General features: G+C 44.8%; 1 protein-coding gene across 4 annotated transcripts; it reads left to right on the top strand.

The window, feature by feature from the left end:
• The first annotated feature begins 35,244 nt into the window (after positions 1 to 35,244).
• CYRIA (CYFIP related Rac1 interactor A) lies at positions 35,245 to 141,283 on the top strand. 4 transcript variants are annotated; one of them, XM_045979521.1, is made up of 15 exons: positions 35,245 to 35,333; positions 80,263 to 80,289; positions 81,925 to 82,059; positions 93,138 to 93,233; positions 104,540 to 104,656; positions 112,652 to 112,731; positions 125,820 to 125,941; positions 127,278 to 127,383; positions 129,133 to 129,269; positions 129,944 to 130,021; positions 130,195 to 130,311; positions 130,402 to 130,481; positions 132,044 to 132,170; positions 135,840 to 135,910; positions 137,922 to 141,283. In XM_045979521.1, the coding sequence occupies exons 6-15, from the start codon at positions 112,662 to 112,664 to the stop codon at positions 137,983 to 137,985; spliced, it is 972 nt and encodes a 323-aa protein (XP_045835477.1). In that variant the 5' UTR covers positions 35,245 to 35,333; positions 80,263 to 80,289; positions 81,925 to 82,059; positions 93,138 to 93,233; positions 104,540 to 104,656; positions 112,652 to 112,661; the 3' UTR covers positions 137,986 to 141,283. The 4 variants fall into 4 exon arrangements, with proteins under 4 accessions (XP_045835477.1, XP_045835475.1, XP_045835474.1 ...); XM_045979519.1 differs by lacking the exon at positions 104,540 to 104,656 and adding an exon at positions 83,057 to 83,174; XM_045979518.1 differs by lacking the exon at positions 104,540 to 104,656.
• Positions 141,284 to 144,179: the final 2,896 nt, after the last annotated feature.

The following is a 144,179-nucleotide window of genomic DNA, read 5'->3' as shown; positions in this document are numbered from 1 at the left end:
GAAAAATAAATAAATGATAAAAGCTTTGAAATACATAAAATTTGTATTAGTATCATTTTATTTACTATTATTTTTTTGTTATTGTAGCTTATGTGATTTTGCAGTTAAAAAAATCATCAAAAGACTCTACATACAAGCTAGTAGAATTAGTAAATAATTTTAGCTAGGTAGGTCTCCTCGTGGATCAATAAACAAAAATTATATTTTCATATTATCAACAACAAAAAAATTTGCAAATGAATTTAAAAATGAATTCCATTACAAGAACATAAAGAAAATATCAAACACCTAAACATATCTCTAACAAAGGATATAAAAACACTATACAAAAATGTGTAAAACATTAGTGAGTTAAATAAAAAAAGACATAAATACAGGAATATAACATATCATAGAGTGGAAGACCCCATATTATGAAGATATCAATTTTCCACAGTTTTATTTCAGGACTCATTGTACACAAAATCATAATACCAGCAGACTGGTGGGTTTTTTTTCATTTGTATTGATTTTTTTTCTGGGAAAATTAATTAACTGATGACAAAATTAAAAAAGAAATGCAAAGGACCAAAATAAGTTATGATAATCATGAAGAACAAAATGAAATTGGAGAAATTGCACTCTCAGGTATCAAGATTCATTAGAAAGCTATAGTAATTAAGAGTGTATGGCATTGGCTTAAGGACAAAGAAATTAGTGAAGCATAATAGCAGATTCAGAAACAGATTCACATATATGTGGAGAATTTATTTATAACATAATGGCTCTGCAAAACTATGGAGAAAGGACTTTTTTTTTTTAGATTTTATTTATTTATTTGACAGACAGAGATTACAAGTAGGCAGAGAGGCAGGCAGAGAGAGAGGCAGAATCAGGCTCTCTGCTCCGCAGAGAGTAGAATGGTGGCTGCCGAGCGGGGCTCGATCCCAGGACCCTGGGACCATGACCTGAGCCGAAGGCAGAGGCTTTAACCCACTGAGCCACCCAGGTGCCCCGAGAAAGGACCTTTTCAATACTTTTTTTTTCTAGTTCAAGTAGACTTTCACATTGAAAGTCATAAATCTTGGGATGCCTGGGTGGCTCAGTCAGTTGAGCACCTGCTTAGCCCCTGATCCCAGGGTCCTAGGATTGAGTCCCACATCAGGCTTCCTGTTCAGTGGGGAGCCTGCTTCTTCCTCTGTCTGCTGCTCCCTATGCTTTTGTGCTCTCTCTCTCTCTCTGACAAATAAATAAAATATTTTTTAAAAAATAAAGAAAATCATAAATTTTGACCCTTACTTTTTATCATATATATCATACAAAACCATTGGATTGTTTGCCTAAATATGAAAGGTGAAAGAACACAGTTTCTAAATTGTAACATTTACTCAATAATGTATATATAAAGGATATAATTCAGCAAAAAGAAAAAGCTAGAAGAAAAACAAAAGAGTTAGAGTTGATAAAATATTTCAGTAAGTATGCATTTTATTATATTAAAATATAAAATAAAAGTAAAATGTATATAAAGATGATACTACTAACTCATTTTAAAATAATTCATGATGAAATTGAAAAAAGGGAAATCACTCAGTATTCAAAAATAAACAGAATTTATACTGCATCTTAAAATTAGGATATGTAGGTAAAAAGGAGATAGAAATATGCAGCCAACTGTCTCAATTAGAAAACAAGAAAAAGTGAAAACAAATGAACTGGCAGTGAGGGAAAGCAAAATAACATGAAAAATCAAAATAAAAGGAATTGTAAAAAACAAATAAAATAGTAATAGAAAATAAGTCAACAAAATATTGAGAATGGTTTTTTCCAAAGGTTTTCTTTTCAAAAGCCTAATAAAATATGAAAAACAAACAAAAAATTGAAAGCTAAAAATAATATTACTCAAAAAAATAGAGACCTACTCTAGATTGTGTAGACAATTTTAATTAAAGGAGAGTAGAAATAACTATGTGTTAATGGATCTGAATTCTAAAAAAATGGAAAACTTTTTGGAAAGTGATAAAAATAGATTCAATGAGAATATTATTATTAAAAGATCATTGTACATGGCTAAATGCACTATCGATTCTGGCCTGCTGGTGTTGTATTTGGGAACTTTACACCTAAGATTTAAAAGTGAAAAAGATCAACGCTTTCCTTATTTGCATGTTCGTTTTCTTCTTTTTCTAATAAAAAAATTAGATCCTTATGTCATTTATTCCTTTGAGTAGTTAATCCCATGAAGTTGTCTTATAGTGCATTATAGGAAAGATTGTCCTGAAATGTACTTGTCATAAATTAATGACCTTCTGTAGTGAAAGTTCATGAGGATCTTGCTCATTAAAAACAAACAAACAAACAAACAAATGTTGCCTGCTCTGTTCTTCCATCCTTCTCTCACTCATTAGTTTATTTTAATCACCCAAGACAAGCTGATGTGCAGCAGGCTGGAGAGGTACTGCCAGCAAGAGTCATCTTTTCCAGTACCTTCTGTGAAGGCCTTCCCCAGCCTTGCCCCCACACAATTAGAAATCTCACAAGTTAAATCTCCCCTAACACTGCCTGACATATAATAGGAATTCTTTTCTTAAAAAAGATTTTTATTTATTTGAGAGGGAGAGACAGAGTGAGTGAATGAACAGGGGAAAAGGGACAGAAAGAGAGGGAGAAGGAGTCTCCCGACTCCCCACTGAGCAGGGATCCTGAAGTGGGACTCAATTCCAGGACCCTGAGATCATGACCTGAGCCAAAGGCAGACGCTTAACCGACTGAGCCACCCAGGCATCCCCGTCATAGGAATTCTACGACAGTCTATGGAATTGAGTAAAACTGAATAATTATTATCATTTTTCATTAATCACATTATACTGTCAAATTCATGTTCTACACATTTTGCTTTTTTCTAACAGAAGAAACAGGGAGATGCTGATCAAGTCAAATTCTAGGCCTGGGGTTACTCACAGACAAATCCGATTACCAGGTTGGGTGGATATTGAATTTCTTTAAGTCCAGGCATTTCTCCGTCCTTTATAAAAGCTTTTTTATTATAGAAACGTTCAAACAGTTACAAAAGTAGACACATTAGCATATTTAACTCCTATGAACCCGTTATCCAACAGCAACAATAATCAGGTCATAGCTAGTCTCATTGCAACCGTTCTCTCTCCTATTCTTTTACCCCATAATATTTGCAATGTGAATTTTAATTTATTTTTATTTTATCCAGCTTTATTGAGATATAATTGAGATATACCACTGGGAAATTTTAATGTGTAATGTGATGATTTGATACACATATGTATATTGCAAAATGATTACCACATTAGGTTAATTAACACATTCATAATATAATGTAATTCACAACATACTAATCACCACTTCTGTGCATGCTGTGAGAACATTACAGTCTACACTCCTAGCAGCTTTCAAGGATACAATACAATATAGTTAACTATAGTCATCATGCTGTACATTAGATCTCCAAAACTTACTCAGTTTATAACTGGACATCTGTATTCTTTGAGAAGCATCTCCTCCCTTTCTCCACCCTCAACCCGGCAGCCACCATTCTACTCTATTTCTATGAGTTCACCTTTTCAGTTTCCACATATAAGTGAGATCATGCAGTGTTTGTCTTCTTTGTCTGACTTATTTCACTTAGCATAATTCCGTAAAGGTCTGTCCGTATTGTTGCAAATGGTAAGATTCCTCTCTTTTTTTGGTATTTCACTAATATTCCATTGTACAAGTATATACTGAATTTTCATTTTTCTTTCTTTCTTTTTTTTTTTTTTTGAGAGAGAGAACGAGTGCAAGTGGGGGAGGGGCAAAGAAAGAGGGAGAGAGAAAATCTTAGGCGGGCTTCACATTCAGCACAGAGTTGATATGAGGTTTGATCTCAAGACCCTGAGATCATGACCCGAGCTGAAATCAAGAGTCAGACACTTAACTGACTGAGCCACCCAGACACCTCTGCACTGCATTTTCTTTATCCATTTACACATCAATGGACACTTAGGTTGTTTCCATATCTTGACTATTGTGAATAATCTGTGATGAACATAGGAATGCAGATATCTTTTCTAGAGAGTTATTTCATTTCCTTTGGATAAATACTCAGAAGTGAGATTGGTGGATCCTAAAATTTATATGGCATCACAAAGACCCTAAGTAGCCAAAACAATCCTGAAAGGGCCGGGGGGATAGAGCATCAATTTTCTTAATTTCAAACTATATTACAAAACTACACTGATAAAAACTGTAAAGTTCTGGCATAAAAACAGACAAGTAGAACAACAGAATAGAACTGAGAGCCCAGAAATAAACTCAAGCATATCCAGTCAACTAATATTTGACAATGGTGACAAGAATACTTAGTGCAGAAAAGAGATTCACCTCAATAAATGGTGTTGGCAAAACTTGATATTCACTTGCAAAGAATGAAACTAGACCCAGATCTTATACCCCTCACAAAATTTGACTCAAAATGGATTAAAGATGTAAATGTAAGATCTGAAACCAGAAAACTCCTAGAAGACATAGGGAGAAACTGCCTTGGCATTAGTCTTGACAAGAATTTATTTGAATATGGTACCAGCAGCACAAGCCACAGAATGGCTACTATTAAAAGTTGAGAGAGAGGCATGAGGAAGGATATGAAGAAAAGGGAACCCTTGGGCACCACTGGTGGGAATGTAAATTAGTGCAGCCACTATGGAAAATTGTATGGAGGTTCCTCAAAATATTAAAAAATTAAAAACTTTTCTAATGAAAAAATGCTAGCTACCTTCAAAAGTGTGTTTGTCAAGGGACACCTGGATGGCTCAATGGGTTAGGGCCTCTGCCTTCAGCTCCGGTCATGATCTCAGGGTCCTGGGATCAAGCCCCGCATCGGGCTTTCTGCTCAGCGGGGAGCCTGTTTCCTCCTCTCTCTCTCTCCCTGCCTTTCTGCCTACTTGTGATCTCTGTCTGTCAAATTAAAAAAAAAAAAAAAAAAAACTTAAAAAAAAGCGTTTTTGTCAAATCCATGCAAAGTCTAGACCAGAGTATCTTTTCAGTGAATGTTTCTTCAGGAAAGCTTTCACGTTTTGCAACAACAGGAAGTCTCCATTTGAAAGTGACAGTAGCAGGTGGCTATTGGAAGTCCCCAAGGAATCTTCCAGAAGGGAAGACCCAGTGTGAGCATTTTCCTTTTTTTTTTTTTAAGATTTTATTTATTTATTTGACAGAGAGAGAGAGAGATCACAAGTAGGCAGAGAGCCAGGAGAGAGGCGGGGGGGAGGGAGGGGAAGCCCCCCGCTGAGCAGAGAGCTTGATGCTGGGCTCGATCCCAGGACCCTGAGGTCATGACTTGAGCCGAAGGCAGAAGCTTAACCCACTGAGCCACCCAGGTACCTCCAGTGTGAGCATTTTCTATACTTCACCAGCTCAGGAAAAATGAGCCCTGGCCCTTGGCTAAAATGACCACATTTCCCTCTGCTTACAGGAGGTGTCCCACAGTGGCCAAGTAGATACTCTGAGAGAATGAGTGACACTCCAGGAAACAATAGCTTAAGAAAATAAAACCCGGGCACCTGGGTGGCTCAGTCGGTTAAGCGTCTGCCTTGGACTCAGGTCGTGATCCCAGATTCCTGGGATCAAGCCCTATATCAGACTCCATGCCCCATAGGAATGCTGAATGCTGAATCATTCCCTCAAGGAACTTTTAAGTGAGTGAAGAGTATAAGATAGGAACAGAAATAATTATACCATAAAGCATCCAGTACAATTTCCAGGGTCTTGATGGACCAATATCATTGGGTACAGGAAAACTTTCAGGAGTCTCAAAAAGCAAGCTGAGCTGAGCACTCAGAGCAAATGTGACACAGGGAGACAGACTCTGCAGAGAGAAAACACTTAAAAACACAGAACAGAACAAGCAAAAACCTCCTGGGCACTGGAAAGCTCAAGTTGTCATCTTGCTTGAGTTGAAGGTAGTACATAGGTACATTCTGCTTCATTCTTGACCTTGATAGAGAAACACAGATGCATTTTTTAATATAAAGTAATTGTGAGAAGATATGAATTATGATTAACAACTTCCAAAGCAATACAGTAAACAGCAGGGGTGAAATAATAAGAAAGCAAAACTAACAGGGAGCATAAAATAACAGAGCAGGAATGAGATCCATGTATCTATCCATTATCCATAATAAATGCAAATGAGTTCTAAAAATAGAATATATCAAAAGTTTTTAAAATAAGAGATTACACAGGAAAAATGCAAACAGAATACAACTTGTAGTGGTCTCATTATAATAACAAAGTGGAATTCAAGAAAAAAAGCAGTAAATGGGACATCACAGATAACTGAAACAGATACTTCATAGAAGTATTCTTCAATAGATTCTTTTCTTCAATAGAATACTTTTGTACACTTAGAAAGCTTTTTTGCAAAATTTCTTCAGAATTTGTTATACCAAATAGACAATAGAGAGTAACACGGTAAGCTAAAGTATGCCTCAAGCAAGCTCAAATACATAATCATTTTTCCGAACGTACCCAGAACAGTGGTCATGGAAAGCTCAAAATAGAAAAACGTTCCAAATTCAAGATGGATAGGCCATATTCAGTGACCACATTGCAACAAAAGAGGAAATTACTAGGAAAAAAAGAAGCTTAAAAAAAAAAACTTTCACACAGCTTTTGTTTAAAAAAAATCAAATTTGATGCCATAAAATATTAATTATTAATTATAATAAAAACACAGCACAGAAAAACCTGTCCATTTACATAGATAAAGGAAACCCATGAGTTTAGCCTACTTTTCATTATTAAATAAAAAAGATGGAGAATAAATGAAATAAGGCTTAAGCTCAAAAAGTTAAATGAAGGGAAACAAAATAAACCAGGAATAAATTCCTAAAGATAAAACCATAATTTACTGTGAATTGGAAAACAGCAAATTTAAATTAAAAAAAAATAGAAGACAGAATTGAGGGGAAAAAACAATAAAATAATAATTCTCTAGTAAATGATAGCATGGGAAAGAAGAGATAAAGCAGAATTTAAAAGCAACAAAAAGCGGAACTTTAAAAGAAAACTTTAAATTATAAGACAATTCTACATATAACGGAATGTTAATGAATTTGAAAACTCTTTATGAAAACACAAATTTCCAAAACTAGCTCGTGAACAAAACCAAAATCTGAATAGGTAAGTAACTTCAAAAGACACCTAAAGGTTGGGGGAACAGGTGGTGGGTAATGGGGAGGGCACGTTTTGCATGGAGCACTGGGTGTTGTGCAAAAAGAATGAATACTGTTACGCTGAAAAAATAAATAAAATGGAAAAAAAAAAGACACCTAAAACTCAGTCACTTAAAACCAGCCCCTAGAATGGTAGTAGTACAAAATATTTTTAAAAGTGGACACTTAAGGGTTCAATAATTCTGGGCCACCTGGATGGTTCAGTCGGTTAAGCTGCTACCTTGGCTCAGGTCACGATCCCAGCATCCTGGGATCGAGTCCCACATTTGGCTTCTGGATTCAATAATTCTCATGTTATTATGTTTTTACAGCACAGAAAGAGATGGAATGTTTCCCAATTACTTTTATAACTGAATTCTAATATCAAAGTGTTACAGAGACTTTCCAAAATAAAACCACAGACCTAACATTTGAAAAGGAAATACATGTGTATAAATAAATTACATTTTAGCAACTCCAACTGTATATTTCATTATATAAAAACAAGGCTGCTCTGTAAGGTTACTCAGGGCACAGTGGATACCACTGTAGAAGTTTCAGCAAATGGAACGAATAGGTTTTGTTTTATTTATGTCATAGTAATTCAGCTTTAGGAAATCTATTAAAGGAATTTAGAACATTAACAAGATAAAAAAGGAAAAATCCTATGATCATTTTTATAGAGGCCAAGCTGACATTTGAGAAAATTAATATCCTTTCCTGGTTAAAACAAAGTAATTTTTCAAATTGGAGTCAGAAGGATGCTTCTAAATGCTACTTGGGAAGCACGGATTGGAGATGTCTTCTGGGCAGAGGGGCTCCCCAGCAGGCACAGTACCGAGTCGAAAGAGTGCATGCCCAGCATCTCCCAGACCCAGGGAACAGGAAGCCTGTCTGCAGAGGCACCAAGCCAGTGTCTACAGTGGTAGGTTGAGGGGTGCAGGGGCCAAGTAAGGTAAGATGGAGAAATAAAGAGAAGTAAAGAGGGGAAATCTTCCTGCGAAAACACATTCATGGTGGGGGAGGGGTGGAGATGTCACTGCAAACTTAAAAGTTTGGACTTAAATTTGGGATCTTGGACTTCAAATTCTACTTTCTGGATGGAGATTCAGTAACCAGAGAGCTATCTGTTATCTAAGAATGAGGAGGCAAATTGTATGTCTGCTGAAGTTTTCTTCAGAGGACACAGGAAAATAACCTCCTCTGAACACCTTTTAAAGGGATTCCGGTTGTAGCTGCTGGGTGGTGGACATGGATGGAACTGGAAGGGATTATGTTAAGTTTAAGTCAAGCAGAGGAAGACAATTATCATACGGTTTCGCTCCTATAAGCAATAACACGGAGGACCACAGAGGAAGGGAAGGAAATCCAAAGGGGGAGAAATCAGAGAGGGAGATGAACCCTGAGAGACTATGGACGCTGAGAAACAATCTGAGGGTTTCAGAAGGGAGGGGGGTGGGGGGAGGGAGTAACAGAGTGATGGGTGTTGAGGAGGGCGCGTGCTGTGATGGGCACTGGGTGTTATACTTAACTAACGAATCATTGAACACTACATCAAAAACTAATTATGTACTGAACAGTGGCTAACTGAGCATAATAAAAAAAATATTTCGGGTTTTAATTATATCATCAGTTGGTGGTTAGTCAATTGCAGTAGTTACTTTTATCTTTAATTCCATGTAAACATTTAAACCTATTAAATATTTTTTAAAAATCTTGTTGCGGGGGGCCGGCCTATGGGTTAAGTGTAGGGCTCTTGGTTTCTGCCCAGGTGTGATCTCCGGGTCGTGATGAGCCCCGGGTCGGGCTCCCTGCTCAGTGTGGAGGCTGCTTCAGATTCTCTCTCTCCCTCTGCCCCTGCTGCTGGGCTCTCACTCTCTCTCTCTCTCAAATAAATAAATAAATCTTAAAAAAAAAAATTATTGTGGGGATCCAGGTAGGGCTGTATTGAATCTACACATTGACTCGTAGGGAAGTGATATTTTTATAATATTTATTTGTTTCTATGCAGGTGCTCTTTTTATATAATTCAGTGGTTTTCTAATTTACTTCCCAAAGACTGGGCATATTTTTATTAGCATTTTCCCTAGGTATTTTTAATTCACTTTGTAGCCATAGGAAGTACATTTTTTTCCCTTATAATTTCCAAGTAATAGTTATTATATATTGGAATTATTCAGATTTCACGTTGGTCTTGAGTCTAGCCTCCTAACCCAATTTGTTATTCTTACATGATCATGTTATCACTGAAATAATTACATGCTCCGCAAATATTGTTTTTGTGGTTTTTTTCTTTTTTTTTCTAGTATTTATGCCTCTTGCTCCTTGATTCCATTGTGGGAATTATGAACCATGGGCACTCACCTTATGGGAGGAGGATAGTTCCTTTATTGTTCACGTACTGAGGAGACAGAGAGAGAGAGAGAGAGAGTATGTGTGTGTGTGTGTGTGTGTGTGTGTGTGTGTGTGTGTGTTATCAAGGCTGTCTCCGCTATGTATTTAGATGATCCCAAAGCTCTTGTCCTTCTATGTGCTCAGTAGTGAATTTTTTTGTTTTCCTCGTGGAGAACCATTATTACATGGCAAGCATTGGGAGAAACCTTTGATAGAATAATTCACTATGCTTTTAATTCCACTGCAAAACTCAATTTTATCAGTGTGCTACTTCTGAGTTTGGGATATATACTTGTGAGATTGGCAAAGATTTGCAAGTGTGTGTGTGTTCATTTTGTGCAGGTTTTATTATCAAGATATGAAATTGGCTGTGAAGTGGCCATCTTTTTCTGTGCTTCTAGGATATATAATATATCACAGGAATTACCTCACTTATGAAAGCTTGCTGGAGAAGAATCTTTTCTAGGGCTGGATCTTGGCTATCTTTTTCCCCATCTCTCCCTTGTTAATAGGTAGGTATGTGAACGTTTGTTTGTTGAATGTTGCTAAATGTCATGTCACCAGAAAAATCACCCATGACCTTTAGTTTTTCGATTTTCATTAAGAAAATAAAATGCATTATTTTTATCATGTTTAATCATTGTCATTTGCTAATCTCTATATTTGTTCTTTTAAATTTTTTTTACTACTGTTTGTGTTTTGGGTTGTCAGAGATCTTCCACTTTATTGGATGTTTTCAAAGAATCATTACTTCATTTAACTGTTCAAGTTTTGTCACTTTTTAAAAATTTCCATATTTTTGTTTTTCTCTTTATCAAAAATTCTATCTTATTGTAATTTATCTTGAGGGTTTTCCTACCTTTTTAAATTGTGTGCTTACTTCTTTTATTCTCAATATTTTTTCCTCTTCTGTGAAAGTAAGACTGTATGTTTTCCTATGAAGACTACCAAACTGACATGCTATAGCTTTTAAAACATAGTACACTATTGTAACTTATTTCTAAATAGATATTTTGCCTCTTTAATTCAAATCTGTAAGATCTTTTCATTCTAGCCTTTTTATTGAAGCATAGCATACAGAGAAAAGTGCACAAAAAGTATCAGAATGATGTGTCAAAATTTTTTTTTAATTTGAAATTATTAGCTTTCGGAGTGCCTGGGTGGCTCAGTGGGTTAAGCCTCTGCCTTCGGCTCAGGTCATGATCCCAGGATCCTGGGATCAAGCTCCGCATGGGGCTTTCTGCTCAACAGGGAGCCTGCTTCCCCCTCTCTTTCTGCTGCTCTGCCTACTTGTGGTCTCTCTCTCTGTCAAATAAATAAATAAAATATTTTTTAAAAAAGAAATGATTAGCTTTCTAGTGTAACCCATCCTTGTGATGTATTTTCTATTTTATTACAATATTGCCAAGGAATAGGATCTATAGGAGTGCCTCCTTTTTTATATATTCTATTAAGATTTTCTTTGAGATGTAACACATTGTCAATTTTTTGTATTATTTACTCTTTTGGAAAAAAATATTCTTCCTCCTTATTGATATAAAGTTTCACAGAAATATGATACAAAGACATGTTTTAGATCATGGATGTTTCATCACGTCATGCTTCAGATTTCACTTAACTATCCTCGGTCATTCCCAAATTTGCTCAGGTCAGAGTACAGTTCACATAAAAATGTGGTAGGATGGCACCTTCGGAAAATACACAGAACTGCTGAAAGTCTGAGGTCATTGATTCAAGGCTGTGGCAGCCCCAAGTCCCACCAGGCCCTACCGTGGCCATTTGGATCAATATCCCAGCACTGGAGCGACCCATCTGCGGCCCATCACTGTGGGGAAGAATCAGGAAGCTCATCTCTCCGTCCTTTTTTATTGCTTACTTAATCTGCAGATCAGAAAAGTGTGCATTAACATGTCAAACATGAATGTGGGTTTGTCTGGTGGTTCCCTTAGAATATATTGTCACGTATTTTCCAACGAGATTGTTAGAGGTCTAAAAAAAAATCCTGGTTCATTCATATCTTCTTAAGATTTATCAATTATATCAAATATTTTCTCTCCCTGTTGTCTTGGTTAGAAATCCTCACTTTTAGCTGTCTCTTGCCTAAACTTAATATTGCTATTTGAGCATTTGTCTATAGCCACGTGCCTGGTATAGATAAAACAGTTGCTTTAAATTGTTTCTCCTGGGCGTGCCTGGGGGGGTTCAGTGAGTGACGCATCTGCCTCTGGCTCAGGTCCTGATCCCGGGATCCTGGGATGGAGCCCCATGTCATACTCCCTGTTCAGTGGAGAGTCCCCCTCTCCCTCCCCCCTCCCTCTGCCCGTACTTATGCTTGTTCTCTCTCTCGCATACATAAAATCTCGCACAAATCTCTTACATAAATAAAATAAGAAATAAATTGTGCCTCCTGTGTTTCCTTCGGTTTAGGTATGCTGCTTGTTAACGGTTCAGAGCTAGCACCCCATCTGAGGCTCTCTTTGGTTTGTAGTCATCGTAATCATGTTTCTTGGACTTAGTTTTGAACCCATATTTTCTACCGAGTCCGCTTTCTTAGTGATCATTGTCTTTCTCTGTCCTGGGTTTGTTTTAATCAGCTGAGTTGTGTTTTGTTTTGTTTTGTTTTGTTTTTGCTCATTTTGCTCCTCTGGCATTTTCATGTTTCTGCATCCTACTTCACTTTTGCTGGCCAAAGCTTGCAAATCGTGGCGTGACTTACAGACCGCTGACCCAGCTGGTATCCATGTCCTTCAGTCCAGCAAAGCCAAACCTTAGTACAGTTTCACTTTCTTCCTCCCTCCAGCTTTAGCCTCCTTCTACATTCAGGGGCCCTAAAATATTTCTAATGTGTGCAAATATAATCACTTTGACCGTCAGTTTTATTGCTTGCTGTTGTTCGTGTGGTGTGCTTTTTTGTGTTGTAGGTTTGATTTATTTATTGGGCAGCATCATTTTTTTAAACCTTTGTCTTTCCTCTTTCTTGAGTTTATTATGTATTTGTCAGAATCTGTGTTTCAATCAAGCTTATTCGAAGGCTGTCCGAGTGCTCAGCTGTATGAGGCCTTATGTTGTTCAACTATCTTTCCTTTGTCCTCTCATTCGAAATTTAGTTGGGAGTTTGTTCTAGGATTCTAGTTTCAAAATGATTTTATCTTGTAACTTTGAAAAAGCACGTTCCACTGTTTTTAGTTTCCAACACTGCCACAGGGAAGTTAAGTGATAATCTAATCTTCAAGCCTCTGAAGGTCCCCTGGTTACAGTTTTCCTATTTCTGGAAGTTTGAGAGGATTTCTCTTCTCTTTTATTCTGAGCTTTTACCAGGAGGGGTATGGATGTCCTATCCTTTATTTATTTATTTATTTATTTATTTATTTATTTGAGTGTTTCTTTCTTTTGTTGCTTATTTTCATTTATCTCAAGTAGTACTTTCTGCGTCACCAGATTCAAAGACTCTATTCTTTCTTTAGCTTCTGGATTGTAATTCGGGACCTATCTCTTCTGAAAGGAGGGACGGTCTTGCTGTTGATCTCCCAAAGAAGGGCAGTTTCTCTGCAGGACAAGGTGTGAGTGTGCAGACCAGAATAAAGCCTCAGATCTCTGTTCTCCCACCGCCAGAGGACACTTTCACTTTCCTACATACCCAGGCTCTCTCCCAGTCACTGGAGCATGGAGGGGCAGGATCTCCAAATGATGGAGCAGGATTTTTTTTTAAGTATTATCTATTTTTTATGTTTTTAATAAAGGTTTTATTTATTTATTTGCCAGAAACAAAAAGAGCACAAGCAGAGGGAGAGCAGCAGGCCAAGGGAGAAGCAGACTCCCCAGGACCCTGAGATCATGACCTGGGCCAAAGGCAGACATTTAACTGACTGAGCCACGCAGGTGTCCCGAAGCAATTTTTTTTTTAAACAACTTAGAGAATTTATTTGAAAAGTAGAAAATAAAAAGAATGATTTTAACATTTATTTAGAATATGAACAAATCTAGAAAAAGTTGAACTACAGGAAAGAAGGCAGAGAGTACTGAAGTTGGCTTACTGGCCATCCAATATAAACAAGCAAAACCTAAGTTTCTTTCATGCAAATAAGCATTAAAGAGAAGAGCACAGGAATGTTTATAGAACAGGCCACAATGAGTATTTTAAAAATTTACATAAGAAAATGTACATAAATGAAAAAATAAACTGGACAATTTACAAGAAATATTTTATAGGTTACAATAGGCTATAAGTTAGTTTATTATGAATAAAATTTGTAACCAAAGAGAGATTGAATAATGTCTCAAGAAATGGTTTAAATTTCAAGATAGGAATAAGCTTTCTACCAGATTGAAATTTATGTCTGGACAGTATTTGTTTTGTTTCACGTGTGTCTGACACGCCTGTGAGTGTGTTTGTCTTCTTCTGGCTAACCAATATGTAGAGATTTGGGGGCAAGTCCATTTAATTACATGCAACTGAAAAATGAATAATTGTCATTTCCTCTGAAAATCCAAGTTGTTATGAGTGGTACCTTGTGACTTCTTCCAATAGCAGCCTTTCAATAAATTGTTAAGAACAAAGTGAGTAGGAAGAAGGGCAAATGAGTAAAATACTAGCAAATCACTTAACCTGACATTTAACTGACTCTATGATCGGTCCCAACCCACCCTCAAATATTTTTTTCTCATTTCTTCCTTTCATCTACCCAGTCCCTTTCCGAGGATAATTTCTTCCAAAATTAGAGTCTCTCAGAAAACATACTACACCTTCATCATGAGAAAATTGCTCTTTTATTTGAAGCAGGGGCCTCCTCCTTCCATCTGGCCCAATGCCTCTCCCAAGCCCCTTTGCTTCCCTTCTGTTCTGAGTTCTTAGAGTCTGAGTATGAAATGCTGAGCCTCGGTGGGCACAGAGAATGGGAATTGAAAGTGGAGCTGAGTAGAAACGGAAGCACCAGGCTGACAGAGACATGGAGTCAGATAAGAACGGGTGAGCACAAACAAAAAGAAGGCACTCTTTACCAGCGGCCCAGAAACAGCCTTTGTGTGGACCCGTCCCTGCTGGGAATCAAGGGAGGAACCTGCTCGGACTGTTGTCAGGAATTCCAGAACGTCCTATCCAGTGGCTTCTGGCCTTGTTGCTCTTTTTAGCTTTCCACATCCTCAGGTGTCAGGCTCCGGGCTGGTGTGGGCCCGTGTCTCCTAGACGGTGACCACCGAGAGGAGAAGAAATCTGGTTATAAAGCAAGTCTCATTGTGAGAAGAGCTCGAGAAACCTCCACCGAGTGCGGGCTGCAGTTCGGCGGGCAGCGTGCTCGTGGAGCCAGCTTCGAGAAGGGCCCGTCAGTGGGCACCCAGGCCAACGGCACAGGGGCCCTTTATATGTACGGATCGGAATCAGCTACCAGTGGAATGGGTGCCACTGTGGGTGAGGAACATCCCTGCCCCGTCCTGAGTTCCCAGGGACCCTCTAGTGAGTTGTTATTCAGAGAGGCCTACCTGGGCTAATGCCCCCTCTTCTGCTCTCAGCCCTGCCTTTCCTCCGCCCCCACAGAACTCCTCCTGCTACTGGCTCTGTGGTGTTGTGTCCAGACGATGACCAGGCGGTCCTCGAGATGGCTGAGAACGGAACGTGCTTGCCTTGCCACGGCGCTCCTGAAAGCCATCGACATTGCAGTTGTTTTCCTTAGCAAAGTCGTGACAATAAACACTGTCATCTTGTCCTTCAGCTTCATCTGTCCCTGGTGAGGACCCGCCCCTGAGCCTCCAGGGAACGTCTGAGGGTGGGCGTCCGGAACACCTGCAGGTTTTCGGGCCTCTGGGTCTAAGGGACCCACCAGGGTCTGGCCGCACCCACCTTCTCGGGGTCGAGGCTTCCGGCTCTGCGCCCGGGGCCCTCTCTCCCTCGAGGCCCGAACTCTCCGTGCCCCGACGGGGTCAGCTGCCTCGGTGCCCTCGCGGGGACGCCCTGAGCAGCCTTCGACAGCCGCGGCGAGGACGTGTGGACTTGAGTCACAACGCGGAGCTTCCATCCCACCGCCCGGCAGCGAGCCTGGCAGAGGCAGACTCCTCCGTTCATCTTCCTCGGCTCCTGTGCACCCACAGGCTTCCCTCCCATTCCCGGAGCAGCCGTGTCATCTCCCCTCCCTCTGCGTGTCAGTTCTCGGCCAGCTGGCGCTGCCCTTCTGTCACAGCAGCTGCCCTGCTCCGCCCCTCATCCTGCTAGCTCAGGCCCCGCAGCTCTTTCAGATGCCTTCGGCTCTGTGGACCCTCGCGCTGCTGCCGATGGTGCATTTCCAGACATGCGCTCGAGGCCACCCAAGCCCTCTCCCTGCCCAGGGTTCCAGGGACCCCCTCCGGCAGCCTTGCCAGATGGCCCACCAGCTCTGCCTGAACGTGGCCAATGACGAGGGAGTCCCAGCCACACCATATTCCTCTCCGATTTGTGCAACTCTGACAGAAAGTTCTTCCTCAAAATCATAGAGAAGGAAAAGGGGCCTTGTCAGGTTCCCAGAATACAGATCTATGTGGTACTATGCGAAACGGGGCTGGAAAGCTCCCAGAACTGCCCTGTCGCTGGGGAAGTTGGTGCCATGTCTGGGCTAGAACAGCGACACCGCCTTGCTACCCTCGAGTGATGCCCGCTGCATGGTCTCTCGGGTGTGGCCGAGCTCTGCCTCCCCCGACGTCACCTCCAGCCAGACTGTTGTCCTCTGGGGTGGCAGGGGGCCCCGTTTCCTGTCTCTCCCCCACACCAGCAGAGCTTGTCCCACTGTTCTTTATGGAAATTCTTTTCATGGTTTCCCAGAGCCTTCTCTTCCTCAGGTTCAGTGCCCAGTGCTAGACCCATACGTGGACAACAGTTCCACCAGGGATTTTAGTCATGCCTTTATCCGACCTGGATTTCCTTCCTTACTGGTGCATGCACACTTCTTTCCAGAGAGATGTTTCCCGGGACTCCTCTGGAAGCCGTATCTGATAACGGACCTTTGCCAATGCTTGCTTCGTTCTGCAGCGGTTCCATAACACCGGCCGGAGATTTTTCTGCAGTGACCAAGGTCTTGACCATGTCACTCGGGCTCTTTGTTTTTCTTGAACACACTGAGCTTCTTGGAGGCAGAGGCCCATGGTATTGTGGACCATCAGTAAAGAAACTGTGTGTGACTTCTTCATCAATAACTGTGATCTAAGTTCCCAATTTTGTTCACCTTCGCAAGAGGAAAGTAGGGCCCGGGGAGGTTGGAGGATCCCTCAAGCTGAATACTAACAAAGCCAGGCCTAACACCCAGGCCTCTCCTCTTCCATTTCAGAGTTTTTTCCAACACAGCCCATTGGCCCATAGAGAATTTCAAGACACTAGCTCTTTATATAATTGATTTACTGATTAGGTAAATATGTCTGTCCTCTGAGAAAGATAGTCACTCCTTTAATAACAGCAACAAGTTCATACACCATCTCTAACTGAACTGTTGTAGATGTTCAGCCTTCAGAAGGAACAAGGCACAGAGGAGCACTCAGTAAATGCTTTTTTGATGACAGCAGTGATTTTTACCAAAAGCCTTCATTTAGGCTAAGTGTGCGAGTCTCGGGTACAAGGCTACAGTTCCTACTCACATTCCCACCTTCACCAGAAGCGACTGCAAGGAGGTTCTGCAGACAGAGCGATGTAAGCTCCCCCTCGTCATTTCTCTGCAACCACACTCGAATTTTCAATTCCCCAAATAGAAAATGAACTGAATAGACATTAACAAAGTAATCTCTCCACTTCTTTGAAAATTGCAAACTAGCTGAATTTTTCTCTTATGGTTGATAATAGCCATGCAGAAACCAATCATAATTCTTTCTCCTCAGCCTCTGAAATACATCATTTGAAAAAGCTTTCCTTATTGGGAAATAAAATGAGGAGAAAAATCGTATTAGAGACTAATGAACTCACATAGCGTTATTTTCATTCCTTAGTAACCTTGGGGTATGGATAATTTCCTTTAAATAACTTTTTTTTAAACGTGGGCTAAGGGATGCATTGCCTTAAAAGTCTGCAATCATCAAACAATATTGATAACTTTTTATTTCGAGTTCATGAATTTTGAGACAGAAAAAAGGTCTTTTATATCTTCAGGTATTTTTTTTCTCTTTTTCAGGCATCTTTAACTGCAATCACATATTCTAGCTAAAGTCCTTCAGCCTAGGGATTAACCAAGATTGAAATAAAGGGGACATCCGTTCTAGAAGCACGAATGTCTATACAGTAACTGTAGCCACGGCTCAAGGTACAGATGTTCTATTTTCCTGTAGGGATGGACAGAGGACTTCACAAGGGAGCTAACCACCCACTCCAGGCTGGGGTGTCTCCTGGGAATCAAGCTGGACACCACTCAGAGCAGGCATTAACTGGACAGGTCCTGGAGAGTCAGGCACAGTCTTCGGGACTTCAGAAGCCAAAGAAAGATGTGGTGAAAGGGTGAGTTGTGTAACTGGGAAGGGCTGCCTCTTTGCTAAATAACCAGCATGATCCGAAGTCAAGAATCAGACAGCGTCAGGGGTGCCTGGGTGACTCAGTAAGTTAAGCGTCTACCTTCAGCTCCAGTTGTGATCCCGGGGTCCTGGGATCAAGCCCCACATCGGGCTCTCTCCTCCATGGGAAATCTGCTTCTGCCTCTCCCTCTGCCTGCCGCTCTGCCTGCTTGTGCTCTCTCTCTCCCTCTGTCAAATAAAAATAAATAAATAAATAAATAAATAAATAAATAAATAAAAGAGATAAGCCAGCTTCAGCCCAATGTTTCCTCTGCCCCTAAGTGTCTGGCTGCCCACAGGACAGCCTTCCTTTCTAGCTTTGTCTCTTCCTTTATGTGCCCTCAGTCCACTGAAAAGTAAGGCACACTGAGCCAAAATGAAAGATGCTACTCTTACTCAAACTCTTACTCAAAACAAGATAGAATTTTTGCCTTAAAAATAGAAAGAAAAAAAAAAACACTAACAATTGTAAATTCATAACTCTAACTTCAGACCAAGAAGGAAAAACACCAAACTGGAAAAAGAAAAAGAGAGAGAAAGAGAGGAGAGAGAGAGAGAATTTCAAAAATGGTAAGTGAGAATTACAACTGAAAAGTGTTCCAGGAGAATTGGAACCTGTTATAAGCCTGAACAGCTGGGACTAGGGATGAATGCCCACACAGAGAGAGAAACTTAGCCGCAGCCTCATGTGGGTGGGCAGCTGGAACGGAGTGGCCTGAACTGATTCTACAGTCACTAGCATTGCAGTTGGTAAGAAAATCTCTGCCCACCCAATCCAAGAAATCTATAAGGAAGCTGCCTATTCACCTAGGCCCATGGATGAAAGTAAACACACCTACAGGTAATTGGAACACAGTGAGGGGCCCCTAGGTGGTCAGTCAGTTGAGTGTCTGCTTTCTGCTCAGGTCATGATCCCAGAGCTCTGGGATGGAGCCCCACATTGGGTGCTCTGCTCAGCGGGGAGCCTGCTTCTCCCCCTCCCTCTGTTTCCCCTGCTTATATGCTCTCTCTCTCTCTCTCACTCTCTTTGTCAAATAAATAAATAAAATCTTAAAAACACACACACACACACACACACACAACGAGGGATGCAAACTTAAGCCACCTGAATAGCTCAGGACCCGGAATAAGTAAATTAACATAAGCATCAGTCCAGCTCACTTAAATCCATAAAGTTCCAGCAGAAACAGATGAGAAACTGTCCCCTAGCACAAGTCACATGTGCTTCTCACAGAAAATATCCCCACTGACAACCAGAGCATAGCCAAAATTATGAACCATATGAGAAAATGAATGACCAGGAAGAAGAGGCAAGAGGAAAAACAAATAATTCTAAGGATGAGAGGATAATATTTGAAAGACTGTAAAATAAGTATTTTTAAATGTTTACAGAAATAGAGGAGTAAATAGAAATCACAATATAAGAAAATGACAATATAAAAATCAGGAAAATAAATTCAGAAATGTAAGTTAATTAAAAACAAACAAAAAACCCATGACATTCCAAACACAGAAACTATGCATTCTTTTCAAGTGCATGGGAACCATTTCTAAAAACTAAATATGCATTAGGACCAAATGAAAATGTATTCTTTGATCAAAATGCAAGTAAATTAAAAACAAACTTTTTTTTTAATTCAAAGGTGGAGACTTTCAGTTTCTACTTCAACATGTAAAGAACTTGGCAATTTTCATTCCCAGACTCACAACAAGGAAAAAATCTAAAAAACTGAAATGAAAATCAACAACCTTTTATATAACAGAGACCTGAGGTCACAGAGGCAGAAGCTGAAGCCTTGAGTGGAGAGTGGTGGGAACACTTAAGTTTAATTAACTAATATCTGGAGATGAAGTGAGGACTAGTTTGATAGATTAAAAATTCCTAGGTTCCCAGCCTTAGGAAGGGCTCCTCACTTACAGGAGTAAGACATAATCACAAGATTATAGAATTTTTCCCTTTTCCTGACATCACAACATCAACAAAGCTCTTCTTTAATAAGAGGTGATTAAAACCAAAAGAAAATGCAAGCCTCACCTCGCATTTAAGAAGTCTCTAGGGAAACCCAAAGATAAAAGGAGAAATAAAACAAGGACACTAGAAGAAATCTCAGCCTCTGGCACAAAAGCTACAGGAAACAATAACACGGCTTAACCCCTAGCCAGATAAGTATACAACCTCACAGCTCAGTTTCTTTTACCTGAGAGATACATCACGTAGGCTTTCGATAACAAATTACAAAGGATGTTAAAAAGGCAAAATACCAAAAGGAAGAAGAAGGAGGAGGAGGAGAGGAGGAGGAAGAGAAAGAGAAGGAAGGAAGGAAGGAAGGAAGGGACAGGAGAAAGAATGAAAGAAAGAAAGAAAGAAAGAGTGAGAGGGAGGGAGGGAGGGGAAGGAAGGAAGGAAGGAGGAAGGAAAGAAGGAAGGAAGAAAGGAAGGAAGGAAGAAATGCTGTCTGGAGACAAGGCAAGCATCAGAGCTAGAGTCGCATATGGTAGACATTTTAGAATTATCAGACAAGGAATTTAAAATACTGATGAATATGCTAAAGACTCTAATGGAAAAAAGTGGACAACATGCAAGAACAGATTGAAAACACCAAGAAAGGGGCACCTGGGTGGCTCAGCGGGTAATGCTCTGCCTTCAGCTCAGGTCATGACTTCAGGGTCCTGGAATCGAGTCCTGCATAGGGGTCTCTGCACAGTGGGGAGCCTGCTTCCCTCTCTCTCTGCCTGCCTCTCCACCTACTTGTGATCTCTCTGTCAAATAAATAAATAAAAATCTTAAAAAAAGAGAGAACACTAAGAAAGAGTCAAAAGCAAGTGCTAAACATCAAAACCTTTGTAACAGAAACAAGAATGACTTTGATGGCTTCACCAATAGATCGTACAGCGCTGAGGAAAGAATCAGTGAGCTTGAAGATATGTTGATAGAAACTTCTCAAACTGAAAAATTTTAACCCTAAAAAATAAACTCCTACTGACTGTAAAAGAAGGCCAAGTGGAAGTTTATAAATAGGGGTGCCTGGATGGCTCAGTTGTTAAGCATGTGTCTTCGGCTCAGGTCATGATCCCAGGGTCCTGGGGTCTAGCCCCCATCGGGAAGCCTGCTTCTCCCTCTCCCTCTCCCACTCCGCCTGCTTGTGTTCCTTTTCTCTCTGTCAAATAAATAAATAAAATCTTAAAAAAAGGGAAGTTAAAATATTTAGTGCCTAATAATAAAGAAGGGTTTACACAGTATAACATCTAGGTTATTCACATTCATAATTTCTGGGATATAGCTGAAGCAGTGGTTAGATGAAAATTTGTATTGTTGAATCCATTTACTCATAAATAAAAAGATACAGAATAAAAGTGAATTCAGTTTTCTATTTAAGAAACTTAAAAAAAGCAAAACAGAATACAGCTCAAAAAGTAAAAAATAAGAAGTAACAAAGATGAGAGTTAGATTAATTGAAAATGGAACATAGGAATTATAGGAATTATTATAATCAGATGCGATTAACTTGATTCTTAATATCTGAAAAAAAATAAATAAAATGAACAAATAAATACAGAGATTCATTCATGATTGCCATTAAAATTAAAAGCTTACATACTAAAAGTCTAACAAAATATACAACCTTAGCATGATTTTTAAAATGAGAGAAAATGAATATTAAATATTAAAAAATAAAAAGATCACATGTCAGGTTATGTAATTACTAATAGAGCAAAAATATTAAAAATGTATAATAGTGCATTGCAAATTTTTATGTTAATAAATTTGAAATTTAGATATGACCATTTTCTTGAGAAATATAAATTACCAAAATTGACTCAAGGAAAATTGAAATCTTGAGCTAATCAATCTCATTCAGGATATTGAATAGATAATTTAAAAGTGCCCTTTCTTCAGAAAACATCACAGTGAGTTACAGTTTCAAGAAACAGATAATTATTGCTTATTTTAAAGCACACACAACTATTTCTGAGAACAAAGAGAGTTACCTGAATAATTTTCTAAGGCTATTATAATTTTGATACCCAAATAAACAAGGGTAGTAAAAATAAATAAATAAATAAGCATACCAATTTCATTTGTAAACACAAATGCAAAAATCTGAATAAAATACAATTGTTTCAACTCAGAAGTTTATCTTAGAAATTCTCACAGGAGGGGCGATTGGGTGGTTCAGGCGTAAGGCGTCTGCCAATCAGCTCAGGCTGTGATCCCAGGGTCCTGGGATCGAGCCCCATATCAGGCTCCCAACTCGGCGGGAGCCTGCTTCTTCCTGTCCCACTGCCCCTGCTTGTGTTCCCTCTCTCTCTCTGTCCCTTTCTGTCAAATAAATAAATAAAACCTTAAAAAAATAAAAGAAAGAAATTCTCATAGGATTCTCAAGAGTCCAACAACAGGGATACATGGGTGGCTCAGTCAGTTGATCTACCAACTCTTGATTTTTGGCTCAGGTCATGATCTTAGGGTCATGAGATCTAGTCCCACATCAGGGTCTTCGCTCAACACAGAGTCTGCTCGTCCCTAACCCTCTCTGTTTTCTGTCTTTCTGTCTCTCTTGCTCTTAAATAAATAAATAAAATATTTAAAAAAAAATAGTTCAACAACAGAAGATTCATCAATAATAGTTTATGACAGGGGCACCTGGGTGGCTTAGTGGTTAAATCCTCTGCCTTCGGCTCAGGTCATGATCCCCGGGTCCTGGGATCGAGCCCCACATCGGGCTGTCTGCTCAGCGGGGAGCCTGTTTCCTTCTCTCTCTCTCTGCCTGCCTCTCTGCCTACTTGTGGTCTCTGTCTGTCAAATAAAAAAAAATAGTTTATGACATTAAAGAAATTAAAAAAGAAAACCTATGTGAGATGTAGAAAAATAGACAGAATTTAACATCATCTATGATAAAGAACCTTAGCAAATTATGAATAGAAGAAAATGTTTTTATTTCATAAAACAACTACCCAGAACTTTCTGAATTATTATAACTAATTTTGAAATTCTGACGGTATTCCCAATGAACTCAGACATGAGATAAGGATGACCCCTATACACATAATTATTTAACATCGCACTGAAAGCCATAGCCCATACAATAAGATAAGAAAGAGAAATTGATGAATAAAGCCTTTAAAGACCTAGTCTCAGCTACCGTTGGCTGTAACTGATGTGATTGTCCGCATCAAAGGTTCACAACTTTTATCTGTAAAAGACCAGATGGTAAATATTTTGGACGTTTCAGGCCATATAGTTTCTGTCGTTGAAGCTTAAAGGAGCTATAAATAACACATAAACAAATGAATGTGACAGTGTGCCAATAACACTTTTTCTACAAAAAACTGGGAGTGAACCAGATTTGATCCATATGTTGTAGTTTTCCAACTCCTAGTCTATGTTAAAAAAAAACAACACTTAAAATTAATAAAAATTTTAAATTTAATCAGGATATGTATTCTAAAGTCCATATCAAAGAGAAAAATCCAAAGGTAGCCCAAAAATTTCTTTAAAAACCAGGAAAAAGTAGGTACATTACCTACCAAATACTAAGATACTTCATTAAAAATAGATTAATCACAAGAGTGTAGTATATGAAGAGGAATAAATGTAAACTTGATTTATGTTAGGAGAAGTATTAGAAAACAAAGCAGAAAGTATCATGTTTGGACAAATGGCTTTTCCTACAAAAAAGAAAAAAAGATATCTCCCTTATACCATTTTCCCAAGTATAATTCATATGTATCAAAGATGTAAACAAAGTTGAAAAATACACCCTACAGATTTAGACAATTTAGAATTTAGAAAATATCTTTTTGATCTCTGGTCAGGAAAAGTTTTCTTAAAGATGAAACAAAAAATATAAATTGACTTCATCAAAATTAAACTTTTGTATATATAAAAGATACTATGAACAAAGTTAAGGCAAACAGCAGATTAAATGAAGGAATTAGTAACACATAATAAGCAACAGAAATGTATTCAGAAGATAATTTGTAACTCTTACAAATCAAGAACAAAATAACAGACAAACTATAAGCCTATAAATTATAAGTGGCATGATAGATAAAATTACAAAGGATATGAACAGATATTTTATAAGAATGAAAACCTGAAAATCAATAAACATGAAAAAATGCTCAATCTCTTTAGTAAACAAGAAGATATCAGTGGAAACAATAAAATTACATTTTACATATAAAAAAGAGAAACTGACAAGAGAAATATTGGGAAATAAGTAGAGATGTAAGCACACTTACTCATTGATATTATGAGTATTAAAATACTTAGAGAAATAAGAGAACCATTTTGAAGAGGAATTTGCCAGCATCTGGTAAAATGGAACATGTACACAATCTACAGAATTGTATAGTTATCATGACGGGTTATCCTAAAAATCCATACTGTTGAATAAGGAGAGGTGAGAACTGGAATACCATATGATGGCCTTTATCAAAATGTTAAAAGTATAATATCATATATTAAGTCCACATCCTTATTTAGAAAATTGTTCAGAATATGTGAATGCAAATATTCCCTGTGACTTCACAATGGTGGTTATCTCTAGATGGGAGAGATTGGGATTAGGGCTAGCAGACCTGTCAGTTGGTTAGATAAGACAACTCTGTCAAAGCAAACTCCAAATTCTCAGTCTCAGTGGCTTAAACAACAGGGTGTATCTATGTCTCATCCATATGTCCATCAGCCATTGGTGGTACAAGTTGGTTGTCTTCTCAATGTTACCCTTTCTCCAGGACCTAGGATGATGAACATTGCATTTTGGAACAGGTGGGATAAAAGTTTTTGGAGTCTCACCTTGTCAGTTGAGTGCTCCAACCCAGAAGGGACTTGTATCAGCCCACAAAACATTGGACAGAATGGGTGACAAGAAAGCAGGGAAGTGTGGTCCCCCCAGCATCCAGAAGGGGAGAAGAACCAGAATTTTCTTAGCATTAGAAGTTTCTACTATCCATGGAAACATTTAATCATTAATCTTTAATATCCTATTGTTAATCATTAATGTGCTAGTATAAATCATTAATATCCTATTATTTAATAGAAAAAATGAAGCACAGATAACAAGATGTTATTCTAGGTGATTGGATCATGGGTATTTGTTATACTATCTTTTGTACACCTACCCCCCAGAAAGGGATAAGCACGTCTCAATCATCACTCGGTATTGTGATTTTAAGTGTGCTTGGATCAGGACTAAAGATAGGAGAAAGGAGATGGGTGCATGCTGAAATCAAACTTTCCCACACACTCTCAACAACCAGTATCAGCTTTTGAGAGTATCCAATGTGTCTCTGCAATGACCACGACCTCCGTCTCTCATCCACGGTCATGTGTGTCCCACCAAAGCATTCATAATGTCCCAGGTACATCAGCATCGCAGTGCGCTTGTAGTTCTTTCTAACTTCTTCTTTTTCTTTCCCTGAATCAGTCCTTCTCGGTCTTTCACAACTTTTCCTGGCAGCTCTTCTCACAGCCTGGGTTGAACACCTGTCCCTAAATTCCTTAAATGCTTCTCATATATTTTTATGTCTGTTTCGCACCTGGGTGGTGAATTCACAAAAGCGTCCTTCCTGGTATCCCTAGCACCTGTCGGAGTAACTGGCATATAGTAAATGCTAAGTAAATTCTTAAATATGTGAGAATATAAAATGTGTCCTGAACTTCAGTGATGCTTGGTAGGAACAGATAAGGGTCAAGGAAAACCTGACCACCTTGCAGGAAATTAGCATGAAATTACCATACATGACACTTTGGCAATAAACAGAGGCAAAAGAGTCTGCTCTGTTTTTGCTGCCAAATGAAATAATGATTTTTGTTGTTGGTGTTTATCTTTTCACAGTCTTTTCACATCTGTCATTTTATTTGATTCCCTCCACATTTATCTAGGGAAGGAAGGGCAAGCAATTATTATCTATGGTGAACAAATGAAAACATTGAAAAAAGATGAGTTCACTGACCTGCCCCAAATCATAGAAAAAAATCTAGCAGATCTGTTCCTAAAACCCAGGATTAAGAACAGCAAGCTCTTCCCACCAGGTCATGATGCCTGTTGGGTTGGCAGTTTCCAGTTCTCATCTCCAGCACTCGCCTGGATCTCTCCCTCCATAGGTTCTCTCATCTTGAGGACAACACCCAGCGCAGTCCAATAAAATAGTTTCAGGATTTACAAGAAACTATGGAAGTAACTGGATAATTCATGTGCAAAAGATTAGTATGTAACTGGCTGAAAATTTTAGGGCTCAGATCAGAAGTGGGTATGTGAAGATTTGTTCAGCATCAAGGAGAGAAAAAAACAAAAACAAAAAACATTGGTCTACCTAGGTGCTCCCTTTGTGGTTTTAGGACCCCTGGGTGGCTCAGGTCATTAAACATCTGCCTTGGGCTCAAGTCATGATCCCAGGGTCCTGGGATTGAGTTCAGCATCGAGCTCCCTGCTCAGCGGGGAGTCAGCTTTTCCCTCTGCCTGCCCCCCTGCTTTTACTCACTTTCTCTCTCTCTCTCTCTCTCTCTCTTTCTCTCTCTGAGACAAATAAATAAAATCTTTAAAAAATTAACATGGAATCAGCACATCGTGTTTTAAATCTAGCCCCCCTCAAAAAAATCCCACCTTCTGCCATTTACTTATCATTCAACCTTGGGATATCACCTTGCCTTTCTGGGCCTCAGTTTTTCTATCTGTCAAATGAACAAACCGAATTGGGATATTTCCAGGACCACTTCTGCACTGAGATTCTTTTAAGACCTTCAAGTGTCTAAATGTGTGCAATAAAAGAAAATGTTCTTTTTATTTCTAAAAAAAAAACATATTTAATAGATTCAAGGAAGTCGGGTATAGAGGAAATGTAGAAATCAGAAAACCAATTGCATTTATTTGTACAAGAGCATAAAAATCATCATATTTTCTAAAATCTCCTGTTTCCTCCCCATTAACAGATGGGAAGCAGTTTGAGGAAGTTTATTGGATGAAGCAGCCACCATCTGAACAGTCATGCCACATGAGTGACGCTAATGAGACAGGTGAAATATTCAAGAGCCCAGGACTCTCCCCAGGAAATCACGGCATCTCTACCAGGCCCCTGCTGGGCACGCTCATGAATTAGTCTTCAGCTCCAAGAATAGACTCTATAAATACTATTTCTTATAATGATGACGATTATTATTTATAGCTTGCCCCAGCCTCCCAGGCAAGTGTCCCAGGAAGAACAAAAAGACGCTTAGTGTAATTAAAACAAAGAAAATGTAGAGGTGTTGGCATGTAAGGAAAGGAATCATTTCAACATCAGAAGTGGAGAACCATTTGTTGGATTTGCTTAATAATCATTAACATGGATTTTATTATAAGATCACACAGCTAGCAAAGCACATTGTAGAAGGTTTTTTGTTTTTTTTTATTCAGAAAAAAAAAGCACTCTAAAAAAGGATTTTTCTGTGAAAAAGATCCTATATTGGTTCTTTCAAGCTTGGTTATACTTTATTTTTCCAGAACTAACTCGAAAGCACAGTTTTTCTAGACTCTGGATCTGGAGGGATTCAGTTTAACTCAGAGAAACTCAGTGGATATTTATCAAGTGGCTCTACATGTCAAGAACTGAAGGCACAGATATTTTATACGTGTGTGTGTGTGTGTAAAATATGTATATACCTATCAGGTACCTTTGTACTTATATGTTTATATATATAAGTATAAACTATAAAATATGTATATGTACGCATACATATGAGATATACATTTATGTATACATACATACATGTGTATACACACACACACACACACACACATGCACACAATTTCTAAATTTCTGGTGCTCAAGAAGTGTGGCACAGAACTAAAGCACTGAGATAAAGTGCTTGTGAGTCAGTGGGCCTGGGCTGGCTGAAGATCAGGATTCAGAAGAGATTTTGTTACAGGATGATGTTCTCCAACCTGGAAGGATAACTTGGAGTTTGTCCATTTCATAACAGAGAGTGGGCATTCCCAGGAGAGGAAACAGCAGGCACAGAGAGAGGAGTGATATAGTATTTTGAGTCAAGTAGAAAGAAGTGCGGGAGGAAGAACAAGTCAGGGCAGACTGTAAACAGCCACGTGAGTTCTACAGAGACGTGAGACTATGTCCTGAGGCTGCTCCCATCCCATGGTCCTCTTAGAGGGGACGCTGGGGCTTCCAGTGGCCAGTAGTGCAGTGGATTGAATGTGAAGGCGGAGAATCCATCAGAAAGCTGTCCAGGTAACTCAAGTGAGTGCTGATAAGGGGTTGATCTGGGTAGTGGCTAAAGGGAGAATGAAAAAAAATTAAAAAACAAAAACAAGGGGTGCCTGGGTGGCTCAGTGGGTTAAAGCCTCTGCCTTCGGCTCAGGTCATGATCCCAGGGTCCTGGGATCGAGCCCTGCATCGGGCTCTCTGCTCCACGGGGAGCTTGCTTCCTCCTCTCTCTCTGTCTGCCTCTCTGCCTAGTTGTGATTTCTCTCTGTCAAATAAATAAAATTAAAAAAAACAACAACAAAGCAGTAGAAGGTCGAAATATATCAAGCATCACTATTATAAGGTATCTTTCAAGTGATTGAAGAGTCAAAGGCAAACACAGTAGGCTGAAAACCATTAACATGGCCATCTTTTTGAATGTCACATACAGTATTTCTGTGCCTATAGAAATAAAACCTTCGTGCATTACTAACAGGTCTTGTAAAGAAGTTCAGTACAGTAATCATTGTGTTTGGTGAGAATTTTTACATCACCTTAGCACTGAGCTGTGTTTTCAGCTCCCCACACTGGACTCAAAGTCTGGTAGCAAGAGACAGAATCCTAGATTACGTCCAAATTAACTTGTCGGCTTGCTCACTGACGGACTTCCTGAAAAGCAAATAAGCCATTTTAAAGAAAAGGAAGAAGATCACGTTGTCCAAGGAATTCAATGCTTGGTTCTCAACTGTGGTTCATGACACCTATGTTTTATTTCCTTGACTGTGGTTAGTACTCAACTGATGACTTGTACGCATTACATCAAGCCTTCATTTCCCTGGCTATAAAATGGGTATAGTCGGAAGTGAGCCCCACTTACCTGTTTATGCTGCAGCATAAATGACTAGGCAATGCCTATAAAATGCTCCCAGCCTTTGCTCAAAGGTCCCCATATATGTGTCATTACTTTGTTGATGGTGATTTTGGAGTTGGTGTGGGCTTTGTGGGTGGTGAGACAGAGTCCCCTAGAGGGACTGACTCATCTTGTTTAAGCTGCCAAAAATTGATGCAATCAGCAATTTCTGGATTTACCTGGCCAGCTAAATATTGAGATCAACTGACCATGAAAAAGTATCAGAGGGTTTGGACTTGGAAGAGACTGGAAGAAGTATTACCTCGAAACCTTGAAAATTAGAGACAGAAGGAGAGAGAAGAAGAATGAAAGCAGAAATAACTTAAGGGTGGAAATAGTGAAGATCATTTTTTTAACTTAGTAGCTAAGTTAACATTAAGAACTGGGCTATAGGGATGGCTGGGTGGCTCAGTTGTTTAAGCCTCTGCCTTCGGCTCAGGTCATGATCCCAGGGTCCTGGGATCGAGTCCTACATCGGGCTCCTTGCTCAGCGGGGAGTCTGTTTCTCCCTCTGCCTCTGCCTGCCTCGCTGCCTGCTTGTGCTCTCTCTTTCTCTGGCAAATAAATAAATAAAATTTAAAAAAAAAGAAATGTGCTATATACTAATTAATTATCTGCCTATATGTTATCTCTTTCATGTTTCTATCTGGCACATAGTAGCATCAATAAATGTCAGTCCCATAAGTAACCTTGTATGGTACATCCTATTATGTGTTTCATGTATGTGATGACCAAGGAAGCAGGAAGTCGAGAAACCTGCCCAAAATCATACTGCTCTGTAAGTGAGAGAGAGGAGCCTAGATTTAAGTCTTGACCTCACTGCAAAGTTTCTGCACAGTTCCCATGACTCTCCTGCCTCCCTTCATCCACTTTCCTTCCCTCTCACCACTGTGTACTTCATCGCCAGCATCCCCCTTTCAGATACTGGACTATGTCATCTTTCTCCATTGCTGGTCATCATTTGAAACTATTTTTCCAGATCCTAGAAATGTGTGGTTCCCTCTTCTCTTTGGGAGGAGATGGGTGGATGCTGTTATATATCATTTTTTACCCATCTTGGAAGCCGGTATCTGTATTATCCAGATTTGTCACATGTGAGGATCTATTCCGTATATAACGCTCCTTACTTTCAAAGGCAGAGCTTTTCTCAAATAACCACAAAGAATCAAATTAGGCCCATGACATTCATATGAGAGAAGAACCAGAGACATTTGCCGCTTTATTAATATGTTTATAAATTGTTGGGGAAATCACTAAAGAAACGCAAGACGGGATTAAATGGCTCACTCATTCAACTGGCATTCACTGAGGGCTGGGTTTTCATGTACCGGGTCCTCTTCAAAGCCCTGGAAAGATACAAAGAACAATAACACACACAAGCTGATTTCAAAGAGCTCATCGTCCAGGCAGGAGGCACCTATAATCGATGTTCGTTATTTGCAGATTCCATGTTTGTGACTTTGCCCACTCACTGAAATGTATTTGTAACCTCAAAATCAATACTCTGGGTGATTTTCCAATGTGTCATTTTCCACTGTGCACCAAGCAGTGAGGAACTCAAGTCGCCAACACATATGTTCCTAGCGGAGGTCGACTGAGGCGAAATTGTCTTCTCATTTCAGCTCTCATACTGTGAACACGTGCCCTTTCCATGGCCTGCTTAGGGCCGGGCTTTTCCTATTTGTGTGCTTTCTGTTGGTGATTGCACGTTTAAAGTGGTTCCCATGCACGGTGCCCCAAAGTGTGCAAAGGGATGGTGTGTCTTACGGATAAAATGCACGTTAGACAAGCTTCATTCAAGCACGAGTTACAGTGTTGTTAGCTGTGACTTCAATGTTAATGAATCAAGCCATACAAGGTGCACATTAAATAAGGTGTTTTCAACAGAAACACACACAAGACACAGCCTGGCGAGTGCGATGGTAAAGGTATGAATGCAAATCTATGGAGGCACACCAGAAAGAAGAATGGGCTCCACCCAGGAGAGATGAGGGAGGAGTTATAGAGGGGTTGCTTATGAGTTAGGATTTAAAAATATATATAAAATAAGTAGAAACTCAATGAATGAACCAGGATGGAAGGTTATTCAAGGCAGATTGGAGCCACATGCAAAGCAAGGGAAATCTGAAAGAGCCTGACATGCTCCGTGATTGAAAAAGTGATTAAAATCAGATATTTCAAGTCACAGCCTCCAAATCATCGACATGCAGAATTTGCAGGCATGACCAAGTTTCTCTACACAGTTTGGACTGTGATTTTTTGCAACGAGGAAGTGTACGGTATGTCAGCTGTGAAAATTGGCTCAACATTCATAATCAAATCTATTATGCTCCCTCTGAAGCGGGGGCCATGTTTCCGTAGAAACCCCTCGTTACATAAAGGAGCCCTGGCCTGTAATTGGCAAGAACTTCCACCACCTTTGGAAGCCATTATAGTAAAGCAGGAGGGAAAGCAAGCCCTGTGTCATTCCTGCTGGAGGAAAGTAAGCCGGGAGGACAAAGATCAAGATTCCTGGGGCGCCTGGGTGGCTCAGTCAGATGAGCATCTGACTCTTGATGGCAGCTCAGGTCATGATCTCAGGGTAGTGGGATAGAGCGTGGGGCTCTGTGCCCAGTGGGAAGTCTGCTTGGGATTCTCTCTCTCCCTCTACCCCTCCCCCATTCAGGCTCTCTAACCAAACAAACAAATAGCTAAATAAATTACTGAATAACTAAATAAATGAAATCTTTAAAATAAAAATAAAGATTCCTTCCTGTAGAATGGCAAGCAGAGAGCCCTGGAGGGTCTCCGGACACGGGATCATCCTGCCATCACTTCACCTCCTCATCCATGAATCAGCCCACTAACCAGCTCAGCTGCAATTGACTCTGACTGTATGGCCAGCATTAATCAAGACACCAGGAGGCACCGGACACACACACACACACACACACACATACGCACACATGCACGCACACACAATTACTCTTCCCACCACAGCTGCAAAGCAATTATGTTTGCCTTCACAGCAACCTCCTGATGTAGGTTTTACGAGCTCCGTTTTATAGAAGAGAAAACCCAAACTCCGAGGTAACCTAAGTGCACACAGCCCATGAGTGGCACAACCAGGATTTACGCTCGGCTTTGATTTCACATCCAGTGGAAGTTTCGCCGTGTCTCAGAGAAGGTCCTTGTCTTGTATACATGGCGACTCAGAGATCAGACAGTTAATTTCATGAGATTTCAGAGTAAAGAAGCACGAACCCGATGCCACCACTGGCCCCAGACACCATGAACCTCAGAACTAGTGGGCCTTGATAGCTGGAGATGGGAGAAGGAATCACCCTAGGTGTATATGGAAGCAAAGCTTCAGAAGCAGAAATGATCCTGTGGAGGAAGGGGGTTGCCCTGAGGGGGAAAAAAAAAAAACTAATTTGTCCAGGAATTTAGAGGGGATGTTCTCCCAGGCCTGGAATGAATCTCAGTGAGATCAGTCCTCGTGACTAGAAGAGGCTCGTCTTCCATGACCCTGCCGTTCCACTCGGTAAATATTAGTGGGCACCGAGTTTGTGCCAAGTGTTGTTCTCTGCACTGGGGATGCTTTAGAGAATGTGTATTTAAATGTGACAGAGTAGAAACTGGCCCCTGGGGGGCAGCCTAGCCCCCCACCTGGTGACCGTATTTTTTCACCTGACCATGCTCATTGCTGCCCTTTCTTTCTCCACCCGAAGCCCAGGCACATTGACCTGTTGTCAGACTCTGTAGTTGACACTGATCGAGACTACCCAGTTCCCTGAAGCTGCCAGGGTCAAAGGCAGCCTTCTTGGGCTGGTACCCTCGTTCTTCATTCTCCACCACTTCGTGCTGTCCCTCGGGCCCTGCAGACACACCGAAACCCTTCCCACCAGGGCCTCTCTTTTGTCCCTCTACCTGGAGTGTCCTTGACCCCATTTCTTGCCTATTAAAGACTAACTCATCCCTCAGGGTTCAGCTTAAAAGAATCTGCTTTCCATTTCCCCCAATCTCGATGAATTCCTTCTTGGCCTGGGCCCATACAGCAAGTGCCCCTATTTTCTCCTGCTTTCTTTTCTGCTTTGTCATAAACCAGGATTGGCAATCTGTCTGAATCCTCCTCAGGGCCAGGGACCTGTGTCTTTATGCCATCATTTAGCACAGTGCCTGGCCCTGCGTCAAAGCTCAAGAAATCTCTTTTAAAAAATAAATACACGAAGAGGATGCCCTTGAAACTAGAGCAGTTCAGTTTAAAGTTAATTTAATTAAGACATTAAGGTTCATTTTAGCAAACTTATACTGTGAATGAAAATTTAATCTCAACCTCCCTGCCCCTTCAATGACAGTTTAATTTCACTACAATCTTTATTATAGTAACCTCTAGACCTGTTATTAGTATTACTAATGAAGTTGAAAGACTATTTCATCTGATTATTGTGTCTTAGGAAACACTTAATTATTAAATTTCGCACTGATAATTAGAAACCCTGTTATTTCATAATGCGCTAGGCAATGCTCTACAGGTATCCATCAATTACGGAAACAGAAGCCATCTTTTAAGTGTGTGGAAGTGAAGCCTCATATATCAAATAGTCCCTTATCACCAACCCTTATATTATTATTAGAGACAGACCACGTAAAGTAAGGAGTATTCCTGTGGTCTGAAATGATAGTGTTTTATGGGGTGAATGGCATCTGTGGCTGGCTCGTCCTTGTCCTTTCCAGAGCCTGGCCAGGTCCGAGGTGGAGAGAATAAGCCAGAAGTTTTGGTGAGTGTATGGGCATGCACCAAGAAGGGTCTTCTAATAGGGACACCCAGAGTTAAAATGGATTTTCTTTGCAGAGATTGACAACAGGGCCTGGGCCGGACATGAGGGGTCTTGACTCCCAAATGAAGAAGGGGAAAGTGTTCGTTCTAAGGACACTTCCAACCAGGAGACTATTTCATTCTAACTAGACTGTGCCCTCCTGGGCCTTCCCTGAATTCTTACCAAAGCCCAGCGCTGGAGCCATGCTAGGCAGCTCACAGAAGCTTTTCAGAGTCTGAAGGAGGCAGGGATGACATCTCCTTAAGCATGGGGAACTCAGAAAGGAGATGGCATTGACCAAAGTCTCCTGAAGCTCTCCACACTCTAGGACCTGGGCACCTTATGCTCCCAGCCCACACACCCCCTGAAACTGACACGTTCCCCTCACAGGGCTAGGCCCATTGTACCGGCTTTCAGGAATGTTTCATGATGCTCTGGCAGACTGGGAAAGGAAGCAGGAGAAGGCGGCCCTCCAACCCCCCCAAGAAGAGCTCTGACTCACAACCTGTTTGGCACCCTGCACCTCTCGGGTTTCCTGAATCTCTCTCTCTCTCTCTCTCTCTAATGCAGAAAGCCTTCATGGCAGATGCTTTAAAACAATGATCATGACAGAGACACTCCCTAATCTCGTACACTCCCCTGGCATTACAGAATTTTTTAAAGTGTTTTTGCAGGCTTAGTCTTTAGAGTAGTTACGTTATTCGGATTCGAGTATTTGAAAGACTTTTTTGGTGGTCCCATCGGATCCCTGCAGCCCCCAAAGCTAGGAATCTGTTCAAAGTATGAACACGGAAGGACAGGGAGGAAGGCGGCTTCAGAACCCGAAGTAACATGAGAGGGTGGGAAGAGGTTAGGGCGGTCTGGCCAGGGGCGCGGGCACTAAATTGAGGGTGGGCGTGCGCGTCTTGGGGTTGATTGCAAAGCCCTTCTCCGGTTTCCTTGGAGGGCATAATGGGTATGAAGGAATTCCGTGTGTAGAAGCAGCAAGGGCTGGTCCCGGCTTGCTCGCGGAGGCCAATGCCAAGTGGCCAAGGCCGAAAGAAGGCCGGAGCTACCGTGTGCGGAGGCGGCCAGCACCACTCCCGGGGACGCGGAAGGGGTCACTCGCGCGTGTGGGGCTAGGCGGGTGCCAGTGCGGGTGGGGAGCCCCGGGGGCCGGGGCGGGCCGGGGCGGGCTGGGGCGGGGCGGGGCGGCCGCAGCGGGCCGGGCTGGGGGCGGGCCGGGGCGGGGCGGGCCGGGGCGGGGCTCCGGGGCCGTCTCGCAGGCTGCGGCGGCCACAGGAGAGGCGTCCACAGCGGCGGCAGCTGGGGCAGCGGCGGACGCGCGGCCGAGCAGGGCGGCGGCGACCCCGGGTGAGCGCAGCGCGGACGCGGCGGGGGCGCTGCGGGAGCGCGGGTGGGGGTCGGCAGGGAAGGCTGCTCGGGAGGCGCCGGGGAGAACCCTGCCATCCTTCCGCAGCTCCCGCTGCCCCTGCAGCCTTCAGGGGAGGGACGGAGGGAGGGACGGAGAGCGGAGGACCCAGTCCTTCAGTCCTTCTCCGGTGATCGCCGTCCAGATGTCTGTCTGTGCGTCCGTTGCCCCGCTCCCCAGGACTGCTTCCCGATTGTGTTACAGGTCACCCCCGTCACCCCTCAGCCACTCGGTCCCCCGGCCCCTCCAGTTTCCCCGCCCCCAGCCAGGTATCTTCAGCTCCAAAGCCATTCTTCCAGGACACCCCAACCTTCTGCTTCCCCCTTCCCACCACCAGAGGCCCAGGCTCCCCGCCTCTGTCTACAGCGCCCGGAGGCAAGGATGACCCCCACCCCCCTGCCCCCAGTGCTTGCACACCTGGACCCTTCTGCGGCCACCTGCCCTAGATGTTCTTAGCCAGTCAGCGCACTGCTGTGTCTAGGACCGGGCCTCCTGGCCCTATCACCTTCCTCCTCCTAAGAATCCCAGTCTGGCAAAAGGGGCTTTACAGATCTTTCGCTTTGGGAACAATTTGACCCACTTCCCAAAAGGCTGGTCCCAGGCCAGCCGTGCTATTTGGTGGAGACACCTGTCTTGCCTGCCAGCCAAAAGACTAAGAAGCCTCTGTCAAAATGGGCCAGTGGGTTCCCGGATCCTTCTTCAAGCTGTCCTGACTTGCTGGCCAGTGTTCCCAGGAACCAGAACGGAGACCTTTGTCACTTAAGACCTCCGGGGGTATTTGCTGAGTCCACCCCCAGATCCTAGGAATTCCCCCAGCCACTGTGTTGGGTGTGTAGAGTCGTGCAGTGACAGGCCACCCTTCAGGGCCTTGTCTCCTTACCCATGTCCTTGTTTCCCTGCTTGCGCCCCAGGGACTCCAGGGGCAGGTGTTTGGGGCCTTGGTCGCCCCCACAGCTCTGTGGCCCTCCTGCCTTACTCTGTTGGAAACTTTTCCCGTCTTTCACCATCACTGTCCCTCTGGATAGGGCCTGGGCCATCTGCATTGCATTGAGTCCCCTGGGCACAGCAAGCTGGGCTGGGACCGGGAAGGGCTGGGACCTGGGCTGCAGTGAAGGGCCAGCAGGAGGGGATGGCTGCTAGCCAGGTCAGGCGAGCATCTGGGCCTGGGGACTAGGGCTTTGGGGTGGGTCTGCGCTTTCACTGAGCCCCGAGTGGGGTCCCAGGCTCGCTTTGCTGTGACGAGAGGAGGCAGAGCAGGGGCTGTTTTTCCTGCGTGCTTCTGACTGTCTTGTGTTGCTATGGTGACAGTTTTGCCTCTCTTCCTCCTTCTGACTCTTCTGGGAGCTGGTTTTTATTGGTCTGTTGTCCTGTCTTTTATGACTCTAATTTCTCCTTTCTACTTGCTCTGAAATAAACAGTCATAAACATGGGCACTGGGCCCAGGCTGGGGGCTGGCAGAACTTCACCTCCTTCTGGCCCCGGGCTCCTACGAGGGAAGAGAGGTGGGGACAGACCTGCCCACTCTCTCTCCTGCCTCCAGCTCTGGGAAGCGGGCAGCGCCTCCGTCTCAGGCATACCATGCCTCCCATCCTGCCTCTCTGCTAATAATAGACTCCATGTGTAGTGAGGGAGCTCACTGATGTTCATGACAACGCTGTGGGCTCGGGGCTGTCCCCACTTTGCAGATAACAAAACCAAGCTCAGAGTGAGCCATTTCCCTCAGGTCACACTGGATTTAGCCTGTAGTCAGAGCTCAGTTTTTGTTCAACGAATGGAACAGTGATGGAGCTGGTCCCAAAGGCCCACGTCCCTGACTTCCCACCCGGTAGGCTTCCTGGTCTTGCTCCTCCCGCGACAACAGAGCCCCCTAAACCCCGTGTTCTGGGGTTGCCACTGACTCCCACAATGGCAAGCTGCCAGGGAACTGCCTGTCAGGTCTTCGGTGCACCCTTGACCCCAACTGTTGGAGACCTAAGTTGAGAGGAGAGTGAAGCCACTTGTCACTTCCTGTTTTTTTTTTTTTTACTCAGCACCAAGAAGCATTCAGTTTGCTTTTGCTCTCAGGGCCTAGATGCAACTGGGTAAGTCAGGGGCACTGAGAGCCAAGTTAACCTCCACCCCACCCCCATCCCAGCCAGCCCTGAGTGAGGAGTTCAGAGTTGGCCAGGGCTATAGGTCACCGACTGTCAGCCGTCAGTGACACTCTCCAGAGAAGCTGCCCCCTCTCTTCCCTTTTATTTTTGCTTTTTTGCATACTTTCTTCTTTCCCACCACCCTGCGCCCCCCCCCCCCCAGCTTTGTCTATCTATGTTGCAGGCTTGGTAACATGAAAAGACTAGGGAATCAGCAGCCTCATTGTCAAATGTTGGTCCTGGAGAAGTCGTTCACTCCTATGGGCCTCAGTTTACAGTCTTTAAAACGGGTTTGACAGCCTCTATTCCAGTAGCCGAGTTTGCTTGTTCCTGAAGGACAGCAAGAAGTAGCCTGTGGGGGGTGTTTTGAAGGGTTGAAGCCCTGAAGCACCTATAATGCCCTCATCCCACTGGGAAATCTCAGTGTTGAAGAGACCCTGAACTATTGCCTGGAGATGGAAACCTGGTCTAGGAATCATTAAGCCGTGATATCTCAAGGTTGGGAGAATTATCTCTTGTCCAGCCTTGATGTTGAATTCACTTCCCTTCATGCACTTGGCCTTCAATGAGCATCTACTCTGAACCAAATACAGCTTTGGGAACTGCACATTTAAAACCCTGTCCATGGGGCGCCTGGGTGGCTCAGTGGGTTAAAGCCTCTGCCTTCGGCTCGGGTCATGATCTCAGGGTCCTGGGATCGAGCCCCGCATCGGGCTCTCTGCTCAGCAGGGAGCCTGCTTCCTCCTCTCTCTCTCTCTGCCTCCCTCTCTACCTATTTGTGTTCTCTCTGTCAAATAAAGAAATAAAATCTTAAAAAATAATAAATAAAACCCTGTCCATTATTCCTCTTCTCAAAGAATGAAGTCAGACATAGGAAGAGATCCTTATGATACGTCAGGGGGGTGGTGCAATGAAGGAAAAGTCAGGGAGAGGTGGGGCCCCAGACAACTTGACTAGGGCACCCATTAATGTTGAATCAGGCATCTTGTGCTTGATGGCTACAATTTAGTTGTCTTACCACTGCCCACTTGGGGAGCCCGAGTCCACCCCACACGGCGATGGGTGATTGTTTCAGAGCCCCTCCCTTGACTGGTGATCAGGAACAGCAGAAGCCCACGGCCAGGAGCCAGTTCTGCCTTCCTTGCTGAGTTTCGACTCATCGACCCATAGTATCCTCTGGTTCCTACTTCATCCTGCTCAAAATCCTTTCTCAGAGGCTGCATGATTTACCTGACAGTGCAGAATGGTGATGGGAAAGAAGTAGATTTTGGAGTCAGCTATGAATCCAGACTCCGCTACTGCTGTGTCCCAGCTGTGGGATCCTGCAGTACTGTTTAACCCCTCCGAGCCTCAGTTTTTGTACCTGTAAAATGGTAGTACTGATACTTGCCTTCTAGGAAGGAAATGATCTCATGTCTTTATGGCATCTGGCATGGTGCCTACCTCACAGTAGACTTGCCCTTATTTACTTTCATTGATTAGAAAAGAGTTCTCAGTTACTGGGCCTCTGGGTCCTCTTAGAACAGAGGTGGGGAGCTCTTTGGACTAAATATGGCCTTCGGAGATCTATTCATTATCTGGAAGGTTAAAAATTGCCATGCGCCAGTTCCTCAATTGCTGGTTAGTCTGCGAGATATCTCTCAACAGATAAACTATGCTCCAAACACGGTGAGTTTACGCAAATCACCAACTTTGTTTTCTCAAAGAAAGGAATGAATTTGAAATGACCAAAAAAAAAAACCCTCTGAGTTCAAGAATATGTTACTATCTGTGAGAATACTGTAATTTGCTTCTTTGCCTTTGATTTTATTGTCAAATCCAAAGATTCATTGTCCAGGCCAGTGTCAGGGAACTTATTGCCTGTATGTTCTAGGCCATTTATGGTTTCAGATCTTACTTGCAAGGTTTTAGTCTATTTCATGTTCATTTTCGTGTACGGTGCAAGGTTATGGTCTGGTTTCATTCTTTTGCATGTGGCTGTCCAGTTTTCCCAACACCATTTGTTGAAGACACTGTCCTTTCCCCATTGTGTACTCTTGGCTCCTTTGTCAGAGAACACTTGAAAATGAATGTTTCATACGTTTTATACTGGGCGTGTTTAGCTTCTTTTTTTTGAAGTTACCATGTTACATTGTAAAATTTACTGTTACATTGTAACATCTACCATGTTACATTGTAACGTGTACCATATTATGTTTTTCTCAAATCACCACCAGAACTTTGTGACGTTAGTATTCTTGTCCCCTTTTTTATAGTTAGGGAAAGCGGGAAAGGCAAGGTAACTGGTGGAATCTATCAGCTAGTAAGGGACAGGGCCAGAATTAAAACTGGGGCCTGCTTGCACTTTCCGCCATAGTAACAGTCTTGTCATTTCCTTGGCTGGTGTGTCAGTGACCTAAAATAATTGTGTTTGGAGAAGGAGAGCAGATTTCAATGGGAGTGGAACTGGTCAGTAACTTAGACTCGTAGTAAATATTTAGAGACCTTTAATAAGGGTTTTGCTCTCAGCGTAGCATTAACGAAGCTTTGTGTGGTTGGCTGATGCCTCATTTCTAGAAGTGATGAATGGAGGAGGAGTCTGATATGTCTGAGTTAAGAGAACATATTCCGTGATGCTAGAAGTAGTTTCCTTTGCTCAAAAATGGATTGCTGGTTTGTCATTGAAATAAACTGAACTGATTTTATAACCGAACATATGAACGGAAAGCATGACAGGTACAACCCAGGAATATATACGGACCAATGCAACAAGGTCAGGAAATGTGGGTGGATGGCTTTTAAAAGGGAGGGTGATTTGGATGCAGGCTGGCATCATAACCCATGTCTAGGAAGATGGAGGTACTGAAAAGCAATTGCAAAAATTGCTCACTCCTGGCCTTTCTCAGGTAATTTAGAAGCCTGATTTCCCCAGTTAGGAAGCCATTGTCCCAGTGAATCCAAGTGCTAAAAATGGGTGCCCTGTTCACCCAGCAATGGGCTTCCTGGGTCCAGCCTGGTGCTGCAGACAGATGTGCTTCTATTTGCAATTATCTCAGGACCCGAGTCTGGTGTCTGCTTATTTAATGACTTCACTTTCTAATAAAAATTCTGTATGGCGTAGATAATTAGATCTTTAAAATGAAACTGGGGAAATGGTCTGCCCCCAAAGAATAGCAGTTTTATGGTGGATCAAGCATTAAAATGAGATCATTCATTCACTTAACAAATATGTATGGGGTAGGCTCTTGCCCTGTGCTGTGCTAGGTAGGATACAGTGATCAAGAGGACATCGTCCCTGCCCGCAGCCAGCTGTCATTTCGGGCGAGGCAGAGGAGAAGCCGCGTACCTAAGTGGACCCTTGTCATTTGTCCTACAGAGTGCCGTGTGCCAGAAAAAGAGGGAAATGTAATCATTTCGACTCTTGCTGCAACACAGTGAGAGTTATAACTGTGTTATTTGTGGTGTCCATGAATTACACCTGACACGTTGCAGGGAGAGGGCAAAAACACGTCCCTGGGGCAGCTGATGACCCAGGTGTGGCTCTCAGCCCTGCTCCTCACTGCCTGGGTCAGTTTCTCTGTCGGTGAAACAGGAAGGTTGGATTTGAGGGCTTAAAAGTGTCCTTATGCATCGAGCCTGATGATTCTAATATGCCCGGGACCCCCTTTTCCTGAGTGACAGGGGAAGAGGCAAACCTGGTAGCCTTAGTCAGGCGGGCCGCCAAGGCCAAGCTGGGCATGGGGAAAGCCAAGGGCATTTTCAAATAATTTTCTCAAAGAGCAGAGAAACCTTGCTCTCCTTCCCAGAAAGGGAACCGCCATTCTGATTGAGCATCAGATAAATGAGTGGAAGTCAAGGCCAATGACAACAAGGAGAAACAAAAGGAATGCTGAGCTCCAGCTCAGCAGAGGTGGGGAGGAGTCACCCGCTTACTCCCACTTCCCAGGGTCTCTGCTGACATGGAGATGGGGGGCTTGGCTTCACAGATGTCTTGGCTACCGTAATTGCTTTAAGTTAATGTCCTTTAAAAAAATTAATTTGGTTTGATAATCCCCGGGCTTTAGAGTAAATGAAAATGCACAATCATTTTAGGATTATGAGGAACAATGACGAACACACAACTCTCTCAGCACTCCATCAAGTCCCATCATTCCCACTGACAACCAAACACAGGCCCTTCCAGAAGCAAACACGGGACTGGGTCCCAGTTGCCTAGACTAGGATGGCAGTGTGCTGTGGCTGAGGGGCGAGCAACTTCTCATCTGTCTGAGGCTCGTGGTTCTCTCGGTCCAACATGGGCCCTAGCACCTTCCGAGGCATGGAAATCATTGTCTGCAGCAATTATGAGCATTTCAGATCACTTATAGCCATCTTCTGAAGAACTTTTGAAATGGATATCCCCATTCTGGATGGGGAAACAGAAAAGCAGAGGTGTTAAGAAGGAGCTTTGCATAAAGTCACCTCCTTAAGGAAGGTTGTGGCCTGATCCCTGAAGCCACATCTATGTGCCTGCAAAGCCTGGTCTCTCTCTGTCACTCACACGAGAGATGAGAGCCATGCGTCTGTGACGAGCGTGCAATTAATAAGCATGGGTCTTGGCTAAAATCCTCATCTCAAAGAGCTATATGTGCTTCCATACCTTGAAATTGAAACAAAAGAAGGAGGAGGGGGAGTAGAGGGAGGAGAAGAGGAGGAGGAGGAGAAGAAGAAAATAGAACTGTATTTTCAGGCTTCCCTGGGACCGTATCTCTGCATCAGACTGATGTCCTTGGACGGTGTCCTTTGCTCAGCCCACTTCATCAGAGAACGCCATCCAGCAGGAATGAGCAGAGCCTCTGGTGTGTGCGGCATATGGCCTTGCTGAGCTGTGGAACCCACCCAGTTGAGGCAGGCTGTGCAGAACTTATTTTTCAGACCTCTCCCTGTGACAGCTGGAGGTCACGGGAACGTGAGAGAACTGTGGGCTCAGTTGCAGAATGACGGAGTTTGCCTGTCCTGGAAACTGGAACGACACCTTTGGTCTACTTCCTCTATTGTACAAAAACCGAAGTCAAGAGAAAGAGACAGATAGATTGGGTAGCCAATAGCAAAGGCTTTTCCAAGGCTAGCACAAGAATTCAGCTTCACAGAAGCTGCAGTGGGACTACAGCTCTTTGAGAGGTCTGGAGGTGAGACGTGTATCTAGAAGTTCTGGGAGAATATCCCAGGGCTACAGAGAAAGCAAGCAAACCTGGGTTGAAATCCTGGCTCTCCCCCTTGGCAAATTCCTCAGGCTTGCTAAGGTTTGTAATTGATGAGCTGAAGTTAATGATACTTGTGTCTCAGGAATATTGTAAAGGACATATTGATTAAACCTATGTCAGTCTCCCTTTTGTGCCTGCTCGTCGAAGAAAATTTTTGAGAATTTTTTGCTATTTCCTTTAGGCTCCTCTTTATTTGTTGTTTGGGGTAGAAAATGACCTGGGGCTTCTCTTTGCCTTTAGAAATACATTCCTGAATTGCCCCCCCGACAGATCCCCCGAATCCACTCCTCTGGGTTGATACTTCTAGCTGGGAGCCTTCATTTTATACTTGAATTGAAGCTGGCTGTAGTGTTTGCTGGAGTGTAGTGTAAGGGTTATATTACTCTGTAAGTCACCCTAAGTCTTTTTCTTACTGTGCGTGGGGGGGGGGGGCGGGGGCGGTTCTTTCTGGAGTGTTGAAGTTTCAAATCTGGGCCCTTGAGTGCCTTCAGACAGAAAAATTAGTTTATAAGCTGTTTTCTGACATTCCCCTTTTTGCAAGTCCAAAATCCAAAATCATCTGAAAAGTTAAAGTTTTATCTCTCATAGCTCAAGCAAAAGCTGGCCTGATCGTACCTGAGACTATGGGTAGTTTTTCTTTATACCACTCTAGGTGGGTAAGCTTTCATCAGATGGGTGAGTGCCCCACCCCCGCCACCCAGGGTATACATAATACCTGCACTATATTATTGTTTTAAAATCTGAAAGATTCTGAATTTGCAAGTACATATAGGGAAGAGATTTCAAAGAAGGGCTTGTGGGCTGCTTCTTCAAAAGCCCATAAGAACACACAGCATCCCTTGGGTTGGGGGCTTGGGGAGATATGAGTGGGAACTTGAACATCCTACTTTTGGTACCAGCTGGTATGGGGACTTGGTTCATTCATTCTTCATCAGAAGCCTTAATACATATTGTGTACGTGATAGGTATTACATGCTATATTCGTGCAATAAAGGAAGCTAGAGAAAAGAAAATGTTGAGAAAATCATAAGGAAGAGGAAATATATTTATAGTTCTGTACTGCAATTGTTAAAAAAAAAAAATCCAAGTATAAGGGACCTGCATGGTTCAAACCTGTGTTATTCAAGGATCCACTGTAATAGGGAAAAAATATTAAATGACCATCTTTGGCACAGACCCAAAACAACAACAGCAACAACAACAACAAAACCTTTTAAAGCATCAGTTCCAAAGTTTCATGGAGACAAAGTGATTTTTTAGAAAATTCCATTGAACTAAAAATAAGCTGGGAATTTTTGGTCTGGTGTGCTTATAGTCCAATGTCATCATTGGCCTGTGGAGGAAGGTAGAAGGGAATTTTTAAATCTTACTCATCATTTTAGCCACGTGAGGAGGAACCAGGTCCTGAAGAGTGAGCCAGGGGAAGTGAAAGCGGCCAGCCGAGCGTGAGAAGGTCTTGCTTCTTATCTCGGGTCTGCTCTTGACTTGGCCATTCAGCTTGGGCTGTTGCTTTCCTTCTCTGGGCCCTAGGAACTTGGTTTCTAAGTCAACTAAGTCTTTCTCCCTCTCTGAGAGGTTGGGAGTGGAGGTGGGGGCCCCCAAGAGGTGAAAAGAGCTCAGCGGCCAGCTTGCTGGCCGTGTTCTGGTAGCTTCCATCCGGCCTCCATGCAGACCGGAGAGGAGGCCAAGAGGATTCACCACACTCTGCATCGGTTTCCTCAGACTGTTCCTTCTCACAGCTCTGACCTTATGATTCCTCAGGACTGGTTTTGTGTGGGATCCACTGGGGCTCTAGGCCCTGCACCATTGCCCAGCAAGGGCTCAGTGATGCTCCCGCAAACGTGGCAGGTGACCGGGTCCCTGCTGGAGGTGGCCTTCCCTGTGGCTGCTCTCTTGCCTGGGGTAGTTGTTGAGGCCAAGGCTCAGTGTTGCTGAGAAGTCAGGAAGGAGTGTGAAAGTTCCCTCTTATAGACCTTGGGACCAGGAAGCTCTGTCCGGGGAAATGGAAGAGTGTACCTTCATGAGCTAAGCATGGGTTATAGAAGCTCTAGGGAAAGGGCTTTGGGGATGAATCTCATTCTCTCTCTCTCTCCTTCTTTATTTCTTTGCCTTTTAAGTTTACACTTCGGGTATCATAATTCTGGCTTTTGCCAGGGTGAACACTTCACCTGTCCTCCCGGATCTAACTGTGGAAGAAGGCAGTACATCTGCCTCTCCCTGGCTCCCACCCTGGTCATCTCCCCTCCCGGTAACTCATGTTAGGAGCTAGGGGCCTGACTGTGGACAGGGGCTTTCCACAGTGGAGAAGTGACCTCCAATTTTAGGATCCTGAAGCCTCTCTATTCATAGAGACTATGGGAGCCACTGGGGAGTGGGAAAGAGGGTAGAAACCAGGGCGTGCTGAGGTGGGGGTATTTCTGGGAATGGCTGGTGCTTGTAAGTTAGAGAGGCCTGGACGTGTGTGTATGTGTGTGCGTGCGCACGCACACGCACACACACACATGCACTTCCAATGCATGTGTTAGGGAGTCCTTTCAGATTCTGGGAGGCGCTGCCAAGACCTGAGCCCTGCTGGGTCTACTCTGAACAAGGCCCACCTCGATCTGAGCCCTGGTTTCTGTGTAGCTCACTGGGGGACTGATCACTGATGTGCTTCCCCGGGGCTAAGGAACCTTTTGTGTTTCAAGGACCAGTGACCCCTGAGATCGGCAATTCTGGGCTTCCCTGGCAGGAAGCCACTACATTATGTTTCTTAGGGGGAAATAGCTCATCCTTTTGCTTGGGAAACACAGAACTCTGTCAAATCTTATTCTAGACATACTTGAAAATACTCAAATCCTTTTGAGCTTATTACTTTAAAAATAAATGAAAGAAAACCCAAATAGAAGGTTTCAAATGTAAAGGACGAGGGAACTACTCAGTTTTGTTTAACAGCCAGTTGGGGGACATAGGAAAAGATGATGAAGCAGAAAGGCAAGAGAAGGAAAAAGAGAAACCCAGAAGGAAAACTGTGGAGCTGCCTCGATCCCAGGAACCTTGGGAACCCAGGTCCTCTTGTGCAAGCTAAGTGGAGTCGGGAGCCTGGAGGGGAGAGGGCAGAAGTAGGGAAGTAGGGAGCTAGGGATCCTGGCTCAGTTTAGCTTCCTAAGCTTCCAAGGAGCCGGAAGACCTAGCAGAATATGGAGGGAGCAGGACCTGGGGAGTTCCTGAGGAACTGAGGTCTGCCACGGACTCACTTAACTTTCTGCGATCATCCTCCCTCTCTAGATCCTGGTCACTGACTAATAAGTGAGTTTCACTAGATAAAGAGTAAAGTAATTCCTGGGGTGGAAGAGGGGATCCTGACCCCCAACTCTGGGCCCAAGGCTCTCTGGGAAAGGGAGAAGGAAAGCCTGACTCTGGTCTGCGGTGGTGGCCTCCCTCCCCATAGGGTCCATCCACATGCGCGCTTTCCTCCCTCGTGCCTGGGAGCAAGCCTGTAAGCGCGTGCTTGAGTGAATGAAGGGTTATATGCACATTTCCTATTTTGTCCTCCTTTTAAAGCACTGTGTCAAGATGCTATCTCCTCCTCCCTTTTTTACATCATTCACTCGCTAACCTGCTAGCGAGGTTGTGGGTTGTACGAATTTAATCTGCTCAACCTCAAGTTCAGGAAATACTTTAAGTAGCTCATAGAAACAGAAATAGCGATGGTGTTTTTGATATTTTATGGTATATGCACATGAATTATTTTTATGACCCAGGACAAGCAGGGGCCCTCGTTTTTCAAAGCCCACTCAAATGCTCAGTTATGTTAGTACCAATGAGTTACGCTCTTCAGTGCACATGGAGCACCTATTAATTCTATTTTACTAGGCTGCCTGTGTGCATTTCTCACCCTATAGACAACCTTGCGAGGCAGATCTGTTGATTTCTCATTAGAAAATAAAGGCAAGGATGTCAAGAGAATTTTACAAACTTGCTTTGAGACATAGGCCTGAAAATGGGGCCCCAGGATTTTTACTCCAAACTGCCCAGATCTCAAAATCCCACACATACCCACACCACATAGTTCACTGCTTCCAGGCCACAATCTTATTTTTCAGGAAAATACGATTTATTTTTTTTTTCCTGCCACGACTCTCCTTAAGCCTCAGAAAATACAATCTGAGTTGGAGTGCGCTGCCTTTTTCCAGAATGGAGTTCCACGGCTCTCCCTGCTGTAATGTAAACTGCATGCAGTCACTGTATTTCCATATAACAAACTTTGACTATGCACTTCCAAAGTAGCAGACACTGCTCGAGAAGCTTTTCTGTGTCATTTAGTAGGAAAAGATGTGGACTTTATCTTACAGAGGGCGAAATTCAATGCAATGATGTACATAAAGGCAAATAGCATATGAAAAGGGGATGGTTCGCTTTGTGAATGAACAATTCAGAACGTAGTTCTAGAGCGTGCTTGGGATTTTGCTTTTGGCCTGGGACCGAGGCACCCCTTGTTAAACTACAAGATCAAGTTCAGCTGACCCACTCTGCTCACACCCGCATTGTGCCTGGCTTCCTCAGTCTCCGTCAGCTGCGGTTGGAACCTAATTTGGTAGTTGTGGAGAAAGGCATGGTTCCTCTTGTCTTTCCCCATCTTGAGTTAGCCTGCACCGTCCCTAGCTCATTTTAGTTAGTCTGAACTCCTGTTTCAGTTTCATTGCTCATCATAGACTTGCCAACATTATGCATTAGCTTCGTATTACAGAGGAGAAAGCAGTAACATGATTTACCCAAGATCACATGTGGGCTTGGCATTCTTTTTCCGAAATGATTTTTAAATTTTTTTTTATTTAAATTCAATTAGCTGACATATAGTACATCGTTAGTCTCAGATGTTTGATAACTTATCAGTTGCAGATGACACCCCGTGCCTGTCACAACACGTGCCTTCCTTTTTTTTTTTTTTAACATTTTATTTATTTTACAGAGAGAAATCACAACTAGGCAGAGAGGCAGGCAGAGAGAGAGGAGGAAGCAGGCTCCCTGCGGAGCAGAGAGCCCGATGCGGGGCTCGATCCTAGGACCCTGGGATCATGACCTGAGCCGAAGGCAGAGGCTTTAACCCACTGAGTCACCCAGGTGCCCCAACATGTGCCTTCCTTAAGGCCCATCACCAGCTACCCCATCCCGCCATCTCCCTCCAGCAACCTTCAGTTTGTTTCCCAGAGTCAAGCCTGCGTGACTCTGTCGGTTAAGCATCTGTCTTCAGCTCAGGTCATGATCCCAGGGTTCTGGGATTGAATCCCATAGAGGACTCCGGGCTCAGCAGGGAGCCTGCTCCTCCCTCTCCCTTTGCCCCTCCCCTGCTTGTGCTCTCTCACACTCACTCTCTCTCTCAAATAAATAAATAAAATCTTAAAAAAAAAATCCGTTGAGTTTCGGTTCTGATGTTACCATTTCTTGGATATATCCCCCAACTTCTGCCAAATCCATCCGTCCATCCATCCATCCACCCACCCATCCATCCATCCATCCATCCACTTACTCAACAAATATTTATCAGGCATTCACAGTGAGCTGGGCATTTCTCCTCGGTATCAACTTCTGGAGATTCCGCAGTGAAGCAAACAGGCAAAAAGCTCCTTGCCCCCATGAAACTCTATTCCACTGGGGAGAGATGTGCCATAAACACGTGAAAAAGTAAAATGTGTGTTATGTTAGATGTCCTATGTTCCATGCAGAAGACTGAAGCAGAGAAGGTGGACAGTGAGGGGAAGTGGGGGAAGGGTTGCTACTTGACATTGGATGGTCACAGAAGTCCTTGTGAAAGGTGAGGATGAAGGAAGGTCTGCGGGAAGTGAGAGAATGAGCCATGCACCCGGCTAGGGAAGCCATGGTCCAGAAAGAGGGTAGGCAGGGTAGGTGTACCCAGCCTGTTGAAGGACCGACCGGGAGACCAGGACTTGTTGCTGAGTGGACAGGGGGGCAGGGGTAAACAGAGATGTTGGGTTGACAGTCTAGGGCTGGCCTGTGATTTTCTTTCCTTTTTTTCCCCCCTAAGACTCTATTTATTTACTTGGCAGAGAGAGACACAGTGAGAGAGGGAACACAAGCAGGGCAGAGTAGGGGAGGGAGAAGCTGGCTTCCCGCTGTGCAGGGAGCCCAGTGTGGGGCTTGATCCTAGGACCCTGGATCATGACCTGAGCAGAAGGCAGACACTTAACAACTGAGCTACCCAGGCGCCCTGGCCTGTGATTTCAGTCACCCCCGCTGGTCCCTCTGACTTAGAGCCTTCACCGTATTTTTAGGGTCACCTTTTCCGCAGCTCTGCACCCATATTGGTCTCTGCAGCCTGGAGGGAAGGCCTCTTACATCGCTGGTTTTCACATCCCCAGTCCCCAGCTCAGGCCTAGGGGAGAGGAAGAGTGCAGCGTTTATAAATCTACTCCTTTTCTTCTGCTTCTTTTTTGAAGGCCAAGTGTTCTCATTAAAGACTATTTGTGATTCTTTTGATAAAAAATGGTTATTTTGAAGGAATGCCACTTCTAAACTCCAATTAGCCACTTCCTTTTTGGACAGCCATCAAAGGGATGGACTCCCTGGGGAGAGAACAAGGTGCCAGGAAAAAGCTGGAAGCGAAAGTTGCAGAGAGGAGGGTGTTCCCTGGAGTCCAGGGGACGAGGGCCTCACCCGAAATCCCCAGGGACGGAGCAGGACGGCCCGGTTCCCTGCTGGGGACTGGTGTTTACAGAGAGTGACCACAGGCTGGAACGAGGAGGCTCTCGAGAAACCCTCAAAGCCTGTCAGGAGACCAGCCAGGACTTTCCACTCACTGCTTCTCAGAGGATAGCTGGGGAGGGGGGACCCCCAGGACCCTGGAAAGCCTTGTCTCTGGAGACCTTTCTGGAAAGAAAAGAGCACTTTCCCTGCTTGGGAGTTTCCCCTCACAGAGTGGAACTCTGGTCTCTGAGAGGCTTGGGCTGCTTCTGAGGTGGGGCAGGAACGTGTGAAATGCTGATGGGCTAAAGACAGGAGGGCCGGGCAGAAGCATGTGGCCTTCAGTGACTTGTCACATGGGAGACCACCCGTGGCTGTCAGCTCCCACCTTCTCCTCTGCTCCCAGTCAGAATCGTGTGCCCTCAGGATAAAGGGGACATAGCGCAATGGCCCAACTCAGAGACCTTGATGCAAGTAGCTCAGTAGGGTCGAAGCCAGCGGGTCTGGGGGAGTGGGGTCTGAAGCCAGACGTCCTGAAGTCTGTGGGAAGCCATGAAGTCATCTCAACAAGGCAGTGATGACATGGGACTTTCAACCAGAGGGACTTGTGTGTCAAAGCGTGTATGACATTCTTACAAAACTGTGGAGTGTTCATCGGTGAGAGTTGGGGAAGAGAGTAATTCCTTCATAGCTGGTTTGTCAGGTGGCGGGTGTGTTTAAAAAGAATAAAGTAGGAAAACAAAAGGTTTGTCTTCTCATTACTCAACAGGTTTGGATTTTTTGTTTTTGTTTGTTGTTGTTGTTGTTGTTGTTTTGAGAATGGACCATGTGCAGGCACCTTGCTAGGTGATTGTCTAGACCCCCATGCCATCACGGAGTCGCCATTCTGCAGGGGTTTCTCAAAACACTGTTCTCCAGGGCACTTGAGATAAGATCACTTGAATGCCCGGGCCTCAGATGCATGTTGCAAATCTTTAAAAGTGGCGGAATATAGGGACGCCTGGGTGGCTCAGTGGACTAAAGCCTCTGCCTTCAGCTCAGGTCATGATCCCAGGATCGAGCCCTGCATCGGGCTCTCTGCTTGGCAGGGAGCCTGCTTCCTCCTCTCCCTCTGCCTGCCTCTCTGCCTGCTTGTGATCTCTGTCTGTCAAATAAATAAATAAAATCTTCGAAAAAAAAAAGTGAGGGAATATAAATAAAATCTTAAAAAACAAAAGTGGGGAATATAAATAAAATCTTTAAAAAAAGTGGGGGAATATAAATAAAATCTTAAAAAACAAAAGTGGGGGAATATAAATAAAATCTTAAAAAACAAAAGTGGGGGAATATAAATAAAATCTTAAAAAACAAAAGTGGGGGAATATAAATAAAATCTTAAAAAAAGTGGGGGTACACATTCACGGTACCTGACGCGTGAAGAACAGAGAGCGAGTTCTCTGCGCGCCAATGACTTTCTTAAAACAAGTCACGGCCTTGCCTGGCCCTCCTCTCCTCCCCATCAGTGGACTTGGCCTTCTCTCCTTGCAGCCCTCCCTCTCGGGGATCTGATGAACATAACAAACTCTGAAAACAAGTCAAAAGCTCTCTACAGTTCGCAAGGTGTTACTCACCTGCCTGAGAGGGACCTCCGTTAACAAGGTAGCACCTGTGGGAGGTTTGGACGAAACCTAACCTTTGTTCACGACCCAGTGGTTAGAAACTTTGCTTCTCTGGTGTCTGGGACCGCCTGTATGGGCTTTCCTCCAGCTTTCACAATGGCTTTTCCTGACTTCGTGTTAGTGCCCGGTTTCTGCAGTTTGGTGCAAAATTTTAAAAACATTCACGTGTATATGTGTACCTGAGCGCTATGGGGCTGATTATATTTTTGGTGGCTATTACACTAAAGAAAGAAGAAAGCCAGGATGGTCGCTCTGGATCTGAAAAGCCTGGGCTGCCTTATGAAAATAGCATCTGTGGGTAGAGAGCGGGGAGGGGGTGTCAGAAGTCAGCCTCGCTTGGGTCAGGGTAGGAAACCCATAGTGTGAATGAAAAGCAGCATCGCAGGGTGCCAACTCTCTCAGACCCCCAAATATAGCTTTTGAAAACTGAGCTTTCTGGTGAAAAGATCCGCCATTGCCGAATGCCTTCCTTATATGTCAGTAAGCTGGGACAGAGAGTGTCAAGCCTGCCTGAAATCTATCTAAATCAGTAATGAAGGTCACTCACCCATTCCTGGTGAAAGGAGCTTTTTTTTTTTTTTTTTTAAAGTGAAAATACAAGGGAAAGAAGAGAATAAAGAAGAGACTGAGAATAATCGGTTTGGATTTAAAACAACAGGAATAATAAAATTGGAATTAGTCACTCCAAACAGATCCGGTGAGCCTCTGTCCTGAATCATGACCTCCCTGACAAGGTTTTAAGGTCAGGGCTTCTTTATGGTCTTACTTCCTGGTAAAGAGACACACTGTTCCCAGCGCTGGCTTCAGGCATGTGCTGGGCATCCTGGGGATACGTGACACGGAGCTGTTTCGGACCTGCTGCGGCGCGACTCTGCAAACTCGGGAAGCCTCGCTGTGGCCAGAGAACAGCCATTGTCCCTGAGATGTTTCAGTGAGACCACGTGGAGCCCCTCTAGCCGTGGGGCAGGAGAGCTGAGGCCAGTCCCGACCCCTGCCCGCTCAGTGCAATGCAGATGGAGGTTCAGCCCTCTGGTTCTGTGTTTCTCTTACTGTAGGTCTCTTGTTCTTTGGCTGTCTCATCCCTAATCTCAGGAAATGGCCCAGAGACCAGGGAAACCTGTGTGGTTTGCTACCGTTTTGATCAGTCTGCAGTTTGCAAGGAAATTTTTACACTGAAGATGTGTCAGTCCTGTTTTTAATTACACTGGGCTCTGATCATGATTTAGTTTCTAGTATCTTCATCTCTTTGCTGTTTGATTCTGAGCCATCACTTTTTTGTTTGTTTGTTTTCTTTTCTTTTAATTTAATTTAATTTTTTTCAGTGTTCCAAAATTCATTGTTTATGTACCACGCCCAGTGTTCCACACAATACGTGTCCTATAATACCCACCACCAGGCTCACCCAACCTCCCACCCCTCTCCCCTCCAAAACCCTCAGTTTGTTTCTCAGAGTCCACAGTCTCTCATGCTTCATCTCCCCCTCTAATTTCCCCCAACTCACTCCTCCTCTCCATCTCCCAATGTCCTCTGTGTTCTTCCTTATGCTCCACAAGTAAATGAAACCATATAATAACTGATTCTCTCTGCTTGACTTATTTCACTCAGCATAATCTCCTCCAGTCCTCTCCATGTTGATACAAAAGTTGGGTATTCGTCTTTTTGGATGGAGGCATAATACTCCATTGTATATATGGACCATATCTTCCTTATCCATTCGTCTATTGAAGGGCATCTTGGTTCTTTCCACAGTTTGGTGACTGTGGCCATGGCTGCTATGAACATTGGGGTACACATGGCCCTTCTTTTCACTACATCTGTATCTTTGGGGTAAATACCCAGTAGTGCAACTGCAGGGTCATAGGGTAGCTCTATTTTTAATTTCTTAAGGAATCTCCACACTGTTTTCCAAAGTGGCTGAACCAACTTGCATTCCCACCAACAGTGTAAGAGGGTTCCTCTTTCTCCGCAGCCTCTCCAACCAAGGTCGTTTACTGTCTTGTTAATTTTAACCATTCAAACTGGTGTATGGTGGTATCTCAGTGTGGTTTTGACTTGAATCTCCCTGATGGCTAATGATGATGAACATTTTTTCATGTGTCTGATAGCCATTTGTATGTCTTCTTTGGAGAAGAGTCTGTTCATGTCTTCTGTCCATTTTTTGACGTGATTATCTGTTTTGTGTGTGTTGAGTTTGAGGAGTTCTTTATAGATCTTGGTATCAGCCCTTTGTCTGTAGTGTCATTTGCTAATATCTTCTCCCATTCCGTGGGTTGCCTCTTTGTTTTGTTGACTGTTTCCTTTGCTGTGCAGAAGCTTTAGATCTTGATGAAGTCCCAAAAGTTCATTTTTACTTTTGTTTCCTTTACCTTTGGAGACATATCTTGAAAGAAGTTGCTGTGGCCGATGTTGAAGAGGTTATTGCCTATGTTCTCCTCAAGGATTTTGATAGATCCCTGCCTCATGCTGAGGTCTTTCAACCATTTCAACTTTATCTTTGTGTGTAAGAGAATGGTCGAGTTTCATTCTACATATCGCTGTCCAATTTTCCCAGCACCGTTTATTGAAGAAACTGTCTTTTTTCCACTGTTTATTTTTTTTCCTGCTTTGTCAAAGATTATTTGACCATAGAGTTGAGGGTCCATATCTGGGCTCTCTACTATGTTCCACTGGTCTATGTGTCTGTTTTTGTGCCAGTACCATGCTGTCTTGGTGATCACAGCTTTGTAGTAAAGGTTGAAATTAGGCAACGTGATGCCCCGAGTTTTGTTTTTCTTTTTCAAAATTTCCTTAGCAATTCGGGGTCTCTTCTGGTTCCATACAAATTTTAGGATTGTTTGTTCCAGCTCTTTGCAAAATGCCCATGGCATTTTGATTGGGATGGCATTGAAAGTATAGATTGCTCTAGGCAGTATAGACATTTTAACAATGTTTATTCTTCCAATCCACAAGCATGGAATGGTCTTCATCTTTTTGTGTCTTCTTCAGTTTCTTTCCTGAGTGTTCTGTGGTTCCTCGAGTACAGAACCTTTACCTCTTTGGTTAGGTTTATTCCCAGGTATCTTATGGTTCTTGGTGATATAGTAAATGGAATCAAATGGAATCAAATCTCTAATTTCCCTTTCTATATTTTCATTATTAGTGTATAAGAAAGCAACCAATTTCTGTACATTGATTTTGTATCCTGCCACATTCCTGAATTGTTGTATGAGTTCTAGAAGTTTGGGGGTGGAGTCTTTTGGGTTTTCCATATAAAGTATCATGTCATCTGCGAAGAGAGAGAGTTTGACTTCTTCTTTGCCAATTTGAATACCTTTTATTTCTTTTTGTGGTCTGATTGCTGTTGCTAGGACTTCTAGTACTATGTTGAGCAACAGTGGTGAGAGTGGGCATCCTTGTCGTGTTCCTGATCTCAGAGGGAAGTCTGTCAGCTTTTCCCAATTGAGGATGATATTCACTGTGGGTTTTTCATAGATAGATTTTATGAAGTTGAGGAATGTTCCCTCTATCCCTATACTTTGAAGCGTTTTAATCAGGAATGGATGCTATATCTTGTCCAATGGTTTTTCTGCATCAATTGAGAGGACCATGTGTTTCTTCTCTCTTCTCTTATTGATTTGTTCTATCACATTGATTGATTTGTGAATATTGAACCACCCTTGTATCCCATGGATGAATCCCACCTGGTAATGGTGGATAATATTTTTAATGTACTGTTGGATCCTATTAGCTAGGATCTTGTTGAGAATCTTGGCATCCATATTCATGAGGGATATTGGTCTGAAATTCTCCTTGTTGGTGGGGTCTTTGTCTGGTTTGGGGATCAAGGTAATTCTGGCTTCATAAAAAGAGTTTGGAAGTTTTCCTTCCATTTCTATTTTTTCAAACACCTTCAGGAGAATAGGTGTTATTTCTTCTTTGAATGTTTGGTAGAATTCTCCAAAGAATCCATCAGGTCCTGGGCTCTTGTTTCTTGGGAGGTTTTTGATCACTGCTTCAATCACGTTACTAGATATTGGTCTTCTCATGTTGTCAATTTCTTCCTGATTCAGTTTTTGGAAGTTTATAGGTTTCCAGGAATGCATCCATTTCATCTAGGTTGCTTAACTTATTGGCATATAACTGTTGATAATAATTTCTGATTATTGTTTCTATTTCCTTGGAGATAGTTGTGATCTCTCCCTTTTCATTCATAATTTTATTAATTTGGGTCCTTTCATTTTTCTTTGGATTAGTTTGGCCAAAGGTTTATCGATCTTATTGGTTCTTTCAAAAAACCAACTTCTAGTTTCACTGATTTATTCTACTGTATCTCTAGTTTCTATCTCATTGATCTCTGCTCTAATTTTGATTATTTCCCTTCTTGTGTGGGGTTGGCTTAATTTGTTGTTGATTCTCCAGTTCTTTAAGGTATAAAGAGAGCTGGCGAATTCTGGATTTTTCAGTTCTGTTTGAGTGAGGCTTAGATGGCTATTACTTCCCTCCTTAGGGGACCGCCTTTGCCATATCCCATAAGTTTTGTACCAAAGTGTCTTCATTCTTCATGAATTGTTTAAATTCTTCCTTGATTTCCTGGTTGATCCAAACATTCTTAAGCAGGGTGGTCTTTAGCTTCTAAGTGTTTTTAACCACTCTTAGGTCTTGAGGACTTCATCCATAAAATGGACATAAATTCATTTTTTTTTTTTGCTGTCCTCAGCGTACTACCTGTGAATATGAAATTATTTTATATGTGATAATGTTATGTATTCATCATCTTTGCTGTTGTAAGAAATAGCCCCCCATTTCAGTGGTTGTAGCAACAAGCATCTCTCTTATGTCCCATGTTGGGGGCTGTAGATTGCCTTCTATGATATCACTCTAAATTTCCTATTCTGGAATCTGGGCTGAAGGGACAGGTGCCTTCTGGGAGTGTGCCATGCTCATGACAGAAGGAAGAGAGTGATCAAAGTAGCAGAAACTTGAGATGCTTCCTGAAGCTTCTGCTTCATTCTACTTACATTCCACTTGCTAAACAGGACAAATGGCCAGGTCCTCTACCAATGGAGTCCCCCTCCCATGGGCAGGGAGATCGGACATGCAAGCCACATGGCAGCCAGATGGGCAATATAATCTTTTTATGGTTGAGAAGACAATGTAGCCTAACCCATACCTTATAAACCTGTGGGACAAGATGGGCTTGTTAGGTTCTTAGTAAAATAATAATGACCTGCTAGTTTATGTTGATATTTTAGTTAACTGAAATATGCTGACTTAGCCAACATTTGATTGCTCTAGAAATTCGGTGCTCCTGGATGGAGGAGATTTTATGCCATTTACTCCCAATATGCTGGGGGTAAAACTTAGCACCGAGCCTGGAAAACAGTAGATAACAGAATATACTAGGTCTTCTGAATAGCTGTATGAGATCACAGCTGCTCTAATTCTCTGGGAACTCAAAAGCCAAATATAATTAAGGTTTCCACAGTCTATTTAAGAGGAGAAAACTTGGCAAAGCACGGATTTCAACTGCACACTAGATAAACAGGGTTATCAGTGTATTTCTTAAATTCTGAAGCCTTTTTCTTCTTTTATGTTGAAACTCATGTCATTACATCAAAGAACTCTGGTGCAAACATAACTCAAGGTCCCAAGCCCTGTCGATGATCTCTGTTCTCATTAGGGGCAACAATAACAGTGCGATTGACCCTTGTTGCGTCTTTCTCTGGGGCTTTCCAGAGCTCATATTATTCTCCCTAACTTTTGTTGTTGTTCCTAACCTGCCTCCCTGGTAGTTTCTTACATTTAGAGAAAAGAAAATCAAGCTGCCAGGATGCGAGGGCAGGGCCAAAGGCAGGTGGTGGGCATGGGCCCCTACTCTGCTCCCCAGCTGTGTGGTCTTGGGCTAGTTACTCAAACTCTCTGTGTCTTATTGTTCCTATCTGCAAAGTATGGATCATAATAGCATCTTCCTCCTAGACTGTCATGAGGAGATGACGGGGTGATACGTGGGAAGGGTTTGGAGCCTTGTTTAGCATCAGTAGTGCTCGGGATACCCACGATCCATCCTGTCCAGCAGCCAACGTGGCCATGCTCCTGTCTGGAACAGTCTCGTGACAGGGTGCAGAGACTGGAAAACTCCTCAGAAGCAGGACCTTGGTCCCCACTGTCCCTTGAGCCTCTCAGGCAGGGGGCCTATGAGACTTCCTGTTTGGGCAGGACTTCTAGTCAATCGGGCTGTGGGCCTCATATTTCTGTGATGGTGACTCGGGCAAGAGCTTTCCAAAGCAACGCTCAGCTGAGACACAAGGGACTTCACAGGGATGTTGTTCATCTTTGTCTTGGGCCTCATGTCATGGCCTGGGTCAAGCAGTCCCCACCTGTCTGTCAAAGGTGTGGGACCTCTGCATGTGACGTGTATGCGACTCTGGAAGCATGCTCAGAGCTTGTTTGAGGTGAGAGCATTCCAGAAGAAGGGCAGGCCTGCGCCCCTCCACCCAGATGCCCCACACAGCAGGGGGCACCTCCCATGCATATAAGATCCTCTAGGGGGTCCTTGCAAGCCCTCACCAGCTCTTTCCTTCGAAGACCTTGAGCAGACAACGATCTGAGAGGCCAGTGTGTACCATATTGTGAACTTGAAAACCATGACATGTCATTCTGCTCATTCGTCTGTCATTGAGAGTCACCTTTCCTCTAACGGCATTGAATTTAAATAAGTCCATCTGGAGCACCCAGAAGTTTCAAAATCCATTTCAACCTCTAACTCTCTTGTCACCAGGATCAACAGGTATTATTAGCAAAAGGAAACAGCTCATTTGGGATGCTGTGTTTTTGTAATAATGGGAAATGTAGGCCTTATTTACATTTTAATTATTTTCCCCTTCCACTGGCATTAGGTGGGCAGGACGTTCTGCTCTGAAATGTGTCATTCGGGGGTGCATGGACACTGCTTTCCAGGTTGATTCCCACCTCCGTTGTCTCCCTGACTCAGCACAGGCTCTGGAAATGGCACTTTATTATTTCATGTGTATTTATAGTTTATTTATTTATTTTTTCAGCGTAACAGTATTCATTGGTTTTTTTTTTCCATTTTATTTATTTTTTCAGCGTAACAGTATTCATTCTTTTTGCACAACACCCAGTGCTCCATGCAAAACGTGCCCTCCCCATTACCCACCACCTGTTCCCCCAACCTCCCACCCCTGACCCTTCAAAACCCTCAGGTTGTTTTTCAGAGTCCATAGTCTCTTATGGTTCGCCTCCCCTCCCCAATGTCCATAGCCCGCTCCCCCTCTCCCAATCCCACCTCCCCCCAGCAACCCCCAGTTTGTTTTGTGAGATTAAGAGTCATTTATGGTTTGTCTCCCTCCCAATCCCATCTTGTTTCATTTATTCTTCTCCTATCCCCCTACCCCCCCATGTTGCTTCTCCATGTCCTCATATCAGGGAGATCATATGATAGTTGTCTTTCTCCGATTGACTTATTTCACTAAGCATGATACGCTCTAGTTCCATCCACGTCGTCGCAAATGGCAAGATTTCATTTCTTTTGATGGCTGCATAGTATTCCATTGTGTATATATACCACATCTTCTTTATCCATTCATCTGTTGATGGACATCTAGGTTCTTTCCATAGTCTGGCTATTGTAGACATTGCTGCTATAAACATTCGGGTACACGTGCCCCTTCGGATCACTATGTTTGTATCTTTAGGGTAAATACCCAGTAGTGCAATTGCTGGGTCATAGGGTAGTTCTATTTTCAACATTTTGAGGAACCTCCATGCTGTTTTCCAGAGTGGTTGGACCAGCTTGCATTCCCACCAACAGTGGAGGAGGGTTCCCCTTTCTCCACATCCTCGCCAGCATCTGTCATTTCCTGACTTGTTAATTTTAGCCATTCTGACTGGTGTGAGGTGATATCTCATTGTGGTTTTGATTTGTATTTCCCTGATGCCGAGTGACGTGGAGCACTTTTTCATGTGTCTGTTGGCCATCTGGATGTCTTCTTTGCAGAAATGTCTGTTCATGTCCTCTGCCCATTTCTTGATTGGATTGTTTGTTCTTTGGGTGTTGAGTTTGCTAAGTTCCTTATAGATTTTGGAGGCACTTTATTATTTAAGCCCGTTTTATCAAAGAGGGAACTACAGCTCAGGGGCTCGTGTGAGCACTTGGCTCAGGTTTTGAAAGCTGATCGGGGAGGGGCACAACTTGAACCTGAAAGCTGATGCGGCCCGGAGTCTGTGGTCTTGGCCCCGCACAGGGTTGGGATAGAGGTCGGTTGCATGAGCTTCACATCGAACTTTTTCAGGGTTCTTCCGTCCTCGCTGCTCGGGCCAAAGTGAGTTAGGGTTTGTGTTCATGAAAACCTTTCTACTTTGGCTCAAAGTGTGTATGTGAGGGTGATTTAGCAGTTGGGAGAAACAGCCGTCTATACAGGGGGTCCACTCTACGACCATGCAGGGGTATGGGAGGGCAGAGAGGTCAGGGTAATCAGCCTGGGCTCCCTGGGGTGTGAGTTCTTCCCATCCACACCCTGTCATCAGTTTCTACCAAGACTGACTGTTTTCTGTTCTACTCACGTGCACTGGCAACAGGACTGCGATGAACCTGCCGGTTCATTCACTAATGTATCCCCTACATCTGTTGACAAATATTTATTGATCCCTTGGCAATAAACAAAACCAAACCCCAAATTTTATCTTTTTTGCACATGTACACACACACACATGCACTATGCTAGGCCATGGAGACCACTATGGGAAGAAATGGAACTGGGAATTGCCGGGGAAGAGTGAAAGAGGTTCATGTCTCTACGGATGGTTCAGAGGAGGCGGTCTGATGAGCAGGCTCCTGAAAGAAGTGGGAGATGAGTCTCGGCCCTGTCTGCAGAGAGAGGTGGACTGTACAAGGCAGAAGGAATAGAAAGTGAGAGTGTGTTTTGCTGGTTCAAAGACAGGAGGAAAGTGTCAGCAGGATGTGTAGGGGGATAGATGAAGCCAGAGCGGTGAGGGGAAAGCTGGAAGTCGAGCAGGACCTGAAGGGCTGTGTGGAATGGGTCTCTAACAGGGCAACTGGAAACTGACATGGACCGAGCAGCCATTGCCCACTAATGCTCTAAACTGGGTGTCATCTGATTTAAAAGATTATTTTAGTAATTCTGCCAAAGTATCTGGAACAGGTGAGGAAGCTGAGGGTCTTATCTATAACCGGTTAGCTCACAAATGACAAAACCAACATTTGGACAAGGTCTTTTGAATTTCGGAACATATCCCAGACCTGCCTCAAATTTAGACATTTGTTCATTAACATTGACTTTTGAACAACATGGGGGTTAGAAGCTCCCACCCTGTGAGTAGTCACAAATCCCTGTATGACTTTTGACTCCCCCAAAACTGAACTAGGAACAGCTTACTGTTGGCCAGGAGCCTTCCCAATAACATAAACAGTCAATACGTATTTTGTACCTGATGCTTTATATACTGTATTCTTGCGATAAGCTAGAGAAAAGAAAATGTTATTGAGAAAACCATAAGGAAGAGGAAACACACGTACAATACTGTCCTGTAAAAAGAAATCCACATAGAAGTGGATTTGCACAGCTCAAACCCGTGTTATTCCAAGGTCAACCACATTTAGGATTTGAATATAGTTGTTCATGTCTCTGCTTCGTATCAACTATGATGATCTTGGAAAGCTCAATGTCTCCTCCCTAAATCACATTAACACAGATCATGGCCGTAACACATGTTTTCAGAAGGGAGATCATGTCAGATGCGGTTTCATAGCTTGAGCAAATTAACACACCCCTGGTACCTGGTATAGGTTAGTGTGTTACCAGAGAAACAGAACCAATGGGAGACACACGTGTATATCCAAGAAGTCCAGGATCCATAGTCGGCAACCTGGAGACTCAGCAAAGCTGCTGGTGTCGTTCTATCCAAATCCAAAGGCCTAAGACCCAGTCGAGCCGATGGCTCTTCCAGAAGGAAGGCAGGAGACCCATGTGCTAGCTCAAAGACAGACAGAGAGCACAAGTTCTCCCTTACTCTGCCCTCTGTCCTATTCATGCCTTTAAGCGATTGGATAAGGCCTGTCCACATTTGGCAGGACATCTCTTTCACTCAACCTACTGATTCAAATACATTGTATTCAAATACATTGCATTGTAAATACATTGTATTTAAATTGAATTTAAATAAAATAAAATAATTTTTTAATGTGAATTTCAGGCAGAGACATCTTCAAAGACATGCTCAGAATAATGTTTAACCAGTATTTGGGCATGTCATGTCCCAGCAAGTTCACCTGGGATATTCACCATCCAGGGACAATTTTTATAAATACAAATATACTTAAAGAAAATTGAAAGTTGCAGTGAGAGAGGCCTGAGCTCCTTCCCGGGACCATGCCCCAAAACCTCTCCTCTTGTGTGGACCAGCTCCTCTAGATTCCTAAGACTGCTTTTATCCAATTCAAGGCCCTTCATTTTCAGAGCAACGTTCCAATTCCACTTGAAATGTTGACCAATCAGTCAGAATTCTCAGATATCACCTGGACTAAGGATTTTCTAACATGGTCATCTCATCATCACATGGAAAATGGTGCTATGTGTGCAGCCCACAGAGGACATGCTGAAGCTGCTTGTGGCCAAGGCGAGTGGCCAGGATTGGGGGAGGGGGCTCTGGCCATCTTGAACCCACCAAGTGACTCCCCCAGGTCTGGGCATACAGCAGCAGAACTTTGCTTCATGATTGAAAAAAAGTCTATTTAGTCTAAGCCATCTATTTTACAGATGGGAAGATTGAGGACCAGAGAGGAAAGAACAGGAGCAGAGCATCCTGTTGACTGCCCCTCATGGCTCCAAATTTCTGAATTATTTATTAATCATTTGCTGCAAATTGCCAGAGACAGATACTGTGTGTGTGTGTGTGTGTGTGTATTATACTCGCATGACCTCTTCCCCCTTAGGTTATCAGTGGTCTAGGGACAGAGTCTTTGTCATGTTCTCTTTCTTTTCTTATATCCTCCAAATCATCAAGCATAATGGCTTGGACTTTTCTTTGTGTTAAAGTATAAATGAACAACCATCCAGCCATAACCTTGAAACTAAACTGTGGCGTCCTCCTACATCAGGTGTCCCTTCTGCCAGAAAGTGTCCCCTGATGTCCCCAGCCATAAATAATCTCTGCTTTGACCCTCCAGAGCATTCTTTTCGTGACATCTGAGTGCTTTTACGACTTTCTCCCTTATATTGGAGTCACAGGTGAATGCATTCCATTGTCCTTTCCAATGATACAGCCACTCTAAAGGGAGAGCTACATGGGGTTCATGAAACAGAGTGGCATTGACTTAACAGACATTCGATTCGGATTCAGCATACTTCGAGAAGGGCCGATTGCGCCTCAGACCCTGCCCGTAGTCTGCTGTCACAGAGGCTCATGTTGACCTCAGCAGCCCTACAAGGTGGCTGTGGCAGGTAAGCTTCATCTTACAGGCCAAGGAAACTGAGATTTGAAGAGTGAAGGTGCCTATTCAAGACAGTTTTAGGGTTTTAGTTGAGACCAAAACTTCTGGCCCCAAGTCCCCCACCCTTTGCACCAGCTCAGGGTGCATCCTTGTTGGTGGAATCAATATATAAGCCAAGAAGAAGGGAGCCGATTAACTCAGAGGCAAATAAGTGACGGATGTAAGCCATGTGTGATTTTTGTTACTGGCCATAGAAGTACCCTCATGCTGGAGAAACATGAAAAGAATGCAGTCGTGAATGCATTCTGCTTACCTCCCTCTGTCCCCTGGAACTTGTCCGCAGGTCCTACTGAAATGTGACTTTCAGTTGCAAGAATGCCTTGCCCCTGGTTTCTACCACAATGAAAATGGGATTTCATACCTTTTCATTTGGATGTTCATCATTGTCCTTGATAAGTCTTGCCTTTTTAGGAAGTAAATCCAATCAGCTTCTGGTCTCTGGGCGGCCTGGTGGCCACGCTCCCTGTGTGTGTATGTGTCTGTGTGTGTGTGCGTGTGTGTTTGGGCTTGCTGGCGGCATGGCAGTGAACATCCTGCTTCAGTTTTCTGCTCCCTTTCTCATCTCCCATAGCAATAATCCACCCCTTCTATGGTAGAGACCCTCCAAAAGTAGAAGAAAGCATGCACAGGGAGGCTGGAGTCGTCTTTTATTATTTAGCCCAGTTAATTCCTGATTCTAATCAGAGCCCAAAGCCCCTAATCATGCTTCTGAGATTGGTAATGGCAGATCTCTTCACAAACATCTGTGAAGGAAGCATGCGTAGAGGAGTCTTTGGATAGAGACCAGTAGTTAAGCCCAGGACCCGCACAACAGATGCCTCTTGAAGAGCGCAATCAGCTCCAGCTCCCTGGGGGGCCGCGGCAGGGAGCACCCAGAGGAGAAATGGTCCTCTGAGGCTGAAATCAATGCAACCAGCCTCCGAAGGGCCATGCAAATCCTCACCATAGCCTATGAGGGTATCCTTTTTCTGGATGCAAGCACTGAGGCCTGTGATTCAACCTGTCCACTAAAGAGGATGGTCCTAGAGCAGAGCCTTTCTGGTTCCCATCATAACCTCCCTGTGGACATGACAGCTAAGTGCAGTGTCCACCTCCCCCGAGGCCTGCGCTCTGCTCTCCCATCAACAGAGCAGAGAGGGCTGAGATGCTGGCATAGAGTCAACAAGCAGGATGTATGTGGGTGTTCTTTATCTCTTTGGTCCTGTAGATTAACTTGATTTTAGGCATCGACAGTGCTGGACACTGGCCATGGGGCTGGGCACTGGGGTCACGTGAGGGCTAATGCATTTGCTGCCTCAAAGAAAGTCTGGTGGCGAGTTGTTTCTCAGAATGTTCTTATATCATAGAACTGGTCCTGGCAGGAGACATCGAGAATGCATTTACTTATGCCTTCCTTGAGCAGATAAATACTTTGAAAACACTGTGTCTGGGTGGACACTGAGGGAGTGACAGGGAGCAAGACTGCCATGGGCCTGGTCCTGGAAACACACACAGGAAACACACACACCATGGAATTGTAGGTGAATATAGACAGAACCAGATACTCCTTTTGTAATATCCTGGAGGGGGGGGCAGGGGATGTGGAAAATGTGGAAGGTAAATAAAATTACAAAGGGGATGTTTAGATACAATTATTTACCGACGTTGGGTGGTTTTGTTTCATTTTGACTGTATCTATTTTTTATAAAACAAAAGCATAATTATTCACTGAAATCCCTTGGACCTTTCCTTGTTTGGTTTGGACAGGTTGTGAACGGTTCAAGTCTGCTCCTCCCGTGGTTTTATATAATTCCACCAGGCTTTCAGGACAGTGCTGTGTCTTAAGACAGTGGAGAAGGGTGTATCTCTAGGTCCTTGCTTCTTACATTTCCCCTGCCTACAGATGCCTTTCTCTGTGGCTGGATGCTGTGTATTTTTTAAGCTACAGTTCAGAGATCATCAACTAAAGTCATCCATTCAAGCATTGGACAACTGTTTACTGAAAGCCTGCTTTGGGGGATGTATAGTTCTAGGCTCTGGGGAAAGGCTTACATCAGTGAGGCGAAAAAGTAGATAATAAAGCAATAATAATAATAAATCAAGGGAAGGTAATAAAGTGATATTTATTACCTTCTAGTATATTAGAAGGTCAAAAAAGGAATGGAAAAAACATGGAGCACAGTGTAAAGGGAATACATTTTGATCTATGCTGGATATATTTTAAAGGTAAAGCCAGAAGGATTTTTGGAAGGATTGCATGTGGGGCGTGAAATAAGAGAGGAGGCTGGGATGACTCAACGTTTTTGTCCTAGGACACTGGATAGATGGAATTGTCATTAGCTGAGATGAGAAAGACTGAGGGGTGGGGAGCTGCACAGAAGAGGAGACGGGGAGTTCAGTCTGGGGCTGTGACACATTTGAGGTAGGCTTCCAAGTGTAGATTTTGAGGAGGCTGTGGTTATTGTAAATAAGGGAGAGGTCAAAGCTGGAATTATGGATTTGACATTCATTGAAATAGAGATAATACTCAAAACCATGAACCCAGATAAGGTCACCAAAAGCGTGAGTCCTGATAGAGAAGAAAGAGCCTGAAGGCCTGAGTTCCGGGAGATGCCAAGGTGAAGTTTGGGAAGAAAGCCAAGGAACCAGCCAAAGAGAGGAAGAAGGAGCAGACGTTAACTAGGAGGAGCACTAGGAGACTACGGTCTAGGGGTCAGGTGACTAAGACTTTTTGGAACAAAGACTCAACTGTGTCACCACTGATGATGGTCTAGTGACAATGAAGGTTGAGAACTCATCATTGGATTGAGAACTCATCATCATTAGGCTCCTGGAAGTCATGGGTATGCCCACTGGGTCCCTGCCCACCCAGCCTGTGTCCTCCACATGTTGTGTGCTCCTCTATGATGTTCTACACGGCAGTGATGTGATCTGTTCAAGTAGCCAGGCCCCCACAAAATAGCTTATGTCAGCAAGCCTGGAACCATCCCCACTAATTACTGAGGTAACGTTAGTGAGCTACGCTGGTGTACCAGGACCTACTTGGGTGGCATGAGTGTGTTTAAGTCCAATGCACACTCCTCTGCCCTCAGTTATCTTACCATCTAAGAGAGAAAACCAAGGTGTCTGGGCACCAGGAAGCGATTGAGGTAGGATAAAATTATGGAAGTTCAGAGGCCACGAAGTTTCCCCTGGCGGTCAAGGTTGAGTCCATGGGCTGAAGTGGCCTTTGAATGTGGCCTTGAAGGATGGACAGGATTCAGAAATGAGAAGGCAGAGAAGAGAGAACTATTTCAGACAGAGGGAACGCTAGAGCAAGGGAGACAGCTGGAAAGGGGGCACTGAGCGGGAGGGAAGGGTGTGGGAAGGAGAGAGACAAGTGGGAGACGGGGCATGGAATTTTGGCCAGGACCTGATGAAGAGAGTCTTAGAAATTAGATTCTGGGCTTTATTTCTTGGTCAACGGGGAAATCATTAAAGGCTTTGGAGCCACAGAGTGATGTGGGAATAGTTGTGCTGCTTTGGGAAGAGTCATCTGGCTGTGTGTGCAGAACCGTCCAGAAGAAAGAAAGAGAAGAAGGACCTAAATTAGGGCAGTGGCAGTGGGAGGAGGGAGGAGAGGTGGGAGGGGGGTGACGTGAGACTCAGCGGAGGCAGAACCCGCAGGACGTTAACACTCAGGAGTGCGGAGCTGGCCTGGCCTGTAGCTGGGGCTCTGGGCCCTCCCTAAAAACCACAGGAGCCTTTTGAAGTGCAGTGACCTAGGCAGTCCCTGGTCCCTGGTACTTGTCACCTCCGCCCCCCCAGTCCTGCTCTGAACCAGGAGCACTTGAGTTTCACCTCGCTAATGACATAAAGCATGCTTATTTCTGGAACTCTGTGATTAACACAGTTTCTGCATTGAAGAAACAAAGGAGCTCTGCATTCCCGGACTTCAGGGAGGTCATTTTGGAGATGGGAGAGATGAGTGCCAGCGAGGGCCCATCCAGGCCACCTCCCACCCTCGGGCTCTGATTCTTCTGTGGCGTCTGGGCTGATCAGCCGTGCGCGGCATTTCCTGAATTGTTGGGTGAAGCAGTAGTCAGAGCCCTGGGGAGGGGGAAATGCGTGGTGCCACCCTGCCTGGCAGTACCATAGGAAATGCCAAGTGACCCAGATGGGGCCCAGGCAGCCTGCCTGCTCATTTACCCAGGCAAATCCACCCCAGGAGCACGACCTTTGTACCAGAGGACAGAAACCCTCCCGCTGCTCTGCCAGTCTCCCAGCCTCAGCACAAGTGGGCTCACACTCGTGCAGGTAATGGCACCCAAGGGGGATCCTCACTGATTTCCGTGAGGTTGGAACTCCGGGCTGTGGGGGAAGGGGCTGGCCTGCCGCCAGCGCCAGCATCCCAATTCATGTGGCAGCGTAGGGGGACGAGCCTTTGTGGCAAGGCTGGCTTCCTCCTGACTCTGCCCATAAAAGGAGAAAAGTGCTGCTATCTGGTCGGCATTGGGTAGGATTGCTGATGATAAATTTTTTAAAAGTGTGGATTTTCCCCCCTTTTTTTGCAAAGCGGGGGGGGGGGAAGAAGGGGGCGGGGAGAGAGAGGGAGAGAGAGATTGCTTTCACACAGTTTCTAGGCTGTATGTGCTAACAGATGGATCCAGACTCATCTTTTATCTAGTGTTACAGAAGATAAAACTGAAACTGGGTGATAAGCTGCCTCTTCAATTTACAAGAGGGGGAAAAAAATAAAAAAGCTTTTTAAGGGAAGCCCTTATGGTAGAAAAGAATGGTCCAAAATATCGTCTGGCTTTACTCAAAGACAAAGTACAGTGGGACCATTTAAAAGTGATTTTCTCCCTCTGCCTCCCTGACTTCCCCCAAGTATATGATCTTTGTGTCAGAAGCAGGCCAAGCTTTAAGGCTATCATGAATTACGTATCAAGAGACATCATTACCCAAGAGTCTTGAACAAATGCCCCATGGTTTAAATTTTACAGATTTTTTTTTCCCCCTCTCGGTGGCAGCAATTTCGGTCTCTGCCTTCTTCCTTAGATGGAAAAGGAAAGTGTTTTAGAGAATGCAGGAGGAGAGGAGACGTTATGCTAATGAAGGTAATTGTGCAATGATTGGAAACTGCTCTGTTCTCTTGGAAGGAAGCTTTTGTCCCACACCCACTGGCCTGCGCTCCAGGTACTGGGCCTGCTCCGACTTTGTCTTGTCCGATTTCAGCAGGAGTCAGACACCCGCAGAGTCAGGGCTGACTGAGAGGGACGACACATGAACTAGGCATCCATACACCCACCCCTTAGCACAGATATCCTCTGAATATCAGGTGTGCTTTCCCGACTTCTCTCAGAGTCAAGAAGGGCTTTCTGAAACTAATTCTTTGATCCGAAATTGGAGCCATCCACTGGGTCAAGAGGAAAGGCAGGTGTTTGCTGCTTGCTTTTTTGGCTCCTTAGAGCCCTCGAAGGGATCAGAACATTAGCCCCGAACACAAGTGTTGAGGGCACAGTGCATCCCCAGGCACAGTACTGGGTAGGACATCAGACAAGAATGCCTGTGACTGTAGGAAGGGGTGTTCTCTGCTCCAGGCCCCATAATCTCCCTCCCAATTCATCCTCTTGGAGTGGGTATTTCACAGTGCTGACTGAGCTCTCCTTGAGAGAGCCTGGGAGAAGCTGGTTATGATTCTTTATATAGGCATCTCATCTTTTTTTAATCTTTAATAATCCCTTTATTAACTGTCTCCTTTTATTCTTCTTATGCTTTTGGGATATGGTGGGCACACCACGTTTTTAGCATTTTCGAGATGAAATAATTGGAAGCTGGAGCGGAGATGTAATGGACTACGGTCCCTGTCCCTTGAGCAGTGAAACACACATACACGTCCACACAGGCATATATGTGATCTACAATACAAGCCTGATGGTATTGCCCCACCACGGGAAAACAATAAAAGGGGAACCCTACGATCCAGCTCCCGTTCAGAGGGGACGGTCCTTTCCGAGGCTTTGCCGGTACTCTGTCTTCTAGCTCAGCCCCTACCTCGAGCTTCCGTTCAGGCTTCCCTCCCGCTGCACCCCATCATGTTGTACACCCCAGCCTTACCCCACCGCATGGAGTTCTTACTTCGTGAGCCTCATCACTTCTGTCCATACATATTGTCTCCTTGTTACCTGAGCCCGAGCACCACCCCCTTCCCACTCTCCTTCACACGTTCCTCATTTCAGTGGGTACATCCTGCGTGGATTCCAGACTCAGTGTAGGTACTCCTAGGAAGCCTTCATCCCCTAGATTCCCACCGTGAGACTCAGACATCCATTACTGGCACGGTCACATGAGTCCACTCATTCTCATTGCAACGCTGCCACATTGTATCTTCACGTATGTATCTTTTCTCAGAGCTCAGGAGCTGCTAGCGAACATGAGCGAGTCACCACGCTTTGCTCTCAGAATCTTCATCCTAGAGAAATTCAGGAAGACAGCAATCGGCTGCAGGGTGGGTCATGGTGGGATTCTTCCTCCCTGTCACTGTCCCTCCGGATGTACCCCAAACAAGGAGTCAGCCCACCAGGCTGGGTTTGGTGACTGTCCTGTGTACCATCAGGCATGTGGCTGCTTTCAGGCCCCAAGATGAGGTCACCACTGCTGCCCCATTTATCACCGCCCCGACCCAGGCCTTTGGTACTGTGCCCAGCTGATACACTTGAGAAAGTTCATCTCTAAATCTGTGGTGTCTGATCTATCACGGAGTCAACAAAGTCACTGGGGGAGAAGCAGGTCGTTAGGATAGAAGGAACGCGGTATTCAGGCAGACAGACCTGAGTGAGAATCCCACTTCTGCCAAGAATGGGTGATCTGTGTGATCTCAGGAAATTGAACTTAATGCTCGGAGCCTTTGTATCTGTCTCAGTGAAATGAGGGAGAGGTGTCGTACGAAGCTGTTTGTTAATGACAAGAGATTATTTTGTAGAGTACTTGGTACTTAAAGGAGATTCAAAACTATTGAGTGTTAGTAGTATGAAAAACAGTCCAGCTTTCAATCTAAGAAATCAGATTATTAAAAATACAGTAAAAGGATTTTACCGTCACTGATGAAGAAAGCCATCATGGCATTGCTTTAGACATTACAACTTTAACTTAAAAAAAAAAAAAAATGAAAAGCATCTGTTCAAGGCAGGAGCATCAGAATAACAAAGAAAAATCTCCAGCTGTTTGGCCTTCCACACATTTCCTTATTTCTCTTAACCTGGGTTGCCTTATCTCCATGACGGGCATAAGGAGACTCATGTTGCCAGGGTGTGGACGTGAGAAATGAGTGAGAGATGAGCGGTTGAAAAGGCCACGTGCAGCCAAGGACAGAGCTGGTTCTCAGTAAGTGGTTTTGAAATTTCTTTCCCTGAAGATGTTCTTCTCCCATCTGTGAGTTCTGCCTGGATTGTAACCAGCTTATTCCTTCCTGAGCTCCAAGTAGCCTTGGAATTTGGTAGAAGGACCTGAACAAGAGCCTCTTCTGGGCACTCAAAAATGCTGCATCAGCCAAAGAGTCAGTAAGAAACTCAGCAGCGGGCCTGGGGCAGCCCGTCCCCCCTCCCCGGGCCTCCAGCTCCTCGTCCACACGGTGCAGGGGGAGGGCAGACCGTCGCCCAGGTGGCTTCCAGCTCTGGCATCCTTGGAGTCTAATTTATAGCTGAATGAGTTGTCATTCACAGACCAGGAAGGGCCAAATTACCTTCATTACTCTGCTCGCAGCTCTGGTGCCTGAGAAGCCACTGGGTCCTGTCACATCTAGAATTAGCTCTGAACCCTTGGGCTTTTAATTAAAGGGCTTTGTGAGTCAGATGGTTTATGGTCAGATTCAGATCTTCAGAGAGACACGCAGGGAGGTCCTCTCTCCTGTCATCTCCTTGAGAAATCGGCCGCTTCCCCCAGCACAGGGGCAAGGAGCTGGGAGATGTGCGGGGGTCTTCCAGAAAGGGTTTGTGGCTCAGCCTGGCCCAGAGGCCACACGGGCTCGAGGCCCCAGAGGCTCAGGGACCACTGATGTGTGGCCCGCCCCGGCTTTTTTTCCCTCAGAGTTTCTGAGCTGTGCCCGCCCCGGACTGCTTCGGCTGTGGCTCCCCACGGTGGCCGCAGCGACAGGAGTGGATCTTACCCAGCACTGTTTCCGCTTCGGGTGGCTTGTGCTAAGTACATTTGCAATCCCATGTGGTCGAAGGGATAAAAGGACTGTCTTAAGAAAAAAAAAAAAAAGTGGTTTCTGAATGTGTGGAAAGCAAGGCTGCCTGCTGTGTGTTTTGAACAATTGCCTCCCCAGGGGAGGGTTGAAAACCTCACCTTTCAAGATGTTTCAACTCAGATTAGAAAGTAACTTTAATAAAATTGCTCTTCTGACAAGGCTGCTGCTATTGCCCGACTGGTGATTATTTGTCTAACCCGAGTCTCCAGGGCTGGAACTGGACACCATGTCCCTCCCAGAGGAGGTGAAATTGTGTTAGTTACATCCTTCCACCTGGTGTCACCTTGGGGGAGGGGATGCGCATGCGCACTGGCCTGCGGGCTTTCAGGAAGGAGCACATCAGGATTTCAGACCCGTTCGCTTTTCCCACAATCTGTTATTGAGCACCTACTGTGTGCCCGGCACCGTATCTTGTCCTGGTCCTTTCTCTCTGCCGCCTGCGTCCCAGTGTTCCGCACTCATCGGCTGTCTGGGTAGGAATCCTGCAAACTGATCCAAGTCCCCTTGATGTTTCTCCCACATGCTGATGTGTTGGGGGACCTTGGATGGGCCACAGGGAAGCATTAGTCTGGTGAGGACTTCGATCACCTCTTCGGGTAAGTACAGAACAGTTAGAGTTAGAGTGTGTGAAAATCTTCCATCAAGGTTTTTCAACTTCAGCGCTACTGACACTTGGGCCAAAATCAGTCTTTATTGTGGGAGACTCTCAGGGCTTTGCAGGATGTTCAGCGGCGTCCCTGGCTTCTACCCTGGGTGCCAGGAACACCACACACGCGCTCCAGCTGGAACAGCCAAAAATGTCCACAGACATTGCCAAATACGTCCTCAGACTTTACATTTACCGAAACGCCCTTCTGTCTATTGTCCTAGTTTATGTAGTTAGGCGGAAGGATTTTTTGCTCCCCTTTTATAGCTAAAGTAATTGAGGGCCAGGAAGGGAAGACTTGCCTATCAAACAGTGAGTCAGGGAAAGAGCTAAGGTTATAATTTAAGGCGCTGTCTTCCCAACCAGTGCCCTTCTTGTGGATCCACTCACTGGTGTGGTGGTGAATGTTTAGTCACTGACGCTCTGGGAAAAACAGAAGCAAAGCAAACCTGACTGGGAGGGTTGCCAAGGCCATGGTGCAGTACCCCCACCGTGGCCGGTTTCTTCTCAAAAAGATATCCCTGAACCGGAAGTTGGGAGGAGACATGCTTGGCTCTGGTTGGCTGGTGCCAGCTGGTTCCAGGATGCCACTGGGTCCCCGTGTGCTTCTGCTCAGAGAGCTTTGCTCTCTCCTGGACTGCTTCTACCCCCTTCCCTCTTCCCCATCCACAGAAACACACTGGAAGGTGCCATGGGGAAGCATTAGCCTGGGGAAGGCTTTGATTGCCCCTTTGGATAAGCACAGAACAGTTAGAGTGGAATTTTCTCCCTCTCCTGTTAACATTTGGTTTCATAATCTTCCCACCTGAGGAACTGCAGAAGCAGGAAAGCTCTGGTCTTAGGATCTCCTGGATTGAATCAACTCCTGAACAGGAGCTACCTAAGGGCTGTTGGTCAGCATCCATCATATTGAGTGTGAAGTGCCTGGAGATACAGGGTAGTGGTGGCCACAGGACTATTGGATTTACCCTTCTGGGAGATGGGAGTAGGGAGTAGGCTAGAGTTTCAGTCTGGATATGAACTTGGACTTCTGTAAGACCCAGTCTCCACACCTGTGAAAGGAGAGCTAGCTTATGCTGGGAGCCTCGGGTGTGTGCTCACCTACTCGATTGCTCAAAGGACTGGCTGGTTGTCATTATAGTATCAGCTCATCAGGCCTAAGAACTCAGCTGGTCTTGGCTTTTTCCACTTGGTCATGGCTCAGTGCCATATGCTCCTTCTCTCTGGTCCAGCGCGAGACCTTGGGGAGCTGGGACTATGGGAAGAAACTTCACCTGGGTTATCGGAAGACCTGGATTCTCATCCCAATGTTGGTACCACCTCATTCCATGACCTTGGGAAGCAGTTCAGTGTGACTAGAATGTGGGTGGCCCCGCGGGAAGGGTGGGAGCATGATGTGGCATTAGGAGTTTCTCCTGAAGACGGTGAGAAGTGCAGAAAGAGAAGACACATCGTCGGAAGGGTGCTTTAGAAATTTCTTTCTGCAGAGCAAAGGGCCAGAGTCCAGGCAGGATGAAACCAGTTAGGGAGTGGTACAACAGTCCAGTCAAAAAGTGAGGGAGCCCCCCCACAGGCACTAATGCAGAGTGGCATAGACAGAAAGTGCCATGGGAGTTCAGAGAAGGGAGAGGTCAGCAGAGTATCAGAGAGGACTTCCTGGAGGAGGTGAGGCCGCTGCTGACTTGGAAGGATGGAGATGTATGGAGGTATAAGCCTAAGGCTGCAGAACAGGCAAGAAAACACAAAACTGCAGTAAAGCCCGTTGGGCTTAAACTGAGACTTTCTGTAAAGGATGGTGATGTAAAGGACCCGGTGATGGAGAGACCTGAATGCAAGGCTTTGGAAAGTGGATTCTTGTTAGAAGGCCGTGGGCCTCACAGGAAAGCACATTCTCTTGTCATCAGCTTCCACGGGGCTCGAGTCAGAGGCGTTTTCCTGTCTGCGGCTCCCACTTGCTTTTTTGCCTTTGGCAAGGTATGGGGTGTCCGGGACCCTGAAAAGGGGTGACCACACTCATGCCCTGCAGCCCTGTGCTGTTGAGGAAGGCACCGTCTCTCTGAGGCTTGAGGATGAAGGCCGTGCTGAATGGTGATGGATGACTCCTGATTCTCCTCGCCATGAGGGGCCCAGGAAGGGACCAGCTGTGCTGGTGCGTGAGCGCAGTCCCCAGGGTTTGTCTTCCTAGGCCAGGGTGACCGTGGTCCCCCATGATAAACCGTCTCCCAGCTGTCGCAGGTAGGTTCTCAATCACTCCCCCTGGGTTGACTGTGACCCTTTGCCCTTACTAAGAAGGATGGAAAGGCCCCATTGTCTTGCATGCCAGATTCATGACAGCATGTCTGTCCCTGTCCACGAAGCGAAGGACATCCAGCCTCACGGCATCCAAGGTAACAAAGATGAGGGCTTCCCGTGGAGGGTCAGGAAACAAGAGTTTGCTGGGAAACAGCACGAGCTAGGTAGCATAACCTCTGAGGCTCACGTGAGTAAACAGGGAAGGGAAAATGACTCACCCTGGGTGGAACTGTCCGGAATCAGTAGCAGGAGGACTGATTCCAGACACCCTCTGGACCTCAGAGTGTCCCTGTTGGATTTGGAGTCAGATCCGGCCATTGGGCAGGAGGGGAACTGTTTGTCTGGTAGTTTAGCAGAGACCTGCCTTGGAAGAAAATTACTTTCTCAAATGGCCGTATGTATCCTAGGTTAGGCTCTTACTCCATAGATGGGCTCCACCGATGGGCTGTTCTAGGCAGCCCGAGTCCCGAGTTCCAAGGCCTTCTTCATTATGCAGGTGGCAGGGAGTGACCTGCCCGCTGTCGTAGAGATGTGAGATCAAAGCAGAGATGGAGCCTGGTTCACTAGCTTCTCAACCCGCAGTGCTCTGCCTCCCTCCGGTCTCACGGCAGAGGCGCTATCTCTATCAAACACCAACAGAAGCCCCCTAGAAAGCGCCCTCTGTTGCTACAGGCCAGGGGCTGGTGGGGAGTTCACAGGTGGTTTGCAGCGCTCGGATGGCGTCAGACGTAGGACACGCGTGTGGCGTTGGGCGCGTGAGTGCCGCCGATGTTGGCATAGTATGCAGGAACCCATCCCCACCGCAGGGACTTGGATGGCAAATGACTCCAGCTGGACTGGCTTTCAGATTACGCTCAGTGCAATCTGGCCATGGCACCATTTCTTAGCTTCTTACTCCTGGGCAGCCCTGGCCTTGAACTTCAGAGCAATCCTTTACTCTCATCGTCCAGGCCCACTTTGCCCACGTAGTGAGGAGCAGTTGTATTTTCTAAAGTTCACATGAAATGGACAGACAGAGGCCAAGGTGCAAAGAAGTTACAGTTCACAGCTGATGGGCTCAAGACCCCAGACGCTTGCCACAGCTTCATCCCCCCACTAACACTTGGAAAAGTGTTTGATGTGCTAACTTACGGGCAGCATCCCAGGAAGCACCAGAGCGGGTAAAGCCCTTCATAGCCTGACACCCATCTCTTTTCCTGCTGTCTCTGCCACCTCCTTCCCTCGTCTCCAGCCACACTGAGGCTTCAAGGAAGCCAAGTTTTACAATCGATCCTTGTCATTTTTGCGGGACTCTGGGCTAGTTACAAGAGCTGTAACTCCCCCTTGAAGATAAGTAAGATCTGCCTTTCCTCTTATCCAGCTCCCTGTCCAGTGGCAAAGAGAAAACACGGACATAAGTAGCTTTGATGCTTTAGAAGACAAAGCTCATTTGATCTTCAAAGTGGCCCAGAGAAGCTGGCCCAGAGAAGCTGCTGGTATATATGTTGCTGAAACATCTGCATTTAATAGACTTTCCATCTGCAGATCAGAGAGAAGCAGTGACTAAGTAAAGGTCACACAGTCCAGCCAAGGCCACATTGGGAGTAGACTTGGGTTTCCTCGACTGCCTATAAAACATTCCTGCTACATCTTCCCGGCTGTGTCACTGGGGATGGTTGGGCACAGCCTCTGCAGGCTGAACTGTCTGTCTCTGTCTTACTGCCGCCTGTCTGTGCAGACAAGGCGGCTGTCAGATGTTGATGCCTCAAACCCATTAGGTTATGGCCCTTTCCCTACAGAAAGGCAGCAATCCTATGGTTGCTGCCCAGGGAGGGAGGAGGGAAGATGGAAATTCCCCTGTTGTCTGCGATTTAATTATACTGACACTCAGGGTCATCAGGGAGAGGATGCTGGCCCCACTCATTTTCAGAAGTGTCTCCCCCTGCCCACCCCAGAGGAGAACCTCCGGTTGACGTGATCAATACTGTAAAACACGTTCTTCGCAAAGAGGAGGGGGCCACTGTGCTGCTGGCGAGCAGAGAATGAGATGTGAACTTCTTAAATAACTGGACCCAGTTGCCTGACAGGTCCAGCCAATGAAGCTGCTGTCCTCCTGTCCTCCTGCCCTCCACATGGGGGCACTTACCTTAGGGCTGTTGCGGTGTGACAGAGATGACAGACAGATGCTGAGCCACGACCCTGGGAAATGGAGCAGGTGTGAGCTCAGGAGCAGAGACCCAGGCTCGTGTCCTGGTTCTGCCACTGCCTGCCACTGGCGACGGCCCTCTCACCCTACACCAGATACACCAGCTGTGAGCTGTAGTATGTGGTATTACGGAATTAGGGATTGAACTTGGGCTCAGAGGTGTTACCCACCCCCCACCCCAGCTTACTGTCAACCTTGGCTACTCACTCTGCCTCTCAGAGTTACTCTCTAAGTCCTTATCTGAATGAGCACAGCCATTTCCAGGAGGACCACATGATGTGGAGCACACGGCCGGGTGCACAGTCAGTGCACAGTGCAAATGAGTGTGATGTTTTGATCCCCTCACCATCACCCACTCATTGACCTCTGACAGTCTAGAATTGCCTGAGCCCAGACACTCTGGCCTGCTCCCAGGTTGTGTCCCCAGCACAAGAGGCTACATGCCAAGATGCAAGAAACTGGAACCAGTCCCGAGAGCTGTGTCCAGTCCTGGCTTCTCTGCCTACCTGCTGGGTGGCAATAGACAAGTCCCTCCCCTTCTCTAGAACTCAGGGATCCTGTGAATGGCATTAACAGTCATATCAATAGTGGTAATGATAGTACCGATGTCAGTAGTGGTTTTATTGGTGGTCGCCCCTCCAAAAGTCCATGCCCTAACCCCCACAACCTGTGAATGTGACCTAATTTAGAAAGAAGGGTCTCACTTATTCCTCAAATATCATCACTTGCAGAAGCTGCTTCAGGAAGCAGAGAGCAGGCGTTGCCGCCTGTTACTACAGGATGAGGCCTGTGGCCAGTGTCTCTGAGAGCAGCCCCTCCAGGCATGGGTAGCCCTCCTCAGCCCCGAGAGCTTCTCTAGAGTCCTCAGAAATCACTAGACTACAAGTGCTGTGATGTTCCTTGATTAAATGAATGCAACCCGCTATGGCCTGATTCTTAAGTAGGGCTTCCTCTCCAGGCCAGATCCCTGGCCAAAGGCTCCAGCTCAGCAGCCCCTGGGTCAGGGTCAGCACCTGCTGGTCTTGGAGGAAGGCTGGCTTGTCCTAGCAATGCTATCCCTGAGGAAGCGGGGTCCACCTGGCAGTGGGCCTCAGTTTCTCCAGTGAGGCTGGGTGGCTGCTCCCACACTGCCCTAAGCTGCCTCGGAAAGGAGAGCCACTGAGCCCTCCTGTTTGGGGAACTGCCTGGTTATCAGAACAGCTTCACATTCAGGTGCCGGGTGTGAGGGCCCAAGGAACCCAATGGTCCTTTTAAAATATATTGCCGAAACTCGTCACGCCTTGCTTCTTGAATCATAGCGTGACTCCTTTATAATCAAATTACATCAGCCTGTTTTACATGTAGGGCCTTTGAGCCCAGCAGATTTAGAAGGCATTCTGCTGAGCACAGGAGAGTGAGTGGCTGCAAAGGGGCATTTACGTGGGTTGGAAAGCAGGGGGACACCCAGGAGAGTCCAGCACAACTAGGCATACAAACAAGCAGCCCCACAAACAAGGCCTTGTGGACTATGTGGGGGTTGACCAGATGTCTTGTGGGCCCGGGCCCCTCCTGCTCTCTGTCTGTTGTCCCAGAGGCATCATTAATGCCCCCTTTTCACTCTGAGAAGGATCTGGGTTTGTCTGATCAATCACGTGGTCACCCTAATTGCGTGTCATCTTGTATGTGCACTCAGCAGAGATGCGGTGTGGATGATATACTTGAAGAAAAGCCTGCATCCGTGTGCTCCCACGGCTCCGAGCCTGGCTGTGCGCGAGCACGGCTGCACCCTGTGACGGAGGCATGTCCCTGTCTCATAACACATGTGGCTTCGAGGAGAAATCACGGGCCAAAATGTCAAATAGAGAGTGGTTTAGATCCTTTCTCATAACTTGCTGGCTTTTTGACCTTGAGGAAATTACTTAGCTTATCTCAACTCTACATTGGGGATAATCATAGAGTCTCCATGGTTGGTTTCATTATGTGATTACCCAGGTCAAGCAAGTGCTTATTTCTTGATACATGATACGCTACCAACGTACGGCATTGCCACTATTATTATTATTGTTATTATTATTTCATGACCATTATTATTGTGGCTCTAGTCCCTCCATCTGTGACATGGTGATGGGTGATGCTTGTCCTGCCCTGCTCCCCGGGTCTTCATGAGACTAAAAGCGAGTAGCATCCCCAGAACCTAGTGTCCCTGGGAGTGTGCGTGCTGTCCCAGGTGAAGACTGTGGACAGTCTCCCTCGCCTCCTGCCCGGTGGGGCCATCCCTCTGTGACATGGAAGATGGCTCCCAAGGCATCACCACCCCGAGGACTCTTCCCTTGCCAGCCTCCTCGGCCCAGCCTCCTTCCTCTTCCCGTGAACAACGCTGTATAAACACCAAGGCCAGAACATCACTTACTGTGGGGGGAGGGGGGTGCCACGCAAGAAGGGGCAGGGTCCAGATTCCTGGGTGAGCCTGTGGGGCACCTTTCGGTGTTCTCCATCTGGGGAGCTTCCTCCCTTCCTGCGCCTCTTGAATAATGGTGTCCCCTGTTCCCAGGGGGAACTTTATTCCCTGGCTCTTTCCATTAATTTGCTTTTCTGTATGCCTCACCCTTTCTTTCTTTCTTCTTTTTCTTTTAATGTGACTGCTCTGAAAGGGAGGATTCCTTAGTGGTTGAGAGCAGGAAGTCCACCCAGACTGCCTGAATCGAAATCTTGGCTCTACCTACCACCCAAACGCTGAGTCCCTTGGAGGAACACGTCAGTGTCCTTATCTGTGAAAGGGGGCAAGAGGGATACTTCTCTCATGTGGTTGCTGGGAGGTATCAGGGGTCACTAAGCCTAACAATGCCTGATGGCCAGGGGGTGCCTGCTGAATGGGGGCTATTTGTATCATAAAACCCTGCCCGCTCCTGTTTTTCCATGTCCCCTGGTATTCTTGGTGCCGTGGGACTGAGGCTGCAGGGAGGTCTCCTGGCTCGAGTCTAGGCTCTGCTGCTGGTTCGTGGGGACTCTCGGGAGCAAACCACCCACGCTTGGCCTTCTCACCGTTCTTTGCCTTCTCTTTGGTGTGCCCCTGCCCTGCACTTTCACTTCTGGAGCCTTTCAAAAGTGGAAGACACACAGCTATTCTGAGCTCTCAGCACCTCCACTGAACAGGGCAGGGACACATAACATGGAGAAAAAGCCACCCGTCGTAGACAGGTCAGGAGATGCCTGTCATCATCTGGGTTCTGTGGTGTGACCCTAGATTAGTCCTTTCATGTCTCTGGATTTCAGTGTCCCCAGTTTCAAAATGGGGGCAATGACCACTCTAAAAAATGACCCAGAATGAGGGTGGCACAGAAGCGAGGGCCCCTGATGGTCTCAGGTAGAGCAGGGGGACATGGCCACAGCCCCGGCGACAGTCCACGTGGCTGGGGACAGAAGTCACTCAGCACTGGGGTTGTGTGAGGTTGTGCTGCTTGTGGGGACCCGAGACGGGAGTTTTAAGTGTCCTTCCCTGCTGACCTCTGCGCTCTCTCAGGGACATCTGGCCTAAGGGTGACTCAAACAGGAAGCCATCAGCCGTCACTTCAAAAGCTTGGACTCCTCTCAGAGATTGGCTTACTTCACGTTGCTCTCTGTCTGGATGCCGGGGGAGTAATTCACTGAGTTGAGGGCAGATCCTCAGAGCGAGTCCCTCCCTGAGAGGGCCTCTGTGACCACATCAGTCGGGTGGAAGAAGGTGGGCTGTGCTGAGGGCTGGTTAAGATCATAAGTGACCCAAATGCTGGTCGGTGGACCAGAGCCAGGATGGTGACATCAAAACTCTCCAGAAGCTTTGACCGCCACTCCAGGATGGAATTGTACTTTCGGTTAGCTTCTCCAGATGCAAAATGAGTTTGGGAACCGCTAGCGTGGGCGGGACTAGGCTTGCCTGTCAGAGGGCTCCTTGTTACGGTCCCCTTCCTGGTCCCCATCAGGAGGCTGGGAAGTGTTAACAGTATTAGCCCTGTGGAAGGATCAGGTTATGATTAGGGTTATCTATTCATGTGGTGGTTAGCTTAACCAGGTGACCGTGTCCTTCATGATGTACAGTGGGAGTCGGGGGACTTTTGAGGGGACACCATGGTTAGGAGAACATTCTGGAAGTACCAAAGAGTCACTGTTTGACAACGACTTAGCATTTTACCAGCCTGACCCTCTTAGTTTTGTGGTGGAAGAAAGTGGGATTCTGGCTGGGCCTCAGGGGGAGAATCAAGTTCCTATCATATACACAGAAAATAGATTATAATTCTGAGAGTGTTTGAGAGAGAAAGCAGTGGGGACGGAACAGTGACCCTGATACCTGATCACTTCAACTTCTTCTCTCTTGTTTCCAGGTCCTTCTGTGGTACACCCGGCAAAAGGTGAGAGATGCTGTCTTACCCCTGGATCCTTCTTCAGAAATTCACCTTCCTCGCTGCCTACACCCATGTGCACAGGAAACAGCCCCTGGGTCAGGGCTCCCTTTTCCTCAGGCTGTGCTCTGTGCTGGGACTTTATGAACACAACCCCAAATCCGGAGGAGACAAACCCCTCTCCCCCTTTACCTCTGTGACCCAGTTTCCCAAAGTGCAGGGCTGGCCTCCCCAAGGCAGGCTCAGGATTCACTTTCTCATAGGGCCAAGGACTTTTCAGAGTCCCTGTGTTTTCCATATCATTTCCTTCCTTCCTCTCCCCCCCCTTCACTTCCTGTTTTTTCTTCCTCTTTCTCCACCCCGGAGCCTGGCTCTCCAGCCCTGTCCCTTGTTGTCTGAGAACAGGAACAAAGAGCAGAGCGTAGATAATCATGATTTCCTGATGGGCCCTCTCTCACTGCTGGGAGCCAGGGACAGGCTCAGCTTCTCTGGGCACTGGCCTCTGCAGGGAGCACAGCAGGAAGCCTGGCCTTTAGAGCCCGATGTCTGAGGGAGAACCTAACAAGAGTAATCCTTCCCGTCCTTGCAACAAGTCATAGTTTCCAGAGAACTTTCTCCTGCATTCAAGCTAAATAAAACACTGGAAAAATAAGACAACTGCTGGTGTTTTGGCCAAGTAACTGAAGTCTAGTTTAGATGGACAAAACAGTGATGTGGGAGTTAGATAGGAGTTCATTTCTGGGTCTGCACTCTCTTCTCTTTATGCTATGATAGATCATTCTGGTTCTCTGAAACTGAGTTCCCTAGGCTTTTGGAAAAATGGAGTTATGGGTACCTCGTGGGGATTTTTGAGGACAGATCAGGAAAATGTATCTGTCAGATTCATATGGTAGCCGGGCAGATCTTATTTGCTTAATAAATGTGAGATCCCCTCCTGGGTTTTGGTTTTCCGCACAGAGGAGTGACTGTTCATGTATATAGTAGCCAGAAAAATCACATAATAAATGATACCCCTGGGAGGAGGGCCCATATCTGTTACTGTGTTTTCCTGAAACATGGAGAAAGAGAGAAAGACAGAGAGACAGGGACAGCGACCGGCTGGGCACAAATCACTGAAAAACAAAGCCCATCCACTACTGTGCTCCTGGGGCCCAGTGTTCCACAATAACATTTTTCTGATGGGAAATAGAGCAATCCCAACCACAGGCCTGTTTCACTCATTTAGCTCCCAGGGGCAAAACTATAAAAAACAGCAATCTGGAAAAAGTCCCACCTCCCTTTTTGAGAATCTGTTAAAAAAAAAAAAAAGACTTCCCAACCAGGGTCAGTGACCACTTGTTTGAGAAGTCAGCCTGACCACGAAGCTACTTTTTAAAAAATTCCGAAGGCCAGAGACTCCGAGACCTATTCCAGTTTGAACTCTCCAAGTGGCCGAGTCCTTGAATGAGGCTTTTTGCTTCTGAGCCTCAGTTTCCCAAACTACAAAAGGAAAGCATGGCACAAGTGGCGATTGCATCAGTTCCTTGGAGGCCTGGTCATCTGTAACTCTGGCCTTCTCTCTGCTCTCCTTAACCCATGTGTTCTTTCTAGAAGACAACAGGAAATGGCCTCTCAAAGTAACATGACTTGCATTCCCTTTAACAGATTAACACTCACTTGACGACGGAGAAACGACAGGACTCTAGGGGGCCACAGCCCTGGTTTGGGAGCCCAGGCTTGCCAGCTGCTGTGTCCCATCAGCCTGGACGGGGAAACCTGAATCACAAGAGAGAGCTCTAGGTAAGGAACAAATGGCTTGGGTTCCAGCAGACAGCGCAGGGATAAGTGGCAAGGCTGGTGGAGAGAATGTGGGCTAGGTGTGCTTCCAGAACACTGGCCAGCGTGACGGGAGGTCATGTCACCAGATTCATCATCTTTGATTAGAAGTTGTGCCTCCTCTAATGATATACTGTAAGTTGGCTGACTGAATTTGAATTTAAAAAAAAAAAAAAGAAGTCATGCTTCCTAAGACCACATACACGTAAAAGGAGGAAAAACAAAACAAGACCAACAAACAAAAAAACCCAAAGATATATTTTTGAAGCGGTTAAAGGTGCCTGGGTTCTACACCTGCATTCTGAGTGGGAGCTGTTTTTATCCTGGTCTGGAGAATGTGAGGCAGGAAGTAGAGTAGCTTAGAACCACAAGCAGCAGAGAGCAGCCTCGAACTGTAGTTCTAGGATACTATCCCCTGCAGAATTCATTGGGGATGAAGAATGCTCCAGGATCCATTCTGTCTATCCCAGTCATGCAGATTTAGGTGAGCAGGAGATGTCCTTCAGTAGCAAACCCAGGACACGATTTGGGTCTCAGGCAAGAGGTCTGGCTTGCGTCGCACTCGCTGTAACATATTTTGAGTCATTTTCCATTTGTGCAGTTAGCATCCAAGACAACTGCACTGCTCCAGCGGCAGGTCTCCAGGCCTTACCCCCACACATGGGTTCTTTGCTGTTCCTCCCTCCCTCCTCTGTCACCCCCTCCCCGTTCACTATGGATACTTCTTATCTGCAAGGGTTGGGCCACACCTCCCTGAATTTCTTCATTGAACTTGGACCGGACATGAGCCAACACCCATCCCAGATGACTAAAGATATACTGAGGGGCTCAGCGCCCTGGGTGCTGGTGTTCTAGCACATTTCCTTAAGCTGGCCTACAGCACCCACCCTGGCAAGATCAGGAATCACAAAGGAGATGCCAATGCCCTGAGGTGGCCTTGCACCTGTTCATCCCTCTCCAGTTGCTGGGCTTCCTTTCTGCTGTCCTCTGTCCTGAAGCTCTTCCTCACATCTAGATGTCTTGAGTTCCCTTGAAACTGAAAGCAGAAGCATTTCACACAGCTGAGCTCAGCAGAGAAGGTAAGACTGGATTTCTCGGGTGGTTTCCAGTCCCAGTTCCCAGGATCATTTTATCCTAGACTTGTTCCTGATACCACACGCTCATTCTTTGAGGGGGATAGGATTATCTGGTGCCCCCTTCCTTTCTTCCTCTTGTGGTTTCAGTCTACAGTATAAGTCAGAGGAAAGAGAAGAGCTTTTGGAATCAGACCTGATTTCAAACCTCAGTTCTGCTATTTATTAGTTCCATGATTTTGCTGAAATCACCTTAAATTGGTGGGGTTCTGTCTCCCCACCAGTAAGATGGGGACCATATGCCCTATATTGTACCCTTGTGATCAGAATCAAAGGAGATAATTTCTTCCTTAAAAAAAAAAAAAAGTTGGCTCCTTATCCTCCCCAGTTCCTATTTAGAACTACTTAAATATAGCTTTGGTCCCCCATAGGGTTCTATTAGAACCTTGTGCCTTGTGTGTCTAGAAGTTTTAGGCACTCATTCACCCAGCCATCCATTCCACAGATGTTGGGAGAGCGTGAAGAACATGGCAGGTGACAGTCTTGGTCTTAGGGATACAGCACAGAACAAACCGTAGTTCCTGTTCTCGTGGGGCTTGCATTCTGGTGGGATCGTGCGATGGTCAACAAGTAAACAGGTGTACAATATATCAGACAGTATTAAGAGTTATGGAAAAAAATAAATCAGGAAACCATAAGTAAATAAAGCCAAGCCAGAGAGATGGGAAGTGGGGAAAGCGGGAACAGGATCCAAGGAAAGGCCTCCCTGCTTCGGCATTATCGGAGTGGGATCCAAACAGAGTGAGGGAGTGAGGCTCGAAGGAACAAAGGCCTGACGGGGGAATGTGCTTGGGCTTTAAGGGGCACCAAGCAGCCAGTAGGACTGGAGCAAGACGGGCAAGAGGACAGAGGAAGGAGGTGAAGGTAGAGAGAAGCAGAGACGCAATCAGATCACGTAGGGCCTCATACGCGCCTGTAAGGTCTTGGGCTTTTATGCTCTGGCTGGTCTTTCCAGAGATCCTTCTCCCGTTCCTTCCTCTTCCCCAGATCATCTCCCCATTCCTGAAGCATCCTGAAATGGAAGAAGGGATGGATGCCCTTGTCCATAGATTATAAGCCATCCAGTCAAAAACCCGTATTGGGCATTAGGTATGCAGACTCCGGAGATGAATGAATGAGACGTGGCCCTGCCCTAGGAGCCCTCCATCCAGCCCCCGTTCAGGCTGCTTGGAAAAGTTACACTAATAAGTTAGGCCAAAGTGAGGCGCTGTTCTAAATCGTTCCCTGAGGAACCAGTTTGCTAGAGTGGGCATTTCCCACTGGAACCTCCCACGGGTCACTTCTACCTGATTTCTTGGAATGCATTCACATAGCGTGTTACCAAGTCTTGCCTTCGGGGTAGAGAGGGAATCAGCTCATTCAGCAAAGATTTGAGTGTTTATTCTGCGTGAGCGTCAGTGTAGACACTGGCTACAGATGATGTCTGGATTTGCTCCCTGCCCTCAAGGGGTTGACGGTTTTCCTGGGAGACCTGCTAGGGACCCGGCGACACTGTCTGTGTTGTAATAAGAGTGGGTGTGAGGGAGCCTGAGGAGAGGTTGCTGACCCACCCAGAGGGGACAGAATGGAGCAGCTTCTGGGCCGTGTTGTCTCCACTCAGTCCCAGAGGTGAGGAACGGTCAGACGGGTGAGTGGCCGGGAGGGTGGGCAATGTCAGGGAAGGGGACTGGGGGTTTCCAGGCAGAGGAAAGGGATAAGCCAGGGCTGCCCATTAGAGACGCTGTGCCTGTCAGTCATTATGGCTGTGGAGCATGAGGTGAGGCAAGTCTGAGGGTCCCAGTCAGAAGGGGAGGATGGAAGCCTCGCCGGGGGCCTCGGACACCCACCAAGGGTGTTGAGTCCACGTGAGAGCAGCTCAGACCTGTGAAGAGTCTTTTGTAAGAAAAGACGGATAGCCTGATGAGATTGGAGCTATCTGGGGCAAAGGGTCTAACTTTATCGACCCTAAATTTATTCTGAGGTTTTTAAAGGGCTTATTTTATACGCACTTCTTAGAGAATCGTAAGATCAGAGTTTCCTCGGATGTTAAGTAGGTTCCTATGGATGGAGAGAATGAGGCAGTCGTCCGGTCGGATGCATACGTGGCCCTTTCTGTCGCCCTCGTGAATGGTAAGTGTTGGCCAGTTCTTGTGAAGCCTGAGTGTACACGTGGCTGGGAAGTGGTTAGAGCATGAGCCTTGTTTCTCGCTGGAGAGTGGCTGGCCAAAGCCTGTGCTGTTCTAGCGGGAATGACGGAATTTAGGTCTTGATACATTTTCCTCCAGTTGGAAAGCAAATAGGTAATAGCCATCTATTAACCCTCTCCCAGTTGAAGGGGACAAAAAGAATGTTCTTTTTAGAAAGGACACAGTCGCTGGCCAGGGAATGCTGGAGTCCCTACCATGGGTCAGATGCTGTGCTAGGCCTGGAAGCCATCAAGACAAATGAAGCGTGCTCACCCCTCCCAGGAGGTCATGTTTGTGACAATGACCAGGGATCCAGCCGTCACAGATACAGATCATGGGCAGGAGTCCCATGCCCGAAAAAAGTACAGAGAGGGAGGAGTGCCTGGGTGGCTCCATTGATTAAGCCTGTCTGACTCTTGATTTCAACTCAGGTCATGATCTCGGGGTCCTGGGACCAAGTCCTGTGTCAGGCTCTGTGCTCAGCAGGGAGTCTGCTTAAGATTTTCTCTCTCCCTCTGCCCCCCCAACCCAGGTAAATAAATAAATAAATCTCTTTTTTTGTTTGTTTGTTTTTTCTGTTAAAGTGCAGAAAGGGAGCATGTTCTCTGCCCAGGGAGGTCAGGGAAGGCTTCCAGGAGGGGCCCAATGAGCTGGGCATTGAAGGGTGAGTAGGAGTTGGGAGCTGGGCGAGAGACACCCTCAGCATGGAATGGCACGTATAAATACAGGCCAACGTTCGAACGTCTGTGGCGGGGATGGAGAGGAAATCGCCAGCGTGAACAACACGCAGATAATGCCTCCAGTCTGCTTTTGAGAACCCATTAGTAGCCGCCTCCTCAGCTTCCCACCTTGTTCCCAGCAGTGACTAAAAATAATCAGATTGACTAATTTGAGTCGCTCTCTCCTCTGACCTCGTGGAGGTGTCCGTGAGCAGACTAGGCTGAGAGGGACCACGGAAAGAAGTGGAAAGAGGAGGAGGAGGAATCCATCCCCGTCTTCCAGGAACAGTGATGTAATGGTGTAGCTCGCCCCGGCGCTCTCTGGTAGCAACATTCAGCTTTCCAGAAAACTAGGTCTGTTGCTTCCCTGTGAAAACTGCCAGAGAGGGTTAGAACTGTGTTGGTCTCTCTAGCTTTCTCTTAGGGGGGGAAATATATATATATATATATGTAAATGTGTGTGTGTGTACCCAGACACACGTATATATGTGTACACTCTGTGTGTGTCTATACAGGTATTTGTGTACACACACACGCACACACACTCAGGTATGTATTGCTTAGAATCTATGCTAGCCTAAGAGCCCAGCGCTGAAGCCCTCCAGCCACACGTGCCGGCTGGGAGAGGAACGGATGGGGTAGAAGCGGCCTTGCCGACCTGCACGCTCCCTGGGTGCACTTCCCAGCACGGGGGTTTCACACGCACCCCAGGATGTCCACGGACAGAAGAGGACACGGAGCCTCAACCACGGAGCAGCTTGTCCAAGGCCCACAACTACTAGGCGGTCAGGAGTCAGGCTGTCTGGCAGTTGTCCCCTCACCTGCTCCGCATGCTGTACTGCCCTTCTGATGGCACAGAGAGGAGCAGCAGAGAATCACCCTTGGACATGGCCCCCACCTAGAACTCTGAAAGGCAGCACTGGGCAGAGCAGTGGCATCTCACCACAGAGTCCACTCCAGATCCCCGTGGTGTCAGCAAACTCTCTACAGCTTGCTCTGCAGGTGTCTGTCTACTTGCTTCCAGGGACGGGGAGCTCACTATTTGATAAAACAATAGGTTCTCATTGTGGGCACTGGGGACCCTTCCCTCCTTACAGAGCCATCTCTGAAACTAACCTTGTTCCATTTCTAGTAGGCTTACTCCCAGTTTTTGTTTTTGTTTTTTAGCAATGTCTGCACTCAATGTAGGGCTCAAACTCATGACCTAAGATGAGGAGTAGCACACTCTACTGACTGAGCCAGCCAGGCACTCCTTCATTCCTAGTGGGCTTAAACATCTCAATAGCAAGCAGCCTAGGGAGTGACTGCTCAGTTTGGAATCTCTGGGAGATACGGGCAGCCCCATGACGCACACCCCGTCTCTGCTTCTCCTCCTGGAGAGCCAGGAGAATCAGCTGGGACTTCCTCTTCTCTTGCTTTTGAGGGGATCTGTGTGTTCTTCCTGATGGGTCAAGCGGAGTGGAAGACAGAGCATCTGGATTTCTTCTCTTCTCCCTCTAAGGAAACACCTCACCGTGAGCTTTCTCCCGCCCTCTTCGCTCCACAACCCTGGCTTTCTCAGGGCAAGTAAGCATTTCCTTTGGATGCCCTTAACAGACAGAAGGTGAAGTTTGAAAAGAAGGGGAAGAAAGAGAAAAGGAAGGACAAAAAGGACGGCTGTGGCATCAGGGCTAACTCGGGTTCTAGACCAGGCTGTGGTCCTAACTGACCATCTGACCTTGGCCACCGCTTCCCTCCTCCATCGTCACTATGAGGCAGTTGGGCTTGATGGTTCAGGGCTTTCCATTTCTGAACTTGACCCCAGAGAGAGTCCTTGAATGATGCTGGGTCTGCACTCAGCCCTGCAGGACCCCGGTGTGGGGTGTGGGGTTCTCATCTGCCTCACCCCACCAGGAAGCCTGCAGGACCCCCGTGTGGGGGTGTGGGGTTCGCATCTGCCTCACCCCACCAGGAGGCGCCTCTGGAAGGTGAGAAACTGGACCCCTCACCTGACAGGCCTCCATCCTCCGGGACCTCCGAACAGCCGACATGGTTCTCAGACTGAAGGGGCTCAGCCTGCCGCCCCACCCCCATCCCGATGCCCTGAGCCCTGGTACGGCCGCCACCTCGTTCTGCTCCTTCTTCCAGTTTTCAGCTCCCTGCAGCCCCGTGCTCCTTCCCTCTGTTGGAAAGTAGGATAATCAGCTTGGGGTGCTTGGCTTAGCCCTGAGGTTGAGCCTACCTTTCTCTGGCACCTAGAAACTGCCGGCCCAGTGGCCCAGGATGGGGACTTCATCTGATCTGCAATCTGGTGTTAGGCCCAGGCTGCAAATGGGCAGAGGTGCTTTGGGAGAGATTTGTTACCACAGAAAGCAGGCTGGGGACGTGTCTCCTCCACAGAGTTCGCTCCCCTGCATGCCACCTGGCTCTTCTCCGGCCTGTGCAGCCCGTGCGGCCTGTCCAGGGAGAAGGGGAACAGGGAAACCCAGCATTCTGTCTTCTGTTGCCATCTCATGGGATTCCTGAAACCCAACACTGCAAAGGCACGTGTCCCGAGTTTTGGGGAATGACATGATACTGTGCATCGGCGAGGACCGCAGGCGAGGTTTGGCTCAGGAACGTGGGGTCGCTTTATGGTTTGAAGCTCAGACTGGAGCCACACCGTCTGGGTCAGAAGCCTCTTGGCCCGCCCGCTAGCTGCTGAGTTTGGTCAGTGACCACATCTCCCCTCCAGCAGTTTCCTTGTCTGTAGAGTGAGAAAGTCGACGGCACCTGCCATTCGGGGTGGCTGTGCTGGTTCGAGGAGCTAGTCTAGGTGTCTGTTCCGAGTGGTGCGGGGCACATGGTAAGGACCCAATTCATGTTAGCTGGTTTTATTTTGATCTGAAGCCTTCGTTAAATGTTGTATTAAAAGTGAGTTTTGGGGATGCACTGTGGCTTCCAGCATTGAAGAACTATTTATTAAGCGTCTTCTGAGTGCAGATATGGTCCTAAAAGAAGGCATTTCGAAGCTGAAGTCAGCAACAGTGTTGAGCAGTCCAGCCTCAGACGTGGGGCACCGTGTGGCCATCAGAACATATGAGGAGACCGAGGCAGCAGGAGAGAGCCCTGAGCCCGAAGGCTGCTTAGGCCACCGTGGTGGTTCCGTGTGGGCGTGGTGGCCAGGAGGGGATGGAGGCAGGATGTCAGAGGCAAATGTCAGGTGGTGAGGAGGAGAAGGAGCTCCACGGGGGTGATGGAGGGATGAGGGTGTCACTGGGAACAGGAGGTGGGAAACGGCTCGGGAGACAGGGATTGCTTACGAGCGCTTGTGGGCGTTGGTATGGACGGGCCTGAGAGCACCCGGTGGGCTTCCCTCCACTTCGTCCAGCTCCATGTCGGGGTGGGGGGAAGCAGAGGGCTCCGGATGTGCCGTGGAGGCCCCACCGCGCAGGCAGGACTGGAGCGGGCCCGCTGGGCCGCAGTGAGAGAGCACAGGCCCCTCTGTGTGCACCAGGAGCCCCGGCCGGGCCTCCTCTCCTTGAAGGGCCGACAAAGACTCCCTTGTTCTCCCCTGACATCAGAGCTCACCCTCAGGACTTCTCTGTTCTTCTGGGGCAAGATCTCACACAGTGATAATAGCCTGAAAGGGAAGGGCAGGAGCCAGGGAAGACTGGCTCAGGCGTCGCCATGCCAACGCGCTCCCCGGCAGAGGGCAGGGAGGTGGCGCTGGCCACGTGTGCCTGTGCCCCTCGCCAGTCCTGCTGGGACCAGTGCTGAGCTGCCGAGTGGCTGGTCTGAATCCCCCGGGGGGGCCGCTGGTCGAGGTTCTGAGGTGCCAGCTACGTGGGCAGTAATGGACCAAATTTTGGGGCGCCAGATTAAGTATCGCTGCATACACCGAGTTGATTTCTGGTTTTTGTTTTCTTCTTGAGTAAGCAAGTGTTGCATTTAAACACCCGGGTTTTCTATTGTAACGAAGACTTATATAGAGTTTTGCCTTCGGAATTTCATAAAAACTTACTGTTTAGGGGCTCCTGGGTGGCTCAGTCAGTTAAGCATCCGACTCTTGATTCTGGCTCAGGTCATGATCTCAGGATTGTGGGATCGAGCCCTGCATCAGGCTCCGCGCTCAGAGGGGACCCTGCTTGAGATTCTCTCTCTCCCTCTGCCCTTACCCTTGCTTGTGTGCTCACAAGCTCTCTCGCTCTCTCTCTCAAATAAATAAATAAATAATTTTTAAAAAATTAAAAAGAAACGCTTACTCTTTAGAGGAATCTGTAAGATCAGCTGGTCTAGCTTCTGTCTGATCAGTTTTTTTAGGTGAATAGACTAAGGCTGGGGTTGGGGGGGGTGGGTAGGAGGCAGTGTGAACAGTGCGGAGAATAAAACCTTCCCCCCTATCCAGCCCCAGGCTCCAGGATCGGGGTCCTGTGTATAGAGCACTTAGGCAAAGACCTGGCCCACAGCAGGGCTCGGCAAAAGCTGTCCCCGATGATGCTGTGAACTTCCCATGTGTGCCAAGTGGGATCAATAAGTAAAATGCTCATAAAACAAAATACATGTTAAACCAGTACAGGAGAAACTTCTGATTTTCTTCATCCTAAAACAACAGCTTGCTTTTGAGCTACAGGGTGAAAAGGGGATTTGACATTTGGAACTAACAGTCCTTAGTCGAGGGTGGGACTTCTCCAGGGTGTGGCCGAGGCCTCCGGCTCATCAGGTAAGGTAAGCGGGTGTCTCCACTGTCTCTCCGGGATGCTTCCCACACTCCGCTGGGCACCACAGGACCGAGTCATTTCATTACTGGGCTTCTCTGCCGGTGCCAACCCCAGGGCAGCCTCAGACTTCGTATTGGCATAAAAATTTGTCATCTTCAAGTGGGACTAAAATGCAACCAAAAGACCCTATCAAGCGTCTGCGGGGCAGCGAGCCCCAGCGCCGATGGAGAGCAGAGCTCTCAAGTGCCGTCATCTGTGACCACAGACACCAGCCCGGGAACCCCAGCTGCTGGGTCAAGTTGAAATCAGGATAGCGCGTGGGTGAGTCATCAAGAGTGGGGCTGGCCTTGAACATAAATCCAGAGATAAACTCCGTGAGTTTGTTTGTTTGGTTTAACTGCGGTCTTGGTGGATCCATCCAAACAGGGAAGTCCCTCAGCGACTCTGCTGGGGTCTGTGTGTATTATGGATTTCCTGCAGGAGCATCCTCTCTCTGCGAGAGCAACTTTGTCCTTCGGTGTAAAAACAGCCTGGCACTGGGGTGCAGGACCGTCGCTAATGGAGGATCTCCCGCTGTCCTAATTTACGTTTCCAGAGGGTTTTCCAGGTGTGCCAAAGTAAACTATAGAAACTCATTTTGATGAGCTTCAGATAGAATTTCAGCCTTCCCTTCCACCTTCCTCCATTTTTTCTTTCTCTTGCATTCCAGCTGGAGTCAAGGTGATTCAGCCACAAGCCATGTTTCCCTTGAAGGAAGACGTGACTTGGGAAATTAGCGAGAGCAGATGGGGAGGCCGATTACTTACCCAAAAGGTGGAATCTATTGATTTTATTTTCCCCAGTTGCCATGGCTCCCCTGTTGGCAGCCTGGTTAAGATCAGGGCTTTGGAAATGACCTTGAACAGGAATTGAGTTATGGTATTAAGTAAGCATTGGGTCATAAAGCTGCGAATCTGAACACTTTTTACTACAAAGAGGACAGGAGTAAGGTTTAGAAAATATCCAGAACTTTGAACTCAATCCCGCTGAGTTGTCCTTTTTACAACTTCTGACTTTGTACGAAGGCCCTACCCTGACCTGGTCTGGCAATTCTTAGGTGGGGCAAGAATGCCTCTTAGTGGAGAGCCTGTTAACTGCAGGCTCTTGCTTTTGCCTGAAGAAAAGCTCCAAGAAAGGCTCCGTGTGAGCAGAAGACATCACTTTCACAGTTCTTTAAACTAAACAAGATACCTGCTTTTGAAGGCCATCGTGAGAATCCAATGAGATCATTTGTGGGCAAGCTTGAAACAGCACGGAGTGCGGGATTGTCATTGACAGATCATTGACTGTGACCGTGGTCATCTGACCATGAGGACCTGGGGAAGCAGGGGATGACCCAAGTGGTCTTTGGAGCCCCCAGGATTTCAGTTTCAGAGCCCTCTGTGTGGGCAATGACCTGAGGTAGGAAAGGTGACCGAAGCGGTCCCTCATCCCCTGAGCCGGGACTCTTCCTGCCGACCCACTCGCCGGCCGGTGCATTCTCACTGGGCAAGAATTTTGAGTCAAGGAGGCATCCATGGGGGCGCCTGGGTGGCTCAGTCAGTGAGCGTCTGGCTGTCGATCTTGGCTCAGGTCATGATCTCAGGGTCCTGAGGTCCAGCCCCATGTCGGGCTCCGCACCGTGCAGAGAGTCTGCTTAAGATTCTCTCTCCCTCTGCCCCTCCCCCAGTGCTCGCTCTCTCTCTCTCTCTCTCTCTCAAAATAAATAAATAAAATCTTTAAAAAACCAAGAGGCATCCTCAAATGGGAATCACAGCCCTGAGACATATTATTTTGTCATTTCCGTCCCTGACCTTGGGCTTCTCCCAGCTGGGCCCCTGCAGCCTATTGGCAGGGCCCAAGGCGGGGCCAGTCACAGGCTTCTCTTTGTAAGAACGAGTCTCAGGCTCCCTCCTCCGAGAGCCTGCCACCTGTCTTCAGTTCACGTGTGCATCCCTGAGGCTATAGTTTGCCTTTCAGATGACTCCAGTTGTTTTTCTTTCAGTTTTCAAGCATAGCATGAGATCTCTGCCTGCTTCTCCATATGCCAGAAACTAGTTATATCTTTATTAAACTAGGTGAAAGGGGAAACACATTTCTTCTCTCCCTCCCTCCTTCCCTCCCTGCTGTCTTCCCTTCTTCCTTCCTTTCTCCTTTCCCTTCTTCTTTCATCCCTCCCTCTCACTCTTTCTCCCTCTCCTGCCTGCCTACCTCTTTCCTTCCCTCTTTCTCTAAGTAAATGGCCGGGACTCAGGAGACCTTGGATACTGATTTTGACATTCGTGCCGTCACTTCACCACTCATTTTTTTTTTTTTTTCATTTATTAGCGAACACGTATTCCCCGAGCGGCCTGCTGTGGATTCAGGCATAAGTCTTGGCTCCTGTCCTGGAGGTTTTCACCTTCTAGGAAGAGAGGCAGACAGGTAAGCAGGAATGACTAGAATGCGGAGGGGAGGCATGTGAGGGCTCCTGGGGTCTGATGAGAAGCAGAGGGCAGGGGACATGGCCCCCACCCAGGACAAGCCCCTGGCCAGTGGAGGATGGAAGTCTACTACTTGGCAGAGAACTACCTTGAGAACAGATGTAAATGCTTGCAGCAAAACCGGTCCCACTACTTCATCATGAACAGAAGACTGGGGTCTGCCCAGGAATCGCAAAGCTGAGCATGTGACAGTTGTCACTCCTAAGATCCCTCATGCCCAATCCAGCCAAGAGTGTGGGATCTCAACAATGAGGGACCTGGGCTTGGCTTCCATCCAGCTCCTTGGCCTCATCAGTAGCCAGATGTCCACTGAGAGCTTCTCCCTCCAGACTCCAACGCTTCCTTCTATATGAGCCCTTTCCAGTTTATTCCATCCCAGATGAGTCACCTCTCCTCCTGCTCCCCCTTTCCCAAACACAAACCACAGTCCTCCCTAGAACACCCCATCCTTTATGGTGGGCTTTGAACATGGCTTCTTGCCCTCACTGGACTGTGCTTTGCAGTCTTACAGAGCACGGGTCTCTAAAATAAGCAAATGTTCATGTACTTCTTCCTTAGACCATTCACCAACTTTCTATACTCTCTGAAGGACTCGGCTAGGTATTGAGGATATTAGGGTCCTCGGAAGAAAGAGGTCATTTAAACTCGGGAGCAAGTGGCCTGGGTGAGCAGAGGCGTTGGAAATATTTGGCGTTGGGGCATCAGCTTAATTATATTGAATATAAATTGATAGATAGCCCAACAGAACCAGTAGAGTATTGCCAACTAAACAAAATCTTTGGTTAAAATAGTACTTTCTAGAAATTTCAAAAAAGCTTATTACTTATTCCAACGAAATGCTGACATTTCTTGGGCAATGTAACTAGACTTCCGAAGCCTTGGGATCTGTGTTAAGATCACTGCTTTGTTATCATGTGGATTTTTTTTTTTTTTTTGAAATTTGAAAGCCAAAAGACAGCGCTTTGGTGTTTTCAAATTATCCCCAACGTAGGGCCTTGATGTCACAATTGTGCTATTATCACAGTGGCGACAAGAGCTGATTTGGGCTTCTCGGACTGGAACATGGTAGGTCTTCAGTTGCTTCTCAAATTCCAAAGGAAAGGGGTCAGAATAAGAGAATGTTCTATTAGATCTTTGGAGACACAGGAGAGATGAAGCCAGGCTGTCCGAGCATGGCTTCATAGAGCTACTTTGGGGCCACTTTGTTGTAGATATGAACATCATTTGTAGTTTGCACACCCACACATTTCATGGCATTTGCTGCGTCCAGCGTGCGCAAGGGCTTCAGACCCTGGAGTCGTATGGGTATTCCTCCAGATTCCGGAATCATTGCTGTTTTTCACAGGCTAACTCTCTAGCACTCCCTGATGGTAGCAGCGGCCAGTTCACGTAGAGCATGGGACATTCGAAAGCACTGGGGTTCTGTCGCCACTGTCCTTGCCAAAGAACATGAAATCCAAATGGCTTCGAGGAGAAAGACCAGGGCGGCTTTTGCAGAAAGTGCTGTCAGTGTGGAATGCTGTGAGTGACATGGAAAGTGCATCCCCCGTCCTAATTAACTTAGCTCATGATCTGACATTAGGTTTCCTGGACGCTTATTTGGAAATCGTTGCACATTTTTACTGTATAAAATCTTAGGACGCTGGGACAGGGCGGACTTCCCAGTATCACTGGGCCAGTTCTGGCGGGCAACAGATGATAAGAATGAGGCTCAGAGCCGGGAAATGACCTTCCCCAAGGTTCTGCAGCAAATGAGTGGCTAAAATGAGATTAGGATGCAGACAGAGCCCATGGCTTTCTGTGCACTTATGGCATTACAGAGGCATTACGGTCAATGGCACGTCCTGTGTCCTTCAGGCCTTGGGTGACACGATAACCATCGGACCTATCCAAGGTGTCAAGCTGCATGTCTGCCCAGGAGTGTCCTTGCTCCTGCTCTCTGGTTGCAACGTTCCTTTATCAACAGTCCTCAGCTGAGTCTTCTGACCTTCTCTCCATCCCTCCCCTCCCCTCCAAAATACACTTTCTGTTTTACAGCTTCATACTGTTCCTCATTAGGACCATGTTCACTGGCCAGCATTTCCCCATCCCCTGCAGTGATTACTTCTCCCTCATTCTTATGCAAATGATTGTGCTGGACCTAAATATCAGATGACCTGAAAGCTTCACCTCCCGTGGGATATGGAGGAAGAAATGGCTTTTGTTGACAGAGAAGCTCCATGGGCTCATGGGAGTTCTGTTCATGAATGAATGATCATGTGTGGCAATTCCTACCATGTGTCAGTCCCTAGTCTAGGAGTTGAAGGTACATATGTCAATGGTAATAGAGATTTAAAGGAAAAATAAAGACAGTGACTAGGGTTGGGGGGAGGTTGGTGGTGAAGTGAGGTGAAATCCTATTTTGGACTGTGTGGTTAGGTTGGGCTCCACTGAAAAATTAACCCTGAACAGAGGCCTAGAGAAAAACCATGTAGATGTATTAGAGGAAAGCATTCTTGGTAGAAGGACTAGCAAGTGCAAAGGTCCTGTGGCAGAACGACATGTGGTAAGTTCAAAAACGAAAAGGTGAGGAGGCAGAGGTGGCTGAAGCCGAGTGAAGGAGGGGAGGTTGTAGGAGATGGACCTCATTGAGATACCATCATAAAGTTACTTGTGGACTATAATAAGGGTTTTTTACCTTACTCCAGGTAAAATAGAACACTGCTAAAAGAATCTAAGCAGAGTGACACGATGCAACTTTAAAACATCATTACAGGGGCACCTGGGTGGCTCAGTGGGTTAAGCCTCTGCCTTCGGCTCAGGTCATGATCTCAGGGTCCTGGGATTGAGCCCCGCATCGGGCTCTCTGCTCAGCAGGGAGTCTGCTTCCCTCTCTCTCTGCCTGCCTCTCTGCCTACTTGTGCTCTCTATCTGTCAAATAAATAATTAAAAAAAATCTTAAAAAAAAAAAATCATTACAACTGCCAGACGGGCAATTAACCAAGTGATTGCGAGCTGGCAAGAGCAGAGCTGGGAAATCTGTTTAAGGGGTGACTCTGATACTCTGGGGAAGAGGTGATGGCTTGTGGCTTGGTCTCGCACTGGTGATGACGGGTGTGAGAAGCAATTGGATTCACGGTACATCTTCAAAGTATAGCTGATGGGATTTGTTAGCTTGGTTATGGGGTATGAGAGAAGGAGAGAAGTCTAGGATAACACCAGCCTTTTCGGACTGAGCATCTGGACTGAGCATCTGAATTGTCCCTGGCTCAGTTGGGGAAGACTGGAGCAGGGCCGGTGTAATGTTGGGTGTGTTCAGTTTCAGCTGTTTATTAGAGTCAAGACATCAATTAGATCTGTGAGTTGGGAGTTCAAACGAGAGGATCAAAGCAACATACGAATTTGGAAGTCGTCAGCCTCCATCCCTAAGATGGTATGGAAAACCCTCACAGATATCCCTAACCGCACAGGAAAGTGGAATTCTTCATCATGGCCTGGAGGACAGAACTAAGAACAGTTGTTGGAACTAGAAAAAGAACAAGAGTACTAGTGAGTTATGGCAGCTGCCGTTCATGCATCTGGCTGCTTACCTATGGTTGTCTCATTATTTCCAACAGCCACCCTTGAAGAGGTTGAAATAATCTCTGTTTTACTCATATCTAAACTCTGACTCAGGGGGGTTATAAATGTCATTAAGCAACATTGATTAAGACCACCCAGCTCATACGCTGGCCGAGCTGGGATTCAACCCAACTCCGTGTTGCCATTGCCATGCAGAGCATCAATCAGGAAGCAGATCACAGATCAGCTGAAGGAGTTCAAGGACGGCTGCGTCTGCCGACAGGGCGCATGATGTAAAGCAAGGGGGGTGAGGTGCAATTTGAAAAAAAGCATCAGAGATGAGACACAAGACAGAGTCAAGCTCTAAATGCCGGCTACAGTTTAAAGCAAAGACATTACCAGGAGGCGCTTGTTGATTTCCTTTCCAAGTCCCAGAGGTCAAAGGACAACTCCCACCCTCCCGGAGGCAGGTGTGCGTTGCACACTGGCCATCGGCAGACACCCCGCCCTGCTGTCCTCTAGGGTAGGCCAGGCCACAGGCAAATCAGTGCTGTGGACTCCATCTAAGAGAGGAGGATCTGACTTGTCCAAGGTCTGAAGCTAACACATGGTACCGTAGAGATCTGAACTGAGCTCTCCAGACCCCCAAGCTCCTGCCTGCTGCACTGTAAGACTTAGAAGGGAAAGGAGAGAAGAGGCTGGGATCTTGAGAGCACCATCAGCCAAGTATCCCTGGCATGCAGTTCCCGAGATGGCCAGCAGAGGGGGCCACGCGCCCGGGTTTCTCCAGCCCACTGCCCGAAGCCATGTTGAATGAGCAAATGTCTGCAGCAGACTATGAGATCTAAATGTCTCCTTGGCAGGAAATCCTCGAGGAGCACTGCGGGGTTGTGCAAACAGCCTTACAATGTCCGCTTGTGTGTGTGCACTCGGCTTCGCCTGCGTCGCCCACAATGCTCTGTTTTTTTTGGATAATGGGGCTCTGTGGACCCATACGCCTTGTCATGCAAAGGGAGGGACCTGTATTTGTCATAAATGGGCTCTTGTGTGATTAATAGCCAGGCAGTGAGCGTGCAGCAGCCGTGCGGCACCCGGCTTCACGTCCTCATGGAGGCGGTGATCCGAGTGGGCTTTCTTCTTGCCCAGAAACAGCAGCGCGGTATTTATTGCTAAAAGGGAAATGACTTGTTTGCATTGTGGCTGCAGTTTCTGCTCTGCACGACAGGAGGTGCAGGAAACGAGTATCTCTTGTCAGGGGCCGACTGCAGGCCAGGCCGGATACCCGCCTCCAGTTACCTAATCCAACTAATGGGCATTACCTTCATTTCCTCAATAGCAACCTGGCAAAGGAAGTGTTGTGATTTGCATTTTACAGATGAGGAACACTCTGATTCAGAAAGAGTAGAAGGACTTGCCCAAGGTGTCTAGAACACATGGCATTCCCACGAAATGTGTGTGGCCCATGATCCACACATGTGAAGATGCCTGCCTTGTCCTATACACTTGTGCCTATACACTGAAATCGGTGATTGTAAAGCAGATGAGGAATTTCCACTCCAGGCTTCGGTGTGTTTATAGTACCTGAAAAAAAAAAAAAAAAAAGTGGGTTTGTGGATGTGTGCATTTCCCCGAGAAGGCTGACTTGCATCAGATTCTTGAAGTCATCTGCAATCATAAAACAAAAGAGGCAGGCACCCAGAGATATTTCTATTTTGGGAAATGCTTCTTTTTCTCTGACCTCTTCCTTGTACCCATGACTATTTTCTCCGTTGCGTGGATTCCCAGCTGACATCTCAGTGCTGTTCCTATGCCGTGACTGCTCGTCTCATTCTTCTGATCCATGTCAGCAGACCTAAGGGAAGGGGGCTGTGTGCCGTGTGGGACCTGAGTTTGGTGCCCCGTGGGGGGAGGAGGGAGGATGGATTGAAATGGGTAACATTGTGAGAATGAAGAAGACCTAGTCCTTGAAAGAACTCACAGCAGGAAGGGTGGCTTATTCAGCCTGGGAGTCAGGTAGGAGGTTTCTGGGAGGACATGCTATTTGATTTGGATCTTGAAAGACAGACAGAACATCTGCAGGCAGAAGCGAGGGGAAGGGCATTCCAGGCAAAGGGAATAACAAGCAAAGGGGGGAAAAAAAAAACCAAAAAGGAGGCCAGAGCTGTTGGCACTGTCCATATTCTGGTGCGACCGAAGTACATAGCATTCAAAGAGCTGAAACTTGAAAGGGAACTCTGGGTCAGATGTTATGGCCCTCAGTAGCGTGTTTAAAAAAAATTGTACTCCTCTTAATTTGACAGCCAGCTTGGAAAGCACGGATGCTTAAACGCACCTTCCTTCCCCCCAGCTAACCCCACGTCCCACGCAGCCATGGAGTCTGTCTCAGGAAGCACCTGGCTTGGATGCCATGTCTCCCGGTGCTCAGCAAACCCTCCCTACTCACCTATCCCGTCCCTGCCTAGGCCGATGGTCCTCGTCACTTGCTTGGGGGTTCAAGCCAGGGATTTATTTGGAAATGTTAGTTTAGGGACACCTGGGTGGCTCAGTTGAACATTTGCTTTCGGCTCAGGTCATGATCCCGGGTCCTGGGATCGAGTCCCGCAGAGGGTTCCTTCCTCAGTGGGGAGCCTGCTTCTCTCTCTGCCTGCCCTGTGCTTGTGAGCACTCTTTCCCTCTCTCTCTCTCTCTCTGATGAATAAATAAATTTTTAAAAATCATTTAAAAATGTTGATTTGGTCTGCTAGGGACAATACTTTGAAATCAAGCCAATGGCTGCCTTCAGAAACTGGAAACCAAAGCAGAACCACTCCTGTCTGTGAGATTTCAAGGGAGGTTTTCAGGCCCTTCTCCGCCCTTCATGCTTGAGATGGCATGGGGCATGACAACCTCCCTTGGCCTCAAATTCTTCAGGTTTTTAGTATGCCAAATGGCTTTTGTTGGTCTTTTTGACACTTACCTAATTTCTTACATTCCAGCCACCCCGCCCCAAATAAATTTGATCTGGGAAGTAATACCCCTAATGCTTTGACGTGCCAATTCCAAATCTCCTTTGGTATACAAGATGGGCCCCCATTTAAGAAAACTCGACATCTGAAAATCTAGACTTACACATGAAGTCAACCCACAGCCCTGGGGTGGGCGGGATTCTCCAGGCGGCTTTCACTTCCCAGAAGAATTTCTTCCAATAGTGCCCCCCGTCCGTGTCAACCTGCTAGGACATACTTCACCCGCTGACAGCGACCTGGGGAGGCAGAGAAACTTCAAGCACAAATGTGGTGGGACACAGCTGCCCATGGAATGAAAACCAGGCAGAGACAAGGGGAAATCCTTTTTTTTTTAAATGTTGTATTATAAGGTAACAGACATGGAAAAGATTTAACCCACCAGCATCCATTTTGCATGTGGCGTTTCCTGTGACACGCTCAGAGACGAGTCCGTGATCTGAGGTGCTTGGGGTATCTCGTGCCGCATTAGTGGGGTGCGGGGATGGGGGTGGGGATGGTGACTGGAGATGATAAGGAGATACTGTGGCGAGCAGGAGGCATGGAGGGGGGCGGATCTCGGGGAGATGTGAAAGTGACGTGGACAGTCTGAGATAGAGAATGGATCTGGGGAGTGTAGTGGGTACAGAAATCTCAGATGACACTTGGGTTCCCGGCTCATACCATTGGTTGAATGATGATGCCTTTCGCTGAATAAGGGAAGGGAGGAATATTTGCGGCAGATAGTAAAACCCAAACCTGAATCGCTGTGCTTTCAGGAAATTCACTTAGATTTTCGGGCCTGGAGGTTAGGAGGAAGGGCGAGTTTGGGGCTAGGGTTTGAGAAGTCTTCGGAAATCATTCAGGCAAAAATTGAGAGTTGGGAGGGTGTCCCCTGGGAGGGCGGGAAAGGTGTGAAGAGTGACAGCTGGAGACGGACATGTAAAGGTTAGATGCAGGAGGTAGAAACTTAAGAAGGAACACTGAGGGAGGGGAGAGGAGCAGAGCCCGGGGAGCAGAGTCAGGGAGGTGGGTTTGACCCAGAGTGCGTCCAGCGACCTCTCAGTAGCTCGTTCCAGGGAGGAAGGAGGGCTGGTTGCTTGTTGAGCTACTTACCCGAGAGGGAATTCTGGAAAAAGGGGATTTATAATCCAAGAGGACGGACAGTGTTTAAATCACTGATGGTCTGGAACAGTCCCAATTTTAAGTCACGTCTTGGTGTTTCCTTTCGGTTTCTAAACTGAGGCCATCACAGAGAAGTCCAAGAAATTAACCACCAGACAAAAGACGTTTCCAAGATTAGCAGTTAGGTCCTCAGGCTGCTGGCTCCGCAAGGGGTCACTTTCCTTTTGAAATTAGGCAGAACTGGCCTGGGTGGGCCGAGACTTTGCCTCCTCGGTCAGGGGCAGGTTGACCAACCAGTTTGCTCATAACCGTGTTCTTGATTTCACAGGTAGAAGGGAACAAATTCACTAACGACTTCCCAGGGGTGGGCTGGTCCCAGCAAAGCCCGGTCGGACTGTTTCCATTTTCATGAACATCTGAAATTGGGAGACATGTTGACTTTCACTCCTTAAAAAAGAATTGGGGGGCGCCTGGGTGGCTCAGTGGATTAAGCCGCTGCCTTCGGCTCGGGTCATGATCTCAGGGTCCTGGGATCGAGCCCCGCATCGGGCTCTCTGCTCCGCGGGGAGCCTGCTTCCTCCTCTCTCTGCCTGCCTCTCTGCCTACTTGTGATCTCTCTCTCTGTCAAATAAATAAATAAAAATCTTTAAAAAAAAAAAAAGAATTGGATTTTGCCCTCGTTTCTTGGAGGCTTTTTGCTGCTTTAATATTGATGTTTATGGGGAAATTAGCTATGATGAGGTTAATAGTTTATTTTAGAAAACTGAGCTCAGATATTGAAAGGGCTATTTTAAACCTGCACTTAATCGTTCTGTTCCATAATGGGGTCTCTCTCTCTCTATATATATATATATATATATATTTTTTTTTTTTTGAGAATTCCCACGGATTGTCTTATGACTGGACTCTAGCAGTTTGAATTCCATGGGGAATGCCAAGCCCTTTTGAGGGACACCATGGTATTAATGATCGATGAGAATATTCAAGGCATATTCCCATTTGAGTACCATTCCTTTAGTGTTAAAACGTTTTGAAAACACATTTTAGCCATTAACTCATTTTTATTGTCAGATGAAAGTGCTTTAATAGACTCACTCTCCTCCGGTTTTCCTCCTTCATCTCAGAATGAACTCATCTGTTGGATTCTTGGCAACCCATTCGGCAACAACACAACAGACAGCCTTATGACTCCGTTATACAAGTGGCAGATGGGGAAGGGAAGTCCAACTCAGCCCAGCTATCTAAAATCACTAACCTGGTCTAGCAGAGTCCAGCTCCTGGAATTTATAAGCTGAGCTATTTCATGCCATTGGTGCATATCCCCCTCTCCCCCCAGCAAAACAGGTGCTTATTTTGTTTCAGCAATGTATCTTTATTTTAGTCGAGAGGTATTTTTTTTTCAGGTTGAAAGGTAGATTGTCTTACTAGCCCTCCTAAATTCACAGATAGTCCCAGAAACAGTCAAAAAGTTGGAGATGGCCTGCTCTTCTCCATTTTGCTGGGCAAATCTTGGAGCACTGTTGTAGTTAGAGGGTCAGACTTTGGATAAAGGCTAGTAGCAGGATCCAGGGAGAGGCACTGGTCTGAGAGCAGAGATTTTTGAATTTCATAAACCAGTAAAATTTCCAAATAAGCTTTGGGGATTTAGGATGTAACTCTCACCATTGCTTTGTAAAATAAATAAAAACACTGCTACATACAAATGTTTGAATAGCTTTAGTTTTCAGCAAGGCTCATGACATAGCCTTTATTTTTCTTATTTTGCTTTAGACTAATTGATGCTTTGGAACCACTGGGCAGAGCAGTTAAGGATGGCTTACTATGTTTCCGTGTCAACTGTGGGCCAGGAACTGTGCTAAGGGCAGGGGATACAGTAAGGTATAAAACAGCCCTGCCCAAGACCTGACCTTGAGAGAGGTAAGGGAGAAAGCCTGCAGTCAGGGTCCAGGCGGATACGCACTGTGACATAGCAGCGCAGCATGGTGGGTGAGCAGAGAGGCAGAGCTCACTCGGGGGAGGGGATTTTGTTTTACCAGAGTGGAGTCAAAGAGTAAGGAGGAGTCAGGGAGCTCCTTCTGCACACCCTGGTTTCCAAACTCATACTTCAAAGGGAATTCCAGGGAGGCATTTGCCAAAAGTAGTGCTTACAGGTCATGTGGAATTGGATTCCAGATCTGCTCTGCTACTGTGGGCTTGAGCAAGTTTCTAAATCTCTAAGATTCTTTCTTTATCTTTGAAATTGAGAGAATAACTGTTCCTACCTCACATGGTTGTTGTAAAAATTAAGATGTGCTAATACATGAGAAGCTCTCATCACTATAGCCTGCAAAGCATTAAAAAATATTAGATGTCATGATAATTGGAAGCAAAAGGAGAAGCATGTGCAAGGGCCCTGAGGCAATAAAGAGCAGGGCTCCTTTAGAGAAGCACAGGGTGTGGGGAGAATGTAGGGTCCCTGGAGAGAGCGGAAGACAGGGGACAGAGGCGATGAGCAGAGGCCAGAGGCCTGGTTCTTCTGTGCCCAGTGCATGTATCTGGTTGCGTTATATCCTGCAGGCACTGGGGAGCAGTGGAAAAGAAAGTAACATAATCAATTGTGCTTACAGAGAGGGCGCTGCCAGTCATATGGAGATGAATGGCAGGGTAACAAGACGAGTAAGGAAGGTCAGTTTGGGGGTTGTTTGCTGGATGCAGACAAGTTCTGCTGCATGTCAGAATTAGGATAATCTCTGGGCCCAGAGAAGTGTGCACAAGTGTGTGAACCATCCATGAGGATGTCCTTGTTAGGTCGCCAATTAGCACGTTCTGATGAGACCTTACAAACTTGCTGCAGAAACCCTCCATTGGCAACAGTACATCGCACTGTACTTTTTACATCTTAAAGAACGGATTAGGTGTCCCGTTGACTTCCTGTGTTGGCAGATGGAGCATGGGATGGAGAGGCAGGATATCTCTGTGCTGGTCCCTTCTTTGGCCCTAATGTATTTTGGGTCCTTGAGCAAGTGCTTTTTTGTAAAAATAGGAGCTATAAAAAGATGATCCCAGTTCTATTATAGAACGTACTGTGATGACATTTGGGTGATCAGAAAGTCCAGAATCTACCCAGAGACTTAGGGAAGGACACTTACTATACCTGACCCATGAGTTCTGGTCAGTAAAATGGGTCCAATCATACCTTTTCTACATTTGACACGTGCTGGTTGTTGAGGGTGATTGTGGCCAGACACCTCTTTGACAAAGATGTGATATTATATAAATATATGTCATTGTTGTATTCGTGACTGGTCTGTGGCTTGTATGCTATGTTGCAAAAAAATGTTAGGATGGACCGGGCTTCTTATCCTGCAAAATACTGAGTTATAGATAAAGAACCAAAGTCTTTGATTTCTTAAAATCTTTGCACCAGGGGCAGGGATGCCAAGTATTATAGATTCTGGAAGACATTGGCTCATTCCATGTATTAACAAAACCTGTCCCTTCTGATAGAGGCATTGGGTATTAAGGTCTTAAACCTTAAGGAAAATATATTAGAAGGTAAAATCCTGTGGGGTTACTGTTTTATCTATTTTTTTTCTTCATGTTCTGTTCTTTATGGATAAAGGTGGTCTTGGCTTTGGAATTCTCCTTTCAAATAGCCATCGCTCCTAAAGAAATCTCCTGAGCACCTATTCTCTAATCAAGGACATTGGCGTTGAAATTCTGGCGGATGCAGGAAAAGGTCAGCATTCCCGGTAATGCCGCACCCTGGGCCTGCATCCTTTGTTGACTCACTTAGAGTAGACAGGTTAATTTCCTCACAAACGATGACCAAGTTGTTTAAGACAGAGTTCGGATTTGTTTTATTCGGTTTTACACTGGGAATACAGCTAATGCTGTTACTCAATTGTTCCTTCCATACAGTGCAGAGCTCCAAATTTTATATACATATAAATATATATATATGTGTAGCTATATATATATATATATATATATATATATATATATTTATATTTGCGTGTGTGTGTGTGTATGTATGCCCTTTAATTTTCTCCTCTCTTTTGGAACTGGAAATGTTAGCAGAGAACTGTTTTTTAAGAGTCGCTGTGTTCTACTGAGCAGGCTTAGAGCTAACTCCGTGGAAGTGGTTTTATGCCCGGAACCAAGAAAGTAGTCATAGAAAATACCACGTGCACATCCCAAATTGTCACCCCTGGGAGATGAGGGCCTCCCTTGGCAGGGACGTGCGGGGCGTCTCCACAGGCACTATTAACACTCCTACAGTGACTAGAGAAACACCCTCCTTCTAGACTACTTAGAGAAAAAAATGCGAAAGGACCTGTTTCAAAATTATATAGCAGTAAAAGAACCTTGAGGGATAATCCCTCTGTATTTGGAAGACTTGACGAGTCACCCAGCTTGTGCCCTTTGCTCTTTTCTCATCCCTAAATCCCTCCCCTCCCCACCAAGCCCAGCTGGGAGGGCTGCCCTCGGCCGATCCAGATGTATAGAGTGCTTCACGCTCTCGTCAGCTTTTCTGGGAGACTCCACCCGCCGTGGTTTTCACCTCCCTCCCTATCTATGGCATTAAGCAGTGCTCATGTGGAGAGGCTACTTTGGAATGGAACAAAAACGGTGGCTCTTTTTCCAAGAAAAGAGAGCGCATGCGTGTGATAACAGGCTAGCTTGCGTGCAGTTTCCCAGCTCATGAACTCCCAAAGTCCCCAGACCACCTAGGGTCTGGAGCTCCAGGTCTCCTCCTGTGGGGAAAAGAGCATAGACTTATGCTCACAGTCTCTCAATGACAAATGTGACTCTATCTTTTATTCTCCTCCAATGCTCAGAAAGATGCTCTAACCACACGAACCTCTTTTTCCTCCAGTAAACATGAAGATAGTTATAGCGAGCTCAAGGGTTGCTGTGAGTTTTGAGTGACTGAAATGTGTGGAAGCTCAAGCGTAGCGCCAGGCACACAGTAGGCACTCAATAAAAAGTGATGTTCTGGTCCCTCTCGTGTATGGTATCATAATAATAGGCTCTAATCCCCCTGACTGGTTCTCAGTATGTGCCAAGTATATTCTGTGACTTTCACATTCGTTTAACATTTCTGAGCACTTATCATTTATCAGAAATGTGTTATATGTTTCCTGGGTAGATCACATTCTTAAGCCTGTTGCCATCTTCCTAAATAGAATATGCCTCCCTGAGTGCTGAGGCCATGACTTCTGCCCCTGCATACCCCACCTCTGTGCCCTGAGTAGTCGGGGTGTTCAACAAGTAATTGACGGGTTCCCTCCAGTAATTATCATAGGTTTTTTTTGTTTTGTTTTGTTTTTAATTTCAAAAGCAAAGGCAGAGGAGCAGAGAGAAACTTTCCACCAAACTACTATCAGATTCCTTTGTCTTGGGATAGGAGCTTGCTTTTGCTTTTTCCTTTTATTTAGATAGGTCACTGTCGTCAAGAGAATCAGTGCTGAAGAAGGTCAGCACTGAAAAGAACCAAGTCTCCTGGGACTAGTGGGCAATAATCATAACTTCCTCTTCTTTAGATTGCTGACAAATCTGGACGTTAGTCCTTCGGCAGTTCATTCCTTTTCAGTGGAGATGTTTCACGAGTCACTTTGGTAGGGTTTTCTTCATTAAATATTTGTGTTTTCCTTGGACTTTATGCTATGTTTATGAAATGGCACACAATCATTTGGTTAAAATTTGAAGTTTTCAATGACAATTCTAACGTTTACTAAAAGAGTGACCTAGTTGTTCCTGTTTTCAAAAGCATTTGTATATGCTTGGAATTCTTGTGTTGGAAATGGCTGATAATGTACACAAACTTATCTGAAGACCTCAGCCTCTGCTTATTACAAACTCGCATAAACACTGTTCTTCTGAAAATTTGGGTTTTTTTTATTTTTATTTATTTTTATTTTTTTTAAAGATTTTTTATTTATTCATTTGACAGAGAGAGAGATCACAAGTAGGCAGAGAGGCAGGCAGAGAGAGAGGAAGGGAAGCAGGCTCCCTGCGGAGCAGAGAGCCCGATGCGGGGCTCGATCCCAGGACCCTGAGATCATGACCTGAGCCGAAGGCAGCGGCTTAATCCACTGAGCCACCCAGGCACCCCTTGGTTTTTTTTTAAATAAGGATTTATATTTTTTCAATCAGCTTCTATATTTAATTTTCATAATCCTCAATTTTCTTAACCTTAGAAAATATATCTTTCTCCTAAGTATATTTTGAAGATAAAATAAGAAAAATATATCTAAACATACATTGTTTGGCCCATAGAAAAATATCTTTCCGTGTCAACTATGAATGCCTTTAGATACTTATTAACCTGATGATAATGAAAGTGATTTGCATAAAGAAACATGGACCAAACATGAAAGATCTAGAGAAAAGGGACTTAGGTTGTGAGTCAGGGAATATTATACTTCTTTGATTCCCTGAATATCTTAAACTGAGCTGTAATGCTGAATCATTGTAGTGATATTTGCATGGCATTCTACAGTATGCACAATCATTTCACACCTGTTTCATTTAGTCCTTGCGAGATGTTATTATATGATTATTTTGTAAGATGAGGAACCCAAGACTCACAATTGAAATGAATCGCTCCAGAATAGTGGGAGAATTGGATGGTGCTTTCTATTTGTGCAGCTCTTTCAAAATTTTCTGGGTGATCTCCTTCATCTACTACTTACGGTGTCCATCTTTTGAGAACACCCGTGGGCCATATTGTTATTTTGACCTACTCTGTGCTTTAAATTCTCAAGACCATGTCTTAATCTTTTTCGGTGGATCCTAGTTTATAATGGTGTGAGAAAAGAGATCCAGCCAATAGCTAAAGTCAACATGCCAAGAACCCAGTAGACTTTTGCTTTGGTAAAGAAGGGGTAGCCCTGGAAAATCCAGCCATGGAAGAAGACTGGTGCCTCTAAGAGCAAAGGGCCATCCAGAGTGGTAACTGATGGCAAGAGAATTACCTTCCAACACTACCCTCCAAAAGCAAGAGACCTCCCAAGTAAAAGAGTCAGAGAGTGTCTTTCAAAGACTCACCCCTTCCTAAGTTCTTATCCAACTGGTATACCTTTCCTTTCTCTTCTTCTGATAGCCAAGACCATGTCCTCTTCCCTTGCTGCACCCCTACCAGACTCTTCCCGCAGAAATAAATTCAGATCTCACAACCCTGATGCGCACACTGTAGCTAGAGCAAGCCCAGGAAGGCCTCACTTTAAAACGATCTCTGAAGATGCCAAAGGAGCTGTGTGTGTGTGTGTGTGTGTGTAAAGTAAGCCTATAGCTCACAGTACAGACAACACACTCTTCTGAGTAAGAAGCATGCTTTATACATTATTACTTGATCTCTTTTATGCCTGGAGTCCCAGTTACCATCCTCCTTTGTGACTTCTATTTCTAGTAAAGTATTTTAGTACTTCAGCTTCTACATTTTTGGCTATACTTCCCTCCTTCACATTGGTTCTCCTCCCCCTCGTGCATTACTGGGGAGGCCTTTCCTATTCCTGGAAATTTACTTATAGAAACTGCCAGGAATCATCATCAGAATCATCATCCCCATTTTAAGGCACTCAGGTTAAAATCCTCCTAGGAGAAGCAGAGCACTTGCTGGGTTTCTGTATTCATTCTGATAGAAGCTCCCGCACCATAGAGGAGAATGACAAGTAACTGGCGTTCCTTGGGACAGACCCAAATGCAACGTGGAAACCAGAGTTCCCGCTTTCTCAAGCACAGCCCCAAACTGCCTGCCAAGCAGCTCTGCCCCCCATTCAGCTGTGAAACCACTTCTGTGCCCCCGGCAGCTCGGAGCCTTGGCTCCTCCTCAGATACGAATGACGTCTCTGTGTACTCTTAGGTACAGGAGATTTCTCTTTGTCTCAGCTGCCTCTTAGCGATGATCAATTTTTCCTTTTTTTCTTTTTAATAAAAAAAAGCAAAACTCTACTTCTTCAGCATAACCCATTTGTTTTTATTTTCTGGACACCATATCTTGAAAAGGACCATTTTTTCTCCTTCACTTTGGCCAGCAGAAATTCGCTTTGGCCAGGTTGAAATCGAACACTCACCTCCGGTGACCGTGAAGACCTTGCGGTCCAGATGTCCCATAATTCACGTGCTCCTTGCCGCTCTACCTTCGTCTTCCAATTCTGTTTTTATTTTTCTCTTCTCCCCACTCTTGCTATGGATCTGCATTCTCTACTAGCGTATAATAATGTATCTTATGTTCTTGTATTGAACAAGATAAAATATTTTTAAGAATCTTCATATGAATGAATGAAAGTATTGCACTAGGAATGTGCTGCATAAAGATGTATTTTCTATGCACTGAAGAGCTATTTGCAAAGATTGCAGAGTCACTGCCAGCAGGATATGGTTGGGGCAGTGGTGGAAACCCCATGGTTGAGGGTCCCTTCCAAGGGGATCCCAGGTCACCTCAGTGACCGTCTATGTGATGTTTAACTCACTTTGCAGACCTGAAACCAGAATACACTGCCATGAGTTCTTGCTGACCTTAGAGAGGAGCAAGACGCATCAAACCTTTCTGTACTTATTCAAAGAGTGTGTCTGGAAACGCAGGTTCCATGGGACTGGACTTGACCCCTGAGGCTACATAATGTCCCACAGTCATCGTTCCAGACAGTTCCTTTTGGGAGTATGAAACATCTAGAATAATGGGAGTTCCTTAATTGACCACAGTTGATGTTAGAATCATGTTGCAAAATGTTTGACCGTATCAGCCAGCTAGCTGAAATGACCTTTTGAACAGACAGAATTCTGTAGCCGACTGATATTTGAGTGTGTTCCTTTCAGTCTGTTACCAATTTTAAAGGCTTGACATATTTCCCACCCAGGTAGTCTGACAGTAAAATCACGCACAAGACAGAATTTTAGGAGGGAGCTAAATCCATTCAGGTCTCTTGCGACACATTAATAGTGCTAAACCAGGAAAAATCAAGAATATTTAACTTCCATTAAGGCATTTTATGTGAAAGTTGGGACCGCTGCTAAACAGTAGAATCATCTTCCTACCAGAAATGTCTCTGGGTCTGAATTGGAATTGTTCATTAAGCTGGATACAGATTCTTTCTTAGAGACTCAGGAGGGTTTGTGAATGTTGTCCAGTGGCAGGAATGGACTACACCAGTTCTGAGCTTTAATTTGGCAAAATCTACCTCATACAGAGCTTTGCTTGAAAAATATCTTAAATAGAAATGTGCGTAAAGGCATGGAAAATGACAGAAAGAATAGGGAAGTTTCTTTTGGAAGAGGGAAGCATGGTGTTTGCTTCCCACTGCACAAGGGCAGGTGTGTATGTGTGTGCACACACGTGGGTGTGCATGCCCAGATGCATCAAGATGGCAGAGGTCTAAGACATATCTTGGCCAACCATCTGCCCAACATATCATTCATTTCTATATTTTTGCAGGCTGCTAGAGTACTTAAACACCACAAGTTACAGGAAACTCACTTTTTCACGGCAAATCCCTCACTACTCAGACAACAGGAATGGTTATTTATTTATTTTTTTTTTTATGACATGAGTGAAGATCTTCTTCAGTTATTTCTTCAGTGACCCTGGCTCTCTTCCCTAGAACTGCATATAACCTATTAACCCATCTTCCATAGGATAACCCGAAGTATCCGAAGGCTGTTATAATTATGATAACGATGATGCTGGCAGTTGTCATCATCATTATCCATACTAGTAGTACTTCACCCTTCTTGAGTACTTCCTGTAAATGATGTGCAAAGCATTTTATAATTGGATCTCATTAATTCTCAGGACTTGATGAAATAGATACATTTCAAAAATTCATTTTACAGATGAAAAGACTGAGATTTGGAGAGATTAAGAGGCTTGTCCTGGCTAACAGAGGTAGCAGAACACAGAACTAGGATGGAAATTGGGCTTCCCAAGCTCCTTTTTAGTTTATTAGTGGTCTATTCCATGGATGATGTGTGCAAGTGTTTTCTCAGCAGAGGATTATGAGGACTCAAATATTGCCTTCTGCATCCAAGGGAACTTCTGGCTACATACTGTCTCACACAAAGCACTCTGCTCCTCCCATCTTTCTTACAGTGGTGTATTTTTAGGAATTCCTGTATCAGCATAAACACTGTCTGAAGCCCCGTGCACAGAAAACTGCAGCCCTGCGGTTTTCTTTTACTGGTCCAGTGATTTTTCAGGTTGATCCTTTACAAACTGAGGGGTCTGTGTCAGGAGTTAGAGAAATGCCTTCCAAAGAGCACAGTGCCCAGCATCAAATGGCACTCCACGAATATGTGCCGAATGAATGAATGGACCAGAGGCCTCCTGAAGAAGATAATTTAATGTCTGAAGCTGAGAGCAGTAGAAATTTTGCCAATAACCTAAACATAACTATGTTTTCCCTATTCTTTTTTTTATGGGAATGCCAATATATATCAAATCTGTATTTCTCTGTTGGTTTGATCCACTTAGGCAATTACACTGTAATTTTATTGAAAATAAGTTTTTTGATTAATAGCAACACTTTTTCATGTTTGCACTTCATGAAGTAGCCAATCTTGTTACCACTGAAATGTCAAATTATGAGTTTCTTCTTTTTTTTAAGATTTTATTTATTTTTCAGAGAGAGAGAGGGAAGGTGAGCAGGGATAAGAATAGGAAGGGTGGAGAATCAGATTCCCCACCAAGCAAGAAGCCCAATGTAGACTTGATCCGAGGACTCTGGGATCATGGCCTGAGCCCAAGGCAGACACCCAACCAACTGAGCTGCCCAGGCGTCCCAAAAAATCAGACTTTCTGACTTGCCAGGAAGTTGAACTTCTGGGAAATCTGGCTTCCTGTACAGACCATAAGGGGTCCCTGGGGCTCTCAATCTGTGTTTTCTAAACTCTTTTCCTCAGAAATTTTAAGAAACTTTCCTTCCTGGACAGATATTTTATTTTATTTTTTTTTAAGATTTTTTATTTATTTGACAGAGAAATCACAAGTAGGCAGAGAGGCAGGCAGAGAGAGAGGAGGAAGCAGGCTCCCCACGGAGCAGAGAGCCCGATGCGGGGCTCGATCCCAGGACCCTGAGATCATGACCTGAGCTGAAGGCAGCAGCTTAATCCACTGAGCCACCCAGGCGCCCCTGGACAGATATTTTAATAATGCCTTCTTTGTGCTTGTCCATTAACATGGTATGTTCCCACATCGGTGAAAAGGAAACAAAGCAACACTAAAGTATTAACTGTAAAGATTCAGGGAACTGGTGAAGGGGAGAAGTAAACAATGTAGAATATACCTAAGCTTTGTCTCCTATAACTAAAATACCTGATTTTTAGAATAGCATGTTCTTTGGTTAATTGTCATTACAGGGAATAATATGTAAAACACAAGTGTATTCTCCAGAGACAGCTTGTGACATTCTTCTCACTGTCATACTTTATATGGCTTAGGCCCGATAACCCTAATTTTTAGAGAGCCAAAACCTCAGAGTTATTTATCTGTCCCTGATTCAAGAAGAAGTTGCTAAGTTATTAGTCATTGCTTGGTATGGAGATGCTTTATATCTGGTCTTCAGATGCAACTTCGTGGGGGTCCAGTGTGATTTATGCAAGGTAATAAAATAGGTCCAACCCTTTAAAAAGTCCTTTTTTTTTCCTTAGAAGAAGGACAAGAAGGAGAAGAGAAAAAAAAGAAGTCTGTTTTTCATCCTGCTAATGGTATTTGGTTTTGTGTTGCTTCTTCTAGGTTTGCTGGGATGGGAAACCTGCTCAAAGTCCTTACCAGGGAAATTGAAAATTATCCACACTTTTTCCTGGATTTTGAAAGTAAGTTCCAAAAATTAAATGAGAACTTGTTTGCTTTCTTTATAGCTTGTTGATAGAGAAGTTATAACATAAAGATTTTATGTGATACTTAAATCCAAATGTCACTATGCATTTCTTTCTGGGTCTTCAAAGATTATTTCATTTCTTTCTTTTCCCATTTTTTTAAAAAATCTCATAGAAAATCTTTTTAATGTATCCATGGTTTTCTTTGATTATAGAACCAGTTACTTTCATCAGCTAGCATCTATCATCATCATGTATTTTTCTTGATAAATCTTATGAAACACTATATCATATTCTAAAGAAAAATAGCACATGTAGTAACTTACAGAGATTAATATAAAACAAATATCACTAGATGTGAAAAAATCATCAAAACTAGAAAATAGGCATATAGATTATTTATTTCTGAGTCATTACTGTCTGTTGTTTATGTTATTTGATTATCTAAAACTATATAAAACTTTTGAGATATACTCCTTTTGTCTGAAGGTTATGTTTCTTTTATCAAAAATTTTATTTTTTTCTAAGGTGAAATGGCTGTGAATTATGACTGAGGAAACATTGTTTTTTTTTCTTATCTTGTTTATTTTCTTGATTGAATATATTTCCACATGAGTGACACATTCATGTTTTATCAACTAAGCTTATGTTTCCACCTTCACTTTACTTTCCCCTTTTCCTAAATTGCAATTCCACAATAGCAAGCACATTAAATGTCCTTTTTGTCAGTATTCACCATTTGTTGCAAACTTTAACCTGCATTAAGCTTTAATTTTTCAAGTATTTATGTATACTAAAAAATAAGTTAGAATTTCCTTACACATAGATTAAACTTGCAAACAGAGATTTTCTGGGTAAATGCTAGAAGACCCTTCAATGATACAGTTAAGCAAAAGGTGACTGCTCCCTAGAAATGTCTTTTCAGAATCTTTAGTAAGTGTAAGAGAGCTCCTTAAAAATGAAAAGTGACCCTGAAGCTCACATGTTCTAAAAAAATATTTCATATTCTAGATTATATTCAATGAAGGATATTTCACTTCTAACTCAACTCATTTTCTGCTGCTGCCATTTGGTTGGATTTGGTTGGGTTGGGTTGGATTGGGTTGGATGGGTTGGGTGGGTTGGCTGGATTTGTTAAGTGTTATAGTTGGGATCAATACCAGATTGATACGACACATTGAAAGAATGTTTTGTTTGTTTGTTTTTTCCTGGTGTAACTTTAGCAAACACATATCTTCATTGCTGTTGCTCTTGTTGTTAATGAAGATTCATTAATAACTTTAAAGAATTTTACGAGATAAATGACCTATTATCTCATCTCCCTAATATTACTATCTGCATGTTTAGTTGATTCCTTCCACTTGTCACATGCATGTTACACTGTTGTGTCCAGGATGTACAAGGTCCAAAACAGTGGTGAAGGTGAAAAGGTATTTTACCTTCACCCAAAATGTGTGGGGAGGAGCATATAAACCCCTAGGGGAGCTAAATGCCTGCACTTTTCCTGAAGCTCTAAATGCCACATGCGCCCGTACATCCTGTTCACAAATGCCTGCTACGTTCAGTGGCCCCCATTTGTCTATTTAACTGTTCTTGCATTCGTGGTTTTCTTGCTTTTACAAAGAGTAATATTGAGTTCTTTGTCAAGTCTAATTTGAAAAGTCTTCCAAGTGAGAAAATCACAGTCTATAGGGACTTAAAGCAGTGGTTTTCAACGGGTGTTCTCTAGAGGACCAGCCTTCTGGGGTTATCCCCCTGGGGGTCCCTGGCCCACTGCTGTTGCAGAGGATCTGTTGCTGTTCCTCTCTCCTAAGACCAAGCACTCTGATCTGCTCGGTCTTGTACTTTGGATAGTTTCTTAATTTTTTTTGTTTGTTTGTTTTTAAAAAGGTCATTGTGGCTAAAAAGGACATTTAAATATCTTGAATTTTGATGACGTTCTTTATGGTACCAAAAACTCTATTTGTAGATCTGCCATAGTATCTTCAGCAAGGTTCCTTGTGGACTGGATTCTCATACCTGGGGGCTCATTAGGACTAGAGCAGTAGTATCTAAGGAAAACAAACAAACAAACAAAAAACTAGAAATTTACTAAAAAATGTATGGGAACTTTTTATTTCCCTGTCAATCCTGAGGAGAAGGTTAACATTATTTCACTGAGACTAAGAAAAGATAAATAGCTGGGCTGATGTCACATAGGGAATGAGTAAGGACCTGGGATGGAGCACAGGTCTCTGGCTCTCCTCCTCAAGAGCCCATCACAAGCAGCCTCTGAGAAGTATGACAGCCATCATCCTGTTCCTGAGTAGAGAGCTTCTCCATCATCTATGAACTATAACATCTCATGGAAAAAATACATTTTTCTTGATCCTGAAAATCCTCTTTCCTAAAGGTGATTTTCCAAAAAGGACGGTGATGGACCAGAGGGTAGCAAAGGTGGGCTGTGGCCATGATTTCTCTGTAGGCTGTAGATATCCACTCAGCACAACAGTGGTATGTGCAATATGGTTACGAACATCCACGTAAGCCAGGCAACATCAGGGAGACAGAGCTAAATAATGTCTGTCATTGGAATGTCAGGCTAGTGTGCAGGATAATAGAGGCACATTTTTCAAGACATGATAAAAATAAAGGGGCTTAAGACCACTCTGTAGTCTGGGGAGTAAAGGGAAGAAAGAGCATGCATTTAGTTTTGGGAAACGGAAGACAACAGAAGGAATTGTAGAAGTCTTTTAGCAAAAGGTGGCCTTTGGAGTGGGCTTTAAAGAATGGGTGATTTTTCTACAAGCGTATAGGGACAGGAGTTTTCCAACAGTGGAAGTAGGTAGGGGTAGAATAGGAAGGCATGTTTGAAGAAAGGCAAGAGGCCCAATTTAGACAGAGCAGCTCATGCTCACTAAAAGGAAGTATGGGCAGAAATGGAGGGCTGGCTCGGGTTAGACCACAGCGGTTGCAGAAGCTCAGGGCTAAGTGCTCCATAATTGGGGTTCGCCTTCAAAAAGAATAGCTGAACTCCCTGAGGGAAAACTTGAGAGTAGATAAGGGATTGGCAGGTGGGAACTTTAGGTATGCTCATGCTTGTCAGGAGGCTGATGAGTCAGAGGATCAGGAGAAGAGACTAGATTGTAGAGGAAAGAGAACATCTTACTAAACCAAGACTCATGATGGCAGAGTCCGGGCCCCACTCAGGTTTGCAACCCAGCATCTTCTCCCCATGTTGAACATGGAGAATGGATCACCAAATAAGCTTTAGTAACAGATGCTGGCCATGTGAAGGAATGGAATAGAGCAGGCTAGATCGAGGCAGCCAGGAGAGCACAGACAGCAAAGAAGGAGGGACTGTAAACGGATTCATGTGCTGCAAAACAGTCCAGACAGATAAGGCTTGGAAAGGGAATGGCAGCATGGGCTGTGAGCTACTCAGCTACTGTAGCCACTGGCAGAACAGATTCAAGACATATTCCTTTGCCTATAGAGGCTGGACTGCAAAGAGTTAAGGAGAAAGCAACGGAGGGAGGAAGGAAGGCCAAACAGCATGTAGCAACAGCTTAAATGAATTTGGCACCTCTACTCTGAGTGTTGAGTCTTCTTTTTGAAGTCAGTGATGGAATATAATTGAACTGGGTCAAATAGATATAATTAAGCTGGGTCAAAATATAAGACAAAATTAGACACATCTGTCCTAAGGTTTTTCAGTTGTGTAGATTTAATTTAAATCCTTGTCTGACCTTTGCAGTGAGTTCCAAACTCTGTGCTCACATTTCTACACAACTATTTAACATCTCTTTTATTGTTGTTGGTTTTTTTTTTAATCCTACTACATTTTTTCTTTTTCTGTCTCTGCCTCCTTGACATATTTCCATTTCCTTTTTGAAGGCTGGGGAACAGAGAGGGGAATAAAATGCAACCTAATTTTGCCCGAGCGATGGCTTTGGGGACCGTGTACAGGAAGATATATGCCTGAAGGTCTGTTGACAATTGTTCAATTGAGTCTACTCATTATGACACCCAAAGTGAGCAGCGGGCATTAGCCATCCAGTGAAATGGTTCCAGGGATTCTCAGACTGAAATGATCATTAGAAACATCTGGTGGATATAGATTTTCCATAGTTGTCTGAGCTCAAAATTTTGATTCAGTGGCCTAGTTCCAGGAATCTGCTTTTGCCCACATTTCCCAGGTGGTTCTGATAATCAGAAAATTTGGGAACCATATTTAACTAAAGCACTCAAGTCAAGCATTAACACACCCTAGGGTCTGGGACAGCAGAGCTGACCAGGCAGCCTTTTGAGTTCCCAGATCCAGAGCTGAGGTCTCCAGAATTGGTCACAGAAGACTCCTTTTAGGTTTTGGTTCCCTATTTTTCCCTTGCCAGGAAGTTGATATAGAGGTAGCCGTAACTTAGAACTTGAACTCTATGGAGTGACACGCTTCCTCAGCCCTTCACCCAGTATCCACTCTGGAGTAGAAGGTCTCCAAGACAGGCACAAGTCCCAGTAGGTGACAATCTATGCAAGGGCACCTTGCTTCAAAGACACTCTGTCTCACCAAACAACTGCATCTATCAAAATATTCCACTGGGATCTGAGTAGATACATCTCCTCAGGATGTTCATGCCAAGATGAACAAATGACCTCTTAGCACAGGAAAAAACATTCGCTGTCATTAGTCAAGAGGGAAATGTAAAGCAAAACCACCACAAGAGAGCACTTCACACATAAAAAAATTATAATAAAACGTGTTGATGAGGATGCAAAGACATTGGAATTCTCCTACACTGTCTGTGGGAATGTAAAATGGTGCAGATGCTTTGGAAAACAGTTTGGCAGTTCCTCAAATGTGAAACAGAAAGTCACCCTATGACCCAATGATTCCGCTCCCACGTACATCCCAAGAGAAATGAAGACATAGGTCCACACATAAATTGGGACATCAATTTTCACAGTAGCATTATTCATAATAGCCAAAAAGTGGGAACCACCCAAATGACCATCAAGTCATGAATGGACACATAATGGAACAGCCATTCACTTGAACATTACTGATTGATAGAAAGTAAAATACTGATGGAGGGATACCTTGAAATCATTCTGCTAAGTGGAAAAAAGCCAATCACAAAAGAGCACATATTGTATAATTCCATTTATGGGGAACGCCTAGACTAGGCAAATCTACAGAGATAAAAAGTTCATTAGTGATGGTCTGGGTCTAGGGTGCTAGGAAGAAATGGGGAGCAATTGCTGACAGGTACAAATTTTTTGAGGGATAAAAGAATGTTTTTAAAATTGGTGATGGTGATGATTGTACAATGGCAATATACCACATGTCATTGAATACTTGGGATCAGTGAATTTTGTGGCATGTGAATTATATCACAATAAAGCTGCTACTGAAAAAAAAAAGTGCTTCTTTTAGAAAATCCGATTTCTTGCTGCTGGAAAGAAGAAGCCATTCCATCTACTCAAAATAGATAATTTTTCTTCTTTTCCTGACTTTTCCATTTTTTTAAATTTATTTTTATTGAGGCATAATTTACATGTGCTGAATTAGACAGGCTGAAATACAGTCAATTTTGACCAATGCCACACTCTCTGACAAGACAGGATATTTCACTCCAAAGAGTTCCAGCATGCCTCTTCTCTGTCAGTCCCCTGCCCTTAACCAACACGCAGAAACTACTACTGATCAGATCTGATTTGTATCTCAAAGATACATTTAGCTAATCTTTAAAGTCTTGAACTTCATGTAAATGGAGTTATATAGTGTATGCTTTTTTGGTACCCTTTTCTGATTTAACAAAATGTTTTTTGGATCCAACCATGTTATTACATGTATCAGAATTTCCTCCCTTTTTTGCTGAATACTCTTATTGTGGGACAGTTTTGTATCCCTTCTCCTGTTGATGATCACCTTGGGCAACTTCCAGTTTTTTGCTACTAGGAGTAACATGCTGTGAACATTCTTGTAGACTATCTGCATGCATCATTTCTCTCGTGTACATATGGAAGATAGACTTGTTGAGTAGTTATATGCAGCTTTTCAAGAAACTGTCAAATTGTTTCCCAAATGGGATGTACTATTTTCCATTTCTACCAGCAGTCTAGAGTGCTCAGGTGTAACACGTCTTCTCCAAAACTTAGCGTTGTCAATCTTTTTCCTTTCAGCTGTTCTAGTGACTGTGGGATGATTTCTCCTTGTGGCTTAATTTTCATTTCCATCGTAACTCAGACTGTTGGACCCTGTTGCATGTACTTATTGAATATTCACTTGTCATTTTTAGAATATATTTATCTTTCATCCATTTTGAGTTTGGTTGTTTTTCATTGTTATTACTAAGTTGTAGGAGTTAGTGTGTTCTGGATACCTGTCATTTGTGAGATAATAGCTTGCAAATGTTTTTACTCACTCAGTGCTTTGCCTCTTTTTTTCTTATTTTTGCATGAACAGAAGTTTTAAATTTTGATGAAGTGTGACTTATGATTGCTTATCTTCTGTGCTAAGTGCATGCTATCTATTCTGTAAGAAATCATGGCCCACTCCAAGGTCCTAAAGACATTCTACTGTTTCCTTCTGGAAGTTCTAGAAATTAAAGTATTACATCAGGACAGTGACCAATCCTGAACTAATTTTTGCTTATTTTGTGAGCAAGATGTTGGGTTTATTTTTCCATGCATAATCAACTTGTTCTAGCACAGGTAGATTGCTTGAATGCCATCATCAGAAATCAGCTCACTGTGATATGTTTGGGCCTTCTATTCTCCCCCGTTGATTTATTGAGCCTTTTCACCAAGGATTACCAAACTATAGCAAATAACAAATCTTAAAGTCAAGAGGGGTAAGTCCTTCAAATCTGTTGTTCTTTTTCAAGATTGTTTTGACTACTCCAGTTTCTTTACTTGTCTAAGTAAGTTTTATAATCAGCCTTCAATTGCTACAAAATCACCTTTCTGGGATATTGATTACAATGATATAAAATCTGAAGACCAATTTGAGGAGAACTGACATCTAACAATATTGATTCTTCTTACTTACAGGTATGCTGTACCTTTCCATTTGTTTAGCTATTCTTTGATTTCCCTTGGCTATGTTGTACAGTTTTTAGAAGTCTTGCATAATCTTTTGTTAAGTGTATCATTAAGAATTTTATAGTTTGACCATACCAATTTTTATGCTTGCTGTTTGTGTGACGTATGTTTCCGCATCCTGTCTGTGTCTTTATCTTTACAGCGTATTTCTTGTAAACAGCATGTAGTTGGCTCCAGCTCTTCCATCCAAGCTGATAATAACTACCTTTATAATTGGAGTCGTTAGCCCATTTATATTCAATTAATGTTTGTATCTGAGCCTATTTTGATATTGATTTCTACTTGTATTTTTCTCTCTTAATATAGTTATGCCTTTTGATTAAGTAGAATAATTTTGGTATTCTCTTTGATCTTTTCTGTTGACTGTTTAGTTCTGCCCTTCCATGCTTGTTGCAAGATACATCTTTGATGTATTAGAATCAATCTTCAACATGTCGTCTTCATTTCATGAAGAATTCAAGACTCTTGTCACTTGTCACAGATCCCTCCACCCTTGTGCTCTTTTCTGATTTGCTTTTATATTTGCTAGGAACTCCCTAGTGCAATGTGTGGTGGCCTTTTCCTTTCCTTTAAACTCTCAATGTGTGTGTGTGTGTGTGTGTGTGTGTGTGTGTGTGTGCAATTTAAATAGATCTTTTCTATTTACGGACACAGTGGCTGGCCTTGGTGTCCCCCTTTCCTTCTTACACAACTAGATGTCTTTGGTATCATTTCACTTCCGCATGAAGAACTTCCCTGAAGAGAGGTCTTGGATGGAATAGAGCTGGACATGAAGTATCTGCTTAGGAATTTTGATTTTTTTGTACTGATGCTAATTCAGTAATTATATGCAGCACCTCTGCTGCATTGTAGCATCAAGCAGGCAGAACAGGGGTCAGAGAGGCATGGAGATGACATAGAGCACATCAATATGGGGGGACATTAGGAGAAACATGTCCTCTTCTTCAGGGATTACAGAACCGTATTGGGGAGAAACACAAGCACATAGAAAAGACAATAGGACACACAGTGCAGAAGCCTACAAGAGAAGGGAGAGCAAGGGACAGGCTAGCCAGGAGAGAAAGTACAGCTTTTAGGGGCACCTGGGTGGCTCAGTGGATTAGGCCACTGCCTTCGGCTCAGGTCATGATCTCAGGGTCCTGAGATGGAGCCCCGCGTCGGGCTCTCTGCTCCGCGGGGAGCCTGCTTCCTCCTCTCTCTCTGCCTGCCTCTCTGCCTACTTGTGATCTCTCTCTCTGTCAAATAAATAAAATAAAATCTTTAAAAAAAAATAAATAAAAAAAAAAGAAAGTACAGCTTCTAGGGCTGGGAGCAAGAAATGTTTCTTGGCAGATAGGAACTGAGAAATGATCTTCTTATAAGACAAATCCACCTTTATGAGCATGATAGGAATACTAAGAACAGTAAGAGTAGTCAGGGGGCAGGGGTGGGGGCTAGTTTGGAAGGTAATTCTAAAGCCTCCAAGCCACCCATTATATTTATAGGAAGGCTCTGGATATTGTGACCTATTAGGACGACAGTCTCCTACCTACTTGAATTGAGGTGGAGTGTCAGTTGAAACCCTTGCCTGGGGTGATCTTGGTAGAGCAGGCTACCTCCTGCCACTGCTGAGCATCTTTCTTTTTTCTTTTTTAATTAAGTTTTTAATTTTAATCCCAGTATAGTTCACACACAGTGTTATGTCGGTTTAAGGTGTACAATATGGTGATTCTACTGAGCTTTTCTTTCATCCCGCCCTTCCCTGGTACCCTCACTTCTGCTAAGGTTCTTCAGAGATGGCTAGATAATCTTGGGAGAGGAGAGGGGGAAAATAAAAGAGCTGTTTTCTGGTCACTTTACAAATAAAACAAACAAGCAAAAACCAACAGAACAGACCTGGAGGCAATTAATTTATGCCAACACAGAGATTCAGTCCAGTGATTGGTTAAATTTCCAGCACTCTCTTTTTAAGTGCTTTTGATCGACATCAACATCCCATTAGGAACCTCCAGGCCATAGTCCCTACAAGACCGTACAGGGAGGGGATAGGGCTCTTGTGCATGTCCCTCCCTCTGCCATGAAGTAATCTGAGAGCCAGAGAGATGAATGGATGGGGCCTTGAAGTCTTGTATTCATTAAGTGGCAGGGGGGCAGTAGGACCCAGTCTCAAAACTCTGCGTCCTTGAAGTTCCCTCCTCTTCCTGTGATGTCACAGGGATCCCATGCCTGGGGTTGAAAAGATGAGCCTTCCAGCAACCTCAGTCCTCCCTGCTTTTTGCAAGCCCTCATTCGCTCTTCCATAGGAAAGGGATGACTAATGTTCCCGTGCAAATAAATATGTCAGCCCAGTCACACTTAACATTTTCCAATGGACCTTTGCAATTTTATGTGGTTTCTTCAAGCAGCTGGTATTCTGTTATAAATCATCACCACTTTATATCCCCAAATGTTAATCATAGATAATTGGTTATGTTTCTTAGTCTATCCTGAAGGGGGAAGTGGGGGGGGAAGGAAGTGGTGGGGGAGAAGAGCGAGGGACTTAATTTACAGCTGTGGCAAATCCCTTTGCTGCAATTGTCTTCAGGGTTTCTATAACACCGCTGGGTACAGGGAGAGCAGCATATCCTATGGATGAAAGGCCACAGCTTCCTTCAAAGCCAAAGACATCTCCACATAAATGGCATCCTCAGTTCACATTATCTTCCGTTAATTTGTTTGATTCTGTAAGATTTTCCAGTACAGTTCTGAATAGGTTGTGAGGAGAAGGTATGCATGTTCCCCCGTGCTTGTGAAGACAGAGGATGTCCTTGACTGATTTATAAAAATAAGAACCCTTTGATTTGACAGCCCTGCTCTGGTTTGAGCCCTGCTGCCATGCCCCAGGGTATGTTCACCAAAGATGTTCCTTCCTGACAAACAAAAACACTGGGCTACCTTCCTCTCCATCCGCCCAGTGGAATGTGAAGCATTCTGCTTTCAGTAAACATTGCAGGCCTCCATAGCAAAGCTTCCAACTGACCTGGTGACACCAGAATCCTGACAGTTAATATCCACAGTTGCAAGCAAATTGAGCCAAAGGAGGGTAAATAGATCCCCTGTAAACAAAATGAATACCACCTCACTATCTTCATTGACAAGAGGGTTATTTTTCCATTAAAAATTCTAGGCACTTGGAATTCAGCAAGTTTTTGACAATGTATTCAAGGTCACAGTGCACTTGATACATTTTCATACTTTGCACAATAGCAAGTCCAGAACAGATGTTTAAATCATTGTCTGGGAATGGCCTGGATAGGCTTGTTCCGGGGCTCCTTGCAGGATTGGTTTCTGAAATTGCGTGTGTAAATCACAGGGTGGTTTTTGTTTTTTTTTTAAACAGCTTCATTGTTAGATAAGAGCAGCCCAGCTTGGTGTAACCATTCTTCTCGATGGAGATGGAATAATCGACAATGATTAGAATTTTGCAATGTGATTCTTAGAAGAAACATCACTGAGGGATTCACTGGCTACAACTGAAAATAAGGACTGGTGTCCATCAGTAATATTATTGGTGGGCATGTGTATGTGTGTGCACCTTTGAGTAAGGGTCAATCTTTGTGTTAAAAGTAGGAAAACAAAACCCATAAATCTGATTTCCTGTTCACTCTGCAGGCACTTTAGAAGGTCTCTGATAGGTGAGATATCAGCATACCTTTATAATCACTAATTTTTGAAGATGTTTCTCTTTGACATCTGAAGACACAATACATTTTTAAAACACAGATACCTACTGAATCTGAATACAGAGAGAACCAGACGTAAAGACCCCAAAGCCTCTCAAAGGGATATTCCAGAAAGCAAATGGTAGCAGCCTTAGGGTTGGGGTAGTCAACATAGGTGTAGTTTTTCACTCAACAAATATCCTAATAGTGTGTTGACCCTACTGAAGAGATATTGAAGTTGTAGACGAATGATGGATGATTTAAAAACACAAGTGTTAATGAAAGGGTGAATAACCAATTTGGTTGTAGATGAATATACATATAGAAAAACATTAACAATGAAAAGAGATTACCGGTATAGAGACCATTTCAAAGAAGAGACAGAAGAGAGGATCTAGAAGTAGTAGGACCTTTATTTCTTTCACTGCCTCCAAACACCCACATCCTCTACCACCTGGTCAATGTCCTCATATGTTCATTCAGTCGTGACATATTGATTGAGTGTCTCCAAAAGGTAGGACATATGGAGGCACTGAGGATCAAATATAGACTGTGTCTCCAAAAACCTTCCAGTTCAAACAGAAGCAGAAAAGTCATAAGACATAGTATGAGAAGTAATCATTCATTCAGGTATTTTATTCAGCAACTCTTTCTTGAGCATATACTACGTGCCAGACCCTGGAGATTTAAGATCATATGAAATATGATAAAGCCAGAGTCCTGCAGCCTAATGGGTCAGATTCTCATTCATTAGCCTTGGCTGTCTGATCACATGGCTCGGGGGAATCAGAGTAGGATGAATCATGAACTTCCATAGGGACATGCCAAATTAGGGGTACACAATCTTTTTTCTATTTGGAAAAAAAAAAAGGCAAATAGATTAGAGCTTCTCCCAGTCAGCACTCTTTTTTTTTTAAAGATGTTATTTATTTATTTGACAGAGAGAGATCACAAGTAGACAGAGAGGCAGGCAGAGAGAGAGAGAGGGAAGCAGGCTCCCCGCTGAGTGGAAAGCCTGATGCGGGACTCGATCCCAGGACCCTGAGATCATGACCTGAGCCGAAGGCACCAGCTTAACCCACTGAGCCACCCAGGCGCCCCAGTCAGCACTCTTCATCTTGGAAGTTGACCCCACTTGTGACTTGAGTTCTCAGAAGGCAGGGGCCATGCTGCCGGCACCAAGGGCTTACTCATTAGCTGGATGAAGAAGTGACTTCAGCTCCATGAGGGGAAGAAAAAAAAAATAGGGCATCCAAGAAGACTAACAAATTATGGAAGAAAATGAGCAACACATTTCTAAGTTGAGATGAAGAAGGAAAGATGGATTGGATTTCTCTGATCCCACCCCACCCCTGTGAAGTGGGGCCATAGGAAAAATGTTTTTAATAAGACACCAGGACATTTGCCAAAAGAAACATTTTCCCAGAGAGGAAGGCTGGAACTGAGGGGTCCTGTTTCACAGACCATTGCTGTGCTGCGAGAGGGTCACCGTAGGATGGAAGGGCTTCCCCACAGCCCAAACTCTGCCACCCTGAGAGAAGTGACACCACCCCATGTCACTCATCCAGCTCCTTTGGTCACATCAGGGTCAGGGCTAAGTCATAGCAGAATGTGTCACCTCTCCTGGGATAGAGAGCAAAGCTTGCCTACCTGGCACAGTCAATAGAGCATGCAAGTCCTAATCTTGGGGTCATCAGTTCAAACCCCCACATTGGGTGTAGAGCTTACTGGAAATAAACAAGCAAATAAATAAATCAAATGAACCTAACGTACTTCTTTAGTTCACATTCAATTATAAATCTCAATGCTTTCTCCCTGTCTTTGTGTTCCAGGAAGATACATCTCTGTCATGGCTCTGAAGGATTATCTAATATCTTAAGCTTATTTGTTTCTATGGTAATGGGGGGAGTGTTTTTCTCACCTACACTCAGATTCACAGATTTTTAGTCATAACAATTATTCAGTAGCCTCTCCTATTAAACATGGCCCCCAGAAGACAACACTGATTCCTTTCATCACCCAGTTAATCACTTGGCACATAATTGGTGTGCAAAAAGTATGTTCTACACAAAAAGTAAAGTGTTTGCAGTGATTCCAGTGTGCTCCGTGTAACCTGTACGAGTCAGATGACTGTCTTGAACTGAGTCATGGGCAGAAGTTGTGTTAGTTTCCTTTCCTAGCAGCTTATTACCTTAAAGCATAAAGACCAAACCTGCAGGAATCAAACAGGACTGTGTAGCAGATAGAACTGAATGCTGATCTTCATTCCAAGCTGTTTGTAAATATCAGCCCTCTGTGTCTTTTGGTTTCCCTTCTGCTCAGATGCTCAGCCCACAGAAGGAGAGAGGGAAATATGGAACCAGATCAGCGCCGTCCTCCAGGATTCGGAGAGCATCCTCGCAGACCTGCAGGCTTACAAGGGCGCGGGGCCGGAGATCCGAGATGTATGCCAGTGATAACACTGGGCTGACAGCACCCCTGGGCGAGAAGGGAAACCCACACACGCACACACACCCAGCAAGATTAAGCAATAGCCCTAGTATTTCCTAGTGTACTAGGAAGAACAAGGAGGGTAATGTGGTTTTCAATAAGTACGAATGGTCCCTTTTATTCTGGTACATTAATCTGAGCACACGGCACTGTAGACCGTGTAAAACATTTAGCCATTCTCTTCTCAGTCATACGTGCGATAGCACAGGGCTGCCGTTTCAACACTGATTGGTCAGCATACAACTCAGGTAAGGGAAGCATAGTGTAAGGTCTCTGGACAACAGTTGAAATAGAAGTCACGAGAAAAGAAAAAAAATCTACAAGTCATGAGGTCTGGATTTGCACGAATTTCTCAGCATTTGTAATAATTTTGGCAGGTCCCACAGTATCACAAATGCCTTGTAAGCAAGGTCGCTTTAAGTAGCCTGCAGGCCTGCCATCTTGAAATGACTTTGAGCTTTAAAAAAGAAATCCCTGAAGAAACAACCACCAAACAACAAAGAAGGTTGTCATTGTGGCTTTTAAGACTTCATTATGCCTTAAAGGCAAGAAACTTCACAGTCCTTGTATTTGAAATCATGAGTTTCGTGGCAGTATCAACCCATACACGCATGCGTGCACATGCGCACACCTACACGCACATATGCGCACATACACGTACACCTACGTGCACGTATGCGCACGTACACGTACACCTACACGCACGTACGCGCACACGCCACTGCCGCCGCCTCCGTCTTTCTGGGAAAAATCCCACTGGCATAATCCATGAGCTGCTGAAACTCAGACAAAACAGCATTTTCAAGAACGTGACAGCCTCTTAAGAGGCGGTCTTTCTACTTAGGGGTCGCCATTAATTTAGATAATTTAGGTAGCATCACAGAATGGAAGGCACCTAATGCATATTACAGAGAAAGGAAGATGTCTACAGGATCCGCACTTCTTAATGAGCACTGGCTTTACTTTAGTAAAATTAACATGTGATGGAGGAAAGCTGAATGGCTTCCAATTAGATTTGCAATCTTTTTGCGTTCAAAATCAGAGAAACAAGTAAGATGACACAGGATCTAATTGTAGGGTCATTTACATTGTGTTTAAGGGTTAAAATCTCCATTCTAATTGAACATCTTGCAGGACAGTCGGTGAAACTGATGTCAGTTTACTGCACAGTCGTGAAGTGCATCAGGCATTGTATTTTCTTAAACTAAAATCCCTTCTCAATCTTAAGGCATTTCGATGTGGAGCTTATTCCCTCTTTTTAAACAGACAATTTTATCATGTTTTTTGTAGGCGATTCAGAATCCCAATGACATTCAGCTTCAAGAAAAAGCTTGGAATGCAGTATGTCCTCTGGTTGTGAGGCTAAAGAGATTTTATGAATTTTCCATACGGCTAGGTGAGTATGTGTTTATAGGTTGCATCCCACGTGTGAAGTTCTGTTATGGAGTTTGCTTAGGGAGCAAGAAGAGCTACTCAGTGAGCTGGGGAATGGCCCACATGCATCCCCAGTGTCTTAGGAGAGGCCATCCATGGACAGAAACACCTGTCATTTTCATTTCCTTAAATTCATCTCAAAGTTCCTTCCCCTGCAGTTACCTGCACATTGAGCGTATCTCTACTGGTGGATGTCCTCTGGTCTTGTTCTCAGCTAACAGTTTTGTTACAGGCTGATCACATTCCTAAATGGCAGAGGTTGAAACAAACAAGTTACCTGCTAATCCCAAAAACTTGATTTGCTGCAGTCTTGTGATAAATTTAATATAGTAAAATATGGGAAAAGCAAACAATATTCTGCCCTTAAGCTTTAAAAACAACATGTACAGGTACAGGATGGCTTTGCAGAAGCAAGAGCGAAGTCAGGTGTGGTTAACAATAGGCTCTATGTGACCACATGTATGATCTAAGCACACCCCCAAGAATTAGGCTGTGTGGTTTCATTAGTTAATACAGCTTGAACGAGGAAAGGGATAGTCATGTTTACTTTTGCTGTGAGTGAATGTCACATTTTAAGAGTTAAACAGAGAAACTGAAATACTTTGGGGAAATAATAGTCATGGTGTTGAGAGAACTTGAAACGAAGACCCAAAGGGAATGGTTGAATGAACTAAAAGAGTCTTTCAAGAAAAGATAGCTTCTGGAGACTCTCGGTCAGCATCTTCTTGTCTCCTCCCTCTCTGCTTCTTCAAAGTATATATCTAGACCCACTGAACTGAAATTGTAACGAGCCAGATTTTTAACAGGACAAAGACCCACCTGTCAGAGCAGACCAAAGTATATATCTAGACCCACTGAACTGAAATTCTAATGAGCCAGATTTTTAACAGGACAAAGACCCACACAGTCAGGGCTACCTCAGGCAGTACATCCCCATAAATGAAAAAGGCAAGAGATGTCCTTGTAAAGATGCTATGAAAGACAATTCAGGACTGCAGATCAGGTGCCAGCAAGCTTGTCTGTAAAAAGCAGATAATAAATATTTTAGGCTTATGGGCCACCCTGTCTTGGTTGCAGCTACCCAACTCCCCAACTAATGTAGCACATTAGTAGCCACAGTCAGTACATTAAGGAATGGAAATAAAGTGGGGCTATGTGTTAATAAAACTTTATTTGTAAAAACTGACTGTGGGCCAGGTTTGGCCTGTGCGCCATTATTTGCCAACCCCTGCTATAGAGGATTGGCTAAATGAGTTGGTATTATTAGAAATATGTTGAAGGAAGGGAATGTTTAGGGATAGACAAGAGGGAGTAATGAGACTGTTTCAAGGACAGTAATGGAGGTCGATATGGCAATGGGTTGGCAGAAAAATACTGTACAGTCTCGAGCACGGGATCCATACATGTCTGGTTCCAAACAGTGATAGGAGTCAGCACTATGGAACATGGAGAGTTGAGCTGAGCTCTGAGAGACACGGGGAAAACTGTGTGGCCCTGGGGGTCTTCCACAGGTGGGGGGCCACTTGCTCAGGCCTGATGGCCTCCTTCTCCTTCCTGCACACGTCCTACTGTACACAGCTATGGGAAAAGACGTGGGAAAGAAAGACCCAAGCAGGTTGCCTCTGAGAATGTCAATGGGGCCTAAGAACTGTGCTTCTAGAAGGATCTCTGTGGGCCACCTCAGATATATATTTATCACTTTGACTTTCAGAGAAAGCTCTTCAGAGTTTGTTAGAGTCTCTGACCTGTCCACCCTACACACCAACCCAGCACCTGGAACGGGAGCAGGCCCTGGCGAAGGAGTTCGCAGAAATTCTTCATTTTACCCTGCGATTTGATGAGCTGAAGGTTAGACCACACACGTTAAGACAGTTTAACAAACTTGTCCTGAGGACCTACTGTGTGCCAGCACTCTGCTAATGCCATGGGGTGGGGGATAGATGAGTCGAATGTAGCTCCCTCCCTACAGAGACATCAAACATGGTGAAAATTTGCATTCCTATAGTCCACATGACTTAGGATCGCAGTTTGTTTGTGGAAATTCAAAATCCACCAAATACGGGAAGAGGAGACCTTTTCAAAGTATCTGTCCTGATTGGGAACAAGTATTCTTTCCTTGAGATCTAGCTGACAGGAAAAGAAGGGCCTATATTAAAACAGTGAGGTGCTGGGTATTCTTTTTTTTTTTTTTAAACATTTATTTGACAGAGACAGATCACAAGTAGATAGAGAGGCAGGCAGAGAGAGAGAGAGAGAGGGAAGCAGGCTCCCTGCTGAGCAGAGAGCCCTATGCGGGACTTGATCCCAGGACCCCGAGATCATGACCTGAGCCGAAGGCAGCGGCTTAACCCACTGAGCCACCCAGGCGCCCTGGGTATTCATTTTTAAGCAGAAGTTGCTTTGATTGTTGTATAATCAAGAGATGTCCTGGTATATTTCCCAAGTCTAGTGTCTGGGCCCCTAATGCCTATCCTTTCTGTGACACAGAGAGATGACCTTCTTTGCTCTCTTCTGAATTTCAGATGAGGAACCCAGCCATTCAGAATGACTTCAGCTACTACAGAAGGACGATAAGTCGCAACCGCATCAACAACATGCATGTGAGCCCCTGGGTCTCCTGGTCTGTGCACCCACTCCCCACACCGTCCTTTGGCTGCTGCCTCAGGCAGGGCCCAAGGCAAAGACAACCCTGCCTCTGATTCCCCTTCCAGAGGACACTGTTTGGGGATTGTCGACCCTGTCTTTATCAGTTGCTTTTTCTTATTTTCATCAGCTAGACATTGAGAATGAAGTCAATAATGAGATGGCCAATCGAATGTCCCTCTTCTATGCAGAAGCCACACCAATGCTGAAAACCCTTAGCAATGCCACCATGCACTTTGTCTCCGAAGTAAGTGAAGCTGAGCCCGGAGGTGCTTTTTCCCTAGCGGCACGGAAAGGCTGCCCGCAGGGCTAACACACTTCTGTGTCTCCCATTCAGAACAAAACCCTGCCAATAGAGAACACGACAGACTGCCTCAGCACAATGACAAGTGTCTGTAAAGTCATGCTGGAAACACCGTAAGTGAGATCAGAGGTGGAGTCTAAGGTCTAGAGGTCGCCTGGAGAGAGCTTGTTAGCATGATGTTGATGATGATGATGTTGATGATGTTGACGATGTTGATGGCGATGATGATGATGATGTTGATCTTGATGTTGATGATGATGTCAATGATGATGATGGTGGTGGTGGTGTTAACATTTGGGTCAGCATATTGACATTTACAGGTATATTATTTGAATTAATTTTATAAAGAACTCTCGGTGATAAATGTACTCAGCCCCATGGTATAGCTGAAGAAACTGAGGCCCAAATTGGTTAGCTGACCTCACAAAGGTCTCATAGCTTATTAGATGGCAGAACCAGGACTCACACCAAAGGTGCTGTAGAAGATGGGGAAGGGCCAAATGGAGGGCTGGCTTAAATGACTGGGTATTATTATTATTATAAGTATATTGGAGAAGGGATTTGGCAGAAGATTTAGAACAAAGAGTACAAGGGGTAGTATTGTTGCAAGAATGATAATGGATTATCAGACTTCTCTCCCTCTTTCCTTCTCTTTTTCTCCCTTCCCTTCCCTTCCCTCTCTGCCTCTCGCTGTCTCCCTCTTTTAGCAGATCCTTTGTGCTTAAACTAGTTGCTGGATTTTAGAAGTGGCAGAGGTGGTTAATGATAAGGCAGTGTGGTAATGAGGAAGTCCACACCCACAAGCCAGGGTTCCTCGAACACCTCTCCATGTAATCTCTTTAGCTACTTCTCTGCCTGTAGACAGGTGGGATGGCCTGCCCAGGCCTTGGTTTCCTTCCCTGATGGGGTTCCCGTAAGGTCATCTATGCGGCAGAGGGCTGGGGAGGGCCAAAAGTGCCATATGAAATGTGACACTCTGTTCAAATGTAAGATGGTGTTCATTTCAAATATTTCACTTACACCCAAGTTAAGATCTATTCCAAGACAGAAATAGTAATCATTTTCATTGTGGGCCCAATTCATAATGAAATAGTTGTTAAGAAAGCCTCTAGAATTATCTTGAATGATCTGAATCATCAGGGACCCTGTCAAGGTAAGTGAGCAAAATTCCAGCTCCACAAATACTCCCAGCCCCAGTGAATGGTACATAATTTCTTTTACGTATCTCTGCCCAACCAATTCAATCTGCAGCCTGTGTCTTAACAAAGGAAGTTCCTCTGACTGGAGGCATGATAGCCGCTCTGTAGAAATGAGCCTGATTCTTTTTCTCCATAATGAAGCCATTATTCTCTATAATCTTGGACAGCCAGAGGGACCTGCTATAAAATATTCAAGATTGATGGGTGGGGGGAGTGATGTGCGTGATGAGCCAGGCCGCTGAAGGGCAGAAGAGAAGAAAATTTACTGCCCTTTAATTTACCTTATTTTCCCACTGAATTGCTGGTTGGATAGATTCAAGGAGAATTATCATCACGGGCTTCTTTAAGAGCATGTTAACCTGGTTGACGCAGGTCCAGGATTGTTCTCAAGAGATGATTGGAGGAGCCTAAAGTGGCCAGAAATGGACGTGCTCCGGCAAGGAAGTAACATGGCTGCCATGTCTTCTGTCTTGCAGGGAATATAGGAGTAGGTTCACCAGCGACGAGACGCTGATGTTCTGCATGAGGGTCATGGTGGGGGTTATCATTCTGTACGACCACGTCCACCCCGTGGGAGCTTTCTGCAAGACATCCAAGATCGATGTAAGAACAGTGACGAACTGCTTTCCAAATAAGAGCTCTCGCGAATGAGGCCAGACCGACCTTTCTCCTCTCTCCCTCTCTCTCCTCCATCCACCACTTGGAGACAGGGATCTCTCCAAGAGGCAAGACCCCCGCTGGGCAGCTATCCTCATAGCAAGATGTCCAGTCTTTTCCATGTTCTTACAGGAAAACATCCAATCAACAATCCTGGCAGGAGCTCAGAGACACTGACCCTGACAGCAGGCAGGGGAGCAGAGCAGATGTGAATAGTCACTTAGTTGCAAACTGCCCCTTCCGTCTGCACCCAATGTGCCACGCAAATATATAGATATTAATATGTTTTATGTGTCTTAACGCAAACAGTGTTGGGAGAGACTGGATTATAAGACTCCATGATCAAATTTCAAGCAACATTCCAACTTCCTCTCCTACCACTCCCCACTGGTGGCTCTCTCCGATGGCCATGCCTTTCCTTGTCATTGGGATATGCTTGAGCCCCATTCCCTGCCCAGTAGAACCTCCCTTCTTTCTGATGGGTGGATACCTTTAAACCAATCCCCAAATGTCACCTCACTTAGGAGTACATTTCCTGTACCCTCTGTGATCAGGATCTCCCTTCTCTTCTGGCCCCCAGACCACTTACCATTTTGGATTTTCTGATTCCCTCACGGACTCCAAGTGTGTCCGTAAGGGCTGAGACCATGATCTGTACGCCCACTGTCTGCTCTGCTGCCTAACATTGTACTTGACATGGAGCATGACACTCAATAGATACTCCGTAGCGTTTTTGCTGAATGAATGCACATAACCGGAAGGCACCTGGTTTAGTATACAAGTGACTTTCGTTGATGGTAGCATAAAGCACATCTCCTAGCTCCCATCTGCAGCATCACCCCAATAGCATACCCCAAGCATTAATATACAGCCTTCTAGGGGCAGAATAGGAAAGCCCCTTTGGGATTAACTCCTTCTGACCATGCTCAGTTTGGGAGGCACACTCTGTTCTCACTCATCTGCACAGAACAACATCTCTGATACTTTAGTACAATGCAGACGGAAAGTCTTCATGCCCAGAGGGACCACAAGGCTGAAGACCATAAGGAAATTTACCAATTACAGTAAACGTAGATTACTTATTTTGAAGGTCTGGCTTCCTAACACAGCTAGTCATCATTCTTCATAGTCTTCATTATAATTTTTTTTATTTTTTTAATATCACTTTGTTATTTTTCTGTTTGCCAAGGGAAAAAGTATTTAGTATGAAAGAATTAGGAAAACCTAAGAAATCAAAACATGGAAAATTGAACGTGTCTTCTATAGTAACCTTACCGTAGGCGATGGCTATGGTCAATATGGCAGCTTATGTTACCTCCCTTCCTTTTATGCGGATGTTTGTGTATGTGCAAATGTGTGTGTACATTATAGATCATCCCCCTGCTGAAAGTAATATTTTAAAATTTGCATCACAGTATTTTACGGAATTTTTTTCATACCATTGAACATTTTTACTATATTCTTTGTGAGGCTCGAACATTTTCATACTATGGATCGAATGTAAATAACTCTATTAATAACTCCATGGACATCATTTGAATGTGGATTGAGTTTATCACTTGGAACCCACAGGACATTCTCACTGACCAGAGCCACTTGTCCACTTACCTAAGAGTCAGCAATTCAAAATACACTGGGGACCACTATGGCTTGTATCCCTAACCTTTTAAAAGCTTGTCCTTGCTGGTCATTTACTGTCTTTCTGTTGAGGTCATAATCATTATATAATGTTACATCTAACCACCCAGAGTCTTCATGAAATCTTGTTTGTTCCTCGGTCTCACTAGGAAAAACGTGTTCATACTGAACTGTGCATGTTTCTCTGAGAAAGTTTCAGGCTTACCCAATACAACACATATTCAAGATGGGCCATGTTGTCGGACACCATAAAGGTGCTCTTTCAGATACTAGTCTGCTTCTAAGCCAGTAGTTACACGCACTGGATTTATACATCTTTTGAGTATCATCAACTGTGAAAAAAAAAATAACAAATATTTGTGAAGCCCTGAATGTGTGTCATTCATTCCATGCACTTACAAAGCACGTACCCTGGAAACCCAGATGGTGGAGAAGCTTATTCTGCTTAGAGAAGAGACAGAGGGCGAAGTTTGAGGTGGATGTTGGAGAAGGGCTAGGATTTCCCCAAGTGGACAGAGGGGAGGAGGAAGGTCCTGGAGCAGTGAATCATCAGAGCCAAGTCACTGAGGCCCAGAAGGTTTGGGTCATTGACAGAAGAGATGCCATTCTTGGGTGCCAGAAGGCCAGGCTCTTTGTGTTCCTGATAGAATAAGGACACTTACCAGAGAAACTTGAGGGGCTCTTCTTCCACGAGACCATGAGCTCCACTGGGAAAGGGACCAAATCTCTATATCCCTCAGCTGGGAGCCCATTCTTGGAAGTGAGCAGCCTCAGGATGGCACATGCTGAGAATGTTTCAGTGTCTGCTATCCTGCACCCGTGACAGACATCTCTGAGGGACCGTGACATTCTTTCTTGATGAGCCTATAATGTGATCCCCAAATGATTCTCAACCCTGCACTTCTGGCTGCCTCCTTCAATCTACCAGAGTCTATCAGGTCATAAGATAAAACTTCTATGTACCAGAAGTAGTCCCACAAAAAGTATTTGAAGGAGACCGTCATAAAAGAGGCCCTTGATCTTCCCAGGTTCAATACAGCACATGAACATTTCAGTTGAAATGAGCGATTGCACTTTTTACAGGAAGATACTTCCCTATCCAAAAAAAAACTTCTAGCATACGCATAATATAATGTGATCTATGTAAACTTAGTTTTCATACACTTCCCAAAGTATGAATAAATTATATTCCAAGGATGCAAAAAACTAAGAAACTTACCCAGGTTCATGCAGGTACTAAAAAAACAAGGTTGGAGGAAACCCAAGCTGTCCACCCCCAAGTGGCTTGTTTTCTTTTTTTTTTTCTTTTTTTTTAAAGATTTTACTTATTTATTTGACAGAGAGATAGAGAGCACAAGAGCACAAGTAGGCAGAGCAGCAGGCAGAGGGGGAGGAAGGAGCAGATTCTCCACTGAGCAGGGACCCCGATGCAGGGCTCGATCCCAGGCCCCCGGGATCATGACCCCAAGCCGAAGGCCGACGTCCAACTGACTGAGCCACCCAGGTGCCCCTCATATTCTTAACCTCGGTCCTTCACCAGTCCCCTCCTGCTGAGGGAGCCCAAATAACCCAGGCATTAAAATCTCCAAGGTCCTCTGATGAATGCCAGCGTGCTGTTAGAAGCACAAAGAGGTGTGTTTACTTCTACTTGTTGATGGTAATGAGGTACGCAGAGGCCTTCCAGTTTGGTTGATCTTTAGCTGTGTCGAAAGGAAGGGAAGGGAAGGAAGGAAGGAAGGAAGGAAAGATAAAGAAAGGGAAATGTTAAGTGTTTGACAGTAAAGTGATACACAACTTCGAGAACTGCCCGGAGGAGCAACTCCCTGAAGGAGTAGGAAGGTCTGTGGGTCGTTTCTGAGTTGATTTCTCTGGGCAGAAACAACGCGATCTGATTAGGGACAGACGGTCGCGTGAACGGACGCTACCACAGACACAGTCGCTAGGCTGTTCACAAAATGTTGTGCTTTCTCTCCGCAGATGAAAGGCTGCATAAAGGTTTTGAAGGAACAGGCCCCAGACAGCGTGGAGGGGCTGCTGAATGCCCTCAGGTAAGCCTCAGCCCTGCAACCCTTCGGAGCGCCTTCAAATTCAGATGTTCTTAGGGACCAGGTGCTGGAGTACCAGGCTCGACCCGGGGCATATTTTCACACATTTAATATTGCCAACAACCAGTTGAAGTCAGCACCATTTTCCTCAGACGGAAGAAACTGAGATGTAGGGAATCGAATAACTTCCCCAAAGTCACACAGCAGACGACAGAGCTAGAGCCTAACCCTGGGTCTTGGTCACCCCACAGGCCGGGAGTCTCACTCCATGTTGTGCCATCTTGTGGTGAGTGGAGACTCAGCAGAAGACGCTTCCAGAGTCTTCCTTTCCCCTTCCCCTGGCTGTATCTGCGAACAGTGGGTGGATTTTGGAAACCTTGACACTCAGGCTCCAACCTGACCGAACGAATTAGAGTCTCGAGGGTGGGGACACAGGCGTCCATTCTGTGATCGTTCAAAAGCTCCCTGGGGGACCTGCTTGACCCTGTCTAGATGCCCGAGTATTTGGCAGTGACTCATCTCGGTTTCTCCCTGCTAACAGCTGATGCCCCAGCAGCCTCTCTTCCAAGGATACATGCCCTTAATTCACTCCAGAGAAGGCATTCTTGTTTTTTAGCCGTGACACATGGACAGGAATTTGTTGACTCATCCCACCACTTGAATTATTCCAATGCTGGATTGCAATCTGGAAGGTTTCGGGTCCTTGCTTTCTCATTCATCTTTGATTTCCCCGAGTCCCACTCACTGTTGTGCATGCAGGGAGGGCTCAGTTAGCACAAGTGGGATGGATCAGTAGTCTTCCGTGTACAACATGCGTGTCTTGTGCCCCACTCCCGAGTGCGTTGTCTCACCTCATTGTCACAGCTCACGGGGGGGAGGTGATCTGTCACCCCCATTTAGTAAATGAAGAAACAGCCACACATTTAGTGAATAAAACAGAGGTCAGTGCTGTTTTGTGGAGTTGCTAGGTCATCGTCCTTCAGAACAGATGGAGCATTAACAGAGGAGCCTTGCAGACTCTGTGCATGAACCAGGCTTTTCTCCATCGGTGCTCATTTCATGGCACGCTGGCTTCCCATACACAGTAAGACAGTAATGCCTGAATTTTTTTTTTTTTAACTTTCCAACTTCATTCAGTCGAGCAAGGCTTCGTGAAGAGCAGGGCACCGACTGAGCAGTGAGTCCCATTTGAGTGCAGGCATCTGCGGTGTCTTGTAGGTACTGCGATGAACGGCTTTGGAGGCAGACAGACTTGTGTCCAAATTAGAAGCCACAAATCGCTCACAAATCACACATGGGCAGATTTGTGGTCTGAAATGGGTCATTTCACCTCTCTGATTCTCAGTTTTCTCACCTGTAAAATGGAGACAGGACCCTCTCCTGCAGAGTTAGTGTGGATGAAGTGAGAATGTACACAAAGTGCCTGGGACTTGGCAGGGTTTGATGACATGTTAACTCCCCTCCCCTCCCTTTCCTGACCCCATGCCTGTGCCAGGTAATGTGACTTTGCATACGGTGCTGCTCCTTTTTTTGGTGTGTTTACCTGCATTCGGGCCCCCTTGTGGTGGCAATGAGCATAAGCATTCCCAGGAAAGTAGAAAACCATCAGCATTGAGGTTTGGGGGAATGTTGGGATGCAGAGCCACATTCTGAAATTTGTAACTCAGCAGGGGGAGCCGAGATGGCTGAGATGCTGCAGGCCTTCACACCAAGTCTCTCTCCCCAGAAAATGAGACAGCTACTGTCTTCTCCGTGTATTTATTAGATATTAGATAAAAGGTCTAATGGTTGAATAACCACAATTCAAAATTCCTCTGGGAAGAAGAGGCAAATATTAAATGCTTCCGAAAATACACTGGGCATCAAAACGTGGTTCTTTGTGTAAGGAAAGAGCCCAAGTTTGATGTTTAAATAGCCATCGTGTCTCTCAAGGTAAAGATGGGCTGAGAGTCATCATGAAGCTTTGGCAGAGCACTGTTCACACGCTGACCCCGGTCGCTTTCTCTCCATCCAGGTTCACTACTAAGCACTTGAATGATGAATCAACTTCCAAACAGATTCGAGCAATGCTTCAGTAGAGCTCCGCTCAGAGAAGAGAAGAGGATCTATGTACTGACCTCAGAAGATGTACATGTTTACATAATTTAATACAGATTGATGTTAATACTTGTGTATTTACATAACCGTTTCATTCTTGTCACTGAAATATATGGACTTTAATTTGTATCTTGACTGACTCGACCCAGCAGAGCATAAATTGACTTGAGAGCCTTACCTTTGATGTCTAAAACAAAGCCCTCTTCTCCACAGCCGAAATTTGGCTATGTTGATCTTTGCTACTGCAGTCCTTTAACTACCCCTATAACAATCCAAAATTCCCAATAGTTTGTGGTAGTGTTTTAATTCTAGATGTGTAATCTCTCTGGGAAGTTTACTTATAGAAACACGAAGTGTTTGATTTCCTGTGTCGGCTTGGCTACAAGAAATTCAACCATTATCCTGACAGAGGGAGAGAAGAATCCAAGAAAAGAAAAATGCATGTGGAGACTCAAACTCAAGTGTTTGGAATTCAGCACGCCCCCCCCCCCTTTCCTCAGACTGCAAACCACATGTGCAGCTTTTTTGTTTGCACGTATTTTATTTATCAACCTATTCCCCTCCTCTCTGGATTTATGGCCCTCCAACATTCCCTTTTGATTCTGCAAGAGGAAAATCACCTGCGCTTGAATCCATTTGTAACAAAGAAGTGGGTATAGATAGATGTGCTGTCATGGATGAACTGGGAAGGTGGTTGTCGTGGAAGTGGGGGGGACAGGCTGGGAAGAAGGAGATACAGACAACAGGACAGTCCTCTCTCCACTTCAAGCCTCTGGCTTTGGGTAATTTTACTGGCACTGCGGGTGTCTGTGGGATGCTGGAAGCCCAGCCCCCCTCCTAAAATGGGCCCTGCCCTCTGTGGATTGATCATGTGGTGACAGAGATCTCAGGTTTTTCACTGATTTCCAGAAGACTGGGGAATTCAGAGGGGGGAGACCCTACATTTTCCAGTCCCCTAGTATTTAAAAGGTAGCTCCTCCTTGACCACATTGCTAGCTTGTTGCAATGTGTACAACTTTGGTCTGGGTACTAGGATTTAGTCCTAGCCTTATTGATCCACTGTGTGATCTTTGGAAATTCACTTAAGGTCTTTGTGTATCACTTGCTTCATCTATAAAATGGGCAGTTAGAACAGATGATCTCCAAGAGCCCTGCAAGGCAATGAGCCAATAGAATGGCAGACTCTCACATGCTTCCTTAAGAAAGAGCATCCAGGAAGCATCACGAGGTCTTGTCTTGATGATTTAAAATAAGACAGGGCCTAGAGTCATTCCGTGTGCAGATCAGAGCTTATAACGGAATCTCTGAAATTTCCTATTCCAACCTCCAGTGGAGAAACTAGATGAGGGCGAAATCCAATAGGATTGACCCCAGGTAGGACTAGAGCCCATGATCCCCCACTCCTGACTCTCCCTCTTCACCATGTGGCCTATGCATACATACTATGGAATGAGATTGGACACTTTAAAGTCAATCTTCAGTCTGGCTTATATTATTACTTGCCTATTTCTGATAGAAGCAAAAAGTTGCCGAGTGATTGATAATCCCAGAAATTGGGCCTGGGTACATCAGGATTTCATGCACCATATCCCAAGGAAGGAGCTGTTAGACACAATCGATCTCCAGACTTTAGGATCCAGCTGGCATTCTCTTGAGTCCTCTAAAAAGGGGGAAACATACTTTTGTTTTGTTTTATTTTTAACAACAACAGCAACAAGAATTCCAATCAAGTGGCGAACAGATTTTCTGGTTTATATCTACATGCCAGTCAACAGAGAGACAAAAAAAGACTGTTTTCCTTAGAACTTTTCAAGCTGAGTGAGTATAGCTCCTTGGACAGGGGGTTTTCTCATCAGGACAGAAATGCGCTTCGATGGCCTCCATGATGTTTTCAAATCTAGGGATTTTAACACCGTAGTGGAAGCCGGGAAATAGGTTAACAATGAGTGAAGAAATTCATTGACTATTTAGCTTAAGAAATGCTCTATTTGGCAGCCGCATGTCATCTTTGGGCAGCAATTTTGGGCAGCAACATCAAGACAAGAATCATAGAGGCTCTCGGTGTTTATCATCATTGGGTCCCTTTGTTCCCTTTATCGGGTGAGGAGCTTAAGTCTTGGAGAGAGGAAAGGACTTGCAGAGGAAATAGCTGAGCACATTTATAATTTTTAGTAAGATTTTATCAAATGGGACCAAATATACAGGAGGGGATGCTGGCCTGCCCCAATACAGCCAGGCCCCCTTGTTTCAAAGCTAGGATTCATCTGTACATGGATTTTCAAAAGCCCAGGGCCAGAACTGTTGCATCTGGTGATCAGGAGGACAAGTTAATTGAACGTCTGTGATCACGAACAGGTAATGGACCTTGGATCCACTCCTGGGCTACTGTGGGAGACAAATTCTTTTAACAGCCTGTCCTCCAGGCACCAGGAGTCTGTAAACAATCATATTTTTTTGTTGTTTTTTTTTTTTCCTGTGTGTGCTGCATGCACATGTGTTTAAGACCGTGGGTGGTTTAGGGGAAAGTGCTAGCCACAGTATCCATGTAGATGTTAACTATATTTCATATTTGATGTTTCATAGTTTTCAAATAAACAATGTTTTCCATTACTCAGCTATTTATTTGGGGGCAGACAACAGGTGAAAATTACTTTGTTCAGATGTACTGCTATTTTGACACCATGACTTTATTCTCAGAAGTTTTTCATGCATCACTAAGAACTGCTAATGAAAGCAAATGGAGATGAGTGTTTTGAATTGTGGTAGCCCATTAGGGCTGAAGAATTTATTAACAACCAGAAAGAAAGTCTTGATAGTAATCTCTTAATTGTTAGTTAATCTCATGCTTCATCATTTGCTTCTAGTCATCATCATTATATCAACACATTAATAGTAAAACTGAGGTTTTTGATACATCATCACACTTAAGTTTTAAAAAAGTAAGAATCGTGCTTCCTCAAAAGAAAAATGAAGCCTACCCAGTCTTGGAATCCAATTGTGCAAGTAGAATTCAGAGAATTCTCATTCAATCTTGTATCCACCCAGCTACAAATTTTTCTATGCATTAATAATAAACAGTGGAATTTTATCTTAAAGACATTTTGGAACCTAACTTCCCCATTACATCTATAAAGGCTGTTGCATACACAAAGCTGTTTTAAGTTGTCATGTTGTTTGCTAAAGTCATTGTAATTTTTTTTGCCTGCTTTGCCTCTTTTTGTACAGAAGTTTTGAGTGTGAAATGAAAATTAAAGTTTGGTACATATATTTAAAAATATACCTCTATTTTACATGATGTTCCACGTGATGAGCCCATGATCATAAATATTTGCTAAACATCAATATTTGCTAAACACCTGCTCTGGGGACCAGCAAATCACACCATCTGCCTTTCATCTTTCTTTACCTATGACATAAAATATGGAAAACGTTCTGCTCTTGGTACCAGCTATATTTTATTAATTTCAGCAAAGATCTTTCATTATTTAAAAAGGTATAGAATAAAAAGAGGTAGATTGATATCTAGAGAAGCATGAGACCTAATTGCCCAAGGATGCTAAGGAACACATAAATGCCCACGCATTCTATCTTTTGAGAGTAGGAGCCCTTTATGGATTCAACAATATCAGCCATTACCTTATTCTATATATGTATATTTTTCAGGCAACTCAAGCTCTAAAGCATTTCTTTCAAATATTGAATATTGAAACCACTTAGAGCATCCTTGGACATTTTAAGTTTTTCACCTGGGACCTAATTGTGTGTGCTATCAATGGCACACAGTGTCCAAAAAAAACCTTCTCTATACAAAAGACAAAGGTACAATAATTAGGACTATTTGGGACTCAAAGAGAAACATGTAAGAATGGGAAATTTTCTGTAAATTGACACACTGATGAATTATAAATGGACTCAAGCTGGAAGGAGAGAGAAGAAAAGGGGCCAAGAGAGAAAGAGAAAGACACTAATTAAATGAGTGTTGAGAGTTACGATACATGAAAAAAAGTGAGTGTATGTGTGATTGTTAAGAGGAATACAGCTAGTGAGGAATACCTTCATGCCATACAAAAAGCTGGTTATTAATTGGGGCTTTCTTGGAAGGATGGAGATGAGGAGTTTAGCTGGTCACATTCATGAAACCTGTGAAGAGTGAATATATGCAATCTCTATTCACACTGACTTCATACTCTGAGGTATCACTGAGCAGATAGAATTTTTAGGCAGGCATCTTTTGCTTGAAATGTCTGTACTATATTCATCACAACTTAAGTGATTAAATAATACTAAATAACATGTACTTATACTTTTTATACAATCTACTTGTACTATTCATATTCATTAAGTACATTATTCCATCCAATGCCAAAATCCTGATTCCTAATAGTAAAAACAAAACAAAAAACAAAGAAACAAAGCCTTCCTGATCACACCCCCATATACCTTTTATACAGCAATAAAGAGAGGTGTTAACTGTTCTGTCTCTTCAGCTCAAAGTCAGACGACAAAGAAGGGAATTTTTCTGCCCTGGTCACCTCAAGATACAAATTCGATAAAAATACATTTGAAATTGTGGTAAGTAGGATTTTAGATAAATCCCAGAATTTTCTGTAGAGTCGTTAAGGCTGAGACATCTTGTAAACTCATTTAAGAATGTCTTTTCCCCAAACCATAAGAGACTATGGACTCTGAAAAACAACCTGAGGGTTTTGAAGGGTCAGGGGTGGGAGGTTGGGGGAACAGGTGGTGGGTAATAGGGAGGGCACGTATTGCATGGAGCACTGGGTGTTGTGCAAAAACAATGAATACTGTTACGCTGAAAAAATAAATAAAATGAAAAAAAAGAAAGTCTTTTCCCTATGAAATATTCCAGTTTTCCCTACAAATTGCATATTTCTAGATTGTTCTTCTCTCTCCCTGCACTTACTGTTCATTTTTTAAATTGTCCTTGTTTGCCCCATGACGGGCTTTGTTTCAATTCAGGAGCTATATTTTATTAGCCATTCCTACAGTGTTGTGGCTTGGGCATCAGTGGTTTTAAAAGGCTCCTTCCACATTGGAAAAATGTCTTCCTTTTGTATAAGAGAAATAATGCAAACCCTGTGGGGGTGTGTATAAAGACGGTAGTGTTATATGTGAATGTGTGTGGGGAGGCTAAAAGAATAGGGAGCTCTACGTTGACCCAGGTGAGTATTTACTACTTTCATGTGCCATGGGCATTTCCACTCCTATGATATTGTCATTAACACACCACTTCTTCTTCCTTGCCTACATGAAGTTTACGTAGACATCAAGGTTATACTCTATCTCTTCCAGAAGCTTTCCCTGTTCTTGGTCTCTAAAACATTTAATTTATTTGGTGCTTAATGTAGGGCACTGAACAGCAGATTATGTTTATTTCTTAGACTAGATGTTAAGTTTCTAAAGGAAAAGAATACATCCCTTACAGGGTCAAGCTCAATGTAAGCCAGTAGCCAATAAAAGTTGCCTGTCAAGGGGAAACTTCAGGGTTCTGACACCTGAATGTGCTGAAATGAAACCCAGAGAATTAATTTCTATATCTCATAACTATCCACAGTAACAAAGTCTCTGCTCTCATGGCTGGTCAACTTTATTCCTGAAGGAAATATTTACCAACCTGCCAGGATATTTTTAACCTCTGTGGACACAGCTTGCAGCTTGCAGCTGATATGCCAGAGTCCAGTTGAGAAATCAGTCTGTTGCCTTAATCAAAAGTCAGAGTCAGTTAGTCCTAGCAAGGACAGGCATGCTATCAGATGAAGTCTAGCTTGGTCTGGGGCGAGGTTGCCACTCCATCAGAGAACTGAGCTTCGGCAAAGGCAAAAGGGCAACGAAGCAGAGGGTTTCCAATAACTAGACAAATCCATTCAGCACCTTGGATAGCAATCTAGGCATGTTGTCCTAACAGTCCTTAGCCATTTATCCTGGGATCTGTCCTATTACTTGGTTTCACTTTGTCTCTAAAACTCTGATTATGAAAGATAATATGTTCATTACAAAAAATGAGTTGCTAGGTACCTGGGAATGCATTTTTTCCTTATCCTGAGACTTCGAATATCACATAAGATGGGCAAAAAATTGATTTGGATCTCCGAGTCCACAGTCTCTCATTTCGTCTCCTCCTCCAATTTCCCCCAATTCACTTTTCCTTTCCTTC

The sequence above is a fragment of the Meles meles genome, chromosome 15 (assembly GCF_922984935.1).
Source record: "Meles meles chromosome 15, mMelMel3.1 paternal haplotype, whole genome shotgun sequence".
Taxonomy (NCBI): domain Eukaryota; kingdom Metazoa; phylum Chordata; class Mammalia; order Carnivora; family Mustelidae; genus Meles; species Meles meles.
The sequence above is the reverse complement of the archived record's forward strand: the minus strand, read 5'-3'. Positions and strand labels throughout refer to the sequence as shown.

What these genes read in the sequence shown, in the direction of transcription:
- CYRIA (XM_045979522.1), top strand. Translation starts at nt 112,662, where the DNA reads ATGGGAAACCTGCTCAAAGTCCTTACCAGGGAAATTGAAAATTATCCA. An exon ending in TGAATTTTCCATACGGCTAG is followed by an intron (nt 127,384 to 129,132) that starts GTGAGTATGTGT and finishes TTTGACTTTCAG; the next exon opens with AGAAAGCTCTTCAGAGTTTG. An exon ending in GGGCTGCTGAATGCCCTCAG is followed by an intron (nt 135,911 to 137,921) that starts GTAAGCCTCAGC and finishes CTCTCCATCCAG; the next exon opens with GTTCACTACTAAGCACTTGA.